General features: G+C 42.1%; 1 protein-coding gene, 2 long non-coding RNA genes and 21 other non-coding genes across 24 annotated transcripts; all 24 read right to left on the bottom strand.

Moving 5' to 3' along the window:
• Nucleotides 1-12,169: 12,169 nt before the first annotated feature.
• On the bottom strand, nt 12,170-12,243 carry trnat-agu (transfer RNA threonine (anticodon AGU)). Its single transcript has one exon. It is a non-coding gene; the product is annotated as a tRNA-Thr (tRNA).
• A 734-nt stretch (nt 12,244-12,977) lies between these two features.
• On the bottom strand, nt 12,978-13,051 carry trnat-ugu (transfer RNA threonine (anticodon UGU)). The gene has a single exon. It is a non-coding gene; the product is annotated as a tRNA-Thr (tRNA).
• A 136-nt stretch (nt 13,052-13,187) lies between these two features.
• On the bottom strand, nt 13,188-13,276 carry trnar-ucu (transfer RNA arginine (anticodon UCU)). The gene is given in 2 exon segments: nt 13,188-13,223; nt 13,240-13,276. It is a non-coding gene; the product is annotated as a tRNA-Arg (tRNA).
• Nucleotides 13,277-13,415: 139 nt separating this feature from the next.
• Nucleotides 13,416-13,489, bottom strand: trnat-ugu (transfer RNA threonine (anticodon UGU)). Its single transcript has one exon. It is a non-coding gene; the product is annotated as a tRNA-Thr (tRNA).
• An 831-nt stretch (nt 13,490-14,320) lies between these two features.
• Nucleotides 14,321-14,394, bottom strand: trnat-cgu (transfer RNA threonine (anticodon CGU)). Its single transcript has one exon. It is a non-coding gene; the product is annotated as a tRNA-Thr (tRNA).
• Nucleotides 14,395-15,101: 707 nt separating this feature from the next.
• On the bottom strand, nt 15,102-15,175 carry trnat-agu (transfer RNA threonine (anticodon AGU)). The gene has a single exon. It is a non-coding gene; the product is annotated as a tRNA-Thr (tRNA).
• Nucleotides 15,176-15,920: 745 nt separating this feature from the next.
• On the bottom strand, nt 15,921-15,994 carry trnat-ugu (transfer RNA threonine (anticodon UGU)). The gene has a single exon. It is a non-coding gene; the product is annotated as a tRNA-Thr (tRNA).
• Nucleotides 15,995-16,130: 136 nt separating this feature from the next.
• Nucleotides 16,131-16,219, bottom strand: trnar-ucu (transfer RNA arginine (anticodon UCU)). The gene is given in 2 exon segments: nt 16,131-16,166; nt 16,183-16,219. It is a non-coding gene; the product is annotated as a tRNA-Arg (tRNA).
• Nucleotides 16,220-16,358: 139 nt separating this feature from the next.
• trnat-ugu (transfer RNA threonine (anticodon UGU)) lies at nt 16,359-16,432 on the bottom strand. The gene has a single exon. It is a non-coding gene; the product is annotated as a tRNA-Thr (tRNA).
• Nucleotides 16,433-17,263: 831 nt separating this feature from the next.
• Nucleotides 17,264-17,337, bottom strand: trnat-cgu (transfer RNA threonine (anticodon CGU)). The gene has a single exon. It is a non-coding gene; the product is annotated as a tRNA-Thr (tRNA).
• A 707-nt stretch (nt 17,338-18,044) lies between these two features.
• trnat-agu (transfer RNA threonine (anticodon AGU)) lies at nt 18,045-18,118 on the bottom strand. Its single transcript has one exon. It is a non-coding gene; the product is annotated as a tRNA-Thr (tRNA).
• A 5,484-nt stretch (nt 18,119-23,602) lies between these two features.
• Nucleotides 23,603-23,676, bottom strand: trnat-agu (transfer RNA threonine (anticodon AGU)). The gene has a single exon. It is a non-coding gene; the product is annotated as a tRNA-Thr (tRNA).
• Nucleotides 23,677-24,752: 1,076 nt separating this feature from the next.
• Nucleotides 24,753-24,841, bottom strand: trnar-ucu (transfer RNA arginine (anticodon UCU)). Its single transcript is given in 2 exon segments — nt 24,753-24,788; nt 24,805-24,841. It is a non-coding gene; the product is annotated as a tRNA-Arg (tRNA).
• A 139-nt stretch (nt 24,842-24,980) lies between these two features.
• Nucleotides 24,981-25,054, bottom strand: trnat-agu (transfer RNA threonine (anticodon AGU)). Its single transcript has one exon. It is a non-coding gene; the product is annotated as a tRNA-Thr (tRNA).
• An 830-nt stretch (nt 25,055-25,884) lies between these two features.
• Nucleotides 25,885-25,958, bottom strand: trnat-cgu (transfer RNA threonine (anticodon CGU)). The gene has a single exon. It is a non-coding gene; the product is annotated as a tRNA-Thr (tRNA).
• A 1,334-nt stretch (nt 25,959-27,292) lies between these two features.
• Nucleotides 27,293-27,381, bottom strand: trnar-ucu (transfer RNA arginine (anticodon UCU)). Its single transcript is given in 2 exon segments — nt 27,293-27,328; nt 27,345-27,381. It is a non-coding gene; the product is annotated as a tRNA-Arg (tRNA).
• A 139-nt stretch (nt 27,382-27,520) lies between these two features.
• Nucleotides 27,521-27,594, bottom strand: trnat-ugu (transfer RNA threonine (anticodon UGU)). Its single transcript has one exon. It is a non-coding gene; the product is annotated as a tRNA-Thr (tRNA).
• A 17,550-nt stretch (nt 27,595-45,144) lies between these two features.
• trnav-aac (transfer RNA valine (anticodon AAC)) lies at nt 45,145-45,217 on the bottom strand. Its single transcript has one exon. It is a non-coding gene; the product is annotated as a tRNA-Val (tRNA).
• Nucleotides 45,218-46,800: 1,583 nt separating this feature from the next.
• Nucleotides 46,801-46,873, bottom strand: trnav-aac (transfer RNA valine (anticodon AAC)). Its single transcript has one exon. It is a non-coding gene; the product is annotated as a tRNA-Val (tRNA).
• A 2,854-nt stretch (nt 46,874-49,727) lies between these two features.
• Nucleotides 49,728-49,800, bottom strand: trnav-aac (transfer RNA valine (anticodon AAC)). The gene has a single exon. It is a non-coding gene; the product is annotated as a tRNA-Val (tRNA).
• Nucleotides 49,801-51,330: 1,530 nt separating this feature from the next.
• Nucleotides 51,331-51,403, bottom strand: trnav-cac (transfer RNA valine (anticodon CAC)). Its single transcript has one exon. It is a non-coding gene; the product is annotated as a tRNA-Val (tRNA).
• Nucleotides 51,404-65,809: 14,406 nt separating this feature from the next.
• LOC143715740 (FGGY carbohydrate kinase domain-containing protein-like) lies at nt 65,810-95,897 on the bottom strand. Its single transcript, XM_077207476.1, has 12 exons — nt 95,857-95,897; nt 93,778-93,893; nt 93,509-93,637; nt 87,121-87,224; nt 86,937-87,044; nt 71,505-71,566; nt 71,287-71,437; nt 70,637-70,711; nt 70,381-70,501; nt 69,041-69,135; nt 66,094-66,155; nt 65,810-65,967 (listed from the first exon to the last, which is right to left on the bottom strand). The coding sequence occupies exons 1-12, from the start codon at nt 95,895-95,897 to the stop codon at nt 65,880-65,882; spliced, it is 1,152 nt and encodes a 383-aa protein (XP_077063591.1). The 3' UTR covers nt 65,810-65,879.
• A 9,972-nt stretch (nt 95,898-105,869) lies between these two features.
• On the bottom strand, nt 105,870-106,488 carry LOC143715509 (uncharacterized). The gene is made up of 3 exons (XR_013195784.1): nt 106,431-106,488; nt 106,250-106,349; nt 105,870-105,955 (listed from the first exon to the last, which is right to left on the bottom strand). It is a non-coding gene; the product is annotated as an uncharacterized LOC143715509 (long non-coding RNA).
• Nucleotides 106,489-114,106: 7,618 nt separating this feature from the next.
• On the bottom strand, nt 114,107-114,725 carry LOC143715508 (uncharacterized). Its single transcript, XR_013195783.1, has 3 exons — nt 114,668-114,725; nt 114,487-114,586; nt 114,107-114,192 (listed from the first exon to the last, which is right to left on the bottom strand). It is a non-coding gene; the product is annotated as an uncharacterized LOC143715508 (long non-coding RNA).
• Between the last annotated feature and the right edge of the window lie 10,121 nt (nt 114,726-124,846).

The raw sequence follows: 124,846 nt of genomic DNA, 5'->3' as shown, positions 1-124,846 counted from the left end.
CACAGGACTCCACAGAGAACGAACCCTGCTCAACGGGAGAAGGCACAGGACAGATGCAAGGACCCTGACAGAGCAGAGCAACTGAAAGAGATCATCAGTTTTCAGGCGGACGACAGCTCTGAGCACCTGCAAACCGACGGGTAAAGAACTGTTTCACTCAAAGAACTTAAAGAAATGGTTGAACTCAAAGAGAGCTAAAGCCATCAATGTGCAGCGGAAGTCCGAACACTGACTTAGCGATGCTGTAACATTATTGACGCACTCCATGTGGTCCAAAGAGAGCTGCAACAGTCCAACCCACTGCAGCGGAAGTCCGAACACTGACTTAGCGATGCTGTAACATTATTGACGCACTCCATGTGGTCCAAAGAGAGCTGCAACAGTCCAACCCACTGCAAATGGACCACACAAGAAAGATGGACCCTGCTGACCTTCACATTAGCAGCGTAAGCTTCCCCAGCCCTGCACAAAGGGGGGGAGGAGCCAAAGCCCTCGGCTTAACACTTCACCAGACAGTGTCCTGAGAGCCCCTGCAGCTGCAGGAGGAAATGGTAACTCAGACAATCCCTGAAATGGCACATGAAGTGACACTCAACAATCTCAAGTGAAAGGTCAGAGACATCCCTGCCAATCCACGAGACATTGATTTTCACCTGCAGTCTGCACCTGCAGCCGGTGTGGCACACCGAGACAGACTCCATCTGATCTAGACACATCTAGCCCAGCTGGGCCCTGCCCAAACACCAAGCAGGACAGACCTAGAAGGGCCTGTGCTACCACCACCGACTCCGAACGAGTTTTCTGTGGAACTTACAACGAACCTGTGACGGAGGAGGACACCAGCTTCAAGAAACTTTTCCTCCAAAACCAGTTAGTCACCATATTTTCACCTGCCCCCACGCAATGCCCACTCAACGATGCGTGACATGATGCAGAAGGCCTCTAACACAGAAGGCCTCCCCAGAAAAGGTTCCTAAGACCCCATTGATTCTGAACTGCAAAGCCAGAAGGCACACAGCATGAAAACAATGCAAGACTCTGCTAAAAAGTCCCTGGTCAACATAGGACATAAAACTTTTAAAGTAGATGAAAATGTGTGCTCAAAGAGCAGCAAGACTCTGCATTAGTAAAAGTAGAATTTTACTGATATAAAGGAAATCTTGAATGGACGTGTAAGCCTCACCTGCCAACAGACTATGCACGACTCTTTTGAAACAAACATTTGCTACATGCTGGTTGAATTGGCACTGCTACACATTAGTTTCCATGACAATGAAGGGTTACAGGAAAACTAGCATGACCTAGAGCCCCTTCGTAACTACTGTTATCCTAAAAAAGTGCTTATTTGATCATTCCGATCCAAACCGGACATGATATGCGATACACATTTTGATCACTAGCTGCTGGCTTGTCTAAATGCAGATAAAACGATAGCTGGAATTGACATCTCTACTTAAAATAATAATAATAAAAAAATTTAAAAAAAGGGGTCTTAACTGGTATCGGTAATTTCAGCATTAAAGCGTAAGTCTGTTTGACAAAGGAATCTCATCTCAGCGGCATGCAAACTGTACCGGTATTTATTAGTCTGCTTTGGTTGAAGGAATCCAAATTGCAGTATTGCTTAATCTGTTTCTGACGAAGGAATCTCAGTACAGTGTTATATACACGTAGACTTGGGTGATGCTCCCCTTTCTACAAAGTAAAGACCTTACAAATTATTGTTAGTTTGATGTAAATTCACCTAAATTTTGGCTGCATCTACAAGCAGAGAGCTACCTAGCGATCAAAACTGTTTACTCGCTGAAAAGTCAGTATTTATGCACGAGATGGACGTAACTATATAGGCTTAGACAAGCTTTGACTTACAGCAAATCTATTTCCTTACTCTGTAAACAAATAGAATAAGTTGCGTACAGTAAAGAGAAGAGTTCCATGAGTAAAATTTGCAAATGCCAAACCACATTTGCATTTTACTGAATGTAACATCAAGTTCTTGAAAGATTTAAAGTATAGGCGCCCCCTTTTAACCCGTTTAAACATGCATAACTCATTTAAAATGTGCGGACATTCTTCATGGACTGTTGAATTGTTCTGACATGCACTGGTTCCCATGACAACGACTTGTCACAGGAAGTGCTAACTCGTGACGTCATCTTGTAAACAAACCAGCCTAGGTGGCTAAGCTAACTTAACCTAGCGTCCATCCAGTTTAGGCTAAGCTAAGCTAACCTAGCATCCATCCAGCTTAGGCTAAGCTACATAATAACTTCTACAGTTAGCGGTTAGCATCCTTTACTTGAAGCCTTAATTACAGCTTTTATGTATACAGCGCAAAGTATTCTAAAATACTTTCTTTAACCCCATTTAGGGTTTCTAATTTTTCTCTTTCCTTACTTTCAATTCTTCTCAGCTGAATTTCACCTTCACTAGTTTAGGCATAGTCCTTGCTGAGCGCTGTAGGCTAAATTTGCAGATGCCCTGTCAATTAAACCCAAGTTTAATTACATGTAAGCTGTGTAGCTAGAGAAGAATTCTTATAGTTATGAGAATTTTCATCAGCATGTTGACTAAACCTTTGGAGGGACACACACGGTGTGGTCTTAAACACGCAACAGCTGTGACCCACTATGGAGTTTTGGTCCAGGCAAATCTAAAGGTTAGTCACTAGTGCTATTGATTACTCTCAATTTCAGATCATTCCGGCTGTTTTGATCACTTACTTAAGTCCTTTTTATTTTTATTTTACTTCGATAATAATAGCAGTCAGCTATTCACTTGTCTATACTGTCATGTATATGATTTATTTCCATTTCTTCTCTTGTTCAAATGTGGTTCCATTTCCCATAGGGCCCAGAAAGGAACCAGAGACACCTTTATTTGTGATTTTGTTTATTTTCAACAAGTGCACTAATTTTTATGACCCTGCAACACAAGTAACTTCAACGATTACTAGGGCATAACTATAGTCCTGAGGATTGATAATAAGCATAATTTGAATAGGAAAGCTGTCCTTTTTCCTCCTATTCTTCACTTCGTCAAGCCGTAGTGAACCACCAGTTAAGTCCAGAGAAATATTTTAGTCATAAGAACCATCTTAAGTCATTTATTTCATCTCGGCTATGCCCTTTCCAGGAAATACTCTCGGAACCACACAAGTCTTAGCCTCCTAACATTCACAGCTAAGATGATAAGGATACAATACACACTTCACTAGCTAGCTACACATGAAATACCTAGCTTTATGCTACATATCTAGCGAACCCATTAAACCGTGGCTCTGAACTTTCTAGGGTCATGCATTAGTCTCTCACCACAGGTGTGCCAAAATGTTGCAGATCCTCTGCTTAACCTGACCTTAACCGGTTAGGAGAACGAAAAGACTGACAAGCCATCGCGAGGAACACTGTTCCACCCATGGCTGCTGACATCCGACGGCACCGGAGCCAACGGAACTGCACCATGAGAGAAGAGGACAAACGACCCATGACCCAAGCCAGAGTTACAGCCACACCGGGGTGATCAAGATTCTCATCTCCTTACCCCACCTTATGGGTATAAAACAGAAGGTAAACAACCTCACATAATAGATCACAGCGTCCCACAAGGAGCGGACCTGTGGCCAAAGCCTTACAGACCAGCTAGACACTGAGGTTCGAACCAGATTCAATGCAGCTGGACTGAGCATGCCCAGGACCAGCACAGAACTGTCACCATGGCAGCAACCCAGGTACCAGCCAAGCCCCTTGGAGAAGCCATGGAGGACAGCACCCTCAACCTGCAAACACCACAGGAAGACCACGGCTGTCAACGACAGCATCCTCTTCCATACCCTTCACACAGGTGTCAATCTGAGGCTCCGCAAGGACAGCTGGACGCACCTGCCTCAGAGTTACTGGAGCCGCTGACACACGCAAAATAGCTCCCTGCACAGGACTCACCCGAGGAGTCCTGTAAGGTACAAGCTTCCGACTCCTTGCCCACCCCAGCTTAGGCAAGCTTGCGTCGGCACCACCATAAGGACAGAACAACACTTCAATCCTTCAGACCTCTCGTGACTGAGAGGCTAACAACCACCTTCTGACCTCCGGCCACCAGCACCATGTCAGCTTGAAAACCTCTCTATGCTACATAGAGGCCTAACCACTTCCTGCAACCACAAGGAAACACCTGCCCCAAAACTAATGAACTTCAGAATGTCCCAAAACCTGCTGCCTCAACACCTGCTGCAGAGACCTGGACTTGGCTACTGTCCACATCACCAGCCGTGGAACGACCAACGCTCCAGAAGACACGAGCAACCAGAGGCCACCATGGCCTTCCAGCCTTCTATGACAAGTGTGTGTCCGATCTCTCTGCACTTCCAACTTCGCTCGTGGTTGTCCTTGAGGGGGGACAACAACGATCGAGAGGGGGGATCTGTAGGGTATGGACCAATCAGACACATACTAATTATTCATTATATACAAAGGTTTATGAAACTCCTCACACAGCCCAAATGAACAAACACAAGGGCAGAAACAGTGTCATGTTACAGGGCATGACAAGGAGATTTTACGACCTCCGAGGAATGTGGCCACATACTCAAGAGAGAGACTATGAAACAGAAACCCTCTTTAAAACAGACTTTGCTGCATTAATCATAGACTAACTGATCTATAAATGAACATGCATAAAACTGTGAAAGAAACAGTGTAAATGGTTTACTGTCTCGTGTACTATTAGGTATATATTATGGTATGTATCCTGGTATACAACAAACTAACGATCAATGTAACCTCACCTGTATAGTGCCTCCTACCTAACTAATCCTCATTTAATGACTCACACTTTGATGTACATCACCTTCTTCTAGAATGCAGTGTGGATGTGTTATAGCTATTTTAGCATTAATGAAGGTATAATCTTCCTAGGGACAAAGATCCATAAATCAACTAAGAGCCACTTTCCCTCTCAGACATGTCCCCTTTTCTGATTGGTCGAGTTCAACCCTTAGGGGAGGATCTTCTCCAGGCCTTATTAGAGACAGTCCACATGTGACCTGCCTCTCTTAGTTTTTCCATCCAGCCGCAACACTGTTCTGGTGAGACTGGGGAGCCCCCTCCCCCTCCACGGGGGCCCCAGGGCCCAGCAGGCCTCGATTCCAACCAGATCCGGCCTCATGGAAAAGAGAGAAGACTCTCTCACAAAGAACCAAGGACAATCTCAGGAGTTTTGGAACAAAGACTCCAACCAACAAAGACTCCAACCAACAACGACTCCAATCACCCATCCTTCCGACTTCCTCACTTCTCCTGGGTGCTCGGCGTGGCCTCAACAGAGTCCCAGGCCTTGCCCAAACCAGCCATGCGGTCCTGGAGAAAGAGAACGCTCAACCAACTTCCACTTGACACTGCCGGAACCATCAACGACTTCAATTTTCAACAACTTCAAGAATTGTTCCCATTACAAATGCAAGTATTCAATTCAATGAAATGTGTAAAATGAAATTCTGATGGTTCTTCTCATAGACCCTCTTCCGGTTTCCAACTTCATCCTATCACTAACCTATTTATGTATTCATGTGTGTATGTTGTTTAGTTTATTTATATTCATATAAATATCTATATTTAGTTAATAAAACTTGTACATAATATGTATTTGGTTCTGTTTTGCTTGCAATACAAGTCATTTTACGATCACGGTTTTTGCTACTGGCTCAAAGTACAAGTACAGGCGAAGAAATAATTATTCTTCGGTGGCCATGGAAGATACCCTTTTCTTAGAATAAATTAATAATCAAAAGAGTTCGTTGGAAGAACTGATTAATTGATTGTAATATTAATTCAGCCACATCAAGTTAATCCAATTAACTGACCCAAATATTTATAATTAATAATAACAAGATATTATTGATTATTAATATTTCCAAAAAGCTGAGTTCCTTACAAGAGTTAGTATATATTTACAGTTTTTTTCAATTGTTTACACGCAATTTTGAAAACCGGGTTCTTTTTTTCAAAATGTAATCACAATTATCCAAACACCACACTCAATTGGCATAATTCCTAGATTGTTTGGAAAATGACACACTTCTGTCAAAACATACACACTTCAGTCAAAAGATATACACATATTTGTGAAAATGCTATTAGTTTTCATTTAACCAACACAGTCCTCAATGATCAGACACTATTGTAACCAGTTTCACACTGTTGTGATAAATAAAAAACACATTTGTAAAAATACTATTTTTAGGAAATAGCATGTGCTAGATTTTTGGCCAGACATTGTTATGTAAGGGATAATTTAGATGAAAAAAAAATTGTGACACACAAACAACATTCTTCATGATTAGTTTGAGATATAGGGAGAATGTACACAAATAGGCCTACTATAAACTTACCAAGCACTGCACAACACTGATTTCTGCAGACTCATATTTCAAGTATTTATTTACAGTATTTCTTACCATAATCAGTTACAGTAATCAACCAACAATGAAATCAATGAAAAAAATAAAATCTGTAGACAAATTAAAATTACTGCATGAAGTACATACAGTTTGACTCTGAAGAAAAACTGCTGTAAAAGCAACAAGAATACTGTAACTATTCAGTTACAGTATCAACCAGAGATTTGGTTGAACTCTTTGTCCAGCTTCCATCGGTGTCAGTCCATGGTCCCTCTACCTCCTTCACCTCTTCCTCTACCTCCTTCTCCTCTTCCTCTACCTCCTTCTCCTCTTCATCTACCTCCTTCACCTCTTCCTCTACCTCCTTCTCCTCTTCCTCTACCTCCTTCATCTCCTCTTTGAGCCCCCCCTCTTATTCTCACTCTTCTTCTTCTTCTTCTTCTAGCTCCTTCCATTTTTGTTGAAGACAGGTGAACTCACCTGCTGCCTTTTATAGCACTCCTGAGTGATGCGTTTTCAAATTAGCACATGTGTGCTTCCACGCCTGATGGATGTGCATATCCAATTCATTCATTAGTGTGGTCAATGGCAATCCGGGGCTTTGTAATGACAAGGAAGTAACCTCACAATCCTTATCTGTGTCTAAGGTGTGAAAATGTGTGTAGAGTTTTACAAATCACCGTGTGTAATGTTTTGCTATAAGGGTAAGGCAGACATTGTGTGTAATGTTGTGCAAATCTGCGGAGGGGTTTTGCTCATTGGAGTAGAATTTTGCAAATTGTGTGGACATTTTTATTTTAGTGTGTAAACAATCATAAAAATCTGTAACAAAATGTGTTCTTGAGAAGAAAATTATCAATTTGGCCAATTGTGTTTTGTTGGTGTGAGTCTGTGTTAAGAGTTTAGGAAAAAGTATCTGAAGTATGGGTAAGCGCTTGTTAGCGATTGAAAAAAACTGTAAATACTTTTGAAAACAGATTCAAATAAGCGGCGATCCTAAATTGCAATATTATTTCCCACTATTACTGTTTTTGACTGTATTTTAATCATATTTCAAAAACAAAAAGAATCTTACTGAACATAGACCTTTAAACAGTATTGTATAATTCCATCTAGGATTAGTTAAAATTATTGGACAGTTATGACTGTTTCTTTCTCTTGTTATATATGCAACATATATTATATTTCATTGCATGTTGTCTCGGTAAGTAATTTCAAATTTTATTGGTCCAAAATAATTGAATTTGCATATTAACTGTCACAACTCAGTAGTCACACAAATTAGTGCTAGCAGCTGACACAATTCTGAAAACTATTGGAACAAATGTATACATTTTATTCTATAACCTTAAGTACGTTTTTGACATCCAATATTTTCTATTTTATATGAGGGTAGTCTTGGATAGATAAAGCGGTAATTAAATAAATGACCTGCTAGACTAAATGTTTTGTCTTTTTCATTCACAGACTACTCCTTCGGGGGCATTACTGCAAGATGCATCTCTAGTTCGACTGCATCGTTTGTGGTCGGACACTTTGCCACCAGAGGATCACAGGTGGATTGCCAGCAGGCTTTTTAAAATGGGGCCCAAGGGAAAACCAGAGCTTCGAGACAACCTACAGCTCTGGTATTACCCACCACAGCCAGCACTTATTTACAACCAGGCTCCAGCTCCAGACAGATTTTTTTGTCTTGCTCTGTTGCTGTGGATGCCGTACAAGCTTTGGAAGATCAAGGCTCTCTGTCCCAATTCTGCCTGCGGGCAGCATCAGCTGACTGGAGGCGGTCTGCACAAAAGGGCACGGCAGGTTCTGGACATCGATAGGATGTACAACATGGTCACAGAAACCCTCATCTGTACCAAGTGTAAAGCCTCGCATGTGTCCTGGAGTCAGACTGTCCTGCAACAGCTGGATCTGGGCAATCGCTCTGAATTTCGGGTCATCCTCACGCGGAAGTAAGTACACTTTAATTCCACATCCAGTTGATAGCCCATCATCACATATGTTTGCAAATACTTTACAAATCAATTGTGTAAAATATATGAATGTGTGGATTTAGCTTTTCCTAAGGTATGCCTGTGATATGAGAGTCATTCGGCTCCTGCGTGAGCGTGGCCTAGGCAACAGTCCCGTGTCATCAAACAGCTGCGTGAGAACCACAGTGAGGAGTGGCTCCAGCGTATGGCCCGGTACACCACCCAATGTGTGGACTTCCTCAAACGACCCGGGGTGTTGCAAATACAATTCCAGGAACCCCCAGAGCCTACAGTGGTCCCAAGCTGCAAGTGGCTGCTCACCGTGTACAGCCAAGACATCCTGACAAGGCTGGATGAATCCATGCAAGGATAACATCTACGTATGGTTCAGTCTTGAAGATGGATTCCACTAAAAAGGTTAGCAGGGGATTTTTGTTAATTTATGGTGTTTACTGTTATATCATTATAAGAGCATGAGTATCATATTCTACATGGTGTGATGTTTCATTGCATTGCATGCTTCCTGTCATCTACTGCAGATCACTAAGAAGCTGGCTGGGACGGCAAGGGGAACGGGACTCTGGCTTACCTCTGTTGGCAATGAGTTTGGTCAGGTGCTCATGAGTGTGCTGACAGCACAGGAAGGAGCAGGACTGGACATGATGGTCGATGGTCTGGTGAAAAGGTACCAGCAGGCTAGTGTGGATCCACCTGCTGTTTTGTACGTGGACTGTGGCTGCTGCACTGATGTGGGTGAGACCAAGCTGAAAACCAGATTCAGAGGGTGGCCTGATCTCATGATTCGCTTGGACATCTGGCATTTTATGCGCAGGATTGCCATGGGGTGTACAACTGATGCCCATCAGCTGTATCCCATCTTCATGTCACGGCTGTCAGCGTGCATTTTTGAGTGGGATGCGGCTGATGTTTCTATGCTTCGCAAAGCAAAGAGAGAGCTGTTGATATCCCAGGGTTGGCCTGCGCTGACAGATGAAGATGTCAACAAGCATCTTACCAGGAATGAGCTGGCACTCCATTGCCGGAGGAGGACCTGTGGAGAGGAGACTACCATCCTTCTCCTTGAGCGGCTGCTTACAGAGCTCCTGAGCAGCAAGGGCAAAGACTCCCTGGGTGTTCCTCTCCTGGACCGAGAAAGGATGGAGCACATCTGGAATGTCCAGAAGAAGCATGTGAAATGCATTCAAGACCCCCCTGGTGTTGTGCTCTATACAGAGACAGGGAGCCTAAACAAGGGAGGTGTGCTTCTGAAGACCTACAGATGTGCCAGAGGCTCCACTTCTCTCGAGTCCTTTCATTTACACCTGAACCGTTTCATCCCAGGTATTGTCTTTGTCACACACACTGTGCAGGTGTAAAGAAAGAGCATTAAGTGTTTTTGTGTGTTCCTTTAACACCTCCTAAACACTGTTGTGTCTATTTACAGGGACCAGTGCAAACAGTCTGAACTTTCAGATTTATCTGCTGGAGGGTCTACACCGGTGGAACCAGGACCGGGAGGCTGCTTCCCTGTCATCGGAGCCATCAGCTTTGCGCAGCTACACAGGAGAACTTGTTCACTGTGTAAACGGCAATTATGAAAAGCTGTTTGGCAGGAAAGTGGTCCCCACGTTTTGTCCCCCTGCATGTTACACCGGTGAGAATTGTTTTATATATTTTTTATTTTATCAACTTGCAATTTCTGTGTAACCTCCGTCTGTATGTCAGATTTAACCCTATAGAGTCGATTGTATCATAATTGATATGCAAGTTTCTAAAGGACTCTAAATGATCAACATGATCAAAAATTTTTAGGAAACATGCCCTCTGTCGTCTGATTGATTATAGTCTTTTAGTATAATTGTAAAAGTGTCCACCTTCAGCTCGTGCTTCACGTTTCTTTTCATTGTAAAACCTTTACTGATTTTATAAAGTAATTGTAAGAATAACTTTTATATTGTTAGTAATATTTAATGACTAGTTACTAGACTGAAGCAGTTTGGGTTCACTTGATTAGAAAATCATGTTACATGTAAATATCAAAATGATCATCAGACTTTTCTCTCAATCATCATTGTATTGCATTTCATTTCATGTTTTGCCCCCATAATTAAACGTGTTTGGCCTCTTAATAAAACTATTTTGTTTTTTTTCTCCTTGACGATGAGCTCTATATTCTCACACTATATGAGCTACTACAAAAGCCTAATGTATCAAATATGATACACAACATTCTATTTAATTTCCGTTTGTTTATTGTTTTTATTTCAGGTGAGCTCATTGGAGTGCAGTATCTGTTCCAGCAGACTGGTCAGGCACTGCAGGACATGAATCCTGACTCTGAGCAGACAGCAGAGCTCATTGAGGACCTCAGTGTGGAGGAGCGAGATGAAGATGAGGGCTTCTGTGACATCAGCGAGGATCACACAATAGCAGATCCGGAGGCTGTTCTGTCACCACCCTCTTCCACACTGACACTGGGTTCTTCCACCCTGGTCACCAGCAGTGCCACACCTGTACTGGGCTCCACATCCCCTTCACTGGTCCCTGACCCCAAACTTGTCCTCACACAGTCTCCTTCATCACCTGGACCCTCAGAGACTGCTGTCACACCTGTTCCCTCTGAAACATCTGTTTCAACTCTCCCCTCAGAGCCAGAGGATGCTGGTCAGGATGATGATGAAGAAGAGACGGTAAATACTACTCCTTTGTATGTCTTTCAAATTAACTAGAATAATTATGATGAATTAACATCCAGTGCTTTAAATCCAGACTTTCCACATATTTTACATTTAAAAGTACAGCCTAAATTCATTTGGAGGCTGCAAATACACATCAAGTCAAGTCATCTTTATTTATTTGGTGCTTTGTAAAATGTCAAGAATGGCGCTCTCTCTGCTTTGTACTATACAGTGCTTTACGGTGATAAACAGGAAAATAACACAATCAGTTATGGAATTATGCATTAGACAGATGTGATGTAATAATTGTATTGCATGTTTGTGTTTTTTAATAGGCTGTTGACTACCAAAATATCCCGGGTTATCAACATGTGGACCAGCTGGCAGAATATCTGGTGGATCTCCGGGACCACACAGCCCTCAGCCTGACCAACCAGGAAGCCAACACCATAATTGCTCTTTGGCAGAACCTGGATGACCGGGACAAGGAACGGGTGGTGTAAGACAGTCGATGCCGAAAGAGACTGCTGAGTGGACGCTTCAAGGTCCCGAAGAAGCCCACTCACCCTGGTGTAGAGAGCACCACCAGATGTGTGCTGGGTGCAAGCAGCGCACCTGCTCAGTGGCCTGACTGTTGCCGTCTGCTGGAGACCATCTTCATCAGACTTTGCACTGTCCACCCAAGCCCCAAAAGAAAAGGCAAGGGAGCCCTGTCAAGATTGTCTCTGATCCTGCAAGACTATCGCAGGATAAGGCAGCTTGTACTGGGCAACAGCTTGGTGATGGGAGGAACATCCATGCAGCTGGTGGAGGTTAACCAGAACACCCTGATTCTCCACACACAGGACAGCACAGCCTGACCTTCCAAAGGTGGTATGGCATCCACAAGACATCCACAAGACAAGCCGGTGTGTGAAAAAATGCTCTGGAGTGGGGGCCTTGTATCGATACGTTTTTATTTATTAATTACCCATATGACAAACCCACAAACTTTGAATATCTCCATTCACAATCTAGAAGTCCAATGCGCTATCCATTGCGCCACAGAGCCACAAAAGACAAGCTTTAAGCTTTCACATCAGAGAAGGTTAAATGACTACTCTTAGAAGCCACAGATTAGGCACTGCTGGGATTCAAACCCAGGATCTCCTGTTTACTAGACAGGCGCTTTGACCAACTAAGCCACAGCGCCAGTTACTGTCACTGGTTCGATGCTTTTGTATACAAAGTCTATAAGAAGAGAATAGCTGATTACATCATGAATAGGTCCCTTTGAAGTTACAGGATTATTTCCAAAACCTGAAAGGTGTGCAGGCTTCTGTTGAGGGACAAGGGAATATCTCAAGCCATTTATTTCTGGATCGAAACTCTCAGTACTCGTGTCTCAAATGTTTCGGGAACCTCCAGTTACGATACATCTAAATGCTGTTTCAGCTTGGAGAAATGGAAAGCGTGTTTTTTTTTCTTCTTTTTTTCTAGGTAGGTGGCCAACAATAGGTTGTTGCAGCTTTTGGCCTAGGCCAGTGGATTTCAACCTATTCTTATTTAAATAGGTGACTTAAGCTAATTAGTAGAGTACTCTGTGATCTGAGTTGGGTGTGTCCAATAAGGGAAATAAGCAGAACGTGAAGGGTATGCTTCTGAAGTAGTTTGTGGATTCAAGTTTTAAGCATATGTCTGACTCACAGAGACATCAGAGCAAAAGAGGCCACTGACTATTCTGGTGGGACTCACAACCAGGGAATTTCTCCATTCGCATCCTAGAAGTCCAAAGTTCTATCCATTGTACCATAAAATGACACACTTCAGGGAAGTGTTGCATGCGCAGCACTTCTTAGTTTTTCCAGTTTTGTGCAGGTAAACACAGTTCGTCATGCAAAGACTTTCATATGTGAAAAGGTTAAGCACTCCCATATCCTGTGCCAAAGGCACTGCTGGGATTTGAACCCAGGATCTCCTGTTTACAAGACAGGCGCTTTGACCAGCTAAGCCACAGCGCCAGATACTGTGAATTTTGTTGGTAAAACAAGTCTAAAAGAGGTACCACATCAGGAAAACAGCTGATCACGTCATGAACGAGGTCCCTTAGAGGTAAGAGGATTGTTTCCAAAACATCTGAGCAATAGAGGGTATGCACGACTCTGGTGGGACTCAAACCCACAACCTTTGAATATCTCCATTCACAATCTAGAAGTCCAATGCGCTATCCATTGCGCCACAGAGCCACAAAAGACGAACTTTAAGACGCTATTCCATGCACATCACTTCTTAGATTTCCCCATTTTGTGCAGATGCACACTGTTCAGCATGCAAAGATTTACATATGTAAAAGATTAAGTGAGTGGTGCCCACATCCTGTGGCATAGGCACTGCTGGGATTTGAACCCAGGATCTCCTGTTTACAAGACAGGCGCTTTGACCAACTAAGCCACAGCGCCACTTGCTGAACTCTCTACAATGTGTTGGCATAAAAAGTCTAAAAGAGGTAGCAGGTCAGGAAAATAGCTGATTACATCATGAAAGAGGTTAGGGGATTATTTCCAAAACCCGAGGGGCATGCAGGGCTCTGTTGAAGAAAGAGGGAATATCTGAAACTCTCAATACTTGTGTCTGAAATGTTTTTGGAACCTCCAGTTACAATACATCTAAATTCTGTCTCAGCTGGGCGAAATGGAAAGCAATCTCTGCTATGCTTTCAGCTGATCTGAAAGACAAAATCCAGAAAGATTTTCATGAATTATATATTCATATTTGTAAAGACTGTTTTGAATACATCCAGAGGCTGGATCTCAACAATACGAAGTAGCAGATTCTGGCCTAAGCCAGTGGTTTTCAAACCATTCTCGAAACCTCCCAGACGCTATACATTTTCGTTATCTTCCTTATTTCAACAGAGTTAATTGAGCTACTTAGTAGAGTACTCAATGATCTGACGTGGGTGTGTCCAATAAGGGAGATGAGCAGAATGTGAAGGGTAGGCTTCTGAAGTAGTTTGTGGACCCCAGTTTTAAACATATGTCTGACTCACAGAGACATCAGAGCAAAAGAGGCCACTGACTATTCTGGTGGGACTCACAACCAGGGAATTTCTCCATTCGCATCCTAGAAGTCCAAAGTTCTATCCATTGTACCATAAAATGACACACTTCAGGGAAGTGTTGCATGCGCAGCACTTCTTAAGTTTTTCCAGTTTTGTGCAGGTAAACACAGTTCGTCATGCAAAGACTTTCATATGTGAAAAGGTTAAGCACTCCCATATCCTGTGCCAAAGGCACTGCTGGGATTTGAACCCAGGATCTCCTGTTTACGAGACAGGCGCTTTGACCAGCTAAGCCACAGCGCCAGGTACTGTGGAACTTGTTGGTAAAACAAGCCTAAAAGAGGTACCACATCAGGAAAACAGCTGATCACGTCATGAACGAGGTCCCTTAGAGGTAAGAGGATTGTTTCCAAAACACGAGGGCCTTTCACGCCTCAAGGGAATGTCTGAACTCATTTAATTTTGGCTCTACACTCTCGATAGTAATGCCTAAAATGTTTCCTGAGCCTTCTTCTGATATGAAAGGGCAAAATCCAGAAAGATATCCATGTATTATTCTTCATATATTTAAAGACTTTGTTTGTACAAATATCCATAGGCTTGACCATATCAATCGGTAGTAGCAGATTTCAGGCCTAAGCCAGGAGCTTGCAAACCATTCTTGAAGCGCATCTGCACCACATATATATATTTTTTTTATTATCTCTCTCATTTAATACAGGTGAATCAAATAATTGATTGATAAGTAACGTACTGGACGATCTGACTTGGGTGTGCTCAATAAGGAAAAGAAGAAAAATGTGCTACGTAGGCTTCTGAAAAAGTTGGAAAACCCCAGCTTTAAGCAAATGTCAGTCTGGTAAAGACGTCTGTGCAAAGGGACACCATTCGTGACTCTGGTGGGACCCAAAAAACGGCACACTTTTTAAAACCTTCATTTGCAACCGAGAAGTCCAGATTGTCTTTCACATCAGAGATGATTGAATGACTACTCTTAGAAGCCACAGATAAGACACTGCTGGGATTCGAACCCAGGATCTCCTGTTTACTAGACAGGCGCTTTAACCAACTAAGCCACAGCGCCAGTTACTGTCAGTGGTTCGATGCTTTTGTATACAAAGTCTAAAAGAGGTAGCATGTCAGGAGAATAGCTGATTACATCATGAATAGGTCCCTTTGAAGTTACAGGATTATTTCCAAAACCTGAAAGGTGTGCAGGCTTCTGTTGAGGGACAAGGGAATATCTCAAGCCATTTATTTCTGGATCGAAACTCTCAGTACTCGTGTCTCAAATGTTTCGGGAACCTCCAGTTACGATACATCTAAATGCTGTTTCAGCTTGGAGAAATGGAAAGCGTGTTTTTTTTCTTCTTTTTTTCTAGGTAGGTGGCCAACAATAGGTTGTTGCAGATTTTGGCCTAGGCCAGTGGATTTCAACCTATTCTTATTTAAATAGGTGACTTAAGTTAATTAGTAGAGTACTCTGTGATCTGAGTTGGGTGTGTCCAATAAGGGAAATAAGCAGAACGTGAAGGGTATGCTTCTGAAGTAGTTTGTGGATTCAAGTTTTAAGCATATGTCTGACTCACAGAGACATCAGAGCAAAAGAGGCCACTGACTATTCTGGTGGGACTCACAACCAGGGAATTTCTCCATTCGCATCCTAGAAGTCCAAAGTTCTATCCATTGTACCATAAAATGACACACTTCAGGGAAGTGTTGCATGCGCAGCACTTCTTAGTTTTTCCAGTTTTGTGCAGGTAAACACAGTTCGTCATGCAAAGACTTTCATATGTGAAAAGGTTAAGCACTCCCATATCCTGTGCCAAAGGCACTGCTGGGATTTGAACCCAGGATCTCCTGTTTACAAGACAGGCGCTTTGACCAGCTAAGCCACAGCGCCAGATACTGTGAATTTTGTTGGTAAAACAAGTCTAAAAGAGGTACCACATCAGGAAAACAGCTGATCACGTCATGAACGAGGTCCCTTAGAGGTAAGAGGATTGTTTCCAAAACATCTGAGCAATAGAGGGTATGCACGACTCTGGTGGGACTCAAACCCACAACCTTTGAATATCTCCATTCACAATCTAGAAGTCCAATGCGCTATCCATTGCGCCACAGAGCCACAAAAGACGAACTTTAAGACGCTATTCCATGCACATCACTTCTTAGATTTCCCCATTTTGTGCAGATGCACACTGTTCAGCATGCAAAGATTTACATATGTAAAAGATTAAGTGAGTGGTGCCCACATCCTGTGGCATAGGCACTGCTGGGATTTGAACCCAGGATCTCCTGTTTACAAGACAGGCGCTTTGACCAACTAAGCCACAGCGCCACTTGCTGAACTCTCTACAATGTGTTGGCATAAAAAGTCTAAAAGAGGTAGCAGGTCAGGAAAATAGCTGATTACATCATGAAAGAGGTTAGGGGATTATTTCCAAAACCCGAGGGGCATGCAGGGCTCTGTTGAAGAAAGAGGGAATATCTGAAACTCTCAATACTTGTGTCTGAAATGTTTTTGGAACCTCCAGTTACAATACATCTAAATTCTGTCTCAGCTGGGCGAAATGGAAAGCAATCTCTGCTATGCTTTCAGCTGATCTGAAAGACAAAATCCAGAAAGATTTTCATGAATTATATATTCATATTTGTAAAGACTGTTTTGAATACATCCAGAGGCTGGATCTCAACAATACGAAGTAGCAGATTCTGGCCTAAGCCAGTGGTTTTCAAACCATTCTCGAAACCTCCCAGACGCTATACATTTTCGTTATCTTCCTTATTTCAACAGAGTTAATTGAGCTACTTAGTAGAGTACTCAATGATCTGACGTGGGTGTGTCCAATAAGGGAGATGAGCAGAATGTGAAGGGTAGGCTTCTGAAGTAGTTTGTGGACCCCAGTTTTAAACATATGTCTGACTCACAGAGACATCAGAGCAAAAGAGGCCACTGACTATTCTGGTGGGACTCACAACCAGGGAATTTCTCCATTCGCATCCTAGAAGTCCAAAGTTCTATCCATTGTACCATAAAATGACACACTTCAGGGAAGTGTTGCATGCGCAGCACTTCTTAAGTTTTTCCAGTTTTGTGCAGGTAAACACAGTTCGTCATGCAAAGACTTTCATATGTGAAAAGGTTAAGCACTCCCATATCCTGTGCCAAAGGCACTGCTGGGATTTGAACCCAGGATCTCCTGTTTACGAGACAGGCGCTTTGACCAGCTATGCCACAGCGGCAGGTACTGTGGAACTTGTTGGTAAAACAAGCCTAAAAGAGGTACCACATCAGGAAAACAGCTGATCACGTCATGAACGAGGTCCCTTAGAGGTAAGAGGATTGTTTCCAAAACACGAGGGCCTTTCACGCCTCAAGGGAATGTCTGAACTCATTTAATTTTGGCTCTACACTCTCGATAGTAATGCCTAAAATGTTTCCTGAGCCTTCTTCTGATATGAAAGGGCAAAATCCAGAAAGATATCCATGTATTATTCTTCATATATTTAAAGACTTTGTTTGTCCAAATATCCATAGGCTTGACCATATCAATCGGTAGTAGCAGATTTCAGGCCTAAGCCAGGAGCTTGCAAACCATTCTTGAAGCGCATCTGCACCACATATATATATTTTTTTTATTATCTCTCTCATTTAATACAGGTGAATCAAATAATTGATTGATAAGTAACGTACTGGACGATCTGACTTGGGTGTGCTCAATAAGGAAAAGAAGAAAAATGTGCTGCGTAGGCTTCTGAAAAAGTTGGAAAACCCCAGCTTTAAGCAAATGTCAGTCTGGTAAAGACGTCTGTGCAAAGGGACACCATTCGTGACTCTGGTGGGACCCAAAAAACGGCACACTTTTTAAAACCTTCATTTGCAACCGAGAAGTCCAGATTGTCTTTCACATCAGAGATGATTGAATGACTACTCTTAGAAGCCACAGATAAGACACTGCTGGGATTCGAACCCAGGATCTCCTGTTTACTAGACAGGCGCTTTAACCAACTAAGCCACAGCGCCAGTTACTGTCAGTGGTTCGATGCTTTTGTATACAAAGTCTAAAAGAGGTAGCATGTCAGGAGAATAGCTGATTACATCATGAATAGGTCCCTTTGAAGTTACAGGATTATTTCCAAAACCTGAAAGGTGTGCAGGCTTCTGTTGAGGGACAAGGGAATATCCCAAGCCATTTATTTCTGGATCGAAACTCTCAGTACTCGTGTCTCAAATGTTTCGGGAACCTCCAGTTACGATACATCTAAATGCTGTTTCAGCTTGGAGAAATGGAAAGCGTGTTTTTTTTCTTCTTTTTTTCTAGGTAGGTGGCCAACAATAGGTTGTTGCAGATTTTGGCCTAGGCCAGTGGATTTCAACCTATTCTTATTTAAATAGGTGACTTAAGTTAATTAGTAGAGTACTCTGTGATCTGAGTTGGGTGTGTCCAATAAGGGAAATAAGCAGAACGTGAAGGGTATGCTTCTGAAGTAGTTTGTGGATTCAAGTTTTAAGCATATGCCTGTCCAACACAAAGACATCTGAGCAATAGAGGGTATGCACGACTCTGGTGGGACTCGAACCTGCGCGTGCGCGTGCGATCTGTGTTTGTGTTTGGAGCTCCGTCGAATTGATTCATTAATCCCTGATTTTCTTCTTTACCACTCATTTATAAACAAGCACTTTCTATTTTTATATCATGTGAACTTATCCTCGACACTATTCCTTATAAAAAACAATCGGATTGCTTTGATATCGCTACTTAGATCCAACTTTCCGAATCTCGGCTACTAGCCTTTAGCCCGCTAGCATTTCACGCGTGGCCTCGCGCCTATCGACCCTCTCATTTTACACCCGTTTGACTGAAAGGATACGGGTTATATCCATCATTTCAGTCCTAAATTAGTAGTGATATTGGTAGTATCACTACTAATTTACTGTTCATCTGTTATAATGGCGAACATATCGGATGTGTGTCTAACGTTACCTCTGAGTGCAGGTGAGGACACATTCGAGCTGGTTTCGGTACGATTGGAGCTGGAGTCGGTGGAGAAGCAGATCCGTGTTCTGCTGGTGAAGCAAGCCGAGCTGCGAGATCGGCGATCAACGCTTGAAACATCACGCGCCGATGCTCACAAGTCAGTGGTTAGTAACTTTTTGACTCCGACTTCGTCTACTCCGTGCGTTTCTCTGCCCAGGAGGACGCGATCATCTCTGCCTTCATTCACTCCGGCACCGAGGCAACACCACGGACCCTGGGTGATCCCACAGCGGAAGACACGAGCCAGGACCAGACCAAGGACTTCCCCCCCCCTCCCGGTCTTCGAGATCTCCACCCGGAACCGCTTCTCCCCTCTTCGTGAGCCGGAACGTCACGCCGCCTTGATCATCGGCACTTCCATGGTCCGTCATGTCCGTGCTACCTCAGGTAAGCGTAAGGTGCGCACTCACTGCTTTCCTGGTGCTCGTGTTCTTGATGTCGCTGCACAGATTCCCGAGATCCTGAACGGTGACGAGCGCGTCGGAGCTGTGGTCCTACACGCGGGGACGAACGACATCAGGCTGCGGCAGACGGAGGTTCTGAAGAAGGACTACAGGAGCCTGATCGAGACGGTTCGCAGCACATCGCCTGAAGCAACGATCATCGTGTCTGGACCGCTTCCCACGTACCGACTAGGACAAGAAAGGTTCAGTAGATTATTTGCTCTAAATGAATGGTTAATGTCATTGTGTAATGAACAGAAACTGCTCTTTGTAAATAATTGGAATCTGTTCTGGGAGCGACCTAGGCTCTACCGTGCTGATGGCCTGCACCCCAGCAGAATCGGAGCGGCTGTTCTGTCGGACAACATCTCCAAGACGTTACACACCATATGACTAGTAAGTCAAAGTCCAAATCACAGTCTTTGCTGTCCCAACTTAATTGATATAAGTAGTGTAGAACATTATATAGAAACTGTGTCTATTCCTCGCTTAGTGAGGCCAAACAATAAATCTAGTGTAGGATCTAGCAAAAATCTTATTGTAATTAAACCAGAAAATCTAAATATCAGTGAACAAAAACAATTTCTAAAGCTAGGTCTTCTAAACATTAGATCGCTCACACCTAAGGCGGTTATTGTAAATGAAATGGTCACAGATAATAGTTTCGATGTACTTTGCCTTACGGAAACCTGGCTTAAACCAAATGATTATTTCGGTCTAAATGAGTCTACTCCACCAGGATACTGTTATAAGCATGAGCCCCGTCTGATCGGTCGTGGCGGCGGTGTTGCAACAATCTATAGAGATATTCTTAATGTTACTCAGAAAACAGGTCACAGGTTTAATTCGTTTGAAGTACTTGTGCTAAATGTTACGCTCTTAGATGCAAGAAACAAATCCATATTATCTCTAGCCTTGGCTACCCTATATAGACCTCCAGGGCCCTATGCTGATTTCCTAAAAGAGTTTGCATACTTTCTCTGAGATCTATTGGTCAATGTCGATAAAGCAATAATTGTTGGAGACTTTAACATACACGTAGATAATACAAATGATGCGTTAGGGACTGCGTTTACAGATTTATTAAACTCCTTTGGGGTCACGCAAAACGTCAGTGGTCCCACTCATCGTCTAAATCATACACTAGATTTAATTATATCATATGGAACCAATCCAACTGATATAAATATTATACCGCAAAGTGATGATCTCACTGATCATTACATGGTAACTTGTATAATACGTACTGCTGAAATTTGTCACGTTGCGCCACGTTATAGACCAGGCAGAACAATCCTTCCAACCACTATAGATAGATTCTCAAATAGCTTACCTGATCTATCTCAGCTGCGCAGTGCACCCAAACAAACAGATGAACTAGAGGAAATGACTAGCAGTTTGAGCACCATGTTCTCTAGTACACTAGATATTGTTGCACCAATTAGATTAAAAAAGGTTAGAGAGAAAACTAAAGCACCATGGTACAACAGTGCTACGCATGCAATCAAGAGAGAAACTCGTAACTTAGAGCATAAATGGAAACAAACTAATTTAGAGGTCTTTAGAATCGCGTGGAAAGACAGTATGTCACGTTATAAAAAGGCTCTAAAAGCAGCCAGGGCTGAGCATCTCCGCAAACTAATAGAAAATATCCAAAATAATCCAAGGTTTTTATTCAACACCGTGGCTAGACTAACAAATAAACAAACATCACCAGAGCAAAATATTCCATTACAATATAGTAGTAATGATTTTATGAATTACTTCAATGAGAAAATAGAAAGCATCCGAAACACAATTGTAAATATACAATCCTCTATGATGTCTTATGATTCAGCCTCAATTATGGCCCCTCTAGAACAACTACACCGCTTTACAACTATAGGACAGGAAGAGCTAAATAAACTTATCATTGCATCTAAACCAACAACATGTTTATTAGATCCAATACCCACTAAACTACTGAAAGAAGTGTTACCTGTAGTCGAAGAGCCTCTTCTTAATATTATTAACTCGTCTTTATTTTTAGGTCATGTTCCAAAAGTATTCAAGCTGGCAGTAATAAAACCTCTCATTAAGAAACCGCAATTAGATCCAAATAACTTAGCAAATTACAGACCCATCTCAAATCTTCCATTTATGTCTAAAATACTAGAAAAAATTGTGTCCGCTCAATTGTGCTCTTTCTTACAAGAAAATGATATCTATGAAAAATTCCAGTCGGGATTCAGACCGCATCATAGCACAGAAACTGCGCTAGTTAAAATTACAAATGATTTACTTTTAGCTTCTGACCAAGGCTGTATCTCAATACTAGTTCTACTCGATCTAAGCGCTGCGTTCGACACTATCGATCATAAAATACTCCTGGATCGACTACAAAACTACACTGGTGTTCAGGGACAGGCATTAAGCTGGTTTAGATCTTACTTATCAGACCGTTACCATTTTGTCTGTCTAAATGGGGAAAAATCAAAGATAACGTCAGTAGACTATGGAGTGCCGCAAGGATCGGTGTTAGGCCCTCTGCTATTCTCAATATATATGCTGCCACTTGGTAATATTATAAGAAAACATGGAATTAATTTCCACTGTTATGCTGATGACACTCAATTATATATCTCATCACGACCAGATGAAAACACTAACTTATCTAAATTGACCGAGTGTCTAAATGATATAAAATGCTGGATGACGTGTAATTTCCTGCTATTAAATTCAGATAAAACGGAGGTACTACTTATTGGTCCAAAAAACTACCCACAAAATCCCTTACAATACAACTTTAATTTAGAAGGATGTCCTGTTACTTTATCCACTACAGTAAAAGACCTGGGTGTTATACTAGACCGCAACTTGACTTTCGAAAATCATATTTCATATATTACAAGAACAGCCTTTTTCCACCTTAGAAACATTGCTAAGCTACGCAACATGCTATCTGTTTCTGATGCAGAAAAGTTAGTTCATGCATTCATGACCTCGAGACTAGATTACTGTAATGCTTTATTAGCTGGCTGTCCTGCATCCTCAATCAACAAGCTACAGTTAGTGCAAAATGCAGCTGCTAGAGTTCTTACTAGATCAAGAAAATATGATCATATAACACCTATTTTATCATCTCTACACTGGTTACCTATTAAGTTACGTATCAATTACAAAGTATTCCTACTGACCTATAAAGCCCTAAATGGTTTAGCTCCTGTGTATTTAACAGACCTTCTATCGCCATACAATCCATCGCGCTCTTTAAGATCACTAAATTCGAGGCTTCTGGTCATTCCTAGGATATCTAAGTCCACTAAAGGAGGGAGGGCGTTCTCGCATTTAGCTCCTAAACTCTGGAATAGCCTTCCTGATATTGTACGAGACTCAGACTCGCTGTCCCAGTTTAAAACTAGATTAAAGACGCATCTCTTTAACCAAGCATTCACTTAATGCTTAACCTTTGATACTGCTGAATCAGTTCGAATGCATTAACATTATGAACATCAGCTATGCTAATTATTTCCCATCTGCCTTTCTGCTGTTATCTCGGGACGCTAGTCCCGAGGTAAATAGCGTTCGTCAGCTCCAGTTTGTATCCAGCCTCTCACGGAGACTTCAGATGCCCCAACGCCTGTGAAGAGACGACTCGACGCCTGTGAAGAGACGACTCAAAGCCGGCGATATGTTATGCCATAAATTAATACTTGATTAACTAACTGTATTTTCTATGTACATTTCCGAAATGCAATTTCTGTAAAGCTGCTTTGAGACAATGTGTATTGTGAAAAGCGCTATACAAATAAATTTGAATTGAATTGAATTGAATTGAACCCACAACCTTTGAATACCTCCATTCACAATCTAGAAGTCCAATGCGCTATCCATTGCGCCACAGAGCCACAAAAGACAAGCTTTAAGACGCTATTGGATGCACATCACTTCTTAGATTTCCTCATTTTGTGCAGATGCACACTGTTCAGCATGCAAAGATTTACATATGTAAAAGATTAAGTGAGCGGTGCCCACATCCTGTGGCATAGGCACTGCTGGGATTCGAATCCATGATCTCCTGTTTACTAGACAGGCGCTTTGACCAACTAAGCAACAGCGCCAGTTACTGTCGCTGGTTCGATGCTTTTGTATACAAAGTCTAAAAGAGGTAGCATGTCAGGAGAATAGCTGATTACATCATGAATAGGTCCCTTTGAAGTTACAGGATTATTTCCAAAACCTGAAAGGTGTGCAGGCTTCTGTTGAGGGATAAGGGTGTTGTGAACTTTTTCTTTGTAGAAAAGTTAGAAGCTCAGACCAGGAGACGGTGGAAGTTTTCCAAGCAGAAGTTCTTTATTGCTTGTCGGTAGCTGCAGTCATTCCAACATCGTCTAAATTAAAGTAACTTTACATGGTATATTATAGGCATTTTAAGAGGAGGGACTTCTGGAGGTGGAGATAAATTCAAACAAAGCATGCAAATATAGTACGAACACACCCTACTCTGATGGCATTACCAATCCAATGGAATCAGCATAACTATTCAAATGCTGATAGTGGCCAGGAACTCTGGTTCCAAGAGCCATCTCAGAGCCATTAAAGAAAGTCTCAGTGATCAGACTCATTTAACTTACAATGGAGAAAACAGGATTTGCCAGATTCTCTTGCTGGAAACTGTTTCACAGCTGATATCATTTACCATCCTAACCTGAAATGCTAACTTCAACAAACAGAACTTTCTCAGTTTATATATGATAGTATTAGAAGTTAGATTAAACCTTTTAATAAACTTGTATTCCTTCAAGGGACAAGGGAATATCTCAAGCCATTTATTTCTGGATCGAAACTCTCAGTACTCGTGTCTCAAATGTTTCGGGAACCTCTAGTTACGATACATCTAAATGCTGTTTCAGCTTGGAGAAATGGAAAGCGTGTTTTTTTTTCTTCTTTTTTTTCTAGGTAGGTGGCCAACAATAGGTTGTTGCAGATTTTGGCCTAGGCCAGTGGATTTCAACCTATTCTTATTTAAATAGGTGACTTAAGTTAATTAGTAGAGTACTCTGTGATCTGAGTTGGGTGTGTCCAATAAGGGAAATAAGCAGAACGTGAAGGGTATGCTTCTGAAGTAGTTTGTGGATTCAAGTTCTAAGCATATGCTTGTCCAACACAAAGACATCTGAGCAAAAGAGGGTATGCACGACTCTGGTGGGACTCGAACCCACAACCTTTGAATATCTCCATTCACAATCTAGAAGTCCAATGCGCTATCCATTGCGCCACAGAGCCACAAAAGACAAGCTTTAAGACGCTATTGCATACACATCACTTCTTAGATTTCCACATTTTGTGCAGATGCACACTGTTCAGCATGCAAAGATTTACATATGTAAAAGATTAAGTGAGCGGTGCCCACATCCACTGGCATAGTCACTGCTGGGATTCGAACCCAGGATCTCCTGTTTACTAGACAGGCGCTTTGACCAACTAAGCCACAGCACCACTTGCTGAACCTTCTACAATGTGTTGCTATAAAAAGTCTAAAAGAGGTAGCAGGTCAGGAAAATAGCTGATTACATCATGAAAGAGGTTAGGGGATTATTTCCAAAACCCGAGGGGCATTCAGGGCTCTGTTGAAGAAAGAGGGAATATCTGAAACTCTCAATACGTGTTTCTGAAATGTTTTTGGAACCTCCAGTTACAATACATCTAAACTCTGTCTCAGCTAGGAGAAATGGAAAGCAATCTATGCTATGCTTTCAGCTGATCTGAAAGACAAAATCCAGAAAGCTTTTCATGAATTATATATTCATATTTGTAAAGACTGTTTTGAATACATCCAGAGGCTGGATCTCAACAATAGGAAGTAGCAGATTCTGGCCTAAGCCAGTGGTTTTCAAAACATTCTCGAAACCTCCCAGACGCTATACATTTTCGTTTTTTACCTTATTTCAAAAGGGTTAATTGAGCTACTTAGTAGAGTACTCTATGATCTGACGTGGGTGTGTCCAATAAGGGAGATGAGCAGAATGTGAAGGGTAGGCTTCTGAAGTAGTTTGTGGACCCCAGTTTTAAACATATGTCTGACTCACAGAGACATCAGAGCAAAAGAGGCCACTGACTATTCTGGTGGGACTCACAACCAGGGAATTTCTCCATTCGCATCCTAGAAGTCCAAAGTTCTATCCATTGTACCATAAAATGACACACTTCAGGGAAGTGTTGCATGCGCAGCACTTCTTAGTTTTTCCAGTTTTGTGCAGGTAAACACAGTTCGTCATGCAAAGACTTTCATATGTGAAAAGGTTAAGCACTCCCATATCCTGTGCCAAAGGCAATGCTGGGATTTGGACCCAGGATCTCCTGTTTACGAGACAGGCGCTTTGACCAGCTAAGCCACAGCGCCAGATACTGTGAAATTTGTTGGTAAAACAAGTCTAAAAGAGGTACCACATCAGGAAAACAGCTGATCACGTCATGAACGAGGTCCCTTAGAGGTAAGAGGATTGTTTCCCAAAACACGAGGGCCTTTCACGCCTCAAGGGAATGTCTGAACTCATTTAATTTTGGCTCTACACTCTCGATAGTCATGCCTAAAATGTTTCCTGAGCCTTCTTCTGATATGAAAGGGCAAAATCCAGAAAGATATCCATGTATTATTCTTCATATATGTAAAGACTTTGTTTGTACAAATATCCATAGGCTTGACCATATCAATCGGTAGTAGCAGATTTCAGGCCTAAGCCAGGAACTTGCAAACCATTCTTGAAGCGCATCTGCACCACATATATATATTTGTTTTATTATCTCTCTCATTTAATACAGGTGAATCAAATAATTGATTGATAAGTAACGTACTGGACGATCTGACTTGGGTGTGCTCAATAAGGAAAAGAAGAAAAATGTGCTGCGTAGGCTTCTGAAAAAGTTGGAAAACCCCAGCTTTAAGCAAATGTCAGTCTGGTAAAGACGTCTGTGCAAAGGGACACCATTCGTGACTCTGGTGGGACCCAAAAAACGGGACACTTTTTAAAACCTTCATTTGCAACCGAAAAGACCAGATTGTCTTTCCTGCCAAGACTTTCACATCAGAGATGATTGAATGACTACTCTTAGAAGCCACAGATAAGACACTGCTGGGATTCGAACCCAGGATCTCCTGTTTACTAGACAGGCGCTTTAACCAACTAAGCCACACAAAAGTTACGGTCACTGGTTCGATGCTTTTGTATACAAAGTCTAAAAGAGGTAGCATGTCAGGAGAATAGCTGATTACATCATGAATAGGTCCCTTTGAAGTTACAGGATTATTTCCAAAACCTGAAAGGTGTGCAGGCTTCTGTTGAGGGACAAGGGAATATCTCAAGCCATTTATTTCTGGATCGAAACTCTCAGTACTCGTGTCTCAAATATTTCGGGAACCTCCAGTTACGATACATCTAAATGCTGTTTCAGCTTGGAGAAATGGAAAGCGTGTTTTTTTTTTCTTCTTTTTTTTCTAGGTAGGTGGCCAACAATAGGTTGTTGCAGATTTTGGCCTAGACCAGTGGATTTCAACCTATTCTTATTTAAATAGGTGACTTAAGTTAATTAGTAGAGTACTCTGTGATCTGAGTTGGGTGTGTCCAAAGAGGGAAATAAGCAGAACGTGAAGGGTATGCTTCTGAAGTAGTTTATGGATTCAAGTTTTAAGCATATGCTTGTCCAACACAAAGACATCTGAGCAAAAGAGGGTATGCACGACTCTGGTGGGACTCGAACCCACAACCTTTGAATATCTCCATTCACAATCTAGAAGTCCAATGCGCTATCCATTGTGCCACAGAGCCACAAAAGACAAACTTTAAGACGCTATTGCATGCACATCACTTCTTAGATTTCCACATTTTGTGCAGATGCACACTGTTCAGCATGCAAAGATTTACATATGTAAAAGATTAAGTGAGCGGTGCCCACATCCTGTGGCATAGGCACTGCTGGGATTCGAACCCAGGATCTCCTGTTTACAAGACAGGCACTTTGACAAACTAAGCCACAGCGCCACTTGCTGAACCTTCTACAATGTGTTGCCATAAAAAGTCTAAAAGAGGTAGCAGGTCAGGAAAATAGCTGATTACATCATGAAAGAGGTTAGGGGATTATTTCCAAAACCCGGGGGGCATTCAGGGCTCTGTTGAAGAAAGAGGGAATATCTGAAACTCTCAATACTTGTGTCTGAAATGTTTTTGGAACCTCCAGTTACAATACATCTAAATTCTGTCTCAGCTGGGAGAAATGGAAAGCAATCTCTGCTATGCTTTCAGCTGATCTGAAAGACAAAATCCAGAAAGATTTTCATGAATTATATATTCATATTTGTAAAGTACGGTGGCCGAGAAGGGTCACAACACATACAAACCCCACAACAACTACATATTCAGAAAACACATACAAATTCAGAAAACACATGCAAACAACGCCACAACAACTACATATTCAGAAAACACATACAAATTCAGAAAACACATACAAATTCAGAAAACACATGCAAATTCAGAAAACACATACAAATTCAGAAAACACATGCAAATTCAGAAAACAACTTTGTCGATTTCACATTCGCTGCAAATATTCGCAGCACGAGCAAATAGGGAAACAAACTGCAAACTGCAAAAACACAACGGAAATGTTTCCGGGGGGGCCATAATCAGTGACGGACCCGCATCCATCCGGTTGTCTTAGCGCTATTTTTTGAATGTGTGCTGTGCTTTTCTTGTCTCAAGAGGTAAGTGTTTCTCTTTCATTATGACAGACTTGTCGATGTGCTCTGATACCGAAGTGGTTTTGTGTGTTTTTAACATATTAAGTTATTGTCCCCATAACGTATTAGTCTGCCAACGTTGTTAGCTGGAAACTAAGTTAGCTGGCTAGCTTGCGTCTGGCCATTAAATAGATGCATTACTGGCGTTTGTACAATGTTGTCCTGATATCTGTCCGTATTGTGCCGAGCAACTGGGGGACGCTCCCAAGTTTTGCCCGTCGTGTGGTCTGAACGTGGGGTTCCTTACGGTGTGTCCATCCACGTCATCAAGCCTAGGCCGTGGGCCTACAGGTAATATCCCCTTACTGTGCTCCCATTTTAACGTTACTGTGCTGCATTGAATTGTCCCATGGTTTTAGCTGTCAGAAAGGTGGCAATTTATCAACCAATCACAAAGCATAGCTATAATGAATCAGTGTGTGTGTGTGTGTGTGTGTGTGTGTGTGTGTGTGTGTGTGTGTGTGTGTGTGTGTGTGTGTGTGTGTGTGTTAGTGAATGAGACAAGTATCCAAGGAAGAGCAGTCAATTCATGAGGTTCAGGGAAGTTAAAGAGGCTGAGAGGAGGACCTTTTCAAAGGCTAAAAAGAAACCAAACATTATGGTCAAGGTAAACTAATATGGAGGTTTAGGTCACAATGTGACTATTACACAGTACACACAGTCTTAAACATGTTTGTTTTTCTTCTTTTCTTATTTCTGTAGATTTCAATTGGCATAATGACCAGAACAAAATATGGGTTAAAACCTATAAGAGGGAAAACTTTGCCATTAAATGTTGAACCCCTGTGGTCATCAAAACAAATTTTGCCAGCTGCTATAAAAAAACAGCGAGATTTTAATCAAGACATGATGTACGATGGAGAATATGTCCTGGTATATCCTGATGGCTCTCAGGTACAAAATATACCAGGCACAGACAAACCCTTTGTCCTTGAACATTATAAAGAGGCCATTGGAAAGTCTTACCAGAGGATCGTACTGTACAACTGCCCCCTTCAGGATTCGAGTAAGTATTGAAGTACATGTATGTAAAATAATAATAATAATAATTGATAATGGTTGGTAATTAAGTGAGTTCTTAATTTAATTTGAGCTGGTTGTAAAATTGCCATATATTTTGCATATACCTAGCCTAATAATGATGCATCATTTTCTCTTTCCAAAGTCATGGAGATGACTCCTCTTCAGAATCCGATGATGAGGCATTTGCTAGCCTTCCACTGAAAATGTAAGTTTCTCCCGCTAATTTGAGACCTGTGCTTGTGGTTTTTGATTATCCACGTATTTCACAGCATTCATTTATTTTTTCTTTCAATTGCGAGAAGGAATAGATCGAGCATGTTGTGCTCTTTAAATCATATTAACAAATATCTATATTATGATTTAAATTAAATTATTCAAATTATTTGTTTGTTTTAGTTTACCAAAACAATGTCCACCAACAGTGTCCAGGCCATCTGATGGGCAAGTATGTATTATTCTGTAATGTTATTAAGTTTATGTTAATGATGTAATTATTGTTAATTTGTTTGGTGTTATCTCTACTTTCATAAACAGGCCAATGGAGCAGGACCAGGACCCAAAAACACCACATCATGTGACTTCTACAAGTAAGTCACAATGGATTCAAATTGTTCGTTCATTGCACTAATACTTTTGGCTCTGGGTTTAGCATGAAATATTGACTGCTGAATGTAATGCATTACAGTACCAAGTATAACACTTTTTACTGTAATTTCACAACCATCTTGTTTTAGTATTTCATTGTTCCTTTAATCCACAGCACATATACCAAGATCTATGCACCAGTTGTCATTGACAGCAGTTGCTCTGATGTTGAGGACGTAGACAATTTTCAGGAGGAAGACAGGTACTTTGATAGAAATAATGCTGTCAACCTTTGTTGTTGTTTTTTTTGTTTGTTTCCTCAGATATATTACATAGTTCAAGCTACATTTGGCATTTTACCTGGTTTCTGTTGCCATACAATTATTAAAGCAAATATTCAAATTGTATATATTTTTTTACTTACCCCTAAACCGAAACAAAATCTGGCAGAAATTATTGAAAGCTTGCAATGTGTGCTTCATGCTTATGCCCATCACATTTCATCACACACATATGGTGTTCTCACTGTAATGGGACCATAAAAGATTTATATTTTAATTATCCAAATAAAAGGCAGTGTTAATGTTTCTCTTTCTTGTGTTGCAGAGACGCAGATATTGGACTGACGGCTGCAGACGTTCTGTCAAATCTGTCATACAACATTAACACAAAAAGCTGTAGCAGGTTAAATATAAACCGTGCTAATGTCTGGGATGGTGCTCTGAGGGGATTCAAACGTTCCTCATTTGACCCCACCTGTAGCCTTTTGGTCAAATTCACTGATGACATCGGGCAAACAGAGGAGGCTGTGGACACAAGAGGGCCTACACGGGAATTTCTGACACTCTTGATGGACGCCATTAAAACCAGTCGATTTTTTGAAGGCAAAGAAGATGGCAAATACCTGTCATTTGATAGCAAAGGTAATTCACTTTTTGTCACATTTTGACAGTATTATAAATCAATTTGAACTAACCGTGGAACATTGCCATTGTTAGCTGCAGAAGGTGATGAGTATTTCCATGTTGGAAGAATGGTTGCCGTCTCCATTGTACATGGTGGTCCAGGGCCTCGATGCTTTTCCCCAAGCTTCTACCAGTACCTGGTTGGTAAAGTTAAGACCATTGAGGCACCAATTGAGGATATACCTGATACTGAAGTCAGGAATGTTCTCCTTGAGGTAATTGTAATTATGTGTTTCTAAGAATATTCAAGAATTTTTTTTTTATATATTTTGATGAACAATCAACAATTTGGACACCCCAGTAGCTTGAAAAACCAGTGTGATATTGGAATAAAACCAGTGACTTCCATGCTTTGTCACTAATATGTAGTCTAAATTCCAACCAATACTCACTTAAAAAAGTTGGGTTAAAATCAACCCAACAGCTAATCCAATGGTGGGTTGATATAGCACCGACCTATTGTTGGGTTATTTTAACCCAATAACTTAGGTAACTAGTTTTACCCAATAAATTGGGTTTCAAAAAACGAATCTGTTGGGTTATTTGGCCAAAATGCTTTAATCAAACTATTATTAATATTAATTATAATTACTATTATTTCCATGAAAATAACTCACTCACTCACAACTTAAGTATATTAACAATGCTTTATTTACATCCAATTAGACATTGCATTAAAAAGTTATTGTTGCAAGTGTTTCAATAAATAAAATAAAAAAAAGTAATGCAATTATAAACTGCCTCATAAGGCAACGTGTTGAAGGGAACACCTCCAGGCACAGAATATTAATGTTAAAATTAATTAATTTAGAGTTATGTTTTAAGTTCTAAGAAACATGGATCACAAAAACACAAATAAACAGTTGTAAACATTACAAGTTGTAAACATTTTCATTAAGTTATTGTTTGCAATTGCTTTCATTTACTTCCTTAAAATAAGAAATTCTTTCAATAAATAAATAAATAAATAAATAGAAGTAATGCAATTATAAACTGCCTCATAAGGCGACAGTGTGTTGAGGGAACAGCTCCTGCCACAGAATGCTAAAATTAATTTAATTACAATTATGTTTTAAGTTCTAAGAAACATGGAATACAAATACACAAACAAAACAAACCAAAGCTTGTCCAGCTTATCCAATTATAAACTGCCTAAGTAGGCGACAATGAGTTGATGGAACTCCTCCTGGCACAGAATATGATGTTTTATTAACAAAGTTCGGGAGAAGCACGTTCAGATAATTAACACGGGTGGAGAGCACTCAGCAATCATGATTAAAACGGTACATATAGACTCAGCACTCTCACCTCATTTCTCTGACAGTTTAGCAGCGTCCCTCCACCACCCCTTCTCCACTCTTCTAGTCCTAAACCACTTTACATACAGGGGGGAGTACTCTGGGTTCGGGCCGAATTCCGAGCTCGGAGCCCTCCCCCCGTACAGCACGCCAAATACGCATTATACTTTATTCCCTTTAATTGTATGTAAGTGTGAACTCGTGAAATATTGTGTGTTGTAGCAACTGCCAAACAGCTGCCGCAGGCGTTGGATACTCAATGTCTAAAACATAAAATAATTTAAAGCATGTATCCACAGCTTGTAAAAGGCTGTCTTGCTCTAGTGCCGCTCCTCCCACAATGACGAAGGCTTGTGAGCAGTTGAATTTGTCCCCAAGCTGCAGGACATGAGGGAATTGCCTCCGTTGCTCCTCCTCCTCCAAATACTTGATGATGTTTGTTCCAACCTTTAAATAGAAATTTTAAATGGTAAATATGCACAAATGGATCAAATATTACCCCAAATGTGTTGTCATAAATGATGTACCTACAGGCTGTAAATCAACAAATGCTTGTTTTGCCTCATGGTAAGAGGGCCGAGCCATCTTGTAGCCTGTTTTGTGTGGCAATGGAGGAAGGATAGCTGGCAGGGTTTTTAAAGCAACATCTCCAAGAGTGTCTTTACATAAAACAGAAAGAACAATGGATTAATCTTTAAACAAGTGCATTATATCATAGACAAAATATTATAACTTGACATGAAAGTACAGAGCTGTTGTGCAGGATTTTCTCACCAGAAGAAATGTTATTGGGTACACAAAATAACCCAACATTTTTTAGAGTGTACAGACAGTGTTTTTATTTTACTCTAGATTAAGAATGCTAGGACACTGGAAGAACTCGTGGAACTCGCAGATAAGCACTCCAGCATGCTTCAGACAGCAGGATGCTATAATGCCTGAGGACACTGGAGGATAAGGAAAAAGTTGTGGATGGTTACATCCAGTGGTACTTCACCTACCGCAACCATGTTTCCTTCCAGAGGTAGGTCACTCTGACTACTTTGTAAGAATTCAAACGAGAATTTGAATGAAACTCAAATGAGTGTCTAACAAATGTGAGTCCTACTGGCAATAGCATTAAGAACTTACCATGATCTGCCTCTTCCCCTCACCCACAACCCAACCCGGTAATAGGTTCAAGGATGGCCTGGCTACCCTCAACTTTTTCAACGCTCTGGAACAGCATCCCTCCATTTTCCTGCCCTACATGTGTTACAGTGCGGAAGACCTGACAGCCGAGAGTGTAGAGTCACTGTTCCGTCCAGAAATGAGCCCAACTGGTAGCTCAAATCGCCATGAGGAGGAGAGAGTGCTTGGCTACTGGCTGGACTACTTAATCGCTGTAAAAGGTATAATTTTCTGTATGTTGTTTGAAGTGAAGTTCACAAATGGATGATAAATCTCAATGTGTTTCTTTACTCCCAACCCCCACAGAGGAAGGGTCAGGGATGTCCTTGCAGGACATTCTGATGTTCGCCACAGGCCTGAAAGAAATCCCAGCAGCAAAATTAATACCACAGCCTCAACTCACATTCCAGAAAACACTCAAGGTTTCCTGAGGCTAATGTCTGCGCGAACACATTAAAACTCCCGATCTTACCCTCATATGAAATCTTTGAGGAAGCCATGAATTATGGAATCAAGAACGCTCCAGGATTTGGGCTCCATTGAGGTGTCAATCAGAAATTAATTATCAGTGGCAAATTTGCATTATTGTTGTTACTGTTTGCATTGCACTTTGCACTGTTACATTGTTTACAGAAATCCATTTTTTTTTTATAAGAAAAGGTGCAAGTTTCTCTATTTGGAAACTTTTCATGGCAGATTTACATTGCTGTTACTGTTCGCACTTTACTATTTGTATGGTTACATGGTTTACAGAAGTCCAATGATTTTTTGTATAAGAAAAGGTGCAAGTTTCTCTATTTGGAAACTTTCCGTGACAGATTTACATTGCTGTTACTGTTCGCACTTTACTGTTTGTCAGTATTTTAACAGTTAAAATAAATAAAATAATTTTTATAAGAAAATGTAAGTTTGTCTATTCTGAAACATTTTGCAAGAGCCATCAGAATGAAGTTTATTTGTTGTTGCATAAATTGGTCATGAAATGTTACCGATCTAGCATGAAAGTCACCATTAGCTTCAGCATACCGTATTTATCAACACTGTTAACACCAAAAGCATACATTGTGATGGTGGAAAAAGTAAGGGAAGTCATTGCAATCGATTAATATCTTTGCTTTTAATTTAACCTTTAATTTAAGGTGTCCATATCAGTACACCACACTGGAGGCAATGCTGTCTGAAAGAAAATAAATTGCCTACACGTCTGTTAGTTCTCTCTCTCAAAGACCAGCCATATCCTTAAGTCTAATGTAGTTGTCAACAGCAGCTGGCCAGTTGATGGGTGGAGCGAGCTGGCTCTGTCTCTCCAAGTTGGCAAAATATGCTTGGAGGTTAGCATCTCCACACAAACTGTTTGTGGGTGGCAGAAGGTCTTTGAACTCCTGTAACACTTGGGGATCCACTGGGAATCCACAATCCCTTCCACCAAACCTAAGGCCGCACAGAAAGCACAACAGTGAACTCATTTTGAATAGTGTTTAAATCTCAAAGGGAAACCAACCAAACATTTATTGAAAATGACAATACAGGTGTTACATACAAACCTGTGAGGCAGGTTGTAAATGGTATCAGGTTTCCCAGATGGACAGAGAGACTGCCGGACGGGTCTGATGGTATGGTTATTCCAAAGCTCTCGGTGTTCATCAAGCTCTTTCTGAAAGATGCCCAGGAACACATACCGTACAAGGCACTTGTGTTCATGGGTGCCATTGAAGTAGTGTCTCTCTCTCAGGTCACTGAATAAATCCATCCAGAACTGTGTCCTAATAATGGAGTACAGTGATTTTAGTTCTGTATAAATGTTTCTAATACAAATACTTAAATTATGTGACAGTCTTGGAAAACAACATTCTGCACTGCATTCACCAGTGCAGAATGGACTGTCAACACTTATTACAATTTGAAACAGTCAACCATGCACACTAATCCTTTTACTTATCATAACTATTGCACAATCGGCAGTACACAGCCTGATCCATGTATGACGCTCATATAAATAAGCCTACATTTTCAAAGTCAGCATTGTATGGTTCCAACCCAGCATAATATTACGAAAAGATTACAGAAATATGAAACAGTATTGAAAAATATGTGAGTAACAGTATTGTTAAACGTACCTCTGTTTCCTGAAAAAGGACCACCAACTTTCAATCCTTTGATTGGCAGTTGAAGTGCCATACATGTGGCTGAGAGAACCTGCAAAGTCATCGGTGTGGTCCTCTCTTAAAGAACAGTGGATGGCAGCCATGTCTCCATTTTCTGTCCCACAGTCTGTCCTAAGACGAGCCGGAAGGCCACAGCTCGAAACACACTGCAGGTAATGGTGAGCTATGTAAGGAACTCAGGTTTTGGAAATATTAATAATCAATAATATCTTGTTATTATTAATTATAAATATTTGGGTCAGTTAATTGGATTAACTTGATGTGGCTGAATTAATATTACAATCAATTAATCAGTTCTTCCAACGAACTATTTTGATTATTAATTTATTCTAATAAAGGGTATCTTTCCATGGCCACCGAAGAATAATTATTTCTTCGCCTGTACAGTACTTTGAGCCAGTAGCAAAAACCGTGATCGAAAAGGGACTTGTATTGCAAACAAAACAGAACCAAATACATATTATGTACAAGTTTTATTAACTAAATATAGATATTTATATGAATATAAATAAACTAAACAACATACACACATGAATACATAAATAGGTTAGTGATAGGATGAAATTGGAAACCGGAAGAGGGTCTATGAGAAGAACCATCAGAATTTCATTTTCACATTTCATTGAATTGAATACTTGCATTTGTAATGGGAACAATTCTTGAAGTTGTTGAAAATTGGAGTCGTTGATGGTTCCGGCAGTGTCAAGTGGAAGTTGGTTGAGCGTTCTCTTTCTCCAGGAACGCATGACTGGTTTGGTGAAGGCCTGGGACTCTGTTGAGGCCACGCCGAGCACCCAGGAGAAGTGAGGAAGTCGGAAGGATGGGTGATTGGAGTCGTTGTTGGTTGGAGTCTTTGTTGGTTGGAGTCTTTGTTCCAAAACTCCTGAGATTGTCCTTGGTTCTTTGTGAGAGAGTCTTCTCTCTTTTCCATGAGGCCGGATCTGGTTGGAATCGAGGCCTGCTGGGCCCTGGGGCCCCCGTGGAGGGGGAGGGGGCTCCCCAGTCTCACCAGAACAGTGTTGCGGCTGGATGAAAAAACTAAGAGAGGGCGGTCACTGTTGCCTGCCTCTGATATACCCTGAGAAAAGAACCAACCCCTAAGGTTTGAACTGACCTATGAGTAAGGTGACATGTCCGAGAGGGGAAGCGGCTCTTAGTTGATTTATGGTCTTTGTCCCCAGCATGCTTAGACTGTTCATTCAAGCTCAAATAGACATAACAAATTCACATTGCATTCTAAGAGAAGGTGATGTACATCAAAGTGTGTGTCATTAAATGAGGATTAATTTGCTAGGAAGCATGATACAGGTGAGGTTATATTGACCGTTGGGTGGTTGTTCAACCACACACACCCCAATCAAACATACCATGTTGTTATACCTAATAGTACACGAGACAGTAAATCATCACAGTTTCTGTGAGGCATGTTCCTTCATAGATCAGAGTAACACCGCAAAGTTTATTTAATTAAAGATGGACTCTCTCTCTTAAGCATGTGGCGCATGTGGCCACATTCCTTTGAGGTCGTAAAGTCTGTTATCAGTCTTAAAGTGTTCTGTAACCGGACACCCGGCTGACAAAGTAACTTCATTTGTGAGGTTAGTTTTGGGGGAGAGTTTCATAGACCTTTATATTCATTAAATATAGTGAATATGAATAATTAGTGTGTGTCTGATTGGTCCAGACCCTACAGGTATTAGATTATTTTTTGGATTCACTGGCTTCTGTGAAGCGTTGAGCTAATATGACGCTGTTCCTGGAAATGGGAAGGCTGTTTGTAGCGAGCTGTAGTCGCGCTGATCGGGGGTGACAACCTGTCTCTGCAACTCCTTGTTAGTATATTGGAAAGTATCTCCGCCTGTCAAGCGTAAGGCCGGGGTTCGATTCCCCGACGGGGAGATCCAGTCCTTTACTGCTGCCAAAAGACCAGTACAAAAGTTTTGCTGCAGCAAACGAGTTACAGGAGGAGCTGGCCAGGGTCCCCGGACAACTGTTTTAACGACAGCTTGAGCAAAATGCAATGCGTTGGCAGGTAATCGAACCCAGGTCAACTGCTTGGAAGGCAGCTATGCTCACCACTATACCACCAATGCAAGACCGTTGGATGTAGGCTGGAAGCCCTGTTGTGCGGTCAGCAAAGAAATTTTGCAATACATTAGCAGCTGGCAGGTGCAGATGAACTGAAACTCTCTTTGTTTGGACCTGGCACTTAAAAAAAATTGCATGAACTTATTGACTTGACCTACCAGGCTCCATATTAAAAAACAAGGTCTCTAATTTAATAATGTAACACGTTTTATACAGACACTTCATATTTGACACATGACGCCGTTCCTGGAAGTCGCTCTGATCGGGTACATCTACCGGTCTCTACAACTCCTCGTTAGTATAGTCGAGGTATAGTATAGTAGTATAGTATAGTATTTTTAGAAGATGGCTCCTTCCCATAATCTGCCCTGCAAGCAGTGTGACAGTCTTTAAATTCCACAAACAACAGTATAGAGGTCATTCGGCATGGCAGTCTACCTACAGCTCCTTGGTACGATGGCCTTCATCAGTCTCAAAAGTAAGGGTTTAGTAGCGAATTGCAGCATTTATATTTAAAATGCCTCCACTTGTTTCCGCCGGATTTAGAACTGAGAACCTTTCGCGTGTAAAGCGAACATGATAACCACTACACTACGGAAACTTGATTTGTATGTCAGTCCCACCTCTTCTAGGGTACGCTTGTTCAAAAGCAAATTAAATTATAGACTGCCCAGTGTTTTTAACATGGCAAAAGCTGCTAATTTTGTTGGCAGACAAACATTTTTTATTACTGTACAGGAAACCTCAATGGTCATTTGTTTTATTTTTGTCCTTTTCTAAAGAGATTGAACCACAAACATCCCTGCAAGTGTACTGACCTGATCAACAGAAAATCGCATATGAAATTTTTACAAAAACCACCCACAGTTTCCGCCCAGTTTCGAACTTTCGCGTGTGATGGCCTTCAACTGTCTCAAAAGTAAGGGTTTGTAGCAAATTGCAGCATTTATATTTAAAATGCCTCCACTTGTTTCCGGCCAGTTTTGAACTGAGGACCTTTCGCGGCGGGAGTCGAAAATGGTTAAGCTTAACTTCCCTTAACTTTTCCCATTCATTCTCTATGGTAGTGCTTAACACTACGGATGCAATATACCTTTGGCCACACGTAGACTTCCTGGTGCGGTTTCGCTTTTCCGTGGCGGGTAGTTTAAAAAGCATAGTGTCATCTGTCAGTCATTCGCAGTGGAGGAGGGGAGACCCGTTTTACGAACGGAGAGATATTTGTTTACCGACTTGTCAGTAAACTTGTTTTGTTTTGTTGCTGTCTAAACTACCTGCAGACAGATTTTCCCTCAGGTGACTGCATATACATTATTATTCAAATATTTTATAATTTAAATTGCATGTATATTGTCATGTAATCGTATTGTTATCGTGTTGAATGGATTGTGACGATAAGAAACAGTAAACTCCTCGTTGTGAATACAGCCTTTATTTTATAAGAGTATCTTTGTTTGTAAAGGTGAATGTTTCATCATAATCTCTCACTATGCTTAAAATATATGTTAACTGTGCAGTAAGATGTAATGTGCAGTAGTATGGAGGACCAAACCTGCAATTAAAAATGAATGAATGAATAAATAAATGAATAAATAGATAGATAAATAAATGTGATAATAGGAAAATAAATAAAGGAATAAACGACTTGATAAAATAAATATGATTCATTTTAATCAAATGTATTTTTGTATATTTTTCCCCTAATTTATATTTTTTTGCTTTTATATTTTAATGTATTTGTATTATTTTTAATTGTATTTATTTATTATTTTATTTATTTGTTTGTTCCATTTATTCTTATATTTATTTATGCATTCATTTATTTGTATGTTTATTTATTCCAATATGTATTTATTTTCAGATTTATTTATTTTAATCTTTATTTATTTTTATTTTTCTTTCTTTAGTTTTATATCTATTCTTACATTTTTTTGATGTGCATGATAATTAGATTGGTTGGTTTTGCTTACCAAATATAAATATTAATTAGCAAATAAATAAAAGCAGAAAATAAATTAAGGGAAATAATACAAAAATTAGTTTGATAAAGAATAAATCATATTTATTTTATCAAGTCGTTTATTCCTTTATTAATTTTCCTATTATCAAATTTATCTTTTTATTTGTTTACATGTTTATTTATTCATTTAATTTCTGCGGGTTTGGTCCTCCTATAGGCAAGGCAAGGCAAGTTTATTTATATAGCACATTTCATACACAATGGTAATTCAAAGTGCTTCACATAGAAGAAATTAAAATAATCAAAAGAAATCAGAATAATTAAAACAGTTTAGAATAAAAGATAAAATACAGAAATCAGAATAATTAAAACATAAAATAAAATACAGTGCAAACAGTCGGACGAACAGTGGCACAGTGCTCATTCAGTAAATGCACAGTTAAACAGATGTGTTTTGAGTCTGGATTTGAATGTGACTACTGTAGGAGCACATCTGATCTCTTCTGGAAGCTGGTTCCAGCTGCGGCTGGCATAGTAGCTAAAAGTAGCTATAATGTAATTAATAATGCTACTATAATGTAGTAGCTATAATGTAATTAATATCAGACACACACATATATTACATTTAAATTACAAACAAATATATATATGTGTACAATTTAATGGTATAATTTAACATTTTTAATTAGTTAACTTGTTAACTTTTTATATATACATATAAACATTTTTAAAGCAATTTAAATAATGAATATTAAATAATGCAAATTTAATAAACAGTACGTGCTCTAAGGCTGCATTTATTCAGTTAAGAAACAGTAATATTATGGAATATTATAGCATTGTAAAATAACTCTTTTATATATATCACTGATGCTTTAGTATTAACTGTCTTATTTCATTTTGTTACTGTAAGTATTTAAATGCTTATGCTGAGACACTAATGAATACATTCTGATTTCAGAACAGCATCATGAAGAAAACAGTGTTCTTCCCAGGGAAAGTCAAAGTGTCTTTCAGGAAAGGCCCGTCGGGCCATTTACGCCGGGACGCATCAGAAGAGGCAAAAAGAATTAAAGACAACCCTTCACTGCAGGACAAGTCAACACCTCAAAGAGAAGATCTGGTCAAGTTGAACGCCCGTTCTGTTGTGTTACATAGAGGAGGGGATGTCTCTGACAAGCAAGAGGTGTTGGGAGAATGCATTCTTCAGTTCGGCAAGTACAAGGGCAAGTCTTTCAAGTGGTTATTAGAGAATGATGTCAGCTATGCTTTGTACCTGTCCGATAAGGTTGAGGAAGAAGAACAGGCTGGGCAGTTCAACCCAGAGGGTCCATGCAAGGATAGCCTCATTTCCTTTCTTGAGTATTCAAGAAGCTTCAAGGAAATTGAAGATTTTAAACAGTATCTGTCTCAAAGGCCAGACGCAGTGCCAGTTTTGACAGAGGATGACAATACTGTTGGATTTGGATCCAGAGCACAAGACACTTGGAGGAAGATTTGGGATACCAGGGCAGACGGATATGCTTTCTTTATAATGAGGCAGAAGTGTGTGCCAGGCAGCAAAATGTACAATTTGCAGCAGTATCTTTTAAAACAGCAGCAAAAACAGATGACCAAAAACACTCCTCCGATGCCCTCACCATCAGCTTCCGCTGCAAGACCACCTGTTCCTTCCATTACTGACTCTGATCAGCCTGGTGAGTTAATAAAATTCATGCAAGTTTGCTTATATTGATTCTTAAAGCCTGCCTAGCTACTGATGCATTTGTCATATTTTATAGTAATGGAGGAGGATGAAGAACTGGAGAGGATGATGCTGAGTATTTCTCCAACAAAATATCTCACACAGCTGAGTAAGTAAATCAAGTATTGTGTCATGTGTGTTATATATACCCATGTCAAATTCTTATAAAATTGGTATAAAATTGTACATACTGGAGAGAAACCATTCAAATTATAATGCCTAATTTTTAGGATCATCTGCAGCCACAGGATCCACAGTCTTATCTACAACAGGTTACTTTACACATCAGTTTTGGAGGCTTATTCGGTTACATACAGACTTATCCTCCATTTCTGATTTTTAATTATCTTATTTGTTGTTTTGGCAGTGTTCTTGCCTGTTCTAAAAAACATGTTCTTTTGTTCTAACTACTGTCAAGGTTTGAATATACCAGTGGTGAGGGTGAGTGCACTTCATGAATTGTATGCATGCTATTTAAACTGTTTTTATTTGTTGTGAAAAAGTGGACTGTTTACTTACAGACATTTGAACATTATCAGAATGTGCATTACTAGAATAAATAACAAAATACATAGAATAAAATAATAAATAACGATTAGTCATTTAATGTAGTCAAGACAATCAAATACATATCATGTACATTCAGTGTTTTAATATGTTTTTAATTTCCTCCCTGTGCTTTTCCTTGCAGCTCTGCCGCAACCTCCATCAACATCAGCTCCTGTGTGTAGGCCTTCTACACAGGGTGAAGGCTTTATACCACCTCAAGCAGCACAATCAGCACCTCCACCTGCACCAATGCCGTCTGCACTGACTGAAACCCCTGTTCCCAGCTACTTGAACAAAAAAAGTAAAGACAGTTAAACACACGAGCATTAAATGTGTTATACACGCATATATATATATATGCATTTATTTCCTTTGCTTTGTGTTCCGTGCAGTTCTGACACAGCTTTCACCACTATCACATGCAGTCTCTAGTTCTCCCAATCCACCAGCTCCTGTGTGTAGACGTTCTTCACAGACTGATGGCTCTGTACCACCTCCTGCAGCACAATCAGCACCTACAGCTCCTGCATCAATGACGTCTGCACAGACGGAAGCACCTGTTACTAGCTACTTGCAAGATATTAGCCACTGGAACTGCTCTCTTCATCAAAGAATTTGGATGAAAACAGAGATGGAGTCCATGGGGCTCTGGCCAGGATCACACCCAGTAAGACACCTAATGAATATGGTCTCCTTGTGGCGCTATCCACCTCAGCCTGAGCTTATAGAGACAAACATGGGCCTTCCGTCACCAAAGTACTTCCAGCTCCATCCCTTTTTCATTTGGAAACCTGAGCACAGTATAAATGAAAGGCTTAGAAACAACTACATCCTGCCCTGTCTCTACAGCTGTCCAAATCCTCATGTTGTGTCCTCAGGTGTGGGAAGACCCCGAGTGATCCTTGGCACTAGTGGGCAATATTACATCCTTGCTTCATGTCTGTGCTGTAAGGCATGTAAAAAATACTGGTTCGCTGATAAACCTCATTGGGTGGACATGCTACCACAGCGATTCAGAAACATCTTGCCAACCTTCCTCACCCATAAGAAGGCAATCTGTAAAACTGTGATGGATGAACTGAGGCGCTCTGGAAAATCCCCTAATGACATGGCCAACCAGCTGTCTGAGGTGCTTCGCCTTAAGTTTGAAAGAGCCCACCTGGCATACCTTCTCATTGTGCAGAACGTCAGGGATGCTGAAGCAGGGCTGTATGGCCAGGAAACCATCACAGGAGCATTGAGGAAGGATGACACACCTGCTTCGTTTGGGGGTTACGAAGATACTGATGGGTGGCATGGGGTGTCTGTGTCTGCACATTATCTGGTGGAGTGCCTGCTTCAGGAATATCACAGGCAAGAGGCAGCTCTCACTCAGCTCCTTCAAGGAACTTTTGGACAGGTTTTCAGATCAGATCACACACGCAAAGATGCTAAAAAAGTGACCCTCTCATCTGGCACAATGTCATCCTACGCTGTGATGAACGAGAACTGGATGATCCTGTCCTGGGTGATGCTGCAGTCTGAGAGTGAGCAATCCTTGACGTCAATGTACTGTGGGATGGCCAATCGCTACAGTGCTGCTGGCATATAGGGGTGGTGATGTCGCAGTGGATAATACACATGCCTTTGGTGTGAGAGACCGGGGTTCGAATCCACTGCGAGACACCAATGTGTCCCTGAGCAAGACACTTAACCCCTAGTTGCTCCAGAGGCGTGCGAAATATAGCAATTGTAAGTCGCTTTGGATAAAAGCGTCAGATAAATCTTGTTCTATAACCAAGATGGCGCCGCAGATGGCTGCCTCGGTGTGGAGCTTTCCATACCCAAGGCCAAGTACCAGTGGGTGGACAGGTAAGAATAATCACATCTCATCACACATCACATCAAGATGTGTAAGCAAAGGTAATGAATACATTAAAATGTATTTCCCTTTTATGTACTTAGGGACTGCTGTGCTGCTTTCAGAGTGATGGACCCAGGACAGTATGAGCACCAGCAGTGGGAAGCTTGGAGGACCACTGAAGCTACTGTGGCAGAGGTTACATCAGGAAACCTCAAGAATGTAAATGCCGCTTGCCAGAAGTACAATGAGGACATGGTGGTTAAACTAGACTTGTTTAACTGTATGCGGCGATTCACCAGGGAATGTGTTTCGGAGCACCATCCTCTGTATAGCTCGTTCTGCCAGTTCCTCTCTTCTGCCTTCTCTGTAGTAGATCAGAGTGACCTGGAGAAACTGAGGAACGCATACAAGTTCTGTGGAACTGAGCCTGCTAATCCCACAAAGCAGCACATCAGAGCGCACTGCAGGACAAAAGTGCCACATCCTAGAGAGCTGGTCCAAAGAGTGGAAGAAGTACTTCACCATTTCCATCTTGCAAAGGATCCCAACAACATCTTCCTTTTTAAACCCTCAATGCTAAAATTGTGGTGGATTCAGCGTATCCACATCCTTAGAGGCTGCCTGAGTGACCCTGAGGTGGAGGAAGGAATCCTCTACAGACATGGTGGAACGCTACAACTGAATCATGTCAAGGGTGAAGGAGCTGCTATGGCCATCTGGATCCCTGTCAGAGGCACTTCACAGCAAGAGGGGTTTCATTTCCACCAGGCTCAGTGGGTAACGGGTAATCGCGTCTCTCCTGAGCTGTTCCAGCCGCAGGGTATGACTGGTGTCGCACGCTGGAATTATCAGCGGCTGGTGGACCTGAAACAGCCTGGGCTTGTCTTACCTGGAGTGTTTGACCCTGTTTTGATGTTGGAGTTAAACAGGGCATCTATAAGAGTGACTGGGCAACCCAAATATCCAGCCTTCCACATCTCCAGCTGGGACACAATAGAGAGGTTTGGCCTACAATATGTGGAGCCAGGCTGTCGACCTGTGCCTCTTGACTTTGACAAACACAAAAGCAGGAAGACAGACCTAGGGATGCAAGAAGCGTCTTCATCTGGCACTCAGTTCTCATTTCCATCTCAGGTAAGCCTTTAAAGTTCTTTGATAACAGACTTTTTATTAAAAAACAAGTACTTTATAATTCTCGCTCGCATATTACACTAATTTTGCTGAATTTCAGAAATGCTTAGAGGATTCCTCTTCTGCTGAGACCGCTCTTGCTGCTGAACCAGAGGCCACCCCCCAGACTTTCATTTTTCAATGTTTTTCTACTCCGAGTGCTGTGACAGTGAAGGAAAAAACATCTGAGGAGTTTCTTTTAGATGCAGGTAATTATATTATTCTGTTATACTGTTTCTGCTCGGTTTCGAACCAAGGACCTTTCGCGTGTTAGGCGAATGTGATGACCACTACACTACAGAAACCTATTGTTGAGACGGTTGTGCTTTTTAGAAGATGGCTCCTTCCCATAATCTGCCCTGCAAGCAGTGTGACAGTCTGTAAATTTCACAAACAACAGAACAGAGGTCATTCGGCACACACCTAGTGTCATTGGGCATGGCAGTCTGCCTACAGCTCCTTGGTACGATGGCCTTCACCTGTCTTAAAAGTAAGGGTTTTGTAGCGAATTGCAGCATTTATATTTAACATGCCTCCACTTGTTTCCACCCAATTTTGAACTGAGGACCTTTTGCATGTAAAGCGAACGTGATAACCACTACACTACGGAAACTTGGTTTGGATCTCATTCCCACCTCTTCTAGCGAAGCGACTTTTCGCGTGTGAGGCGAACGTGATAACCACTACACTACAAACACGTCTTCAGGTTGCAGACATAAATCTTTAGGTGCACGCTTATTAAAAAGCATATAAAGGAAATGAGCGGTGCACCCACTTAGCGTGGCAAACGGTTTAAATTTTCTGTCAGAATCCAACCACTGTTTCGAACCAAGGACCTTTCGCGTGTTAGGCGAACGTGATGACCACTACACTACAGAAACCTATTGATGGTTTATGTGCTTTTTAGAAAATGCCTCCTTCCCATAATCTGCTCTGCAAGCAGTGTGACAGTTTATAAATTCCACAAACAACAGAACAGAGGTTATTCGGCATGGCAATCTCCCTACAGCTCCTTGGTACGATGGCCTCCACCTGTCTCAAAAGTAAGGGTTTTGTAGCGAATTGCAGCATTTATATTTAACATGCCTCCACTTGTTTCCACCCAGTTTTGAACTGAGGACCTGTCGCGTGTAAAGCGAACGTGATATCATGGCATGTGCTTTTTAGAAGATGGCTCCTTCCCATAATCTGCTCTGCAAGCAGTGTGACAGTCTGTGAATTCCACAAACAACAGAACAGATGTCATTCGGCATGGCAGTCTGCCTACAGCTCCTTGGTACGATGGCCTTCACCTGTCTCAAAAGCATGGGTTTTGTAGCGAATTGGAGCAGTAAATTTAAAATGCCTCCACTTGTTTTCCGCCCAGTTTTGAACTGAGGACCTTTCGCGTGTAAAGCAAACGTCATAACCACTACATTATGGAAACTTGATTTGGACGTCAGTCCCACCGCTTCTAGGGTACGCTTGTTCAAAAGCGACTGAAACTATAGACTGCCCAGTGTTTTTAACATGGCAAAAAGCTGCTAATTTTGTTGGCAGACTGAACATCTTATATTACTGTACAGGAAACCTCAATGGTCATTTGTTTTATTTTTGTCCTTTTCTAAGAGATTAAACCACAAACATCCCTGCAAGTGTACTGACCTGCTCAACAGAAAATCGCATACGAAATTTTTGCAAAAAACACCCACAGTTTCCGCCCAGTTTCGAATTGGGGACCTTTCGCGTGTGAGGCGAACGTGATAACCACTACACTACTGAAACACGTCTTCAGGTTGCAGACATAAATCTTTAGGTGCACGCTTATTAAAAAGCATATAAAGGAAATGATCGCTGCACCCACCTAGCGTGGCAAACAGTTTTTCATTTTCTGTCAGAATCCAACCACTGTTTCTGCTCGGTTTCGAACCGAGGACCTTTCTCGTGTTAGGCGAACGTGATGACCACTACACTACAGAAACCTATTGATGAGGCACATGTGCTTTTCAGAAGATGGCTCCTCCCCATTTGGTGGTTCTAGATCGGTTCCAAATATGTGTTTCAGCAAAACGGTTCGAAGGAAACGCCCGATCGGCCCGAAACTGACGTATGCGTCCCGTCACGGGCCCCTGGGACGGGTTCTAGAGTTCCGCGTCCCTCTGACATTTTTCCGCGCTAATTGGCCACCAACAGCCCCATGGAATAAGTTGCACGTGGGACGTCAAATAAACAGGGGCCAAAAGGGGTCGAAAGGTCGCAGCGGCCCCAAATTCGGCACGGCGGTAGTCCGGGGGCCCCCGGTTCTAGATCACGGGTTTGGTGGTTCTAGATCGGTTCTAAGTATGTGTTTCAGCAAAACGGTTAGAAGGAAACGCCCGATCGGCCCGAAACTGACGTATGCGTCTCGTCACGGGCCCCTGGGACGGGTTCTAGAGTTCCGCGTCCCTCTGAACTTTTTTCACGCTAATTGGCCACCAACAGCCCCATGGAATAAGTTGCACGTGGGACGTCAAAAAAACAGGGGCTAAAAGGGGTCGAAAGGTCGCAGCGGACCCAAATTCGGCACGGCGGTGGTCCGGGGGCCCCCGGTTCTAGATCACGGGTTTGGTGGTTCTAGATCGGTTCCAAGTATGTGTTTCAGCCAAACGCTTTGAAGGAAACGCCCGATCGGCCCGAAACCGACAAGCGGGTCTCGTCACGGGCCCCGGGGACGGGTTCTAGAGTTCCGCGTCCCTCTGACCTTTTTTCGCGCTAATTGGCCACCAACAGCCCCATTGAATAAGTTGCACGTGGGACGTCAAATAAACAGTCGCCCTAATGGGTCAAAAGGTCGCAGGACCTCGAGATTGGTCAAGGACGACCACCACGGGCCCCCGAAACGGGCCCCAGAGTATCGTGGCTCTAGATGCTTCCTGAGCCTAGTAGGCCGTCTAATCCTAACTGCTGAATTAACCCTTGCAGACACATGCTCCCATAGAGATCAATGGGAGACAGAGAGGTGCATAAAAAATAGCTAAAAATAAACTTGGCATGTCTCGACCTAGCCCGCTCTGTCTGTCGCAGAGGGCCACGTGACGCAACTTAGTGTAGAGTTTGGGGCCCCTCGGACCCCCGGGGGCCGCGCGGGAGCCACTGACACGTGCAACTTATCCCATTCATTTTCATAGGCGCTTGGTGACATCCCCACGCAACGGTCCCAATAGCCCCGAATGGCTCCGATTTGAAATCTGTGGCCCCTCAGGGTCCCCTCAGACGGTCCGCAAAGACTGGGGTCCGTAGTACCCCGTTAAGTGCGTTACAGTCAAAAACAGCATCCCATCTGTAACCTATTTGACGGGTGCCCTAAATGCTGTCCGTGGACAGTCCATTTTTTAGGCTAATTATGCATAATTATTAGCTTTAATGTACATCAGTGTGTTGTATTGTGTCCCCTGTGTGGTGTATAGTAGGTTTCACCTCATAAAACCACTGTAATTATGAAATATGACCTGTTAATGCAATGACCACGGACAGCCTATTTGGACCCCGTCAAATAAGTTGCAGGTGGGACTTCACCACATGTGATGAAATCGCCTAATCATTACGGGGATTCACCCGCTGAAAATGTCTAAGTTAAAAACAGCATCCCACCTGTAGCTTATTCGACAGGGTCCAAATAGGCTGTTCATGGACAGTCCATATTTAGGCTAATTATGCATAATTAATAGCTTTAATGTACATCAGTGTGCTGTAGTGTGTCCCCAGTGTGGTTTACAGTAGGTTTGACCACATAAAACCATTGTAATTATGAGATATGACCTATTAATGCATTGACCACGGACAGCCTATTTGGACCCCGTCAAATAAGTTACAGATGGGCCCTTACTTTGCCCACCTGTAACTTATTTGACAGGGTCCAAATAGGCTGTCTGTGGACAGTCCATTTTTAGGCTACAGTGGGCCCTTAATTTGCCCACCTGTAACTTATTTGACAGGGTCCAAATAGGCTGTTCGTGGACAGTCCATTTTTAGGCTAATTATGCATAATTGATAGCTTTGATGTACATCAGTGTGTTGTATTGTGGCCCCTGTCTAGTGTACATTAGTTTTTACCTAATAAAACGATTGTAATTATGGTTTTAATTACAATGGTTTTTATGGTTTTAATTACAATGGCCGACGGCGCCGGGAACCGACCTTAGTTGGAGGTCCACTAACCTCCAACCACGGACTACCTTTTAAGCTGTCCGCGGACCCCTTCCCTAACCCGGTGGCCTAAAGGGCGTAAGGGTTTTGTAGCGAATTGCATCATTTATATTTAACATGCCTCCACTTGTTTCCACCCAGTTTTGAACTGAGGACCTGTCGCGTGTAAAGCGAACGTGATAACCACTACACTACGGAAACTTGATTTGGACGCCAGTCCCACCTCTTCTAGGGTACGCTTGTTCAAAAGCGACTGAAACTATAGACTGCCCAGTGTTTTAAACATGGCAAAAAGCTGCTAATTTTGTTGGTAGACCAAACATTTTTTATTACTGTACAGGAAACCTCAACGGTCATTTGTTTTATTTTTGACAGAAAATGTGCCTGCATCCCTGCAAGTGTACTGACCTGCTCAACAGAAAATCGCGTATGAAATTTTTGCAAAAACCACCCACAGTTTCCGCCCAGTTTTGAACTTGGGACCTTTCGCGTGTGAGGCGAACGTGGTAACCACTACACTACGGAAACACGTCTTCAAGTTGCAGATATAAATCTTTAGGTGCACGCTTATTAAAAAGCATATAAAGGAAATGATCGCTGCACCCACCTAGAGTGGCAAACAGTTTAAATTTTCTGTCAGAATCCAACCACTGTTTCTGCTCGGTTTCGAACCGAGGACCTTTCGCGTGTTAGGCGAACGTGATGAACACTACACTACAGAAACCTACTGATGGAGAATGTGCTTTTTAGATAAAACCATTGTAATTATGAAATATGACCTATTAATGCATTGACCACGGACAGCCTATTTGGACCCCGTCAAAAAAGTTACAGGTGGGCCCTTACTTTGCCCACTTGTAACTTATTTGACAGAGTCCCTGTAAGCTGTCCATGGACATGCCATTTTAAGTCTAATAATGCATAGTTCTTCTGATGGGACACATAGGCCATTGGTGGCCACACAGGCGGTCAGTGGGATGAATAGGCCGTTCGTGGTCACATAGGTGCACAGTGGGATGAATAGGCTGTTCGTGGTCACACAGGCGGTTAGGGGGATGAATAGGCTGTCCGTGGTCACGGGGCGGGGCCACGGGCCGTCACTTAGATTGGCCGTGGACAGACGGGCCGTTCGTGGTCAAACAGGCCGTCAGTGGGACGAATAGGCTGTCCGTGGTCACTGGGCGGGGCCACGGGCCGTCACTTAGATTGGCCGTGGACGGACGGGCCGTTCGTGGATACATAGGCTGTCGGTGGGACGAATAGGCTGTCCGTTGTCACTGGGCGGTCGGTGGGATGAATAGGCCGTTCGTGGTCACATAGGTGGTCGGTGGGATGAATAGGCTGTTCGTGGTCACACAGGCGGTTAGGGGGACGAATAGGCTGTTCGTGTCAGTGGGCGGGGCCAGGGGCCGTCACCCGGGTTGGCCGTGGGTGAAAAGGCCGTTCGTGGTCACACAGGCGGTCAGTGGGACGAATAGGCTGTTCGTGTCAGTGGGCGTGGCCAGGGGGCTGTTCGCAGGTCACAGGTGGGACGGACGGGCGCTCCGTGGTCGGTAGGTGCGGTCAGGGAATTTCGCGAAAGGGCGTTCAGGGCGATGCGCATGCGCTCCGTGGACGCCCGCCCGCAACCTTTTCGGCGCGCGTCGAATCGACTGAGGGCGGTCGGCGAGTCACCCCCTGTGGCCGACGGCCGTATCGCGAGCGAGGGGGCCAGATTTCGTCGGGCTCCCGCGGGGCCCCCCCCGGCGGCCCGGCGCCGTCGGCCGGTTCCCGAAAAATCACCTAGGGGGCGTCGCGCAGGGGTCCACTAACCTCCTACCACGGACTACCTTTTAAGTTGTCCGCGGACCCCTTCCCTAACCTGGTGGCCTAAAGGGCGTAAGGGTTTTGTAGCGAATTGCATCATTTATATTTAACATGCCTCCACTTGTTTCCACCCAGTTTTGAACTGAGGACCTGTCGCGTGTAAAGCGAACGTGATAACCACTACACTACGGAAACTTGATTTGGACGTCAGTCCCACCTCTTCTAGGATACGCTTGTTCAAAAGCGACTGAAACTATAGACTGCCCAGTGTTTTAAACATGGCAAAAAGCTGCTAATTTTGTTGGCAGACCAAACATTTTTTATTACTGTACAGGAAACCTCAACGGTCATTTGTTTTATTTTGACAGAAAATGTGCCTGCATCCCTGCAAGTGTACTGACCTGCTCAACAGAAAATCGCATATGAAATTTTTGCAAAAACCACCCACAGTTTCCACCCAGTTTCGAACTGGGGACCTTTCGCGTGTGAGGCGAATGTGATAACCACTACACCACGGAAACACGTCTTCAGGTGGCAGACATAAATCTTTAGGTGCACGCTTATAAAAAAGCATATAAAGGAAATGATCGCTGCACCCACCTAGAGTGGCAAACAGTTTACATTTTCTGTCGGAATCCAACCACTGTATCTGCTCGGTTTCGAACCGAGGACCTTTCACGTGTTAGGCAAACGTGATGACCACTACACTACAGAAACCTATTGATGAGGCGCATGTGCTTTTTAGAAGATGGCTCTGTTCCCATAATCTGCTCTGCAAGCAGTGTGACAGGTTGTAAATTCCACAAACAACAGAACAGAGGTCATTCGGCATGGCAGTCTGCCTACAGCTCCTTGGTACGATGATAAAAAATCTGATAAAAAATCACAAAGCCCATAATAAGAGCAACAAAAGAGATGAGAAACGGGGAAAAGAACAAGAGGTATTACATTTATTTAAAGAAAAGGGAGCACAATTGATAAAAGAACTTAGAAAGAGAGTAGGGAAAAAAGAAAGCATAATAGAGACCCCAACCCCATATGCACCATCCTATGACTTGACTGGTAAACAGCTCCCACTAGTGACTGGAACAGTGGCTATAAAAGGCAAAGTGAATTTTGAAAATGAGAAGGAAGAAGAAATAAAGGTGAATCAGGACTGTAGAGGAGCAGACATGAGTGACCCTCTAATTTTATCAAGATGGGATGCTGTGAGCCGTGAGGGGAGTCAGGGAAGTGCCTTAGACCTCAAACACCTGATTGACGCTCATGGAAGCCCTGCATTGTCTAACCCGTATTTCCATGCAAGTCAAGCTTTGCAGGAACTCAGAGGAAAGACGGGGAAGAAGGTGGAGGTTGACAGACAACGAGCCAGACTTGACCGGGAAGAAATAGAATGAGATATACGGATAACTAAAGAACAGATCGACCAAGAAGTTGAAGCCATGCGAAGACTCCTAAGAGACTCCATAGAAAGGGACCAACAGAGACTTCGGGAACATCAAAGACGAAGATCTAATTCAGCCAGCCCACACAGGGAATACAAGCACGTGTCTGGAACCCTCCTTTTAGAAGAAGCACCCCCAAGCGAACCACACTGGAGGAGAGGAGACAATTTGAGAGAGATACCAGCACGCAAACTGAGTCCATATAAAGATGAAGAGGAACAACTGGAAGAAGATCCCTTACAATGCCCCATCCTGATCAAAGGACATCAAGGACAGTACGTGCCATGGGCAGGACAAGATCTGGAGGGACTGATAGCCCGCCTCCCTGACCTACATGAAGGGGCTGGCAAATGGCTCAGACTGCTGGAAGAAGAGACAATGGGAAAGATACTAGCCATTGGAGATGTCAAGGCCCTGCTGGCAAAGAGCGTTGGAGGTGCAAAGACTAATGGAATCCTTAAAGCCTCTGGACTTGGAGCTGCAGTCAATTCGACCAGGATGGATGCCACACCATTGGACAGGCATAGAGCTGCACTATGGCGGGCTCTTCGAGAACATTATCAAACTCAGATGTATCCGAAGATGCTGAAAGGGGAACCAATAGGAGATGAGGAAAATCCAGTCACCTATGTTCAAAGACAGTCAAGAAAGTGGAAGCAAGAGCTGGAGAGATACCCTGAACGGGATCCAGTAATAACAGCACTGTTCAGATCCTCCATAATTGACGCCATGCCTCCCTCTGTAAAAGCCAAGCTGGAGGATGTGGTCGGGTTGGCCTCAAAGACATCAAAGGAGTTCAGTGACCATGTGGCTCACGCAGTGGAACAGTACAGGAAGAATAAACTAAAGCTGAAGAATCAAGAAAGAGATTTTCAAAGAAAATTGACTCAGCTACAACTGGATGAACTGATTAACAAGAAGAAGAAAGTACAGGCTGCAGTAAAGGAAGTTGAAGATCAGTCTGCAGTGATGGCTGCTGTGAACATACCAAGTCAAGCGCCACAAGTCATACAGCAAGCTCCAGTCAACATGGGTCAGAATGTGCCAGTCAACATGGGAAAACCCATAACAACCGAATGCACCTATCGTGATCTATCTTCCTGAACAACAAGACAACAGAAACAGAGCAATGTCAGCACCAGGAAGGGGAAGAGGAAGAGGAAGAGGAAGGACATACAGCAACCAACAGAGGAACATGGATAAACCTGGACACACCAAGAGAAATTGCCCAGTGAACCCATGGCCACAAGATGAGATGCAAGGCCAGATGCAACAACCTTGGCAGCAGAGATCCTTGAATCAGCAACACCAAGTATCAGGGCCAGTCAACCCATGGCGTGGCCCAGACCAAGGTTACTAGGGGTGCCCAGAGAATCCTACGGGGAGGAGTCAGCTGCCAATGCTGACCAAGAACCTATGCTGCGGGTTAAAATAGAGGACAAGATAATACCCATTATGCTTGACACAGGGGCAACATTCACATGGTTGAGCCAAAATTATGCCTCTCACCTACCCAGGTCTGGAAAATACGTCAACACAGTGGGATTTTCGGGACTGACACAGCTAATTCCAATGACAGCCCCTGTCAGCATAAAAGTCAAAGACTCTGAAATAAAGATTCCAATACTAGTGTCTGACCAAACGCCAGTCAACTTGTTGGGTAGGGATGCTATATGCAAATTGAACTTACAGATATGGTGCTCTCCTGAAGGGATATATATATAAAAAATACAGGTATAAAACAGATGTTAGTAATGGGTGGAGCTGAGCAACAAGAACAATAGACAAAAATATTTTGGATAGGGAATATAGATTGGGTAGTAGGGGACACACTTGAAAAATGGGGAAGATACAGTATATAAAAGAGCAACTTCAGAAACCAGTTTCCCCAGAAACCGAATTCCATTGTACAATGAGATATGATCCCCTTAGAGATCCAAAAATGGAAAAAGAGTGGTTAGGAGGAACTAAAGGACAGACTGTGTGTCTGACTTCAAATTACATAATTGTAGGACCAGAGGGAGCAGCGTTACAAATTGAACACTGTGAATTCACTAATACTTGGTTTAGAGTAGATGATTCAGTACCACATGTTACATTATTTATAAATGAGGGGAGTCAAGCACAAGATCTAGGCCCAATGATGTTAAAGGTAGAAGGAAAGCTTTGGTAAGCCACTGATAACCCTTTCACTTTTCAAACAAAATATATGACATATCTCAAAATCATCTGCACAACCAAAATGGTAGGGATTCCAAAATTGATAGTTGAGACAGTAGAGAAAAGCGAACTGAAGTCTAGAATGGACGAACTTATCTCAGAGATGGCGATTTACCACAACAAATCCAGCTAATTTTGTCCCGCTGGAGGGGGAAGGAACACCTAGTGAGTGTGTTTCTGTCTCTCTAGCTTTTACTCGTCTGAGACCAGATTTGGAATCAACACCAATTGTTGATCCAGACGTAGATTATTTTGTGGATGGCTCATGTTTTAGAGACCACTTAGGTAACCATGCTGGCTTTGCTGTTGTACAAAAAGATGGAGACAATTTTACCCCTGTGATAAGTCAACATTGTGAGCAACCTTGCTCAGCACAATTGGCTAAACTAAAAGCACTTACTGAAGCTTGCATATTGGCTAAAAACAAAGCAGCCAACATTTATACTGATTCTGCATATTTTACCCCTGTGATAAGTCAACATTGTGAGCAACCTTGCTCAGCACAATTGGCTAAACTAAAAGCACTAACTGAAGCTTGCATATTGGCTAAAAACAAAGCAGCCAACATTTATACTGATTCTGCATATGCCCACGGCGTATGTCACTTATTTGGTGCGATATGGAAGCAAAGAGGATTTAAAAAGAGTGATGGAACCCCAATTCAACATGGAGACCAAATTACTAAATTGATTACAGCTATGATGTTTCCTACAAAATTGGCCATAATTAAATGCCAGGCCCATAAGAAAGAAAATGACTTTGTCATCAAAGGCAACATTGCAGCTGATATGCATGGAAAACAAGCCTCTGGATGCCAATTATTTTTATTTTATTTTTATTTTTTTATTTTTTTTTTCGCCCGCCACCACCCCCCCTCTTTGGAGGACAACTTTATTTTTAATAAAACAGAAAAAGAGCATATATACACAATATATTACAATACAGACAATAAATGTGTATACAGTAACTATTACTATTGCTATTACTATCACAGTAACTGTGAATAGCATAACTATTCACCCCGTGCAGTGTGAGCCTGGGTACATAAGTGAAGGGGGGGTTATAGCACCATATTCAAGGTGTAACACGTAACATAGGACAAGTGACAGACAAACAACAACAGAGAACACATCTTGAGCAAATTATTCTTATTCTTATTCTTATTATTCCTTCCCTTTTTTCTCCTCCTCCCTTCTTCCCCCTCTTCCTTCCCTCCCCCTCTCCCCTCCCTCCCTCCCCCTCTCCCCTCCCTCCCTCCCCCTCTCCCCTCCCTCCCTCCCTCTTCCTCCTCTCCCTCCCCTTCTCCTCCCCTCTCCCTCCCCTTCTCCTCCCCTCTCCCTCCCCTCTCCGCCTCTCCCCCCTTCTATTGATCTGACATGTAGGCTATATTAGTTGATCATGGTTAAGGTGTTTGAGGGAAAGGGGGTTTGAAAACATGTTATGCATGAGTGTAGATGCATATATGTATGTATGAAGTGATAGCTGCAGTAACAGAAGGGGTGAGGTATGTGTCTGGTTATATACACGGCTTATAGTTATGTTTGTGCGATATTGAGAGATGTCAAGATGTCAAGAATGTAAGAAAAGGGGACCATATATCTTCATAGGCTGATATTTGCTTTATTCTGTACGCATTGTGTTTCTCAATTGAAATATATTCTGATATTAAATTTATCCAGAGATTGATGTGGCAGGATTTCTTTGATTTCCAGTTTTGGAGAACTACTTTCTTGGCGACAGCTAAAGAGATGAGCAACGGATTCCTATATTTTTGTGAGATATGGATTTCGGAAAGGTCGCCTATGAGACAAAGTATTGGGGATAATGGGATTCTGTGGCTCATAATGGTGGTGAGCGTCTCAGTAACTGTAATCCAAAAAGAATAGACTGGTTTGCAATGCCACATGGCGTGCAAATAGTCATCTGTACTACCTAAAGTACATTGTGAACATTTATGAGTGTTGTGTAGGCCCATTTTGAACATTTTACTTTGGGTAATATGAGTTCTGTGAATGACTTTATATTGTATAAGTTGCAGGTTTGTATTATTGGTCATAAGAAAAGTGTTCCTACAAATTTGTTCCCAGTACTCAGGGTTGGGAGAGATGGCCAGGTCGGTTTCCCATTTGGTTGTTGGGAGTGTTATTGTTGTGTTTTGGTTCGAAATCATAGTATATAGTTGGGAGGTTAATTTTTTTAAGTTATTAATTTTCAAAAGTTCTTCTATGAGCTGAGAAGGTTGTAATGTATTGTTTGTAAGTGTGGTTTTATTTTTAATTAGGAGTCTAAGTTGTTGATATTTAAGAAATTGTTCCCTCCCAACCCCATATTTCTGTATGAGTGTGTTAAATGACATAAAATAGTGGTTCTCAAATAAGTGGTGAAGCTGTGTGATTCCTTTTTGTGCCCATGTGGGGAAATAAAGAGGTTTATTCTGTATCAGAAATTCTGGGTTGTGCCAGAGTGGGGTTAGCTTATTTAATTCTAATGATGATTTTGTGATTAGATTTGTTTTCCACCAGGCTGTCAGAGTCGAATAGATGGTTATGGGTTGGCAGATGTTGGATTTCTTGATTGATTGTGAGAGAAAGGGGAGATCTGCAACTGGGATATCTGTGCATTGACTCTGTTCCAGTTCCAGCCACGGGTGTTTATGCTTATCTAAATTGATCCATTTAACTAGGTATTGTAATTGATTTGCCAAGAAGTAGTAATGGAAGTTTGGTGCCTCAAGCCCCCCATGTGATTTTTTATTTTGTAATGTTGAGAGTGATATTCTGGGTTTTTTATTTTTCCAATAAAATTGTGTTGTTAATGAATTAAGAGTTTTGAACCATTTATCTGTAGGAGTGATGGGAATCATTGAAAAAAGATAGTTAATTTGGGGTAGGGTTTTCATTTTGACAGCCGCTATTCTTTCAATAAGTGTAAGTGGGTGTTTAGACCAGCGTTTGTATTCGTCTTCAATTTTCTTTAGGAGTGGAGTGTAATTGAGGGTGAAAAGCTCTGACAGCCTGGGGGAAATCTGAATCCCTAGGTACTTGATGTTGCCTGTGTGAAGGTGGAATGATGTGTCCTGAGCTCCAGAATCCCATATATCATCTAAAAGTGGTAGTAAAATCGATTTATTCCAGTTAATAGTGTAATGTGAGACTAGGGAAAATCTGCTGATAATATTGAAAGTTTCTTGAAGTGATACTCGTGGGTGCTGTAAATAAAGTAAGAGATCATCTGCGTATAAACTGATTTTGTGTTGTACATTGTCTACCTGTATTCCTTTGATTTTGATGTTTTGTCGTATTGCTGCTGCGAGTGGTTCGATGAAAATGGCAAACAGGGAAGGCGAAAGTGGGCATCCCTGTCTGGTGCCCTGATGCAATGTGAAACTCTGCGATGTAATTCCATTAGTGGTGATGGTGGCCCTGGGTGATGTATACAGTATTTTAATCCAGTGAATGAACGACTCTCCAAAACCAAACTTGTGAAGTGTATTAAATAAAAAAGACCAATTTACCTTATCAAATGCTTTCTCTGCATCAAGTGAAATGATAATGGTTTTCTGTTGTTTTTCTTGTGATATATTGAATAAGTTAAATAATCTGCGGACATTATCTGTAGCATGTCTATTTTTTATGAAGCCTGTCTGATCTGGATGGATGAGTGTGGAGGTGACTGTTTCTATTCTGGTTGCTAGTGCTTTGGTAATAATTTTCAAGTCAGTATTCAATAGTGAAAGAGGTCGGTAGCTAGAAGGGTAGGTTGGATCTTTTTGGGGTTTTAGCAGTAATGTAATGGCTGCTGTATTCATGTGTGTTGGTATGGTAGATAACGTTTTAATTTCTATAGTTACTCTGTTGAATAATGGTGATAATATGTCCCAGAAGTGTCGGTAGAATTCAGCTGGAAATCCATCTGGCCCGGGAGATTTATTGCTAGGGATTTTATTGAGTGCTGTAGTAAGTTCATTAAGGCTAAGGGGTGCATCTAAACTATTGGTTTCTTCTACAGTTAATTTTGGCAATGTTATACTATTCAAGAAGGTGTCAATTTCTGATTGAGTAGGTTGGTGAGTGGGGGAATAGAGGTTTTTGTAAAAATTTCGAAATGTGTTATTTATATCCTGTGGGTTATGATTGATGGTTCCTGTAACATCTAAGATGGCTGGGATGATTGATTTCTCTTTCTTATGTTGAAGTAAATTTGCTAAATACTTACTGTTTGTTTTATTACTATATTGAAAACCATTATATTTCAATTGTTGAATTTGAAATTGTGTTTTTTTCTGTATAATGGCATCAATTTGTGTTTTGAGTTCCTTTAATTCCTTCTGTTTTGGTTCACTGGGATGGCAAGATATTTCATGTGTTAGTAATTTAATTTTTTGTTCTAACGTATTCTCCAATTGTTGTTGCTGTTTTTTCATATATGAAGAGTATGATATAATTTTTCCTCTAATTACGGCCTTCCCAGTTTCCCATAGCAGTGTAGGTGCGGTATCTGCAGAGTCGTTTGTCTCCAGAAAGAGTGCCCACTCTCGCCTTATGTGGGTTGTAAAGTTGGGGTCTTCTAATAGTGAGGTATTAAAGCGCCAAATAGTTGAAGTTTTAGCATATATTTGAGTATTTATAGACAGAGAGACAGGGGCGTGATCACTGATTACAATTGGGTGAATTGTGTTATCTGATATCTTGGTTATTAGTGAGTTGCTAATTGGATGCTCTGGATGCCAATTAGCTGTAATGGCACCCTAAGTCCTGATCCAGCCTCTCCCCACAGTAGAAAGTATTGCCCAAATGCAGTCCAGAGCAACACCACCTGAAATATATTTATGGCAGCAAAGGGGGGCGACAAGAGATGCAAACAACATATGGAGATCACATGAAGGCCACATGATAGCCCCCACCCCATTGTAAGAGTAAAAAGATACATGTTGGTTATCATAGACAGGTTACAGCCAAGAGGGATACCACATGAGTTTAAAGCTAGAGACAAGGCAGCAGCAGGACTTGAATCAATATTTGTATGGATAACGCCAAATACGAATATGGAATGGATTAATTACATATATTACAATCAGCATATATTATAATACAGATCAAGCACTTGTTGCCTTAGGTCACCAACTTAAATACACTAGCAGAATGACATGGCAAAACATACAAGCCCTGAACTGGTTACTGGCAGAAAAAGGATGTCTAAGTATGTCTCATGTTTGGATCTGATTGTTGTACCTTCATCCCAAATAACACAGTCCCAGATGGATCATTTACTAAGGCTGTGAAGAAGTTGAAGGCCCTAAGACAAGAGGTTTCTGCGAATACGGAGAGAGACAGAAATTTGGGATACTGGTTTGATTCCATATTTGGATCATGGAAAGAATGGCTTATTGAAGTGAAAGTGAAAGTGACACGTGATGGCCAAGTATGGTAAACCATACTTGGAATTTTACCCCTGCATTTAACCCATCCAAGTAAGTGCACACACATTAGGAGCAGAGTAGTGAGTAGTGAACACACACACACTGCAAACGTGAATACACACACCCGGAGCAGCAGGCAGCCTTGAGTGGCACCCGGGGTGCGATTGGGGGTTAGGTGCCTTGCTCAAGGACACCTCAGTCATATTCCTGCCGGTACTGGAATCGAACCAGCAACCTTTGGGGCAGTCCAACTCTGTTACCATTAGGCCATGACTGCCCCTTATTAAGGTGGGAATAATAATAGCAGTGACTATTGGTGTTTTCTTTTTGCTGTTCTGCTGTGTTGTGCCTTTTCTCAGATCCATGCTGGCTAGTGCAGCTGCAAAACAAATGATCAATGTGTCAGTGAAACCATCAGGCATTGACATTGGATGCACCAACTCAGGAGTATATCCAATTGGCCCAGGCTTGGACGAACTGGATGACTTCCTTTGAGAGGTTGGATGAAGAAGCAAGGAATAAGGGTACCTTATTACTTTTGATTTTGATAATATTTTTACTCTGTTTTTGACAAGATAGGGAAATAGCCCCACTGTGTATTTTGATTCGGGGATAAAACTAGTTAGAACAATTAGAGCATGGGTAGAGTAGGAAGTTAGTTAGAGTGTTACTATTTACACTTTAAATATATTCCTGTAACAAGTCAAGAAATTTAGAACTTACATGCATTAGACCATTGGAACATGTATATAGTTATAAGTGCAAAAGAGGAATTATTTGCAAGCGCGGTCATCGTCTGTTGAAGAAAAACGAGCTGACTCAACTGGTGGTTTAAAAACCCGCTGTCTGCTCTAACACCAGATAGCGCCCCTGGCTGGACTGGGGCACCTCTGGCAACGATGGAGCAACCCAGATAGCACTCCAGGCCACCGGAAGCGCCTGCTCAGTTCCTCTGGCAACGTGGGACAGCTGCTGGAATTCAAGTTCATACACTGTGATTGTGTTATTGAATGTTTGATAACCTGAAGTAATGAATCCCCTTAAACTGATGATGTGATAGGAAGGTGAGATCTTTTACTCCACCGTAGCCAATTGGGGGTGGAGATGTTTTACTATTCCTCCAGAGTGTACCCTTATGATGAAGGTTTATTGATAAAGTTGGATGGTCTAGATCGGCCATTTTTGATAGGTAATACAGAAAGAGATCTATTCATGAGGACACACCCTGGGTAAGAACGGTTTGAAGGTGGGACTAGAGAGAGTCCCAAAGGGGGGATGTGTTGGGGAATGTCATTTGTCTCATACATGGGTCTGAATATAAAATGCTGTAATGCTGGAGAAAACCAGGCCTAAGGATATGAGATGAACAGAAAACTAGGCCTGTGGGGAGGAGATGAACAGAAAACTAGGCCAAAAGGCAGGTTAGGTAAGGACAGGAGAAGAAACTGGGTGAAAGGGCATGGAAAAGTACCTGAAAATCATGTATAAAGCCATTTTTAAAAGATACGCATGCGCAAAGAAGGTTGCCTCAATTAAAAAAATAAAATAACGATGCAGGTGTTTTTAATCATGGTGACAGGTCAAGGAGGAGCAAGTAGAAAAAGATAACTGTATGAGCGCTAATTGGACACTTAACGATAAGAAAAAGGTATAAGACCTGAGCACTGGGCCCTTGTGAAGTCAGATGAGTGGCCGTCATCTAGTGATGGGCAGATCGAGGCTTCGTGAAGCAATGAAACAGTCGAAGCAAATGTGCCATTTTGTTTCGAGGCTTCGAATCAATCCGAAACCCGTCTCCACGGTGACACCTAGTGGTCACTTGCAGGTGTTGATCTGAAACAACCTTTACAAAGAGCTAATAAAAAAATGTGTTGGTTTTTTTTTTTTATTATTGTATTTTTGTAATATATGAAGCTTGTAACCTGTAGTCTCTTCACATTGCATAATGTGATTTTGGTCATGAAAAATGAATATTAATAAAAATAAATCAAGCCACAATGTCTCCCTTTCTTATAGATTTTTATTCAAAAATATTAATTTCTCTGCTGTTGAAGGACTCAGCCTACTTCTTTTTTTACAGATAATTTCTCCAGCCTTTGAAAAAATTCTCTCACAAGGGACACTTGTTGCTGGCATACAAAGATATTTTTTAGCTAGGACATACAAATGAGGAAAGATTACTGCTCTCTCTTTCCAGTAAGGTAGAGGATCATGAGTTCTGGGCAAAAACGCATCGCTGAGGTATTTTTTCACTTCCACTGTGGCATCAGCTGTAGGATTGTGTATCATCTGGGTCTCACGAATACGATTGTCAAAATGTTCCCATAAACTGTCTTGTGTTTCAACTGGTGTTGATGATGATGGGCCTGATGTTGACATTTGTGGTTCTGAATTAAAAGAAAACGGCAATTAGTAACAAATCATAAACTGACAACACATATGAAGTATAAATTTCATGAATCACATTACATAAGATAACATAGACTGAAACTCACCAGGAGTTGTGTTTGAACGCATCAGTGAAGCACACTCCAGTGTGATGTGCTTTTCAGCATCCAGGGCTTTGGCAGGATTTCCAAAAGCCACATTTTTAGACCTTGGGTCCAGCAGTGTAGCCAGTGCCAAGGCTCTAAAAGCCTCATACCCTCCACATCTGGAGTGCAGACCTTCTTGTAGATGTGAGCCTATGAGCCAACACAAGAGAAAACCATATTAATTAAAATAATGACAACAATATGAGAGTTATGGCCAATTACACGTATGGTCATAGTGTCCTACCTAATTGTACAGTTGATTCCTGCGTTGCATTTCCTTTTTTCTGTGCAAGCTTGTGCTGCAACATCCTGTACAATGGTATGAGCTTTGAAGCAGACACTCTCTGTTCCTCTGACATCTCTGTTGTTGCTAGTTTGAATGGTTGAAGAAGTGTCAATGACTGTTGAATAATGTCATACTCAAGACTTGTCAGGGGAGCAGTATCACTGTTTAAATTGGCAAGTGCAGCACCCACTGGCTCACGTTGCTCATACAAGCGTTGTAGCATGTCGAATGTGCTGTTCCATCTCGTTTCAACCTCCTGTATCATTTTCAGACTTGGTCTGCCCATCAAGCTCTGCATCTCCACAAGCTTGTCCTTTGCTTTGCAGCTGGATCTGAACAACCCCACTATCTTTCTGGCTTTCTGGCGAATTTCATTGATGACTGGGGTTTGATCCAGGGCCTTTTTCACTATCAAATTCAAATTATGAGCAAAACATGGGACATGGCGAAGGTTGAGTAGCTGGGCACTTAGGATCATGTTGGATGCATTGTCAGTCACCATGCAGTGAACTTTGGAGGTTATTCCCCACTCAGCCATTAGCAAGGCTTTAGCCTCCATGAGATGCTGGGCTGTGTGGGTTTGGTAAAACCTCCTTACACCCAGTAAAACAGTTGCCATTGTTGCCTCTGGTGTTATGTAATGGCATGTTACACCAAGATATCCATCCATATTAATGGAAGACCACATGTCAGCCGTAAGGCAAACAAATTCCCCCTTTTGTAGGTCCTCCATTGTCTTCTCCTTGGTTGTGTTGTACCTTTCGCTGACCATTGTTTTAAGCACCTTCCGGGATGGGAGGACATAGCTTGGATCAAGCTTGTTCACAAAGGCCCTGAAACCCTCATCCTCCACGATGGTGAAGGGCTGCAGATCCTTCACCACCATGTTCAGAAGAGCCTCATCCAATTCCCTCTGTCTGCCTTTTAAAAGAGAAGATAAAACATACTTTCAGACAAATATATTGGAAAAATAGTAGCCTACCGTGAAAGTAGTCTACTGGTTCATTTGGAAACCTTCCTAAACAAAGTTATGTTATGAATATTAATGCTCAGTGTGCAGAGAAAGATAAAGTGCATTATAGAAATACAACAATTACAAAAAAACAAAATGATGTCTTGGCTGTAGATTGGGTAATCATATGTAGATATATAAAATGTTTATTCACAAAGTATAATATTATATTGACAACATTTGTTTTTAAAGTGATTGGCAGTTGTGGTTGGGATGTTAGGCATGTCTTAGTCCATGGCCTTTCTAAACAATGGCCCAACACTTAGTTATTATATTTCACTTATAATTAGCCTATATTTCAAACAATGCATACCTTGCTTAGATGGCCCAGCAGTGTCAGTAGCAGGCCAAAAGTGTTCTATACTGAGAAAAATCTTTATCTTCCTACTTACGGTCTGAGTCTAGAAATATGCAGCATCGCTGGTGAAGAAAGCTTTTAAGTCACTGTTTCACTACTGTGCACTGCTGAAAGTATCTTATACTGAGAAGAATCCTTACCTTCCTACTTACTGTCTGAGTCTAGAAGTATGCAGCATGGCTGATGAAGTAAGCTTTTAAACCACCGTCTCCCACTACTGTGCACTGACGAAAGTTTCTTGTACTGAGAAGAATTCTTACCTTCCTACTTACCGTCTGAGTCTAGAAGTATGCAGCATTGCTGGTGAAGTAAGCTTTTAAATCACTGCACTTGCGTGCGCCGAGGACTGAAGCACCTTTTAGACAGGACGCGGAACGCTGCGCTGCGTTTTGAAACCTATTAATTTCAAGGACTTCCAAAGATACATAACAGCTACAAATATATGCACTATGCAAGCACTATATACATGATTCACCCTATTATACTTTATCGACACAAATTGATAAGTCAAACAGCAAACTGCCATCCCCAAATAGTCTATAGCTACATAGTCTGTCTTTGACTTGAACAAGGGTTAAATTACTCGTCAGGCTACAGAATACCATAATTCCTCCGTTCTATTTGGCCTAAGAAATCGAGAGTCACGCAGACCTATAACAACCCAGCCACAACATAATTGGGAATAACATGCCTTACCTTAACAAGAAATGGATTTCAAGGGCTTCGCGCGCAGATCAATGGCCTCCACAGTTTATATTTTTTAACATGAGTTAACATGTAGCCTACTAACCATGATTGGAATTTGCACCGCAGCGCCACCACACCTTGATGCTCATGAATAGCATGTACAGTTATCTTTATTGAAGTGAATTAGGTTTGAATCGCCATCATACATGCATGAATGAATGATATTTTGCTATTTTAGACATAATTCTCCACGATGATCACATTACACAAAACTGAAATTGCACGTAAAAATGAAACATTGTCAATATTTTTTGAGACCCCCCCAAAATTTCATGAATCACGTTTTCAGGGGAGCCCATGTCTTATTAAGGGGAGCCGAGCTCCCCCTAGCTCCCCCGTAGTTCGCACCCTGGTCGAAACGTTAGTCATTCTATACTAATAAAAATATTAAAACGTTCTGTGCTCCGGTCCTGCTCCTTGGTCCTAGCTAGACCTTGGGTCCTTTTCCTCAGATTTTTGTGTCCTTTTCTGTGAGCACTAACTAGGCTGAAGCGCAAGTGACTCCTTTCTACTAGAGCAGGGCTGTTCAATCGTTTAGATGCCTCAGATCCCCATATATGATCATTCTCCTGCGAGGAACCCTATCCTAAAGTTAAAAAGACAACACACAACCCCTCTCACACACACACACACACACACACACACACACACACACACACACACACACACACACACACACACACACACACACACACACACACACAAACACACACACACACACACACACAAAAGAATAAATATTGCAAAAGTATATATTTTTTAAAAGCCTTTTATTGCTCTGAAATGCATATTACAACACTGATTCTAGTTATGGTCGAACACTTGTTTATAAAGTGGTTTCATCTGGTGATATTTTCCTCACTCCTGCTCATTTGTGTAAAAGGCTGAACACTTATAATGTTAAGATGAATACAAATCTAGTGTTTTTGGTCATTTGAAGCAGACTCTTCTAGTGTTTAATCTGGCCGTCTGTGTGTCAAACTCCATCATCCTCCATCAGCGCCACACACTCCTTCTGATGATCATAAAGACGTAGAAACACAGCGTACTTCCTTCTGTAAAAGCTTTACACACAGAGACCAATAATCATTCATTACTCATGCAGGAGACATGAATCCTGATCTATGACTGTATTAAATCTCTGCTATGTGGATTAATGCTTTATTACGAGAAACATCATTGGATGGCACCTTTCTAGAGCAGGGTTTGGTCTGACGACATGCCCGATTCTGCTCATCTTCATCATTGCTTCCTGAGAAGAGAGACAAGAAGTTTGGTGCATGAATTTACACGGAGAATACACTGTATACAAATAAATGCAAATTAATTAATGTAATGCGGAACTACTGTTACATACGCGGGTTCTTTAGGGACACATAATCTGTAGCCCCGCGCCTTAGGCAGTTTTTTGTCAGGTCGACGACTGTCCAGTGAGTGAGTCACAGACAGCAGCACTAAGGACGAGTATGGCGAGTGGTGGCGACCCACAAGAGTTAGGCCTGTTTTATACTTCTGCGTCAAATCGGCGGCGTACCCCCGCAGACCCCTCTGCGTTGCCACGAACCCCTCTCCGACCCCTCCGCTCTGATTGGTCAGATGCACCACGATGCAACGCAACCTGACGCAGAACCATAAAACGGCCATGACGCCGTAGGAGTGAGGGCGTAGTTACGCCGTGGAGTTGACGCAGAAGCATAATGAGGCCTTTAGAGGACCCGCCGGCCTCTTTAAAGGGGGGGTGAAACACTCAGTTTCAGTCAATCTCATGTTAATCTTGAGTCCCTATAGAGTAGTATTGCATCCTTCATATCTCCAAAAAGTCTTTAGTTTTATTATATTTATAAAAGAAAGATAGGCTGTACCGAGTCTTTCCGGAAAAAACTGAGCGGGTGTGGGCGGAGCTAAATAATCACGAGCGTCAAAGCATTTGCGTTGAGAGCGTCTGGAAGCTGTGACATCCCAAAACAAACCATGGCTAACAATCAGATTCAGCCATACATTTTTGATCCCGAATCAGATCCCGTGAGATGGGCAGTGAAATGGGGGAAAAACGCAAGGTCTCGAGAGTTTTTTAAAAGTAGAAATTATTTGAACTTGGTGTTTTTAGAACACCGTGTCATGCGCGAGTTTTACAACATTTGTGTGTGTTTACTCGTGGTTTATGAGGACATGATTTGGTTTTACAATAAACAACAAGACACCTACAGTGGCCAGCTAAACAAATGTATTTAAACACACACACACACACACACACACACACACCATACATCGCATGCTCCATAGATACATTAACTATACGTGATCATGTTGTTTACTTGCTGTGCTTACACGCCGATAGTTAACAACACACGACATTGGAAGCAGTTTTACTCACCGCCTGCGGTTCCAAGGCACGACCGTGAACCTTTATCAAGACTGCTCCATCCTTAAGCATTAGACGATCTGCAAAAGCCGAGCACAGCGCTTTGATGGGCATACTGCCTTCACTCTCTCGCTCTAGGCTACAGGTGCGCGCGCGCCCTTCCGGGAGAAGTGCCTTTAGGACCCGTATAAGGAAATTCAGGCGGATCTGAAGTCACACAAACTTAGTTCAGTGCCTAAACTTGTGACAAACCGGAAGGAGTATTTGTGGCACAGAAAGACTCCGTCAAACCTACAACTTAATTTTTGAAACTTTGTCCATGTTTAGCATGGGAATCCAACTCTTTAACAGTGTAAAAAACTCACTATGCATGAAATAGCATTTAACCCCCCTTTAAGATCGCAAGTTTAGGAAAACTTCGGTTTCCCAGTCAGTTACAATTAATTAAACCAACAAGCTTCAATATTAGGTTTTCCGTTTGACCAGCAAAACATTCATGACACATGACAGCTGTTATCTTATCTATTTATCCAACCCATTTAAAAACAATCTGTCAGTGCCATCTTTTGGACATTCATCATATTGCATTGGTTTTCATTTCTTGTCCTCAGAGCACTAATCTGTTTAGTTTTTAGTTACACATTCTACATTGATTAAAAAAGAAAATCAAATGTTTTATTAATGATAGTATTATTTTATACAGAAATATTTTTTTTTATATAATTCAGATGAGAATAAAGTTAGTGTTAATTAAAATTAAGGAAAACAAATATATTGAACTGAAATATCAAATTAATTTTAAATTAATTCAGGAACAATTACCAAACATATCAATGTCTTTATTTTCTTTTCATTAATTTAATTAATAAACGAATTATATATAAATATTGTCAATGCACTACAAATAAACTGGTTATATGCCTTTACTTTCACACAGAGAAAGAGAGAAATGTAGTAATACACTAGGTGGTACAGCCTGAGACATGCACAATTAAAAAAAAATTGCCTTCTGCATTTTTGTTTTGCTTTTCGCTCCATTGTACCAAACTTGTATCGAACCGTGACTTCTGTGTACCGTTCCACCCATAGTGTGTGTGTGTGTGTGTGTGTTGAACCTGTATGGAGCCACAGTCAGATGAAGCACAGGCTCCGATCACAGCGGCTGAGTGTGTGTGTGTGTGTGTGTGTGTGTGTGTTTTGTACCTGTATGGAGCCACAGTCAGATGAAGCACAGGCTCCGATCACAGCGGCTGAGTGTGTGTGTGTGTGTGTGTGTGTGTGTGTTGAACCTGTATGGAGCCACAGTCAGATGAAGCACAGGCTCCGATCACATCGGCTGAGTGTGTGTGTGTGTGTGTGTGTGTGTGTGTTTTGTACCTGTATGGAGCCACAGTCAGATGAAGCACAGGCTCCGATCACAGCGGCTGAGTGTGTGTGTGTGTGTGTGTGTGTGTGTTTTGTACCTGTATGGAGCCACAGTCAGATGAAGCACAGGCTCCGATCACAGCGGCTGAGTGTGTGTGTGTGTGTGTGTGTGTGTGTGTTTTGTACCTGTATGGAGCCACAGTCAGATGAATTACAGGCTCCGATCACAGCGGCTGAGTGTGTGTGTGTGTGTGTGTGTGTGTTTTGTACCTGTATGGAGCCACAGTCAGATGAAGCACAGGCTCCGATCACAGCGGCTGAGTGTGTGTGTGTGTGTGTGTGTGTGTGTGTGTGTGTGTGTGTGTGTGTGTGTGTGTGTGTGTGTTTGTGTTTGTGTGTGTGTTTTGTACCTGTATGGAGCCACAGTCAGATGAAGCACAGGCTCCGATCACAGCAGCTCCCAACAGAACGGCCTCTGGTTCGGCCGACAGGACCACCGGCAGCCCTGAAACACACACACACATCCCTCAGATCACTGACCCGTGGTGTTGGTCATGTCATGTCAGATACCTGAGTGTAGAGACCTGCACTTCTGCGAGACTACCCCGGGACCCAGCGCAACCGAGTGCGGCGCGGGACAATATTTGATGGGTGAATGCGGGTGCGGGCGGCAAGATATTATTGTGTGCGGGTTGCGGGAAAATAATTTTTTTTGTGGGAAATATAGAACAAAATAAAATAACTAGAAACACATAAACCGTTATTTATCTAATGCACAACCAACAAGGATAACTAAAATAAAAACGATTTACAGGCACATGGTCGGAAGCTAACTCTCGCGTGGTTCATAGGCGCAGAACAGCCAAGCCTACCACACAGAGGCAAAATGTCTGCACCGCATGACACACGCCATGTACTTTGCATTCCAGCTTCCAGCGCACCATCGGAGAGGGCTTTCAGTATTTGCGGTCGCATACTGGAGCAGAGACGGATTAATCTGAACTCCTCATCAGTGAACGACATGCTATTCCTGCATGGGCACATTAAGTAGTCATACAGTTTTTTTTAAATTGTTTTAGTTAATTCAGTTTTTTTTTTATTTAGCTAAATATTTAAAATTGGTATATTTTGTTATAGAGGAATAAAGATAGTTTTTGTTTAATGTTTGAAGGAATTGCTAAAAGCAAAGGTGGCATTCTTAAGCAGTATTAGGCCCTATATATAGGCTACTTTTGAACATGAAAGAAATCCAGGTTTATTATTATAATATAATTTATTAGGCTATACTATAATCATTATGGTATATTTTTATTTATGTACATTTCTTACTTTTTTTACTGTATTTATTTGTTCTAAGTTCCTTGTTCAAGTTCATCCATTGAATTAAACGCAAATAAAACAAAACATTTGTTTATTTTCCGTTTCTTTTTTTTTCTTTTTTATATTCAACAGGGGAGCAAGTGAAAAAAATCACAGAGTAGCAGGCAGAATATGCAATGTATTTAAAAAAAAAAAGTACTTATACGTTTACCCGCAGGATTTTGCGGGCGGGAGCGGGACGAAACTTGATTGTTGCGGGCGGCAGCGGGAGAAAACAACATATATTTCTGCAGGAACGGGATAAAATCCGTCCCGCGCAGGTCTCTACCATGTCAGATAAATGAGTGAGTGTGTGTGTGAGTGAGCATTGACCCGTGGTGTTGGTCATGTCATGTCAGATATATGAGCGTGTGTGTGAGTGAGCACTGACCCGTGGTGTTGGCGTGTGTCTGTACGAACAGCGCGTTCTTGCTCAGCCCCCCGCACAGGAAGAGGGTTGTGATGTCATATCCTGCCTCTTTCATGGCATCTAGGATGTGTCTGGTGCCAAGCTTCATACAACAGAGACACACAATCACATTAACACTGTAATACTGAACACTTAGAACACTTTAGTGTGTGAGTGAGAGTGTTTTTGTGTGTGTGTATGTGAGAGAGAGTGTGTGTGTGTGTGGTGTGTGTCTTACAGCGATGGCCTGAAGAGTTGCTAGATACAGCAGAGCTAAATCATCCAGTGTCTGTGATAAAGTGAGTCCCACAACCTGCACACACCAGCAGTGACATCATCAATCAACTCTCCACCACTGCAAACATTAGTTATAAAAGCTAAAACTATCTGATGTGTCTTTTTTCTTAATGGTTAAAAATAAGAAATTATATTAAACGTAAAGAAAATCTTTCTTTCTAGAACGTAAAGAAAAAAGTACTTTCTAGGGCTATTAACATTATTTTCATGACATTAAGCAAATGTCCCTGTTAAATCCACATTTCTGTCCTCTGAAATAAAGGAAAAAAGCCCAAAAATATAATTAAAAAAAAAGATTGTCATTACTATAAATGTTAATTTGGAGTTCATTCTCAATATTCTCATTCTAGCAGCAACATAGCAACTGCCTACCAACTACACTAACAACCCTAGCAACCACCCACAACATCCGAACAACTGCCTGGTGCCAAATTTTGCCGCAGTAAGCACCACTCACATATTCTGCAGAAAATGTACGTCCAGTTATCAGTTTTATTAATAAATAATAAAAAATTAAATTAAATTAAAGGCAGTACAATGAAAACTATTATATTTTTTCATCAGCACTGTAACAAGCACAGCGTTCCTCACCGATCCCCGTGATGTCTGGTCGGCCAGAGGAGAGCGGTTGCCGTGGAAATCAGGCCAGATGTGCAGGCCGGCCGTCAGCTGCTCCAGCTGTGCTGCGTCTCCAGACATGTGCTCCAGATGGAGGTTCAGGCAGGAGTAAACGTGTTTCCCACTGCAGAGAAAAGCTCAGCGATCAGACTGAGTGAGAACAGAAACGCATCAGAGCGACTGATGCTCACCTCTTCTCCGCCTGCTCTTTCAGCTGCCTGGAAGCGGCGTGTCCGTTCACCACATGGTCCACCTGAAAGGACATGACATCGCTCTAATTAAGATATTCATATATTTTCATGTAAACCATCTGTATATATAGCGTATTATGTGTTTATTGTAACGTTTGTCACAATGTCCTGTAGTACAGTGATGACTGTCTGGAACCAAGCAGCCAAACTACCAACCAACCAATAAACTAAAAAAAACAACAGCCAACCAATCAACTACACCAATCAATCAGACCAAACAACCAATTTAAAATATCAACCAAACAACCAACCTAACGACCAACAAAACCAACCAATCAATCAAACTACCAAGGAAACAACCAACCAAAAACCAAGAAAATAACCAAACAAACAACCAAACAACCAAGAAACCAACTAATAAACCAAACAACCAAGAAAACCACCAACCAAGTAAAAAAACGACCAATCAACCAACAAACCAATAAAGACAACAACCAATCAACCAACCACCCACCAACCAAGAAAACAACCAACCAACTAATAAACCAAACCAAGAAAATAACCACCCAACTAATCAACCAATCAACTAAACCAACCAATAAAAACAATCCATCAATCAACCAAACCAAGTAGAAAACTAACCAATCATCCAAGAACAATACAACCAATCAACCAAAAAACCAATCGAATCAATCAACCGATCAATAAACCGAGAAAAAAAACAACCAACCAAATCAACCAACCAACCAACCCAAGAAAAACAACAAAAACCAAACAACCACTCCTTTCAAGAACAAAACAACCAATCAATCAACCAATAAACCAAGAAAAAAACCCAACCAACCAATCAAATTAATCAACCAACCCAAGAAAAAACCAACAACCAATCGAATCAATAAACCAAGAAAAAACAACAACCAACCAATCAAATCAATCAACCAACCAACAAACCCAAGAAAAAAACTAACGAATCAATCAACCAAACAAACAATCAACCAAGAAAAAAACCCAACCAACTAATCAAAATCTACCAACCAACCAATAAACCAAGAAAATAACAAAACAACCAACCAATCGAATCAATTAACCAACCAATAAAAAAACAACCAACTACCCAACCAATCAAATCAATTAACTAATCAACCCAAGAAAAAAATAACCAACCAAGTAGAAAAAACAAACAAACCACCAATCATCCAAGAAAAATCAACCAATAAAACAAACAACCAACCAATCAAATCAATCATAAATCAATCAAGAAAAAAACCCAACCAAGTTACCAATCAAATCGATCAACCAACCAACCAATCAATCAATTAATCAACCAAGACATCATGGCTCTGTTTCAAACCCAAATAAACTGTCTTTCTGTCAACATTCTCAAGCAGCGTCTTTTACTAAACGGTGCCTGAACCGATACTTTAAAAAAAGAGCCTCAAAACGATGGTGAATGACATTAAAGAACGGCTTTTTTATTGAAAAATAAATAAATAAAATAATCTTAAAAATTAACAATATATAGATTTTTTTAAAGTATACTGAAATATTTAAAGTGTACTAAATACAAAACACAACAAATTTTCATAATAAATTCACAATAAAACCCAAGCCACCTAACCCAACTACAATAATTTAACACTAAATAGCAGTTACATTTCTAATAACAGCAAAGTAGTGTGTATTCTTTGTGTTACAAACTAGCTTCTCTTTTGCAGAAATATTAACACATTTCTTGTCTTCTCTGGCCAAATATGACACCTCTCCTGACTCCTGACTAATTTATTAGATCTATGTAGGTCTGTTATTGTAGGGACATCAACTTTACATTTTCACACTAAACATGGTGCGGAACAAAACGTGATTGTGATTGGTTGCGTGACGGGCGAGTCAGTCCTTGGCTGATATTTTTTATTCTTAAATACGTGTGAGTGAATGTGTTTTGTCTTTTAAGAAACCTTTATAATGGTCATGACTCATGTTAGTTGATCTAACGCATAATGTTCGACATGTTAGTACGCACCGCAGTTCAGAGAATTGCATCTGTCAGATTTAGGCCTATAGCGCGTCAATTCATCCACTTCTCCCAAAATACATGAAAGTGGCCAGTGAAGTGTGAGAAGAATAGAGTAAATTTTATAGTTACCTACACAATATGCATCTAAACACTTCTTCAATTTATAATTGAAAGGATTGTTATTGCTGCTTCCATGGACATCGTTGTGTATTTTACAAACAATAAATGTATTGTTTGCTAGTAGGTAGTCTATTTATGTGTCTAATCACACCGGCGTGAACGATCGTACGTGTTAAAGGGTTAACTAGCGATCACGTGCGGTGATGATGCTTCTTACGTCCGTTTCGGAGAACCAGAGGGAAGTATTTCAACCGACAGCTGAGGCATAAGTCCGAGTACATGTCGGTAACTTATGGCTCGTTTCCGAGCGGTGCGGTACGGTACAGTACAGTATGGTACGCAACTATTTCCGTTTCCACTGCCAAAAGCCATACCACTTTTTCAGTACCCTTCCGTTGGGGTACTTAGCACAGTGGTACGGTACCTAAAGGGTGGAGCTAGACTCACTGCATAATGTTGATTGGTTGACAGAGAATAGTCACTTGCACGTGCTAAAAGGGGAATGACAACATAAGAAGCACCATTTTTTAATATACAGTTGAAATATATTACTGTCATTGTGTCTCAAAATGTCATTTTAAGAGTTTTTCAGGTGAGAATGTAGTTGTTTAAAGCTGAAATCTGTGGTTTATTTATAAAGATTTATGAAAATTTGATCTAGGTTGTGAGATCCATTCCAGGCGATCACAGGGCGTTCGGCGCTCATGTACCCCGCCTGGAACAGCCTTTCCTCGGCTAGTCGTTCTGACGTTTGCTGCTGACGTCTCTGTAGTGGTTAAATATGAGATATAATTCGTCTTGTGTAGACCTAACGGGCGATCTTTGGTCTCGTGAATCTATAATTTGTTCCCTGGCCAATGGTTGAGGGCTAAGTGAAGTTTCAAAACTTTATATATTTAGGCTATTTAACTTTACTGTTGTAACGTTAGACTAGAGCGCTGACTTTTGACTGAATGGTTTGCTTTATTTCTTATTGTATAGCTTCTTGTACCTTTTACTTATACTTTTATAATGGCTATTATTGATAAAACTGAAGTTTAACAAAAAGAGACAGAGTTGAGTTTTGTCATTTTTAATTTTATTACAGTGAAGATGAGCACTGTAATGTTGTTTACTGCAACATTTGTTGTTTAGTACAAATGCACATATTGCCTGGACCATATTAATAATTGTAATATTTTTAGAATTTAAATGAAAAGAGGCAGGGTTCTTTTATATTTCGTTTTGTTATGAATAGGCTAACGTTATGCATGCAGTGAATATAACCAATACGCATTGCCTGAACCCCATTTGTGTGGCTATGATGTTTAAGATTTCTTTAACCCTCTGGGGTCGACAAACGCGCCAGCACGTTTTGCTCGATTTTTTTCACATACAGTAGCAGGAAAATAGACTTAAAATACTCTGTCATTTTTGGTCATACACACTTAAGAAATATAAAAAAATAAACTGTTGAATGTCTATTTTTTTATGTGTCCACTTACAATCGAAATAAAACATTGTGCTTTTGTAAAATAAAGAAAATAAACAGGGTGTGCTTTCTGTCTCTCCATCTCGGTTAACCTTTTTTCTGGAGCACGTCTCTAAACTTAAACAAAACTCAGCGAATACTATTCACCCAAGCATGAGCAATATATCTTTATAATCATTTAAGTTTGTACTTTTAAAATATCTAATTCAAAACTAAAATAAATATTCTCTGTTTATGTAATCTATAAAAAAGAGAGGGGTGTCAGCCGATCTCATTATCGTTCTCTCAGCTCATTATTCTGCTAATGTGACACGCCCACAGAGCGCGCGATATTCAAACGCAAATGATCTGAAGCGACACATGCAAACGTGTCAACGTCCCTCATAAACGCGATAACACAACAAATTTAATCAACAGATTAATGTACCTTTTCGGCTTGTGAGGCTGTGACTGTGAGGAGTAATCCTGGGACATTTACCTCAGAACATGTACTGGTTTATTTTCATTTTGAGGAGCGACCGATCTAGCCGAGAATTGTGAGTAGCTACCCTAAGTTTTTTCTTCTTGTGCTTTGTTCTAATGTCTGTAAATGCAAAAAGACTTTAAATTTGAATCAGGTTTCTGTGTGTGAATGAATTAACGGCACAGATGGGCGCTGTTGTTTATGTTTAGCCTACTATGTTACAGATGAAATATGAAAGATAACTATGGGATCAAATTCCCGCCAAATATATTGCGGCCACGGATCAAAATATAATAAGCGTGAATCAAAAATGGGATCAAATTCCCGCCAAATGTATTGCGGCCACGGATCAAAATATAATAAGCGTGATTCAAAAAATAACAAGCATGAATAAAAACTTTAAACACATTAAAAAATATTTTTCACAAAAAGTTTATTTTAAACTTTACAAGGACTTTTAAGCAGTAAAGCTATCTGAACTCTGGACATATACAAATAATTAAATTCCTCCTTTTTTGAGGTAGCCTACATTTTAATGCGCACACTGGTAATTGGTGTTAGACAATGGCTCATGATTATCCTAAAGCAGCTCTAAAACATCATGCAGTTTTGAAACACTACATTTCTTTGCTAAAATTAAGTTAAAAACGACCATTTTACCCGTCTGAAGAATTTAGGACTTTGACCTTTCAACGCTACACACAGCCTTTATATTATTTAGTTCCATTACAGACAAGGCATACAGTGCAAAAAGTACAAGACGAATACAAAGGCATTTGTGGTACAGTTCAGAGTATGTAAAACAAAGAACAACAACTAAAATTTAAAATAAACCTGTAGCCTTTGTAAAAGGAAAAAAGATGCACAGCGTACCTGGTGATCCGTTACAGTTAAATACGCCATCCTGAAATATTTTCTTAATTGTTGTTGTTAAGCGATCATATAGCCTAGGTAGCATGGTAAATTAATTCTAGACTAGATAGATGTACCATTTGACTAAAGATTAATGAAAATGATAGTGTACAGAGGAGATTACAGAAACCAGGTGGATTTGATATGCAGTGATTTATTATAATTATTGTGTTCATTTGCATTGAATATTTTTAGTTACAATTTTTAATGTAAATTACTTTTAATTGTCATAAACAACATGTTATCAACGTTGATTTTTTTCAGTTCAGTTCATCTTTAAAGGTTAATATGATGGATCGTCAGACAGGCACAACTGTCAACTAACGACACAACAGGTCGTCGTCGTTAAAGTGACGAATTTAACGATAACGGATCGCCAGGTAGACGTAACAGGTCGAGTTCCAGGCACACATACAGTTTAACGGTGTCCTGCCACGGAAAGATTTTTACATGAACATGAATTTACATGAATTTACATGAAACTCGAACTGCAACATTTGGAAGAGCAAGCCCAGAACATGGAAAGATGAGCGAAGAGGAAAACAGCACAAGCGTACAAAAAAATAAATTATGAGCAGAAAATGAAAGAGCGCAAAGTACAGAGTTATAAAACCAAGGAAAACATCATTTTAAAGAAAGCATGAAAAATATTTTTTAATGTGTTTAAATTTTTTTTTTCCATGCTTGTTATTTTTTGATTCACGCTTAATATATTTTGATCCGTGGCCGCAATACATTTGGCGGTAATTTGATCCCATAGATAACATTTCGTAGTTTTGGATAGATTATAAAGATTTTATTCTAAAATATCAAATAAGCTTTTGTCATCCAGTTTCGGCTCATATTTTAAATATATAGTAGGCTATGTTCTGTCAAAAATAAACTCATCAACTAAGTTGTTATTATAGTGTTTGTTCCAATGTAAGCTATATAAAAACTAATGAATCCTTAACTTTAAAATATGTATGATAATACTGTAGGATAATACTGAGGAATACTGTAGTAAGTTTTTTTCATTCTCAAGTGAATCGCGTTTCTGTGTGTGAATGAATGAACGGCAGAGATGCGCTGTTTACCACAACTCGCAAAAAGACAGTTTAAATTTGAATCGCGTTTCTGTGTGTGAATGAATGATCCGCTTTTAGCAAACTATATTGCTATACTGAGATGAGTAAAAATCGACTGAAATATGTTGAAATAAAATGTATTTGTATAAGCAACGTATTAAACTGCAAATTAACATTTATATTTCTAATATAAACGAAAGACCTATGTTACAGACATATGAAAGACAACATTTCGTTGACTAGTTTTGGATAGATTATACATTTTTACTGTAAAATCTTTGCCATCTCAAATAAGCTTTTGTTTGCCAATTTTGCTGATATGTTAAATAGCCTATAGCAGGGGTTCTTAACCTTTTTGATGTCGGGGCCCAAATTTTACAGTACAAAGTGGCCCAGGGCCCATTCAAATATTAGCACTGTATTGGTTTATTGATCTCACCATTGGTTTGATTTGTATTCAATAACTAAATGAAATCCACTTGCAGTTTAACAGGTTATTGTGTATGTAAACATGCACATAGGCTACAACAAGATGCAAAACACACAACAATTCATGGAACAAATCAATCTGCATCAAGAACAAATTTAAAGGCTCAAGTCAGGCATATTAGCCTAACTAGTGCTGCACGATTAATCGTATCGCAATCGCGATGTCAAGCCAATGCGATTATATGAAGCAAAATGCTGCGATTTTATATGAAATAAACAAATAGGGCTATTAACGCAATTAACGCAGCATCTGTTATTTTTGTCATCCTTTGGCTAGTGTTACATGATCCCGCTCTTATTCGTGCGAATGCTTTTGAACCATTCATGCGCGACAAGACAAAAGAGAATTTGCTGTATCACTTGAATCACTGTCTGTGAATGTCACTGCCTGTGAAAATGTATATAAATAAAAATAAAAACAATAAAATGTGTTGCTTAAATAAATAAATGCATAATAATATTTTTCAAAATAAATAAGTTGTAAATTAAAATTTAAATAAAGTGCAAATTAAAAAGTATAGCTTTATAATCTGCAAAATAATTTGATAATTGTTTCAGCAGTCTACATTTTTGCATGGTAGAACCTGAAGTTGCTCTTCATATCTGTATATAAGTGCATAAGTTTTATTAACTAAATCATAAACATGAATAAACTAAACACACACATATACAGAAATAGGTAAGTGATAGGATTAAATTGGCAACCGGAGAAAGGGTCTATGAGAAGAACCATCAGAATTTCATTTTCACATTTCATTGAATTGAATACTTGCATTTGTAGTGGGAACAATTCTTGAAGTTGTTGAAAATTTAAGTCGTTGATGGTTCCGGCAGTGTGAAGTGGAAGTTGGTTGAGAGTTCTCTTTCTCCAGGAACGCATGGCTGGTTTGGTCAGGGCCTGGGGCCCTGTTGAGGCCACGCTGAGCACCCAGGAGAAGTGAGGAAGTCGGAAGAGTGAGTGATTGGAGTCGTTGTTGGTTGGAGTCTTTGTTCCAAAACTCCTGAGATTGTCCTTGGTTCTTTGTGAGAGTCTTCTCTCTCCTGCCTGTGCCCATATCTGGTTGGATCGAGGCCTGCTGGGCCCTGGGGCCCCTGTGGAGGGGGAGGGGGTTCCCCAGGATCACCAGAACAGTGTTGCGGCTGGATGAAAGAACTAAGAGAGGGAGGTCACATGTGGGCTGTCTCTAATAAAGCCTGGAAAAGATCCTCCCCTAAGGGTTGAACTCGACCAATCAGAAAGGTGACATGTCTGAGAGGGAAAGTGGCTCTTAGTTGATTTACGGGTCTTTGTCCCTAGCGTGGTTATACCTTCATTAATGCTCAGATAGCTATAACACATCCACACTGCATTCTAGAAGAAGGTGATGAACATCAAAGTGTGAGTCATTAAATGAGGATTAATTAGGTAGGAGGCATGATACAGGTGAGGTTACATTGATCGTTAGTTGGTTGTATACCAGGATACATACCATAATATATACCTAATAGTACACGAGACAGTCAACCATTTACACTGTTTCTTTCACAGTTTTATGCATGTTCATTTATAGATCAGTTAGTCTATGATTAATGCAGCAAAGTCTGTTTTAAAGAGGGTTTCTGTTTCATAGTCTCTCTCTTGTGCATGTGGCCACGTTCCTCGGAGGTCGTAAAATCTCCTCATCATGCCCTGTAACATGACACTGTTTCTGCCCCTTGTGTTCGTTCATTTGGGCTGTTAGTTTTGGAGTTTCATAAACCTTTGTATATAATGAATAATTAGTGTCTGATTGGTCCATACCCTACAGTTCCATTTGGCTATATTGCAATTTATTTAAGTTGCATGAAGGAGAAATTTTTGTGTGTGTACAATGGGGAATAAAATTAGTCCACCGTTAGAAAATGAATCTCCGAAAGATTTTATGATTAGAAATAATCAAGCATTTTTTACAGAGCCATATGTGTCAAATTTAGCTGGCTGGTCAACTGGCAAAACACAATTAGATGCGTTTCCTCGTGACGGCTCATTTAAAGACACATATATGCGTGAAGCAAAATACATGATTTTTGGAAATTGGGGCGATCCCGATTGGGATTATTCGTATATGAAACGTACCTATAAGATCTGGAAAGACATGCAATCTTATTGGAATCGTGGTCCAAAAGTGGATAACAACAAAAATCTTTCTCCCCCTCAAGCTGAACAGCCTGAGAAGGAGAAAGTTATTTCACATCCTGCTGAAGTCAGAGCGCCCCTCCCTCCCAGATATGAGAGCATTCAAACTTCTCCTGTCTCGGAACCTATAAAAAATAAATCCTACCCTGTTGATGAAAATTATTTACTATTTGTGAACACATTTTTGAATAACATGCACAACGAGACTGCACAAATGATTCGAATAACTATAACCAACATTAGTAACATTTCTGTTGATGAATTGGGTAGACGCTTGCGTGAACTGTCGTCTGCTGGGGCATTTGAAAACTCCAGAGGAAAAGTTCCCGCAATGTTCCAAGTTAATTCCACTGTCCAAAATCGCCCGCCACCCAATGTTAGGAATGACATAAAGTGTTTTTTTATGTCACACACAGCGGACACACACAGCGATTTTGCAGAAAAAAAGCTGAGAGATTTCAGCAAACTAATGAGAAACCGATGTTTAGGCGCTCTGATGGCCTCCCTTTCTTTCTCCCTCTGAAAGACAGAGACCTGTGTATCCGACTGAATGGGGAAAGGAATGACGGACATTAAATTCTATAGGAATAGATAATATTCCAGTGGTTTGTAATTTGACACCACCTTTATTTGTTACTTCTAATGATATACCATCATTGTTCAAAATGCATGATTTTTTGCAATTATACCTGATTCTTTATTCTGCTTGTTAGGTAGAGATTTAATGCATAAGTTGGGTGTTAAATTAGGATTTGACTCTGACTCTTTGCAACTCATGTTTCCAGCAGCCTTTTCTCTTACGACCGACACAGGAAGTGCTCTCTTCGAGGATGTATCTGCAACTGAGCTCGGACAGGAAGTAGCTGATGTAAACCCGAAATTGTGGGCGGCCCATAAGGATGACGTGGGACTTCTTGATATCCAACCTTATGTGGCCAATTTGACAATGAATAGGCCTGTTTTTTTTTTAAAAAACAACATTCGCTTTCAAAGGAAAAAGAGGAGGGAATTCGACCCCTCATTGATCAGTTTCTGGCTCAAGGCATTCTGGTTCGCACTCATTCACCTTACAACACACCAATTAATCCAATCAAGAAAGCAAATGATTCTTGGCGCTTAATGCAAGACTTGAGAAAAATTAATGATTTGATAAAACCACATGCTCCTATTGTGCCAGATGTACAAACTATTATTAATTATATTCCTTTAGAACATGCATTTTATTCTGTCATTGATTTATGCTCCGCCTTCTTCAGCATTCCTGTTGACCAACAAACTCAGCCACTTTTTGGTTTCTGTTTTCAGAATTGCCAGTACATATGGACAAGACTCCCTCAAGGGTTCAGAGATTCTCCGGCTGTTTTCTCCGCTGTAGTGCACGCAAGGCTGAAGGATGTCAGACTCCCTCCTGACACCTGCCTGCTCCAATACGCTGATGGCATTCTCGTCACTGGTGCCTCTGCGGACATGTGTGCTGCTGCCACTACAATTGTCTGCAACGTTTTAGCAGAGGCTGGTTCCAAGGCATCTAAAGAGAAACTTCAGTGGGTGCAGAGGAAAGTCAATTACATCGGCAATGAACTGTCACAAGGCCAAGTTCGCCTGTCTGCGGACAGAGTCAAAGCCATCGCTTTGTTCAAGCACCCTTCAACACGGAAGCAAATGCAGAGCTTTCTGGGACTGGTCAATTACTGTCGATTATGGGTGCCAAATTGCTCCATGTATGACAAAATCCTGCGAGACGCTACGCTGGATGATAAAGAGGACATTACATGGACAAGTGAGATGGACCAAGCGTTAAGACATTTGAAATCCTCTCTGTTAAGGCCTCCCGCCCTCGGCCTTCCTTGCTACAAGCGAGATTTCCACCTGTACGTGCACGAAGGTGGGGGCACAGCCGCAGGAATCCTGGCCCAAGAGCATGGGGGCACTTTTGGTCCAGTAGCTTATTTGTCTAAAACTCTTGATTCAGTGGCTCGGGGACTCCCGGCCTGTTTACGTGCAGTGGCTGCTGCAGCGATCATGGTACAGGATGCTGAAAGGGTTGTTTTATCATATCCACTCACAGTTCACACATCACATCAGGTAGGAGCAATTATGCATAACATTTCTACTCAACACATGACTGCTCAACGTCGTTCAGGCTATGAGGCTATATTATTAGCAACTGCTAATTTAACGTTGAAAGTAACTTCTGTTATTCATGGTCCTACTGTACATCTGCACAGGTTGTTGACAGATGGTGAATTTGAGTGTGACGACCACGACTGCCTTACCAGAATCCAAACTTCGACTGCCTGCAGGCCAGATGTGTCGACATCTTTCCTGGAGGAGGGAGATAATTGGTATATAGACGGATCCTGTTTCAAGCCAAATGACAATTTATACTTGTGTGGATATGCTATTGTCAAATTACCTGATCGTGTAATTGAGGCATATTCATTGCCATATAAATCAGCTCAAGTAGCAGAATTAATTGCTCTAACAAGAGCTTGTCAGTTGGCAAAAGTTCAGTGCATCAATATATACATTGATTCCAAATGCGCGTACGCCGTTGTCCATGATTTTGCTAAATTGTGGGAAGAAAGAAATTTCAAAACCTCCGACGGAAAAACAATTTTGACCATCGAAACCATCGAAACTTGCTGTTATTAAAGTAGCTGGTCATAAAACAGGTTAATCGGATGAGGCTAAGGGAAACAGGTTTGCAGATGAAGTCGCGAAATGGGCTGCTAAAGAAGTAATACTTAGTCCATACGTAAATGAAAAGAGCAACGATGTACCTATGATGAATTTGTCGCTGATTAATGATTTGGACATTAAAGTACTGCAAGCTAACCCTACGCAAGTTGACTTGATTCATTGGGCTGCGAACGAAGTGAAACCAGATCAAGCTGGTATTCTGAGAGACAAGCAGGGTAGAATCGCTCTACCAGCATCCACCGTTGTAATGCTGTGCAGGCATTATCATGGTGTATCACACGTGTCAAAAGAAAAAGTGATACAAAATTTGAATCAATCATACTGCATAGCAAATGTTCGAAAGAATACTTTGTTGATATTGGATGCTTGCCTGGTGTGTGCACGAACAAACAGACACAAGGCAACCCGCATGAAGCTTTACCGCATCCTGAGGTTCCTTTTTAATATTTACAGATCAATTTTACACACATGCCTCCATGTGGAAATCACAAATATTTGCTCATGATTGTTGATCGATTTTCTAAGTGGCCTGAAGCTTTTACGTGTGGTAAAGAAAACGCTCAGACGGTTGTAAAGGTTCTTGCAAAAGAAATTATACCGCGTTTCAGTATTCCAACCGTTATAGCGAGTGATAATAGAACTCCGTTTGCTTCAAAAGTCACACAATTGTTAGCCAAAGAGTTTAATATTAATTGGCACTTCCACATTCCCTATTCGCCGCAATTATAAGCTAACGTAGAACAGACAAATAAGACGATAAAAGAACGTCTCAATAATGCGTGTCTAGATACAGGCAGAAATTGGGTTGATTTGCTGCCTGCCGTATTGACGGAAATGAGAATGTCCCCATCAGCAACCACAAAAATTTCTCCATTTGAAATTCTGATGGGTAGACCTTTCCCGACCCCTTGGGTCAGAGGTCGCGCTGGCAATCTCTCCACAGGTGACACGGAGGTGATCATCTCGGATTACGTGGATTCCTTAGTTAGAACGTTAAAAGGCATAAATGGTGATGTTTCTCTCTCTCTCCCTCTTCCTTCAGAAAAGCCGACTCATCCTTTCGTTCCAGGACAACAGGTGCTGATAAGGTGTCTGAAGCCCACGTAACTCGGTGAGCCGAACTATTCAGGACCATCCACTGTTATCGCTGTGACGAGGATCGGTGTTCTGACTGACCACCAGCCGCAGTGGGTCCATGCTAGCCGGGTTAAGGCAGCTCCATCCCAGGGGAACGCACAAGCCTATGTGGAAGCACTGATCGAAAGGAGAACGAGGAAGAGAAGTAGACGAAGAACGAGATTGCTGATTGATATTAGCAATAATTATAACTGAATCTATTAAGATTCATCGTGCTATGAATACTTTTGAATTTTTTGTATATGCTTTGATGAAAAGAACTGTCAAATATTAATGATTTTGAAGGAAATGTTTGATTGAAGAATATTGCATGTATTATTGTACTAGAATGAATATGCTGAGAATGATGTGATATGATAATTCTATTATGTGATAATTATCTTATCAATGGGGCCATTGTTAGAAATATATTTTCTCCCTCAGCATAAATCTATAACATAAGAAGGATTCTTTGTTCAGCCGAAAACTGACACGTTTGCACATTCTTTTCTATGAATTTATACTAACTGGACTTATACTCCTCCCCGTAAGACTTTAATTTAGACATTATGAGCTGAGCGTTTTGTCTCCCTCCGGCGCTGGGGTTGTGAATTGTTTATTCATAATAAAAGACCAATAATTGGGGCACTTCTCGTTTGGACCATTTCATTTCGATTCTAACACACCCTTATAGGCACACCCACCTTGAGGGCAAGGCTTTCCTATGTACTAATGTAGCAAAACAGAGATATTAAAAGATCACATTCAATACACACCTTATTGATGATGCATACTGTGTACAGGCGAGCAGATGAAACGTTCCTCAAGTGTTGTCCCATATAAAACATCTCGGTTACTAACATAACCTCGGTTCCCTGAGATAACGGGAACGAGTATTGTGTCTTTGCTAGATGCTATGGGGGAAAATTCCTTTTTGTCCGATTTGTTGAAGCCTTTTATTCAATAATGCAGTATTACTGCACGGCCATAATAGTGCGGAGATGCACGCTCGCTATTGGCTGGGCAGTGGGAACGGCACATGTCTATGGCGAAGTGGCACATCTGCGCGAGCCAATCAGGCTGCGTCCCGCCGAACCGAGCGCAGAGCCGGCCAAAGAGGGCGGGGCATCTGCCTATAGCACAGCTGTCTACGCAATACTCGTTCCCGTAATCTCAAGCCCACTTGCTTGACCGATGCTAAGGCTAGCAAGTGTGCGGTCTTGAGCGAAAGTGCCCTTAATTCGGCCGACTGTAGCGGCTCAAACGGGGGCCCCTTGAGGGCCCTGAAGACTGTAACAGGACTGATAGGTCTCAGGAAGGTGTTGTGAGGGGGCGAGGCAGGTTGAGCATCCTTGCCCACTTCTGGAAGCGAACAATCAAATTGCTTCTACCCAACATCTGGCCGGCCACAGGAGCATCTAACTTTGCTATGGCCGCCACATAGACGGAGCGTGGAGGGGTACGACACGCGTTCAGCAGCACTTGTAGGAAGGAAAATAGGAGCGGTACATCACATGAAGTAGGGTCTTGGCTCCATGCTGAGCACCATTTGGAGAAGACAGAACACTTAAGTACGTGGACGAGTCTCGTGGATGGGGCTCTGGTCTCAGATATAGTGTTTAGGACACTCTCGTGGATAGCCCACATGGATAGCCCATGGCATTGGCCATGGGGCTGCTGCTAGCAGCTGAATCATTTCGGGAAACCAAGGCTGGGTCCACCAAAGGGGGGCCACCAGACAGACTGTGCATCTCTCCTCTCTGATCCTGTTGATGACCTGAGGGAAGAGCACGACTGAGGGAAAAGCATAAAGGGGAAGACTGGGCTATTTGTGGGCCATGGAATATTGGGCAGTGAGAGTTGTCTTTGGAGGCGAAGAGGTCAACCTCTGCCCTGCCGAAGACACTCCAAATTGTTTGAACCTGGGGCTGGAGGGCCCATTCTCCCGGGGACACATTGAATCAGGGAGCAGACATGCTGTCGCGAGACAATCTGCCAGACACGTGCATCGCTCTCAGCAAGCGCAGGCTGTGTTGTGCCCAAAAGAGCAGACGTCTGGCTACCCTGTACAGAGGCTTCTACCTGAGTCCAACCCTGGTGGTTTATGTAGGATACTATCGCCATGTTGTCCGACCGGATTAAGACGCGATGTCCATTTAGGTCTGGTAGGTAGGTTTTGAGGGCGTGCGCCGAACGATCAGGCTCTTGGTCGCCGGAGAGTGCCGAAGCTTCACTCATGTGGAATAAATGAAGGGCAGTTGATCATTACTGAAGTAGAAAAATTTCTGAAATCCCATGGCAAAATGAGCAGCTGTATAGGCAGAAGCCCCGCCTCTTTGGCGGGCTCTGCGCACGGTTCGGCGGGACACCCCCCCCCCAGCCCCGGATGGGCTCGCGCAGACATGCCAGTTGGCCATAGGTTTGTGCAGTTCCCACTTGCCTAGCCAAAAGCATGCGTGCATCTCCGCACTATTATGGCTGTGCAGTAGCACTGCGTTATTGAAAAAAGGCTTCAATAAATCATTTAAGTTTTCAAAACTAAGTTTTCCCCCATAGCGTCTAGCAAAGACGCAATACGAGTAAACGTTTAGGAAGGAAACCAATATAGAGGAAATTCTTAAACATTTAGTATTGTGTTAACATTCTGTGCTCATCTGCATCATCAATAAGCTGTACACTAAATTACACTTTTAATGTCACTGTTTTAGTATGTTAAGGGGCTTGAAGTGTTTTGAGTGTGTTTTTCCATTCCACTGCGCTACATCTTGCATTTTTAACCACAAAAATATGTTCTGTGTGAATGGTCTCTTAGACTGGTTTGTTTTGCAATTATGCTTTCAGTATTGAATAAAATCTAAATGTATTTTGTCCAGTGCATTCTGGGATTTCCTTCCATATTAAAGATAGATGTGATTGACTCACCAGTCGTCCCGTGGCGCTCTGACCTCCCCCATTAAGCCACAGTCCCGGCAGCATGGCGGACAGATATGGGCCCCAGACCCCAGGGACGAACAGTGGCTGTGTGCTCACCTGAGAGATACAGACACACGCTGACATCAACAGTCACATGCTTTGAACACAAACAAGTACAGGAACTGAAGCTCACAGCCATGTGACATGAGGACGTCCCACATATGACAGCCAAACGGGACGTGACTGGTTGCTCTTCACAGGGCAGCTGGTGTCCCCTCACATCGGCCCCGATGACCTCTACAAGACAATAAAATTACAGAAAATATAACTGACACTGCTACATAAATTTAAACTCACAGATCTTACGATAATTACCCAGCTAATTAATCACAGTACAGTAACACAATTGTTTTTGCATTGCAATATGCAAATGAGTCACTATCTAATTAAATATGCACTCATATGCATATATTTCCTGTCCAGAAACTAGATTCATCATTTTTATTTGATTTTGTTGACTTATTACTGTTTTCTTCCAGCAGGGATTTTGGATTTTTCTTTTTATCACTCTATAAATCAGAAAAGACTGTCAACAGACAGAAACAAATACATTTTCATCATGTTTTTAGCAGTTGTATAAAAATGTTGCATAAATGTGGTGAATGATATATGAACAAACTTTCATATAGATATAGATTTCATATAAACTAAAATTTTGGCGTGTGTGAAGCTGCTGAATTGGAGATTTCGGACTCAAGTTCACCGTCTTTAAGGATTAAAATTTTTAGACACTAATAGATAAAGTGAAATAAAATAAGCACTTGTTTTCTTTCCACTAGTTTGAAAGAAGACAAGCTATGGAAGCAGTTAGAGCTCAAAACTGACAAGTGGATGAAAAAACCCTGGTTTTGCCTGTAAAATCTTGCACTAGTTTACATGTTTTGCCTGTTTATTTATTGCTATATATCATCTGAAGGTTTAGATTAAGCAGGTCAGGACAGTTATTACAGGAACACTGTGATGAAACCAAGAAGAGGCTGACTAAACATCAGGGCCATATTAGGAGCACACAAACACTGCAATGCTCCTCCTGTGTCAACAGGATTTAAAAAGCCCCAATTATGCTTTTTAGTGTATTTCCTTTAATGTAGTGTGTAATAAATATGTTTGCGAATGTGAAAGATCTGCAGTTCTCTTACAAGAGGTTCTCTCGTATTGCGTAAGCTAGCTTACGCTACGGGGAAAGTCATCTTTGCTCGAGATATTGAAGCCAAAAATTATCCTTAATTTTGTATTTATTGTCAACGTAGTGCAGCAGCCAGCAGACTTAGAGCAGGCCATCTTGCGTGCTCATTGGCTGCCCTGCGGCAACTGCTGCAGCCTACCACTGAGCCTCGCGCGTGACGTCACGTCCAATGAGGGCGCTTTGCGCCCTTATGCGTCATAGCCCGCCAAAATGGGGGTGGCTTAGCGTATAAAAGCCAGGCTCGTTTGCTGCGTCACTGATTTCATCATCTTCAGCGAAGCTCTCCGCATCGCGGAGTCAGTCAGAGATAGAACTGTTATCTCACAGAGCTGTGCTTCTCAGCCATCTGGAAAGCTTGGGTCTCATGGTCAACTGGACCAAGAGGTCATTACTGCCCACTAGTCAGTCAGGTTTCCTTCCTAGGAATAGAACTGGACTCTGTGGCTATGACGGCCCGCTTATTGACACAGCACGCCCGCCGTGTTCGACAGCTAGCCGCGTCTTTCCAGGAGGGCAGCATTACACCTCTGAAGACATTCCAGAAGATGCTAGGCTGTATGGCATCAGCTGCGGCTGTGCTTCAGCTGGGCCTCCTGCGCATCCGCCCGCTAAAACGCTGGCTGAACACCCAAGTGATAGTTCATACAGCACCACCATGTACTGGTCCGCTCGGACAACATGTCTGTGGTGTCCTACATAAACCGTCAGGGCGGCGTCAGATCCAGAAACCACTGCCATCTGACGGAACGCCTTCTTATATGGTCTCAGGGCCGCCTGCGCTCGCTGAGAGCCACGCATGTGCCAAGCCACTTGAACGACGATCCAGACAAACTGTCCAGGAACTACGTTCCCCAAGGGGAATGGTCCCTGCATCCCCAAACAGTCCAGTTACTGTGGCGCCTCTTCGACAAAGCGAAAGTCGACCTGTTTGGGTCAAAAGACAACACTCATTGCCCGCTGTTCTTTTCAAAGAACGAGGATGCGTTGGCCTAAATCTGGCCCAGCCTCCCACTTTATGCTTTCCCTCCGGTCTCTCTGTTACCACAGGTAATCAAGAGAATCAGGGAAACGCGCCACTCGGTGCTCCTTATAGCCCAGAATCAAACCTGGTTCCCGGAGCTTATGCGGCTGCCCCAAACAGCCCCTTGGCCGATTCCGGTGAGGAGAGATCTCCTCTCTCAAGCCCGCGGCTCAATCTGGCATCCCCATCCAGAGCGCTGGTCTCTGCACGTATGGTTAATCAACGGATACCCGTTGTACTGCCAGAAGGAGTGATGAACACGATTACGCAAGCCAGAGCTCCCTCTACGAGGCGACTTTACGCGTCTAAATGGTCGTGTTCTCCAAATGGTGTGCTGATAGAGATCTAGACCCACGAATGTGTGGGGTCACGGGGTTGCTTAGCTTCCTTCAAGAGAAGTTGGATAAGGGCAGGTCCCCACCCACGCTTAAAGTCTATGTGGCGGCCGTCGCAGCGTTCACTGAGTCGACGCGTGGCCAGTCAATAGGAAGGAACGAGCTCGTCATTCGCTTCCTTATAGGAGCTAGACGGATGAATCCCCCGCGACCCTCGTCGGTTCCCATGTGGGATCTTTCACTGGTCCTAGAGGCCCTGAAAGCTTTCCCCTTAGAACCATTAAACTCCGTGGACCTAAAGTACCTCTCGCTCAAACCCGTTTTTCTGACAGCTCTGTCATCAGTTAAACGTGTGGGGGATTTACACGCGCTATCTGTTAGCGCAGCGTGTCTTGAGTTCAGGCCAAATGACTCTAAAGTCATCCTCAAGCCAAGACATGGTTATGTCCTTAAAGTGTTGGGCACCGCCTTCAGAGTGCAGGTCATTTCTCTTTCGGCTCTGCCAGCATCCGATAGTGAGGGTGATGTGGATCTCCTCTGCCCCGTCAGGGCACTGAGGGTTTACATTACGCGCTCCGCCTCTTTCAGGCGTTCGGAACAGCTCTTTGTCTCGTTCGGTGGGCGCACCAGGGGTCTCGCCGCCGCTAAACAGAGCCTGTCCAGATGGATAGTGGAAGCTATCACATCTGCTTATAAGTCTAAAGGTCTGCAATGCCCCTTGGGCATCAGGGCGCATTCCACCAGAGGCGTGGCCTCGTCGTGGGCTTGGTCCAGCGGAATTTCCATTCATGACATTTGTGAGGCGGCAGGCTGGGCCTCTCCCTCCACATTTGTTAGGTTTTATAACCTGGAAGTTCCCGCCTTGCAGGCTAAACTTCTGTCAGTGTGAGCAGTGTGTTTGTCCTGCCCAGATGATCATGCGCAGACTTCTCTCACGCGACGTTCGCCTTCCTGGTTGAGCTGCACTATATAGTGAATAGTTATATGGACCGGCGACGCCGCTCTGTATACCCTGTATGTGCTTATAACATGTGCTGGCCCGCATTGCTGGCCACCTGTTTCCCACTTATCTATGTTCCCCGGGAATCCCTGGGACTCATGAAGTGGAGGCTGGGCGCACGGCCTTGACAATGGGTTCCCGTAGTGTAAGCTAGCTTACGCAATACGAGAGAACCTCTCGTAAGAGAACGATGCTTGGTTACTAACGTAACCTCGGTTCTCTCTAGAAGAGGGAACGAGTATTGCGTAACCTGACTGTGCAGGCGCCACGAGCGTTTTTCGCTTCAGCTGCTGGAACCAGGACACAGCCAACGAGCCTGGCTTTTATACGCTAAGCCACCCCCATTTTGGCGGGCTATGACACGTAAGGGCGCGAAGCGCCCTCATTGGACGTGACGTCACACGCGAGGTTCAGTGGTAGGCTGCAGCAGTTGCCGCAGGGCAGCCAATGAGCACACAAGATGGCCTGCTCTAAGTCTGCTGGCTACTGTACTGCGTTGACAATAAATACAATATTAAGGATGATTTTTGGCTTCAATATCTCGAGCAAAGATGACTTTAGCTTAGCTTACGCAATACTCGTTCCCTCTTCTAGAGAGAACCGAGGTAACGTTAGTAACCGAGTATCGTTTCAATGATCAAAGTTCCGATAAATAGATTTTTTGTCTCCAAAAAGAAAGCGATTCTGAACTGAAATGAGTCAACCTGTAATTCCAGTCTCACTTCCTGATATGGTAAAACCCACGGTATTGTTAATGTTCGCATCCCAGTGTATATCAAGAGCTGAGATTCAGATATGATAATGAGGGTTTGGTTTCAGACCAATCACAGCAGACTGGGCCATCTGACCAATCAGAGCAGAGCAGCTCTCAGAGAGGTGGGGTTTCGAGAGACTGAATCCTTGATCGAAGCATTTCAGACACAGAGAGAAAAAAGCTGATGCTGCAGTGGATATTATGAGGAAATTAAAGTGTTCCTGCTTGTTCTTGTTGTTTACAGTAGAGGTCGACCGATAGTGGATTTTACAGATACAGATATTTAGGTTTGACCGTACATGCCGATAACCGATTATTCAACCAATATTTTTTTAAATGGATACTGGATTAAAAACAAACATAACACTCCAGTAAAACAGTGCTGAACTGAAATGTGCTAAATTAAATAAATATATAAATATGAATATATTAAAATGAGAAGTTCTACATAACTAACTATACAGAAATAAATTTAGACATTAAAATATTTGTAGATATGTGTTTCTTTAGCTATTACCTAGAAACATAGCCTATATAAATTTCATAGGTAACACTTTGGAAGTCCCATTTGTTAACAAGGATGTATTAGCTAGCTTTCATGAACTATATGCATTATGCAATATATGTTTTACTGCATGTATTAATATTTGAGCAATACAATTGTACCTTGATCATTCATATTAGTTCATAGTACATTAACTAAGGTAATAACAGATAAAATAAAAATTAAAACTCAATTTAAAATGTATTAGTAAATGTTGAAATTAACAAACTAACAATGAATAATACTTATACAACATTTATTAACCTAAGTTAATGCTCAAAAATGTAATCTTATTGTAAAGTGTTACCATTTCATATAAATCCAAAGAGTCATGCTTAAAGATGGCCATATTTTAAATATCTGCAAAGGCCAGAGCATTAAAATTACATAAATGTAGACCTATATTACATGTATAGTCTCTTTGCTTCTATTTTAGAACACATGATGATTGTTTAATCAAAATAACAATATGTGTTGTAGTGATAAAAATATAAAGACCTGATCTATTTAGGAGTGAAGCGGGTTGTCGAAGGTCACACACTCAAACAGAAGTGGAGTGACACCGTATTTAACGCAGTGTAAATGCATTCATTATGGCCTTGGTTACACTGTCAGTGAAATGAGACCAAATTCAGATTTTTTGCTCATATGTGACACAGATCGGATGTGTTATATGACTGTGTAAACAGGGAAAAAACGCATGCATTCGGATATTTCGAGATCTGTTTCAGGCCTCGTTCATATGTGGAAATAAATCAGATATAAATCATATATGTGCCAATGCGACTGTCATGTAAAAGGCAGGATTTTCTGAGGCATTACGTCTCCGCGGTTTAATGACGAGAGACAACCCCGACACGCATCTGCGAAGGGACGGATGGTGTCGTCATAGGAGAGGAATGTGGACACACGATGACACAACATATCAAAAGTTGGCTAGCTCATCCTAACATTTCGGACCCACTGCTTCTCGTTAAAGCCCGCCACAATCTCATGAAAGTGCATATCTATACCACTAATTTTATTTCTCGTGCCATTTACACCAAAAATAGTTTTTGAGTGCATATGATATAAATGAATGAGGCATTTATATAGCGCTTCCAAACAATGGTAATTTCAAAAATATGTTCTTTATGGTGTGTAATACGCACGCACTCCACACCCCTAATCCTACCCAAGGGGTTTACAGTGCGTATTATGCACGCAAAACTATTTTTGACGTATAAATGGCGCGAGAAATAAAATTAGTTACGCACTTTCATGAGATCGTGTTGTATGTTCCCAGCAGTCCCGAGATCTCTCGCACACAATAACTGAAGCACATGCGCTGCTGCAATGATGGCCCTTTTTGTCGTCCTCCGCCTCACAGTCATGCTGATGTTTGGCGAACTTTGCATATATCGCAGAGCTAGCATCAAGCATATTTCGCATTCGTCCATCTGTGCAAGAACCAACTTTAAGCATGCGCAATGTTTCAGATAGTATGTCAAATCGGAAATGGGTCACAATTGAAAAAGACGTGTAAACGGACAGTCAAATAAATTGGATATAGGCAACAAATCAGAATTGGGCATCAAGACCTGCAGTGTAAACGAGGCCATGACACAGTTTTCTCTTCATTTCAAAGAGACGTGGATGAGCGAGCGCTGCATTAGCACTCAGCTGGTGTGGCGTATCATACCTAACCCTCCTGCGTGTGCGTCTATGAGTGAAGCGGCCACAGCCGTTCCCGGTCTCAGGCCCAGATCTGCAGCCGCCTCTGCGGTCAGTCCTCGTCCTACAGGAGTCCCAGGAATACAAGTCTGCTCACCTGCACACACACACACACACACACACACACACACACACACACACACACACACACACACACACACACACACACACACACACACTATCAGTCAACACGACCGGCTGAACACACACAGACACCTGAGCTTTACTCTCTCCCACCGATTTTACAATAGCAGTTTTCCATCAGGTCCTCCAAGCCGATGGCGCTCCAGAAGGTGTCGTCCCAGCCTTCAGACGGAGAATACGTCCACTTACAGACAAGAGTACAGAGAGACCTGCATCAGGAGAGCAAGACATGCTGTGTATCACTGCTTGAGCACCTGGCCCTTTGCCCCTTGGTGCCCAAAGAGCCCTTTTGTCAAGGCAAAATTTCCTATCCTTTTTTTGTAATTAAAGGCCCTTTTGTGGATGCCTGCCCAATCTAACTATTAGTAAAATTAATGAATAATAATTTAGCCGTAAATAAAATGACCCACATGATGACCTTTCACCTGACGAACTCACCCGGATGACACGCCGCACGCGCATTTTTTAATATCGCGCGCACTACCAGAGGATATCTTCAACTCCTCGGCTGCTGGTGTATCATACTCAGCAAAGTGATTTTATGGTTTGTTTACTTATTATTGTTATTATTTTACTAGAACGACGTGAAGAGATGTTGTTTATATTGCTGTGTGTAGCCTGCATAAGTAACGTTAGCTTGCTGTTTGAGGGAGAAAAGTTTTAAGAGTGTCGAGGGGCCCGGTCTTTTTATGTCATTTGACTAAAAACTATTCATACTTTGAACTACTATTATTATTATTACAGTATTTATTTAAAAAATGTCGAGAACCTTAAAAATAATTATCACATTACTGGTAAGGCTTACCATATTTATATTTAAGGCTTTTCTTATTTTTTTCTACCTGCAGGTCTTGGTGTGCAGCAGCTTCTGTGAGCATCTCCCTCACAGCAAAGGCAGCAAACTCACTTAACGACTTCAGTAAGAATTTACCAGAACAGGCATATCTATATATTTATATCGCTGTGGGCCTCTAGTCAGTCAACGTAGTGTGATTGCGTAGATCTACGTCACACATAGGCTCACTATTGGCCGACGCTCGACACAAGCAAGAGCACCCTCAGTTGATACTGTAATAACACATTGTATTTGGATAACAGATTTTGGCCCGAACCCAGAGTAATCCCAGGTTTGGGATAGGACAACTAAGTGAGGAGATGGGGTGGTGGATGGACGCTGGAAAACTGTCATATAACAGCGGTAAAAGCTACTGTATGTATACCTCCTTATGTTAATTGAGTTGCCTGGATGACTCCCATGACAATTACTAGGTTAATTATCTGAAAGTGCTTCTCCCGAACTTTGTTAATAAAACATCATTTCACGAGTTCACACTTACATATAGGGGTGTGACAGTTATTATATAACCGTGAGACCGACGGTTATAGTTAAACACCGTCATTAGAGCTCTATAACCGCCAAAACCGTGTTATTTAAATTATTTTTACAAACATGTCTTGTTTGTAATGTAATGTTTGTAATTCAGAATGTTTAAATACTAATATCAGCTTACGAGGGAAACGGAGGCGGAGTTAAGTGATGCTTGGCCGGAGACTGCTGCAGGAGATGATTCGAGAGAGGTCTGTGCCACTTTACCGATCAGAGCGCGCGCTGACACGGAGTAAAGCCTTGTTTATACTCGACGCGTCCGCACGAGCGCGAAGATGCGCGCGGCAAAAATGACGCGTCAGGTATGCAAGATCGGTAAAGCCTTGTTTATACTCGACGCGTCCGCACGAGCGCGAGTCTCGGCTGACTGCGTGCGCACCTCTCCAAACAGACGAGGCGTTTATACTTGACGCGCTCGCCGTTGTGCTATTCTGTGAAACGACAGGGGGCGACTTGGAGTAATTCTCCTCTAAACCACCAGGAATCAGCAGTGAAGAAGTAGCTTGCCGGTTATTAATTGCTGAAATTCATATAAAAAGAGTAATAAATGCAGTAGGTTTATTGTACTTTCACTGCATGTAAACTAGTTAAACAACTGAAGCCTTATTGAAGAGTGTTTAAACCTTAATTTCATCAGCAGGGCTTACTTCTGCTATTGTAGGCTTATTTTGTAAATGTAAGCAGTTACTTTAGACAAGTGCAAACTGGGTGCTTAATGCAAATGTGTTCCTATTCACAAAATGCAAATGTCTCTGTGTATAGAAGGATCATAAACATGCTGGTACAGACGTACCAGTTCGGCCAGATTCGGCTCAAAGTCGTTCATCTTCGGATGCGGCGCCGAGCGAGATTTTACAAAAAGTGCCGTGCACACCGCCAGGCGAAATGGGGTCTTGCGCACCCAAACGCACACGACCGCCCACACCGCAATGACGTCATTTTTGCCGCGCGCACCTTCGCGCTCTAGCGGACGCGTCGGGTATAAACAAGGCTTTAGGTGTTTGGTTATTACTTCGCTCGACCGGGAGGGGTCGCGCTGCATCCGACGGGAGCCTGCAGCTCACAACATCGGAAGAGCGATAATTATAGTGTAAAGAAAACAACCAACCAAATTAAAAAGTCATTTTTTTATTCCATTTCCACCTATCATAGTCCTCAAGTATCTCTGGTTATTTTAACGTCTATTTTTAATCAGTAATTATGTTCAGGATAGGGTACACATATTCTAAGAGCTATTTCCTTGTTGTGGATTAAAGTCCTTGTCTCTTCAAACGTGTGTTTGTGTGTGTGTGTGTGTGTGTGTGTGTATTTATGTATTATGCACATTTTATTATTGTTCTTCTGTCTTTTACAACTGTTTTAACTATTGTTCTTGTGTAGTGATGTTTCAGACAGTTGTAATTGTATAACTGGAGTGACAAACAACTTGAATGTGAGCCTACATGGTAAATTCAAACTATCCAAGCATGACTTAGCCTACCAACCTGTGTAGGAGGAGCTGACTGCTCTTCATCAATACTGCTGTACCTATACTGAGCCGTTTCACTGCTGCTGTAGAAGCTGTGGCTGCCTCTGACTCTTTTCTTTTTTGAAGAAGCTCTGAATATCTCTGCTTCTCTTCATAACTATTCTCTTAACCCTAACCCTGGGGGAAATGTAATTCAATCACTCAATCAATCAGTTAGTCAATTCACTTTGAAGTAATAGCTATAACTACAAACATAAAGCAGGATCATTGTCAAATTGGGTTAGAATCAGTGTGCAAAATACAGGTGTTCGTGGGGCTCTGGAACCCCTTAAATAACAGCTTTGACTCCATTAAAATGTCAAAAAGAAAGGTGTCAGCAATGTGCCTAAATATAGGATCTACAAAGGTTTATTTTTACATAACTAAACTATTTTTATAACGTACTCGGTTACTAACGTAACCTCGGTTCTCTCTAGAGAGGGAACGAGTACTGCGTAATATCTTACACTATGGGGAAAACCTCTTTTCCACGAGATATTGAAGCCAAAAATTATCCTTAATTTTGAATTAATTTAAAACGCTGTGCAGCAGCATGCAGATATAGGCAAGACGGCTTTCGCGCCTATTGGCTGCCCTGCGGCAACAGCAGCAGCCTATCGAGAGAGGCTCTGCGTGACACATATCCAATGGGGGCATTTCACGCCCATTTCATCACGTCCCGCCAGAAAGGGCGTGGTCACGCCCTATAAACATAGCTCGATTAGGCTGGTACAACTGGTTTTCATCGCCGAAGCGAACCAGAGCTGTGTATGCACGGCAAGATACGCAGTACTCGTTCCCTCTCTAGAGAGAACCGAGGTTACGTTAGTAACCAAGTACGTTCTCTTACGAGAGTATCCCACGTACTGCGTAATATCTTACGCTATGGGGAACACAATGCAAAACGCAGTGCGTACTGGGATCCGACACCAAAGTCCCAAGGGCAGTAGCCCGGGGCTCATATAGTGCATAATCACCATAGACTCACAGAGAGTCTGAGAAGAGAGGCTGCAAGCATCATTCCCCATGAAATAGCATCCTACAGGAGCTAGTTATGTTAACAGTGTTTCACGCATACAGGGTGAACGTGTTCAGCCTGAACTGGGTAATAGTACGGGTTATTCAACACCCATGGAGCTGTTTTATCGCTCAGTGAGCGATGCACAAGCGAAACTCAGCATCTGGGCCGGCACAGCGGGGCAGATAGCACTGAATTCTATACCGACAGAAGCTTGGCTTGTAAGGCGGGAACCTCTAGGTTGTAAAACCTTATAAATGTAGACGGCGAGGCCCAGCCCGTGGCCGTACAGATATCGGTAACCCCACTATACCACGCCCACGATGAGGCCACGCCTATCATGGAGTGCGCTCTGACACCCAAAGGACACTGCAGGCCCTTAGAAGTGTAAGCCAGTGCTATGGCGTCGACTATCCATCTGGATAGGCTCTGTTTTGATGCGGCCAGTCCCTTGGAGCGTCCGCCAAACAAAACGAAGAGCTGCTCAGTCTGTCTGAAGACCGACGAGCGGGACACATAAGCTCTCAGTGCCCTGACAGGGCAGAGGAGACTCGCATCCTTCTCCTCATCACGAACCGGGAGGGCGCACAGGGAAATAACCTGGGCCCTGAACGGTGTGTTGAGGGATGTGGGCACGTACCCGTGCATTGTTTTGAGTATGACTTTTGAGCCATTAGGCTCAAACTCCATGCATGACGCGCTTACCGAAAGCGCTTGCAAGTCCCCTACGCGCTTCACTGAAGCGAGAGCCATAAGGAATACCGTTTTGAGAGAAGGATGTTTCATGTCTGACAAATGGATTGGCTCGAATGGGGCACCTTTCATGGCTTCCAAAACCGTAGAAAGGTCCCTCACAGGGACTAAGGGGGGTCTGGGAGGATTCAGCCTCCGAGCTCCCCTGAGGAATCGCACGACCAGGTCGTTTTTCCCCAGTGACTGGCCAGACGTCGGTTTTGCAAACACCGCTATGGCCGCCACGTATACTTTGAGCGTGGATGGGGTTCTGCCCTTATCCAGCAGCTCCTGAAGGAAGGAGAGCACTTCCGTAACTCCACATTCTGCGGGTGAAAAGCCCTGAGCTTGACACCAGGCAGAGAACTCTGACCACTTTGAGGAATAGAGCCGTCTAGTAGACGGGGCTCTAGCCTGCGTGATTGTATTTAACACTCCCCCTGGGAGGTTAGCGGGTACCCGTTGATGGCCCATGCATGTAGGGACCATAATTACGGACGAGGATGCCAAATCGAGCCCTTTGCCTGAGAGAGGAGGTCTCTCCTCACCGGTATCGGGGAGTGCTGGTCCGCCGCATTAGGACTGGGAACCAATTCTGGTTTGTCCAGAGCGGAGCCACGAGTAGCACTGGGCATCCGTTTTCCCTGATTTGTTCCAGCACTTGAGGCTGGAGCGAGACGGGGGAAAAGCAAAGAGGGGGCAGCGGGGCCACACATGGGCCAGCGCATCCCTGCTCTTGCAGAAAATGTTCGGACAGTGAGCGCTTTCTTGAGACGCGAACAGGTCCACCTGTGCTCTTCCGAATGTCTCCCTCAGCAGTTGGATCGTCTGCAGGTGCAGCGACCATTCCCCTGCTGGGACATTGTTTCTGGACAGATGGTCCCAGATTCAGGCGACCAGGCACATGCGCTGCTTTCAGTGAAAGCAGGTTGTGCTGAGCCCAGACCAGGAGGCGTTCCGTCAGCCTGTAAAGGTTTCGGGACCTGACGCCACCCTGGTGATTTTTGTATGCCACCACTGACATGTTGTCCGACCGGACTAAGAGATGGCGGCCTTTTATCTGGGGACAAAAACGCCATAGCGCGTTGTCGACTGCCAGCATTTCTAGACAGTTTATGCGTAGGAGCTTTTCCCGTTCTGACCACTGGCCGAAGAACGGTCTGCCCTCGAGCTTCCCATCCCGAGGTGGAGGCATCCGTGGACACCACCGTCACACTCGAGGGAGTCCCCAGACACACGCCTGACTGATACCAGTCGGCTATTTTCCAAGGTTCCAGAGGCGAAACGCATTTCATGTCCACCCTGAGGTGAAACAGACCAGAGGTCCATGCCCGGGGTGGAACTCGCACTTTCAGCCATAACAGCAGTGGGCGTATGCGTAGCAGGCCCATCTGGAGTACTGAAGATGCCGAGGCCATGAGGCCCAGCATTTTCTGAAACCTTTTGAGCCGGACTATAGAGCCACGGCGAAAGGATTTCGCGGTGCGCTGAATGTCCAGTTCTCACTCTGGCGACAGATGTGCTGTCATAGACAGCGAGTCCCGCACTGTTCCCAGAAAATAGATTTTCTGGCTAGGAAACAGCGAACTCTTCACCAAATTGACTGTGAGACCCAGATTCTCGAGATGCTCGAGTAATGTGGTTCTGTGTTCTATGAGCTCTGAATGTGATCAAACTAGAATCAGCCAATCATCCAAGTAGTTCAAAACTCGCATGCCCTGAAGTCTCAGGGGTGCGAGGGCCGCATCCATGCACTTCGTAAATGTACGGGGTGCTAGGGGTATGCCGAACGGTAGGACTGTGTATTGATATGCCTGGCCCTCGAAGGCGAATCTCAAGAATCGCCTGTGACGTGACGCTATTTGTATTTGGAAATAGGCATTTTTCAGATCTATTGACATAAACCAGTCTCCCTGGCGCACTTGCGCGAGGATTTTCCTGGTTGTCAGCATTCTGAACTGGCGCTTCATAAGCACTCTGTTCAGCTGTCGCAGATCTAGAATGGGTCTGAGACCCCCGTCTTTTTTCGGTACCAGAAAATATCTGCTGTATAAGCCCCCCTTCGCTCTGAGCCTGAGATAAAGGTTCTATGGCCCCTTTGCTCAGCAGTTTTGCTATTTCGGCTCGAAGTAGATGAGATACTTCGTTGTTTACCGTGGTTTCGACTCGCGCCGTGTAACGGCAGGGACGTCGAGCAAACTGTAGCGAATAGCCTCTTTTTATAGTGTTCAACACCCATTCTGATACCCCGGGAAGCTTTGCCCACGCATCTGCGTGAATAGCTAGGGGTAGAATGAAATCCGGGCTCTGGCCGCGGCATAGCGGCAGCTGCAGAGCTTCGGTGTGCTGAGACATAAACACTGTGTTTATAGTGTGTGAGGCGGGAGGCGCGCCGATCACGGCGGGCAGCCTGGTCGCGCTCGAATTCTCTGTGACAGGTTGTGGAGAGAGAGCGAGCGGGACAAACCCTGTGGGGTTGAGCGTGTCTGTGAAGGAATGTGGGCGCGGGACGGCGGGCACATTCACTGCACTGAGAACACCGTCGGCTTGTGCTGACCGAATGTGCGTCGTGTGTGTTTCGTTTTTACAGAAAACGAGGGACACGCATCGTGTAGTGTTGGCACTGTGTCGTGGGCACATTCACTACATTTTTGCACAATCGACATGAGTCGATTTTATTTGTGCTAGCCCTGAACTGTGGCGGGCTGTGTCTGTGTGTGGGAATGGGCACTGAGACGTGGGCATTCTTACAACACTCATAACACCATCGGCCGTGACCGGAATACCAGAAAATACACTCTTTTGGGAATTATCTGGGTCGCCGTAAAAATGGCATTTGTGTGCAGGCAAGCGGGCTGTGGTGCCGGCTTGTTTACCGCGAAATACACTGGAACAGTCACATTGTTTGGAACTGAACGAGCGAGAAGTTTCGGTGGAGTCTGGCCGCGGCGAGACTTAAACACCGTGGGTCTTAGCTGACTGTATGTGGGTTGGTTTCGTTTTACCGGCTGTGTTTGTGTGTAGAAATGAACACTGGGCTGTGTTCGGTTTGGGTGACTGCTCCCTTTTCGGTGCAAGTCTGGCCGCGGCGAGACTAAATTTTATCTGCTGCGAGACCTGGGATCGAACACGGGTCTCCCGTGCAAAGGCTTTGGGTTTTGCCTCTGAGCCACAGGGGGAAACGACAAAATCTTAAAATAGCTCGAGCAGATAAGAGAGCGTCATCACAGTTTGTATGTGTTGGCATTTGTTTGCAGGCGTGCGTGTTATACAACAGGCTCATTGCTGCAATATTGAACTTTTTCAGCCGCTCGAACTAAGAGGAGCTGAGAAATGTTTGAGAAATGGAGAATGGCCACTGGATTGTGACCAAAACACACTCTTTCCTCATTTCGCCGGTGACGCATGTCCACGGGGGGCGGGATAGCTTTCTTGTAACGTAAAGAAAGCTAGCCGCGCAGCGGTTTTGATGCTCGGGGCCGCGCTGGCACGGCGCTTTTATGGCGCGGCGCTACAGCTGGCTGAAGTGCAGGCTCTGAGAATGATGCCAGGCAAGTCCTCAGAGTCACCATCGGCAGTAGCTCACAGTGAGGGCATCCGCCGTGGACGAGAGCGAGAGCCGAATGATCCTCACCCAGGCAGGAAACGCAGATGACATGGCGATCCTCTTCACTGAGTGTGGCTCGGCACGAGCCGCAGGATCTATGCATCTTGAAAAAGACGCAGCTCTTTTAGGAGAGGGAGAGAGACAGTGAAAAAATGTGTGTCGCAGCAGCGAACACACACACTTGCAGAAAAGGATATAATGCCGGAAAGCGTAGCAGGTACGGCGGCTAAAGGCGGCGATGCCAGCGACTTCAGACTCAAGGCTCGTCCCGCTGTGTGCTTTTTCTCAGACGGCGTGGCTTCTCACTCCGGATCGATAGGCTGCTGCTGTTGCCGCAGGGCAGCCAATAGGCGCGCAAGCCGTCTTGCCTATGTCTGCATGCTGCTGCACAGCGTTTTACATTAATTCAAGGTTAAGGATAATTTTTGGCTTCAATATCTCGTGGAAAAGAGGTTTTCCACATAGCGTAAGATATTACGCAGTACGAGAGATACTCTCGTAAGAGAACTACTCTTACCACTCACTTATAATAACACAATTAACACATATTGCATCTCAAACATTTGTGGCATTTGAATGCAATTTACTCTGCCTCTGCTTATTTAAACATCTAAAAATATGTGAACTGTGAAGATGAGCTAATTGATAAAAACAAAAAGTCCTTTATTTCCAAGAGAAAATATGTATTTAAACAGCCCTTAAATCACAGAGCAAATAAATAAGTCACAGCTTGTTCTTGTGTTATAGCTAGCTACTGAAATCTACACTGTCACACTATATTTCACACACTGGTTAGCCAAATTGAACACACACATCTGCAAAAATCACTCTCAGTCTTCAGTCAAGAAAATAGCGTTTCATATTTAATGGCGGTATCCAAATAACAATTAAAAAAACAAAATGCTAACGTTCATTGCTTAACTTGGTTCGGACGGAACGACGTCCACGCGATGAAACCGGGGGTTCGGCGGCTGTGACTGGAGGAGGAGGGATGATCCTAGTGGCGCCGGATTGCGGCAGAGGATCAGGGGAGAGAAAGGATTCGTCATCAAACGGCTGGAGTTCGATTTCAGACATGTTGCAATTGGGCGGGGGCCAAATGCTGGAAAGCTGTCATAGAACAGCTGTAAAATCTGCTGTATACCTCCTGATGTTAGCTAATTGAGTTGACTGGATGAGCTCCTCCCATGACAATTAGGTTAATTATCTGAACGTGCCTCTCCCGAACTTTGTTAATAAAATATTAGCGAGTGAAAATCAGGGCTAAAATCAGGGCTGAAAACTTGTGTAATCGTGCATAAGACCTTGTCCATACTAATACGTTTTCGTTTGAAAACACTTTTTTTTCCTCCATTTTGGCCTTCAGTCCACACTGAGACGGTGTTTTTATAAATGAAAACTAAGCTTTTTGAAAAACGCTCTCCAAAGCGGATAAATTTGAAAACGCCATTTTGGCATTGTAGTGTGGACTGTCAAAACGGAGGTATTTGAAAACGATGACGCATGTTTAGTCATGTGACACATATTGTACCGGTATATATTCATGTTTATACCGGTATTGTGCATCTTATGTGCCATTCACTTTCACACTGTTGCTAAAATGTTACTTTCATATCACAGTTCTGCAAAGACCAAACATATGGTGACTGAGTGCAACCTGGTGAACTCAGTGAATGCTGATATATTTTGCTAAATAGCATTATCCTGCCAGAGGAATTGCGCGATAACTTTATCATTTATTTTTCCATTTGTATCATCTCATTGAGCTTTTGTGAGAATTCCATTTCCTGTCAACAACACAAAATGAACGAATCACTCTCTGAGACAACTCAGTGCTCCTGAGTCATATTAAAGATTCGTTTACAGTGAAAAAAATCACTCATGACCGACCCATCACTAACACTAGTGTGGAGGAGAAGCTTTTGGAAAACGTTAATGTGGATGGACAGCGTTTTTATACGAAAACGCCGTTTTCAGATGTATCCGGATTAATGTAGACGTAGCCTTAGAGATTTATTGTGCATTGTTGGCGGCTTCATTGCACTTTGTGAGATCGTGATGAAATGACAGAGCGACAGCATTAGTGATTGTAAAGGGAGCAGTCTTGACTCGCATTCGAGGCTTCAGCCTATATAATCCATTGAATAACACTATTATTTTTCATGCTGCTAAGAGAACCGACGCCAATTGCATGCTGTAAAGTTTCAGAAGTGACCTGGATTCACGCAGCACGGGATAGAAATATGACGCTAAAATAGTAACGCATTGAAGCAATGTAAAGGCACACTAAATTAATAGAAAAATATTTGTAGTATATATATATATATTTTAAATTCTATTCCAAATATTGGCAAAAGTTATGACTTGTAAATAATAGGAATGTAACGACAAAATCTCACGATACGATAATACCTTGGTGTAAAGACCACGGTACGATCATTATTGCGACATTTAAAAAAAAAAAAGAAAGAGTGACAAATGAAGACTTGGAAAAAGGTGCCATATGTGTTTATTAAACAATGATTAAACATTACAATGATGTACAAATTAACCATGTAATTTCCTGACTCTTTTTTTTATCTTCATAACTTCTGCTTAGAAGGTATATACACACACATACAGAGAGAGAGAGAGAGAGAGAGAGAGAGAGAGAGAGAGAGAGAGAGAGAGAGAGACAAACACACAGAGAGACAGACAGACAGACACACAGACACACACACACACACACAGAGAGAGAGTGAGAGAGAGAGAGCGAGAGAGAGAGAGAGTGAGAGAGAGAGAGAAACACACACCGAGAGAGAGAGAGAGAGAGACAGACAAACAAACAAACAAACAAACACACACACACAGCGACAGACTGACGGACACACACGGGTTAATATTTGGGTGAACTCCCCTCATTACTGTCATAACGTTAGTTAACTCACTCTCATTACTGCAAAAAGATAAAACTGAATACAGCCCGCTATTTCCTTCATGCAAATTGCATATCCGTTTTCAACTGCTTTGTTTGTTTACATCGGTAGAATGACTGTAACATTAAGTCTCTCACAGTGAAACTCCTACCTGCTTCGCGCGCGTCTGGAGTAAACGCGTTTACTCTCATTCGCTTCTGCAGGACTTCAGTCAGAGTTTCAGCGACTGAAGTGAAAAACATTTGTAACAAGGGCCCTCAACGTAGGTTGGAGCAATGGACCAGTTTCTAGGTCAGTGGAGAACAGAATATTGGCAGTAACTGAATCACAGACATCAAGTAAGGAAAGTATTTGTAATTGTAAATTGAACAGTCATATACATAAAATGGAACAGAGTTTTAAACAGCAATGATAACAAAACCATAAAATTATACACAAATTATGAATTCTCTGTTGTCTTTGGGTTTTCTTATCTAATTCCTTTAAGATTTAAATTCCTTTTCTTTTTTTCTTAAAACAATTTAATAAATGTTATCTATTTGATCTCTGTTTACATATATCTTTAGTAAGACTTTTATTAGATTGTTCCGTATTTTTTTTGTTTTATTATTTTAGAGTTTAGGGTTCTAATTCTATTTTGCCTTTAGTGTTATAATTTCCTATACCGTGTTAGACAAACCAAATAATCTCTTAAACAAAGTAAAATGGTGTATAACCATAATTTGACCAACGGAAACTTCTTATCACACTGAAATGGTAAAAGGAAATTCAATATTTACATGTGACCCACATTCAATAAACAACACTCTTGTTTTAACTCTTTCTTTGAATTGTCTCTTGAATATTGTCCAGAAAAAAGAATCCTTTAAGAGATCCAGTGAGTAAATGCACAATCAGTTCAATCCTACCAGTTCGAAGAAGTGGTCCAAACAGAAAAAAAAAAGAAAAGTCCTCCTAATTGAAGAAGTTGATGTCTCTGGCGCAACGAAAACCTTGTGATACAGTAAAAGTGTCTTTTCCCCAGGCTCAGAAATCAGCATTCAATTTTGGTGGCTCGCCATCTCAAATCCATGAGAGAATTTTCCAATGAAGCAGTAAACCTGACCTGTTTTACCAAAACAGTGTCATTAACATTCGATATTATTTCTTTATAACTTTTCTGCTCTTTAAACAGTGTTTAAACATACATTTTCACTTTCATGACGAACATGTGATATCTCACAGGCATATTGACAATGTGCAAATTAATATTCATTCATAGCTAAGCAAAAATATATTACTCAACATTTCAAAAATCATATTAACATTCAGAAAATATGCAAATAGACTTCACAGCGTGCATAATATGCATAATAACATAAAATACATCCATTATAGAAAATAAAACAAATAAACTCACCAAATCCCGAGTTTCACAGTTTTTTTTTTAAACACCCGCTTCAGATTCAAAGGAGCTTCACAATCGGCTAGAATCCGCACTTAAATCAGCAATCACCATTCTAAAATGATTTATCATCATCAACCACAAAGTATTATAAAGTTGCTTATAACCTTATTAAATGAATTTTAACAATATAAACCTTATTAATCCTTTCTGCATCACTCTCATCTCGTGTTCACCGCGTCTCTCATCTCGTGTTCAGCGCGTCTCTCGCATTTCCGTGTGTCATCCGCTGACTTCATACGCAACTCGTGTACACGTAATATATCACATGTTCGGTGCTAGACCATAATGCATATTATTTTTATTTATTTTTATTTAATTCACAATGGATATGAATAGATCGTTTCAACTTTTTTATTAAAAGTTTAGCTATTAGAATATGCAATTATATTATCCATTTATTAATTTTTTTAGTACCAAATTTAACATGGGTTACACCCTCCCTTCTTTAAATCCACGCAAGTCCCTTTGCGTTATGATGATGCCTTCTAATCAGTGTTAAGGCCTATTTCTTAGGGTGTTTAACCGATCTGGGTTGCTCTGTTAACGTTTCAATGAAAGCTGTGTTCAACCCTTGCAGAAGAGATTGAATAATAGATACCATGGGATTTCCCAACTCAGGGTAAGTCAATCTTTTGGATCTTTGTCTCACTCTTTTGGACTTCCTTAATCTACTTTCAGCTTCACATTCATCTGACTCTGTGTCTTCTTCAGGTGTTGCAGATTCAACTGGACCCAGTCTGTCTCCTTCCACTGGAATATGAAGTATGGATTTTTGATTTTGTTCTGTTTTAGTGTTAGTTTCATTCTCCATTCTGTAATTTGCAGGAGCATTCGGACTTTGTTGCTCTGTTTCAGACAGACATATTCTCTCTTCCAACATTTCCCTTTCAGGTATCACATCACTGTGCACTGAGGCTGGTCCAGAACAAGACTGAGTTTCAGGTAAGTATGCTGGTTCAGGTAAGTATTCTTCATGTGTACCTTCAATGATGTTGGCACTGGCAAGGTTTGAATCAGGTTGCATCTGGGTAACAGGTTCAACATTTCTGAAAGGAATTTTTCTTGATGTTCTCACAACGTCAAACTCCTTAACAAATCTCACTGGAGTGGTTTTGGAATTTGGCTCAATTTCTTGCACCAGATAATCATCGTCCTCTCCCTCATGATCCAGACATTGCTCTGAACTCTCTGGTTCTTCCTCATTTACTTCTCTCGGAACCGTTCTCCCTCTTTGTGACTTAAGTACCATTTTCTCTTCCTCCACAGAGGGTGACAAGAAACCACAAGGCAATAACAAGTCCCTGTGGAGCGTCCGCAAAGGTCCTTCCTTTCCTTCTGGTTTCACGGTGTAAACAGGAAGCTCACCAGCACGGTTCACCACAATGTATACTTCAGAGTCCCATTTATCAGCCAATTTGTGCTTCCCTCTGAGACGCACATTTCTGACAAGAATTCGATCACCCTCATCAAGTGAAGATTCTGTCACTCTTTTGTCATACCGTGTCTTGTTCCTTGCTGCAACCTTTGCTGCATTCTTTCTGGCAAGCTCATAACTCTCCTGCAAGTGTGTTTTCAAAGTTTTCACATACTGGGAATGGAACTCATTATGGCTGTTACTCACAGGTACTCTAAACGCGAGATCTATTGGCAACCTAGGCTGCCGGCCAAACATCAACTCATATGGAGTGAACCCTGTAGTTTCATGTTTAGTGCAATTATATGCATGCACAACAGGCTTCACAAAGTCTCTCCAATGGGTTTTGTCTTTGTTTCTCAGAGTACCCAGCATACTCAACAGCGTTCGGTTGAACCGTTCAACCGGGTTTCCCCTGGGATGATACGGTGTGGTTCGGACTTTACGAATACCGGCAATCTCACACAACTCTTTAATGGTCTTGCTCTCAAAATCAGGCCCTTGATCACTATGAAGCCTTTCAGGTATGCCATAGTGCACAATGAAGTTTTCCCAAAGGCTTTTTGCGACTGTCTTGGCCTTCTGATTTGATGTGGGGACCGCTACAGCGTACTTCGTGAAATAATCAGTTATCACCAAGATGTCCTTTGTATTGCTACGATCTGGTTCCAAAGATAGGAAATCCATACATACCAACTCAAGTGGCCTAGATACTTGAATATTCACTAATGGCGCTGCTCTCTCAGGTGGAGTCTTTCTGCACACGCACCGGTCGCATGTCTTGATCTTCACCTCCACATCTGTAGCCATCCTTGGCCAATAAAAACGGGCTCGAGCAAGATCAAGGGTTCTTTCCATACCCATATGGCCCATATTGTCATGCAGTTGCTCCATGACAATAGGCCTCAGATTCTTTGGGAGAACAAGCTGGTAAGTTGTATGTTCACCAACCACTCTTTTTCTATAAAGAATACCCTCCTTCAGCTCTAACTTTTTCCATTCTCGCAGATAAAATGGGAGTTCTGGTAATTCTTTCCTCAGTACAGGCAAAGACGGTTTCCCTGATTCCAGTTGGAAGATGACTTCCTGTATTGCTGGATCAGCTCTTTGTTTATCTTTCAGTTCTTCCTCTGTCATCTGAGGAACCACTGGAAATCCTTCAAAGCATTCATAAGTCTCAGGAATCGCCTCTGAACTCACAGAAAGGGACTCAATCAGAGGAATGTAATCACCGTCCGCAGCTGTGCGTACCAGATGTTTATCGTTGATAGCTTGGACTACATCAGTGGAGACCAAGACTGAATTCCCCTCCTCAGGTAAGTGGTGCAAAGTGAATTGACGTATGCGTTCCTGCTCCTTCTGTGATATCCTGTCGTTGGTAAGCATTCCATGAGGCCGTCTTGACAGTCCATCTGCATCTAGGTTACTCTTTCCCGGACGATATTGAAGAGTGAAAGAGAATGTGGACAAGGCAGAAAGCCATCTGTAACTTGTCGCGTCCAGTTTTGCAGATGTCAACACATAAGTTAACGGATTGCTATCTGTGACCACTTTGAAATTGCTTCCATACAGGTAATCAGAAAACTTCTCCGTGACTCCCCATTTCAGGGCCAAGAACTCGAGCTTATGAGCAGGGTAACGAGCCTCACTCCTTGAAAGCCCACGGCTGGCGAAAGCAATTGCTCGCAGTTCTCCCCCTTGCTGCTGGTAAAGTGCGACACCTAGCCCGGTTGTGCTAGCATCGGTGTGCAACTCGTATGGCAGTGTGGGGTCAGCAAATCCCAATACGGGTGCTGTGGTGAGTTTCTCTATGAGCGTGTCAAAAGCCTGTTGACAACTTTCTGTCCATCTTCCTCCAAAAGGCACTTTAGGACTCAGGTAGGACGTTATCTTGCTCTTGCCTTTACAGTTCTTGCGGAACGGTGGATATCCGACAGTCAAGTCATTTAGTGGCTTTGCGATCTTGGAGTAATCTCGGATGAAACGGCGATAATAGCCAGAAAACCCCAAGAAGGAACGTAATTCTTTGAGAGTTTTAGGACTTGGCCAGGTTTTAATAGTTTCTATTTTTTGAGGATCGGTTTCCACGCCATTCTGTGACACAATATGTCCTAAATACCTAACAGATGTCTGGAGAAATTTACACTTCTCTACTGAAAGCTTCAATCCATACTCTTTCAAGCGATTTAGGACATGCAAAAGGCGGATTTCATGTTCTTCTAGTGTCTCAGAAAATATGATTAAATCATCCAAGAATACCAGAACTTCAGTGAGGTTAATATCGCCCATACACTTTTCCATAAGGCGCTGAAATGTACTGGGAGCATTCGTTATCCCCTGAGGCATTCGATTGAACTCCCAGAACCCAAGAGGACAAACAAAAGCGGTTTTGGGCTTATCCTTTTCCTCAACTTCAATCTGGTAATAGCCAGACTTAAGATCGAGCACTGAAAACCACTTAGATCCACGGAGTGCCGAAAAGGCTTCTTCAAGATTCGGCAGTGCATAAGCATCCTTTATGGTCTGTGTGTTCAATTTACGGTAGTCGATACACAGCCTCACATCGCCGTTCTTCTTTTTGACGACCACAATGGGTGACGAAAAGGATGATTCCGATTCCCGAATGATTCCAGCCTCAAGCAACTCTTCCAGATGTCGACGAACTGCTTCAAAGTCATCAGGATGTATGGGTCGGGCCCTGTGCTTAAAAGGAGTATTGTCATGTAGCTTGATGCTGTGCTTCACCTTGTCAGTTCGCCCCACATCGAAATCATGCATAGCAAAAACTTCTGACATGTCCCTTAACTTCTGGGAAATCCTCTCCTTCCATTCTTTGGTTAGTGGAGAGTCGCCGAAATCAAAGCAGAGTTCCTTAGTAGATCTCTCTTCTCCATTGGAAGACACGTCACCCTTCGGATTGCTCTTACTTGAAATTACTCTCTGTATGGCATGGACTTCCGCAATTACACTCTTTCCAGGAATGGTGATATCATGCTCAGTCTCATTTTTAAGCACTACAGAGACTTTACGAGATGGATGCTTGGGTAAGTCAAGAAGACAGCTTGCAACTAAAAGTCCTCCAGGAACAGAGGAATGAGAGGGGGGTTCCATGACTACCCACCTATCCGTCACTTGTCCTTTTACACTCACAACTCCCTCCATGACAAGATTCTGCCCTGCAGGTACGATAGTGGCATCAGCGGTGGGGAGTCTGACAACTCCTACATTACTGTTTACTCTCTGATTCCGTCGATATTCAATTGTTCTCACTACTGCCTTATAACCAAATGGAATGAATTTGCAGACAGTGTTATTGGCTTCAAGATGCTTCCCATATGCCAAGTCTAAAGTGTTGGTACCTATGAGCACTTTTGGCTGAGCAGTACCACTTGTATCAGGAATAACCAGCGCAAGCGTTGACACTTCTACAGTACTCCCAAGAAAATCCTCAGGGAACTCGACCCTCATTTCTACATACCCCAAATAGGGTACTACCTGTCCATTCGCAGCCTCCACTTCCAGCAGATTCTCCAAAGGGATTATAGTTAGCTCAGGCAGAGTTTGCTCATGATAGGATTTTGAGATTGTCGTCACTTGCGACCCTGTGTCCAGGAGGCAGGAACATAGTTTCCCTTCTATGTACACTTGAGCTGTACACTTGGCCCCTATCAGCCCCTTTGGGAGGCTGGCCAACGGACCTCTGCTGTCGGAAAACTCTGAACTACCCCTTCTTCCTGTGGATCTTTTGAGACTAGTTTTGCATATGGTAGCCCTTGTACGTCTCGCTACAGGGGCTAATTCCAGTTTAAAGACTCTGAGGCCCCTTGGCACTGTTGGCGGTCCCACAGACTCTGCCGTTCCCTCAGCTGCTTCCGTTTCTCATTCACTAAAGATGGGTTTGGATCGTTCTCGCAACCAGACACAATATGTCCATCTTCGCCACAGCGGAAACAATAACCTGGCTCAGGTCTATCTAGGGACTTTGGGACAACAGCTGAAACAGTGGGCTTAAAGTAAGCCTGTTTGGTCTCACGGTCTTTTTGCTTTTGAGGCTTTTGGGATCCAAGCTTTGTGAACTGACTCTGAAGTTCTGCAATCTGTTTCTTCAAGTGGAGCACATCATCACTCTCCGTCTGTTTTGCTTTCTGCTTACTGAGCTGATTTTGAAGTTTTGTAACTTGCCGTCTTAGTTCTGCAATCTCTCTCCCCTCTGATGCCGCACCATTATCCAAGTCAAAAGAGCTTGTGGATACAACATTTGAGCTGACTTTATGTCGATGCACATTCAGATGCTGACGCATACGGCTCTCTTTGGCGGAATGTCGATTTTCTTCACTGCGCAACTGCAGAAGCAGTTCAGAAAATGAAGGTGGACTCTCTCGTTTAGCCTCGAGCTGGAGGTTTGTTATCAACGTGTCATTCCAACAGCCTCGACAGAATTGTTTCAAGAGCTGTTTATCAGCCTCAGCATTGGAAACGGCACCTCTTTTTATTGCTTTTAAGAGAGCTGCTTGTAAACGCTGTAGGTACAAGGAAGGCTTTTCACCTGTATTTTGCAATGTGTTCAAGAATCTAGCAAAAAGATCATCTCCGTCCTCAACTGCATCAAAAGCGGAATCCAGAATATCAAGGTACGCATTAGGTAGAGCTGTGGCCCCCAGATGCCTCACAATTTCCGATGCTGGAGGTAATAAACTGTCTAATATTTTCCTGGATCGGTGCAAATCGGAAAAAGAAGGATCTTGGAGAATCAGTCCAACACTCCCTCTCCAGGCATCATAATCAACTTCAGTGGTTGGACGTGGAATTTTCCCAGAGAACACTCTAAGTCTGAAAGGTGCATGCATGTGGGAAGTTCCCTCATTCTTTATTAGATGTTCGACTACCACACGCTGGATCTCAGGTGGATTTACATCAGCCACATCGAAAGCTGCCATTTTCTTTTCAAAGACCACTGAACGTACGGTCTCCGGGCTTTGACACCCTTCTGCACTTTTCCCTTCCTTGAATGAGGTAAGAGGATCATGTGTGGGAGTGCCAGTCCCCAAGGAAAGCTTTAGTTCGTTCTCATCTGTTGCGATTTCAGCACATGACGTAGTGGCTTGAGATAACTGTTCTTGCAGAAGTTCCTCAAAAGTCTTTCCACTAATTGTAGCTAATTTCTGCAGCTCAGCAAAGTAACAGGCGCTAGCTTGCTTGGTTGCTGCTGGCAAGTAGGCACTTGACAAGAGTGATATGACATAAGAGACATTATGAGAGCTTCTGAAAGTGTAAGGTAACACTGGCTCAAGAGTTACAAGGGCAGAACAGCTTTCATATTCTACAATAACGTCTCTGTGAAAAGGCGACTTTGGGTCATCTACTCTCAGATGTCTACTAACGTGTCCGTGCTTATTTAGAAACTCAACCAAGTCTTCGTCACACTCTGTGTCAGTCAACCCACGAACTATCACGGAGTTTGCAACTTTAACATTCTCAGTTTCAACAATATCCATGTTTCTAAGGACTGACGTGATCTCAAATTTGTATAATCGGATTTCTCTTCTTTTTTTTTTTTTTTTAGGAACCCATTCAGGATATATTTACTACCACTGTTCTCCTGGCTGGCTCGCCAAGGTTTATGTAACAAGGGCCCTCAACGTAGGTTGGAGCAATGGACCAGTTTCTAGGTCAGTGGAGAACAGAATATTGGCAGTAACTGAATCACAGACATCAAGTAAGGAAAGTATTTGTAATTGTAAATTGAACAGTCATATACATAAAATGGAACAGAGTTTTAAACAGCAATGATAACAAAACCATAAAATTATACACAAATTATGAATTCTCTGTTGTCTTTGGGTTTTCTTATCTAATTCCTTTAAGATTTAAATTCCTTTTCTTTTTTTCTTAAAACAATTTAATAAATGTTATCTATTTGATCTCTGTTTACATATATCTTTAGTAAGACTTTTATTAGATTGTTCCGTATTTTTTTTGTTTTATTATTTTAGAGTTTAGGGTTCTAATTCTATTTTGCCTTTAGTGTTATAATTTCCTATACCGTGTTAGACAAACCAAATAATCTCTTAAACAAAGTAAAATGGTGTATAACCATAATTTGACCAACGGAAACTTCTTATCACACTGAAATGGTAAAAGGAAATTCAATATTTACATGTGACCCACATTCAATAAACAACACTCTTGTTTTAACTCTTTCTTTGAATTGTCTCTTGAATATTGTCCAGAAAAAAGAATCCTTTAAGAGATCCAGTGAGTAAATGCACAATCAGTTCAATCCTACCAGTTCGAAGAAGTGGTCCAAACAGAAAAAAAAGAAAAGTCCTCCTAATTGAAGAAGTTGATGTCTCTGGCGCAACGAAAACCTTGTGATACAGTAAAAGTGTCTTTTCCCCAGGCTCAGAAATCAGCATTCAATTTTGGTGGCTCGCCATCTCAAATCCATGAGAGAATTTTCCAATGAAGCAGTAAACCTGACCTGTTTTACCAAAACAGTGTCATTAACATTCGATATTATTTCTTTATAACTTTTCTGCTCTTTAAACAGTGTTTAAACATACATTTTCACTTTCATGACGAACATGTGATATCTCACAGGCATATTGACAATGTGCAAATTAATATTCATTCATAGCTAAGCAAAAATATATTACTCAACATTTCAAAAATCATATTAACATTCAGAAAATATGCAAATAGACTTCACAGCGTGCATAATATGCATAATAACATAAAATACATCCATTATAGAAAATAAAACAAATAAACTCACCAAATCCCGAGTTTCACAGTTTTTTTTTTAAACACCCGCTTCAGATTCAAAGGAGCTTCACAATCGGCTAGAATCCGCACTTAAATCAGCAATCACCATTCTAAAATGATTTATCATCATCAACCACAAAGTATTATAAAGTTGCTTATAACCTTATTAAATGAATTTTAACAATATAAACCTTATTAATCCTTTCTGCATCACTCTCATCTCGTGTTCACCGCGTCTCTCATCTCGTGTTCAGCGCGTCTCTCGCATTTCCGTGTGTCATCCGCTGACTTCATACGCAACTCGTGTACACGTAATATATCACATGTTCGGTGCTAGACCATAATGCATATTATTTTTATTTATTTTTATTTAATTCACAATGGATATGAATAGATCGTTTCAACTTTTTTATTAAAAGTTTAGCTATTAGAATATGCAATTATATTATCCATTTATTAATTTTTTTAGTACCAAATTTAACATGGGTTACACCTTCACAATGTACTTTGTACGACCAAAAAGTACGACCGCGCGAGACTCAATAGCATTCGTGCCGATGTCATAATGGGATAGTTAGAATAAAACCCTTTCAAACCCTGCACTCACTGTGCGGGGTTAATGCAGGAATCCTGCAAGACAGAATGAAAATCCTACAGAACAGGATATTGCTGAGCAGGGGCGTTGCTAGGGTCTTGATACATTGGGGGCTTAGCCCAGTCCGCACCACCCACCCCCGCTTTTGGTAACTAAGCTACTCAGAGGCACATAATAATAAGCAATAATATCATCAATGGAGGGTGTGGGGGACCTCCCCTAGGGAACGTTGGGCATTAAATACTTCATTTCCTGCATTCTGTGCATTTTTTGTAGCATTTTAAATGATATGTAAAAAGATAGAATGCTTTATTTGTAGAATTGTAACAGCTATTCACAGAAACACAAATAAATAATACATGAATATGAAATATTTAAAAAAATTAATATAAAACTATATATATATATATATATATATATATATATATACTGTGTATATAGATATTTATCTATCTATATTTATCTATATCTATTTATACACACACACACACACACACACACACACACACACACACACACACACACACACACACACACACACACACACACACACGCACACACACACACACACACACATCACTCCAACAGTCTGCTTGTATAAGTCTGGAAAAGGAACTATAGCAGGCATGAAAACGGGCCAGGGGTGAAAAAGGTGAGAAGGATATTACCCCTCTAGCTAAGCTAAGCCTATGTCAACAGAGCTCCTGGGTAACTTAGATATAGCCTACCAGAAATTATTAGGGATGTCCCGATACCATTTTTTCTGAACCGATCCAATCCGATACCAAAAATTTTGAGTATCGACCGATACCGATCGGATACCAGCGCAGTTTTTTTTTTTTAAATCAAGTAGAATTTCTATAACTCTGTGTGTTGAACTGATAATCACTCTTTTGTGTTAAACACCATCCACTTAATACAGACAACTTCATTATAAATAAAAACAACAAATCAAAAAAAATATGATCATTACCTTTGACAAAAATTATATTATAAACTAGATTAGTGGATAACTCAGTAAAATTTAGTCTAGAAAAAACAATAATTGTATAAAATATGAACATTTAGTGAAAAACATTATTTAGTGGGGAACAAAGAGACAATAAGTGTAGCACTAAATCTGGTAAAACGTTACACATTGCTCTTTGTATTGTTGTAAAATACATGATAAACAAGATAAAAATCAGAAAGATCAATTATTATGTATAGTCTACTATAAAATTAAGACATTATTTAAATGTATTGCACAGCTGTTTAATGAGGCAGCAACATATGATAGATAGGACAGAACAGAACAAAAAAGGCTATTAATAATCTTTCATTGCGCAAAAGTATTATATGATTATGAAAGACTCCAATACAGTGCGGCACACAGCGCTTATGCGCATCCCGCAACCAACAACCGCTGCGTCACGAACCACCGCAAACATCCAATAGAAAAATTCAACTGCAGTAGCCACCGTTCAACCTGAAGAGGGCAGCACGCAGACGTTTCTACACCATATATTGTAGAATTAAAACACTTTAAACCAAAAAGTCAAAAAATTTACTGGAATCAATGAACAGCATTTATGAAGCTCCATTCTTACAGATCATTAACTTTAAAAAGTTGTTTTAGTGTTTAGTTACCCTTTAACCAATGGCTCTTTCAGGTTCTCTCTCTCTCTCTCTCCTCTGGTGCGCACTCTAAATGCAAGCATATTATTGTAACCACAGTAACTTTGATCTGCTTGAACACATTTTAATCGTCTTTAATACATGATTCCGAAGGATAGATTAAAAGACCTGTTCGTTTTTTTAAATAAATACAAATTTATTTAAAAAAAATAAATAATTATCAATAAATTAATTTTTTTGAGATCCGGGGCTATAAAAAAAACATCCGGGACTGAAGCCCAGAATGCCCATGTCTAAGACGCGCCTGTTGCTGAGTCCTGTAGGTTTGTCCACATACTGTCCTGTAGGATTGATAACATCCCACAGAAATTATAAGCCCTGCAAGATTCAGAATGTAGATTGATTTATTGATTGGTTGGTTTATTAAATAAATAAACTAATCACAAACTTAAGGATATAAAACATTTATTACCTAACTACACTAACTTACTAGCTAGCTATCATATATCCCAGCTAACACAGTTACGTTGTGAAGACGTAACAGGACCGGCCCATATTCGTCGTAACAACGTGCCAAATAAAGTTCCAGCACGTAACTTTGTGATTCCTGTATTCGTCGTGGCAACGTTATTGTGGTACGTCAGCAAGAACGTGATGAGTAGGCCCTACGTCTCAATTGCCTAACTGGTATGTTCTGAGGAGGTAACATCAAAGGACCGTTTTAGTCGTAACAACGACCAAAATACCACGTAAAAACAACAAAAAAAAACACTGCATACATTTAATCAGCATTTATTCAGTGTTACCTGTACTATTGTGTGTATGCACCGCATGCATCAATGTGTCACACACATGTGTGCCTCGAGAATCAATCAACTAGAAAACATTTATATCATTTAATAATCAGCAGTTAGTTAATGACATTCTCCACCTCAAGATAATAAATAATTAACATATAATTTTAAACATATATATATATTAAATGTTAACAAGTTATTGAGAAGTGAAAATTTGGCATATACATTAATTTTAATTAATTTGATCTTACTTTAAGGAAGAAAATATGAAAATTTCAACAACAAAAAAATCAAAAAGTCTTATTTGTTTTCCAAAAGTAGGAGTGTTTCATCATCTTCATCATGCTGCTGCACACATTTTCTCTGGTCTTTCTGCTGCAAAATGAAAAGTAGCCTATTTCAGTTTTATACAATTAATTGCACATAATTTTTTTCATTTGACTTTTACGTTTGTTGAAATTAAATGTTAGATTCAGCTGGTCAATATAATTTATTTAAAATATGATGGTTTCATTATATTAATCATGTAAGATAACTATAAATATACTATAAATCCAGTAATTGTATTTACTAAATGGTTAAAATGCAGGAAACAAATAAATGCAATAGTGAGTTTATTAGGATTAGTGGATTACAAAATCGGATATAGGGATTACGTGAGAACCAGTTCTCTTCACACTTCATGACAGTAGGTGGCGACATGCACCTATTGATGTTGGTTCGCAACCCGCCATTACACCAAATGAAGAAGGACGGTTGTTCGGCAGTTGTTGAACGATATAAGAAAAAACTCCAGCTGCGCTCTATGTGAGTAACCATGAATTATATTTTTCATTTTGATATTTTATTTGTTGTTAGGATTGTCAGATGTCAACTATATGTAAATTATGACGAGGTGAGATGCGCTAATCATGTTAGCTTATAGCACGAGATCCAAACTTTTGTTTTACCTAAATTACCGTTAATTAGATTCGAATGAGCGGAATTGGAATAATTAAAATTCAAACCTACCCCAAGCCTAACTGACCTAAACGACAGACTGTGAAATGCTCCACTCACATGTACAGTCAGATGTTCTTTGTTTGTGCAACTTTAAGTAAATCAAACCAGTGACTAAACGGTCAACTTCACATTGTTTCTACTTTTAGTAAAAGAAAAGTACTAATACCCCTTTTCCACCAACAAGAACCGGGTGCTGGTTCAGAGCCAGAGCCAAAGCTGGTTCAGAGTGGGTTCGACTGACGAGCTTAATAAGAACCGATTTGCCTTTCCACCGGCTAGAGAGCCACAACAGAGCCAGATCTTACGTCACTGTATACGTCTCATGTTGCCCAGCAACGCTAGTGCGGTAGCGCCAAACAGTACGCCAGGCTTGTTCGAGATGCATCGGCTTCTCGCAGATCGATCTCCGCATGACATCAAAGCACTGCGATAGCGATCTAAAAGCACAAGGAGTCGTATGTTCTCCAAACACTCCCGCAGCTCCGATCGGTCCGCGCCGCTCCGATGCATCTCGAACAAGCCATCAACAATAACGGACGTTGCAATACTATGGATGCTCATGGGTTTACAAAATACATCGGAGTCCAACGCGTTTGTGCAGCTCGCCGTAACTTACATAGACGGATATTTATAATCGAGCTGCTATTAGCTCGACTAGCTGCTATTTAAAAATGGCGGTCACAAGTTTCTATTCGTCTTGTTGGTCACGGTAACCCCGCCCCCAGCCCCTGACGCAAGTGGTTCTTACTTGGCTCTGTTCTAGACCAGCAATGATTTGGTGCTACTTAAGAACCACTTTTCCTGGTTCGGAGCTGGTGCTTTGCGTGTGGAAAACCAAAGAACCGAATTGAAACTAGGCTCTGGCTCCGAACCAGCACCAGCTCTGCCTTGGTGGAAAAGGGGTATAAGTGAACTGAACATTGTCAGGATACAGGCAAGGAGACAGAGGTAAGTGAATCCAAACACAGCTTTATTGAACGTGACACAAGTGCATAGGTGAGTATTCTCAGAGTTCAGGTGCAGATGCGGTGAGGGTCTCTACGTGCGGGGCAGATAACAGGTGAGCAGGTCCTCTTCAGGTTAATTGGATGTCAAGCGGTCACAGATCATTCATACTTGTCTTTTCTCTTTCAGGTGTCGTCGTGGATGAGACAACTCGGCGTGAACACAGGGACTCAGGAAAATACAGGATTCTAGGGAACAGGGATCCAGACAGGAAATGCAGGAAACCAGGACTCGGGTAGGATGTCTGAAGACAGTGGAACAGGAATGCAGAGGTCAGTAATACACAGGTGAGTATACGTTACTTGGTCGGCGATGACGAGGAGATAGACTTTGGTAGACAGCGGGAAATGGTCTGTTCCTGTTGGAGGCTTGACGGTGAATGAAGCTGTGGTGAGTGTTTTTATTCAGAGGCTATTGATTGTGAACAGGTGCAGGTGATTAGAATTCTGGTGAGAGTGATCGTTGTGTTGTGAAGGGTGTGGTGTCTGATTGGTTCCTGACATTACCCCCCCCCCCCCCCCTCCAGAGTCCGCGCCAGCGGATCTTGGACCCCGACGTTGTGGTGGTCTACCTCTGGGCCGTGGTGCAGGTTTGTCAGGTTATTGAGCGTGAAATTCTCGGAGCAGATTGGGATCAAGGACGTCGTTCCGGGGTACCCAACATCTTTCTTCAGGTCCATACCCCTCCCAATCTATCAGATATTCAATCCGAACACCTCGACGTCGGGAGTCCAATATTTCCTTTATCAAATAGATGGGTTCTGGTTCAATAGGCGGTATCGGGGGGTTATCCTCAGGGATTGGTTCCGTGGCTGAGTTGGGTACAGGTGGGTGGTGAGGTTTCAGGAGGGAGACGTGAAACGTGGGATGGATTCGATGTTCTGGAGGTAGGCGGAGTTGGTAGGTGACTGGGTTTACTTGTCTTACGATGGGGAAAGCTCCGATGTATCTGGGGTTGAGTTTGCGGCAAGGTTGACGTAGACGGATGTCTTTAGTGGAGACTTACTTACTGTCCGGGTTGATATTCAGGAGTCTGACGGCGGTGAGCATCTGCAAAATGCCGTTGGCGATTCACTGCTTGCTGAAGGTGATGATGGGCTTGATTCCACACTCCTTCGCTTTCTTGAAACCACTTGTTTACTGCTGGTACTTCTGAGGGTTCGCCGGACCATGGAAACAATGGAGGTTGGTAACCCAACACACACTGGAAAGGAGTTAGTTGCGTGGATGACTGTCTGAGGGAATTTTGTGCGTACTCTGCCCAGATGAGATAACGACTCCAGATGTTTTGGTTGGAGTGGCAGAAGGTACGCAGGAAACGTCCTACATCTTGGATTTTCCGTTCGGTTCGGCCATTTGTTTGTGGATGGTACCCTGATGACAGGCTTACGGTCACGTTCATGAGAGTGAAAAAAGCTCGCCAAACTCGGGAGATAAATTGGGGTCCCCTGTCAGACACGATGTCCTCTGGGATGCCGTAGTTCCGAAACACATGCTCCATCAGAAGTTCAGCAGTGACAAAGGCCGTAGGGAGTCCCTTCAGAGGGATTAGTCTGCATGCTTTGGAGAACCGATCGATGGCGACAAGGATACAGGTGTTTCCATCGGATGCTGGTAGATCCGTAACGAAATCTACCCCAATGTGGGACCAGGGCCTATGTGGGACTGGGAGCGGTACTAATTTACCCACAGGGAGATTCCTGGGGACTTTGGACATGGCACATGGGATACAACCCTGTATAAACGTGGTGATGTCTTGCTGCATATTGGGCCACCAGTACTTGAGTTGGAAAGTTGTGGACGTTTTGCTTATGCCAGGATGACCTGTGCCTACGGAGGAGTGAGCTGAAGCAATGAGAGAGTTTCGGAAGTCCTCTGGGACGTAAATCTTCTCGGGGGGACATCCTGGAACTCGAGGTTGTTGTCGGGACAGCTCCAATAATTGCTCGTTGATCTCCCACTGGATGGGGTTGACAAACAACTTCTCAGGCAGGATGGCCTCAGGTTCCTCCCTCGGGATCTCTGGGGCATGGATGCATGAGAGGGCATCCGCTCTAGTATTTTTGGAGCCTGGGCGATATGAAATCTTGAAATGGAACCGGGTGAAAAACAATGCCCATCGGGCCTGACGTGGATTCAGTCTTTTCGCATCTCTCAAGTACTGAAGATTCTTATGATCCGTTAGTACTAGGAATGGATGTTTCGCCCCCTCTAACCAATGCCTCCATTCCTCCAAGGCAAGATTCACAGCCAAAAGCTCCCGGTTTCCAATGTCGTAGTTGATCTCTGCCGTAGATAATTTCTTGGAAAAGAACGCGCAAGGTATGGTCTTGGAGGGTGAACCCGAGTACTGGTACAGAATTCCTCCCACCCCGGTAGTGGAGGCATCTACCTCCACCACAAATACCTTCTCTGGATCTGGATGGTGGAGCAAGGGTGCAGTGGTGAAAGCGGCATTGAGGGAGTTAAAACCACGCTATGCTTCTGGGGTCCAAAGTAACACCTTCGGTTTTCCCTTTAACAGGGAGGTCAGAGGAGCTGTCAAGAAATTGTATCGGTGTATGAACCGTCGGTAAAAATTTGCAAAACCGAGGAACCTCTGGAGCTCTTTCACCGACTGTGGAGTGGGCCAGGACATGATGGCTTCGGTCTTTCGCTTATCCATTTCTACACCTCTTTCACTGAGTTGGTATCCCAGGAATTCGACGTTAGTCTGGTGAAACGTACACTTCTCTGCCTTTAGAAACAAGGTAAACTCTCTGAGTCTCTGGAGTACCAGGGCCACATGATGTTGGTGTTCAACAGGGTTCTTGGAATAAATCAGAATATCATCAATATACACCAACACAAATTGCCCCAGGTAGTCTCGGAGTACCTCGTCCATGAAACTCTGGAAAACGGAGGGAGCGTTTACCAACCCATACGGCATGACCAGGTATTCATAGTGCCCTGAAGGCGTGATGAAAGCAGTTTTCCACTCATCCCCTTCTCTGATTCTGACCAGATTGTATGCACTCCTCAGATCCAATTTGGTGAAGATCTTGGCTTCTCTGAGCTGTTCGAGGGCTGCTGGGATGAGAGGTAGTGGGTAACTGAATTTGACAGTGATTTGGTTCAGGGCTCTGTAATCGATACAAGGTCTTAACCCTCCATCCTTTTTGGCAACAAAAAAGAAACTAGCGGCCGCAGGGGATGTAGAGGGACGAATGTAACCCTGTTGTAACGCTTCCTCGATGTATTTCCGCATAGATTCTTGCTCAGGAATGGAGAGTGAGTAGATTTTTCCCTTAGGAATCGATGCATCGGGGACCAGATCAATGGCGCAATCCCATGGTCTATGGGGTGGCAAGTTGGAGGCAGTAACAGGGTTAAATATGTCAGAGAACGAGGAATAACAAGAGGGAATATTTGTGGACAGATTCTCCGTGGGACTCTCGATGGAGGTGGAACTCACAGTGAGCACTTTCTTAGGTTCCGTGGCTGGGGGAGCAGAGTGTGTGCTTTTCTTAAGCGAGCAATGACATCCCCAACTGATTATCTTGCCGGACTGCCAATTAATGGTAGGTTGGTGACGGATTAGCCATGGACGGCCGAGGATGATGTCTGTTTGGCTATTTTGTAGAATGAAAGGTTCGAACATTTCATGGTGAAGCTTTTCAATAGACAACTGGATGGGTGTTATTTGAGATGTCACATACCCCTTGTTAATGGGTTCGCCGGTCACTCCATGGATGGAATATGGCTTGGGAATGTCGACCTTCCTGAGGTTAAGTTTCTCGCTGAGCCGTCCTGATATGAAGTTCCCCGCTGATCCGGAATCGACGATGGCTGTTGCAGATACATGGGAATTTAGGATTTTCAAGGTTACAGAGATAGTGAGCGGGGTCGATACATCGTGGTGATCCAGAACGGAGCTTACCGTCATCTGAGGTGGCCGAAAGAGACATGAAAATCGAAAATGACCTTTACCACCACAGTACAGACATAACTTCATTTCTCTGCGACGAGAGCGTTCAGCTTGGGTGAGTCGATGAGCATCGACTTGCATTTCCTCAGGGGGTTTTTCAGACTCATGGTTTGCGAGGACATGAGGGGATGTGACATGAGAAAGTCGAGCATCTGGATAGCAGCTCTGAGATCGTTGATGAACACGGAGAGTTTGCTGTATGAATTTCTCTAGTCCCAGATTATCATCATAGATCGCCATTTGGAGACGAAGTGCAGGATTTAGTCCGCCGCGATAAACAGCCAAGAGAGCCTTTTCGTTCCAACCGCTCACTGAAGCCAGAGTCCGGAATTCAATGGAGTACTCTGAAACGGGTCTTTTTCCTTGACGGAGTTGAATTAACTTATCACTGATGGTGGAATCACTGACTGGTTGGCCGAAAACTTCCTTGAAATGATTTATGAAATTTTGTAGTGACCTGATAACCTCAGTCTCCTGTGCCCACAGCGATTCAGCCCATCTCAATGCTGTTCCAGATAACTGCTTGATGATGAAAGAGATTCGCGAACGATCTGTGGGGAATTGATGAGGTTGCTGGTCAAAGATGAGCGAACACTGCAATATGAAGCCATTGCAATCCTCCGCCCGGCCAGAGAAGGGCGCTGGTCGGGAAGCGGGGCTAGCAATGCATACTAGCGTGGAAGTGGGGTTCGCGGAAGTGGCGGTGGGCTGAGGACACGAACTCGCCGCATCGATTGGCAGTTGTGTTGGATCCATAGCGGTAGTTGGTCAAGCCTTCTGTCAGGATACAGGCAAGGAGACAGAGGTAAGTGAATCCAAACACAGCTTTATTGAACGTGACACAAGTGCATAGGTGAGTATTCTCAGAGTTCAGGTGCAGATGCGGTGAGGGTCTCTACGTGCGGGGCAGATAACAGGTGAGCAGGTCCTCTTCAGGTTAATTGGATGTCAAGCGGTCACAGATCATTCATACTTGTGTCTTTTCTCTTTCAGGTGTCGTCGTGGATGAGACAACTCGGCGTGAACACAGGGACTCAGGAAAATACAGGATTCTAGGGAACAGGGATCCAGACAGGAAATGCAGGAAACCAGGACTCGGGTAGGATGTCTGAAGACAGTGGAACAGGAATGCAGAGGTCAGTAATACACAGGTGAGTATACGTTACTTGGTCGGCGATGACGAGGAGATAGACTTTGGTAGACAGCGGGAAATGGTCTGTTCCTGTTGGAGGCTTGACGGTGAATGAAGCTGTGGTGAGTGTTTTTATTCAGAGGCTATTGATTGTGAACAGGTGCAGGTGATTAGAATTCTGGTGAGAGTGATCGTTGTGTTGTGAAGGATGTGGTGTCTGATTGGTTCCTGACAAACATGTAATCTCCCTTTTTTT

The sequence above is a fragment of the Siphateles boraxobius genome, unplaced genomic scaffold (genome assembly GCF_051911475.1).
Source record: "Siphateles boraxobius isolate OS27281-9 unplaced genomic scaffold, OSU_SipBor_1 6, whole genome shotgun sequence".
Taxonomy (NCBI): Eukaryota; Metazoa; Chordata; class Actinopteri; order Cypriniformes; family Leuciscidae; genus Siphateles; species Siphateles boraxobius.
The sequence above is the reverse complement of the archived record's forward strand: the minus strand, read 5'-3'. Positions and strand labels throughout refer to the sequence as shown.

Coding starts and splice junctions, on each gene's coding strand:
- LOC143715740 (XM_077207476.1), bottom strand. CDS start 95,897: ATGAACGACTTTGAGCCGAATCTGGCCGAACTGGTACGTCT. Junction 93,638..93,777: donor AAACTGCTATTGTAAAATCG/GTGGGAGAGAGT, acceptor GTGTGTGTGCAG/GTGAGCAGACTTGTATTCCT. Junction 69,136..70,380: donor GACACACGCCAACACCACGG/GTCAGTGCTCAC, acceptor TGTGTGTTTCAG/GGCTGCCGGTGGTCCTGTCG.